General features: G+C 51.8%; 3 protein-coding genes across 4 annotated transcripts; 1 reads left to right on the top strand and 2 right to left on the bottom strand.

Moving 5' to 3' along the window:
• Positions 1–16261: 16261 nt before the first annotated feature.
• NPC2 (NPC intracellular cholesterol transporter 2) lies at positions 16262–24593 on the bottom strand. The gene is made up of 4 exons (XM_065872697.1): positions 24512–24593; positions 21184–21291; positions 19405–19577; positions 16262–16348 (listed from the first exon to the last, which is right to left on the bottom strand). Exons 1-4 carry the CDS (start codon positions 24591–24593, stop codon positions 16262–16264), a joined length of 450 nt encoding a protein of 149 aa, XP_065728769.1.
• A 467-nt stretch (positions 24594–25060) lies between these two features.
• ISCA2 (iron-sulfur cluster assembly 2) lies at positions 25061–26658 on the top strand. 2 transcript variants are annotated; one of them, XM_065872397.1, is made up of 4 exons: positions 25061–25135; positions 25340–25442; positions 25564–25679; positions 26123–26658. In XM_065872397.1, the coding sequence occupies exons 1-4, from the start codon at positions 25065–25067 to the stop codon at positions 26295–26297; spliced, it is 465 nt and encodes a 154-aa protein (XP_065728469.1). In that variant the 5' UTR covers positions 25061–25064; the 3' UTR covers positions 26298–26658. The 2 variants fall into 2 exon arrangements, with proteins under 2 accessions (XP_065728469.1, XP_065728467.1); XM_065872395.1 differs by having other exon boundaries at positions 25065–25135; positions 25337–25442.
• A 5579-nt stretch (positions 26659–32237) lies between these two features.
• Positions 32238–128243, bottom strand: LTBP2 (latent transforming growth factor beta binding protein 2). Its single transcript, XM_065871400.1, has 38 exons — positions 127765–128243; positions 121317–121387; positions 108460–108706; positions 99419–99436; positions 80842–81032; positions 78671–78841; positions 77940–78146; positions 76655–76941; positions 75511–75613; positions 65066–65140; positions 61999–62121; positions 60205–60369; positions 59733–59948; positions 58596–58615; positions 57356–57395; positions 56331–56432; positions 54078–54206; positions 53251–53379; positions 48459–48578; positions 43537–43656; positions 42327–42449; positions 41989–42114; positions 41444–41562; position 41136; positions 40303–40425; positions 40080–40205; positions 39569–39691; positions 38773–38904; positions 38373–38498; positions 37658–37801; positions 36600–36791; positions 36389–36472; positions 35560–35688; positions 35145–35282; positions 34888–35055; positions 34348–34629; positions 32833–32982; positions 32238–32383 (listed from the first exon to the last, which is right to left on the bottom strand). The coding sequence occupies exons 1-38, from the start codon at positions 128241–128243 to the stop codon at positions 32238–32240; spliced, it is 5445 nt and encodes a 1814-aa protein (XP_065727472.1).
• Between the last annotated feature and the right edge of the window lie 12875 nt (positions 128244–141118).

Raw genomic sequence — 141118 nt, 5'->3', positions numbered from 1 at the left:
CACTGTCATCAGTTCAGATCAGCACCTCGGGGCTACTCTTTGTCCACTCATGACTTCCTCAACTAGAGGAGGAGGGAAGAGGCCTGAAGGAAGTAAGGATAATGGCATAAATTAATGCAGGGAGTAACCGAAATTCATCAACCTCAGAAGGAGAAGCCTGCGGGGTGGTTTGATTATTGTTTTCAAGTCTACAGAGGCCCCTTGCTTTGAGAAATATGACCAATTGCCCTGTCTCTTCCAAAAACCAAATAGGGAAAGGTAAAGTTTTAGTAATGACAGATCCAGGTTAAAATAGAGAAGTGTTAAGTGCCAGGAATTAGCTAGAGCAATGTGGAGTCTGATCAGCAAATTGTTTAAAGTAGTTTAGGTTTTTGCACATTTGAGATGATTCCTGGGTAGACTGAGCTAAGGGTGGGCAGGTGGATTGGGTCACTCACCACATCTTCCATGGCCGCATGAGGGGAACTCCAGGGTGGCACTGAGCTCAGAACACAATCTCTTGTCCATTTCCAGCAGTGGAGTGTGAGAAAGCCCGTGCTCAACGAAGACCCAACGCAGCCAAAAATAAATTAATTAAATAATTTAAAAAACCAAAAGGGACTTCCCTGGTGAAGCAGTGGTTGAGAATCTGCCTGCCAATGCGGGGCACACGAGTTCGAGCCCTGGTTGGGAGGATCCCACATGGCGTGGAGAAACTAGGCCCATGCGCCACAACTGCTGAGCCTGTGCTGTACAGCCCGCAAGTCACAACTATGGAGTCTGTGCACCTAGAGCCCATACTCCGCAACGGGAGAAGCCACTGGGCTGCAGAATGGGCTCATTGTGGTCTGCAGGGTCAGGGCAGTCTAGCCACTGCTGCTTGGCTGCATCAGTCCTGAAACTGGCCAGAGCCTGGGGTTATAGGTAGGGAGGAGTGGTGTGAAGACAAGCATGAATTGGTATTGAGACGAGGAGCACAACCAGAGAGAATAACCTTGGCTAAGGAGCTGGTTGGTGTATCACCTCCTCCAGGAAGCCCCCTCTGATACCACCAGACTGGCTTCACTTCTGTGCTCTCACAATGCCCTGTGCTCCCTTGGTCCTCAAATGGACACTGTGGCACTGAGATGGTCTAAGGGGTTGTCTTTGTACTCATCAAGCCATGAGCTCCTTGATGGCAAGAACCATGTGCTGTTGACGGCTGTCTCTGGGATCTGGCACAGCATGTGGACCATGCAAAGTGCTGGGTAAATCAGTCTTAACTAATTAACCTAGGGAACAAAGGCATTGGAGGACTTTGTATCACATCATCCCCAGAGGTAACATCAGTATAGCCCAGCAGAAAGCCCTGGTTTCTCAGAACCCCATTCCAATGGGACAACTGAAGAGATGACCCAAGGAAATCTGGGTTCTGGTACCTGCTCAGCCACTTATTAGCAGAATGACCTGGTTAGCACATGACAATCCCTTCTCCATGACTCAGTTTCCTCATCTATAAAATGGGGGTGATGACCCCAAAGATTCACAGAGTTGCCTTGCAAATCAAATGAGATAATGGGTGTGGAGGTGGTGAAAGCATCTAGAGAAAAGTCTTTAAGACTTATACAGAGGTAAGAAGTTATTAATAGTCTCATTAATATTCTTACCCAGAATGCCCATGGAGAAGCAGTCTGTGGCAGCTCCAGCCCCCGCACCCCACCCTTCCATACTATTTCTGTCCCTGGAAAGCAGGTTCTTGGAATGGGAGTCCCCATTCTGCCACTGTGCGGGAAGGGGGTGAATGTCAGGCAGAGACGCCTGCCCCCCCAGCTCTCCAGCCTGCCCCTCCTTGGGGGTTCTCACCAAACCCTTTGATTTAGAAAGAATGGCCGACACCAGCACACCAGCCGTCTGGAGGATGGCAGGCGGCATCTTGTCTCTGTCACTTGGTTTGATGCTGAGGTGCTGAGGTCTGGCCCAGTCAGGCCCAGGTACAAGGGGAAGCAGCTTCCACTCGTCTCCTGCGTTTTGGGGGAGGCGTGAGCTGCTCCAGGTGGCTGGTCCTTTCTCTCTTCCTGCTCTTCTTCCCAGGACTGTTCAGCTGCCTGCGGCCCACCTTGCCTGCAGAGTGGAGTGGCTGGGAGTGGGAACAAACCCAGGGTTTTCTCCTCCCCCACATTATTCACTTTCCTGCTGAGCAAGTGTGATGCTTGCCAGCATCAGCTGGCCCATTACTAGGGAGCAGCAAAGAGAAGTAGGTGGCCTCAAGATGGGGAGAGGAAATCCAGATGGGTGGGGTCTGATGGTGACCTCATCCTCCAGAAAGTTGTCCTGCCAGCCAGCAGAATCCCCCAGGAGGTAAGCCCTGAGGGCTCCAGGCAGAACACCTGACCTCCCCTGGGCCTCCCCTCCCAGTTTCCCCTGGCCATACTATAACCTGTGAACATCAGCACGAGGGCAGAGCAGATCTGTAGAAGTGGGGTCTTCACTGGCTTTGCGAATAATCAAAGCCCAGGGTCAGCAAAACAGTGGATACGAAAGAAGAAAAGCCAGGAGAATACATCTGAGGTCCAGGGAAGGCTGGCATCTGGAGTGAGGTGTCAGACGGGGGCTCTGCCAGCCCCGCCCAGGGCTGTGTCCACAGGGGGAGGAAGACCAGCAGTGGCTGTTACCAGTCTTGCGGGAATGGGCCGCTACCAGAAATGCAGCCGCCTGCTTGGAGGAGGTCTCCTAGCTCAGCCTAGCTCCCCTTCCACACTGCGCCAGCCAGGTCTGCCGCTGCTGACTTAAAATGCTGCCCTCAATTTTATCTTTAGCTCTGGCTGCTGGGAGCCTGAGTGACAGGCAGGCTGGGGGCTTGTGCCGGGGTGGGAAAAATTTGCAGCTACCTGGTTTGCTGAGGTGGCACGATTGCAAGGAGCAGGGCCTGCGTGGTGTTCGTTGCTGGATCTGTGGCTGGCGCAGTGGTAGGCACGGAGCTCCCCCAATACTGGTTGAATGGATGGGTGGATGCAGCCAAGCATGGATGGAGCAGAGGACCCCAGAGGAGAGGATGAGAGCAGGGCCAACTGGTCCACAGACCAAGTCACGGACCCGGAAGGAACTCCGTGTGGTCTTAGGCGAGTGACTTCCCCTCCTGGCCTCAGTTTCTTCATTTGTAAAAGGGGACTAGATAAGCAGTTTTCAGACCACCTCTGTGGACCACTGACACTACATCCACCTCCGCCTCTAATCCCCCACCCCACCTCCATAAACAAGGTGCTGCTGCTGGGTGCTTGAGTTGGAAGGAAGGGAAATGACGGACTACAACGCTCTCCTACCTCTTCCGTTGGGATTGAGTCACTTTTATCAATTCTGAATATTGAGCTTCCTGGAAAGAATTCTTTTATTTTTATTTATTTATTTTTTTAATAATTACGTACACTATCCAGAGTAGTGGATGTTTTGGTTTGGGAAGCAGAGACTGGTATTTTTTTTTTTAACATAAATTTATTTATTTATCTATTTTTGGCTGCGTTGGGTCTTCGTTGCTGTGCGTGGGCTTTCTCTAGTTGCAGCGAGTGGGGGCTCTCTTGGTTGTGGTGCGCAGGCTTCTCATTGCAGTGGCTTCTCTTATTGCGGAGCATGGGCTCTAGGCACACGGGCTTCAGCAGTTGTGGCTCGCGGGCTCTAGAGCGCAGGCTCAGTAGTTGTGGCGCACAGGCTTAGTTGCTCCTCAGCATGTGGGATCTTCCCGAACCAGGGCTCGAACCCGTGTCCCCTGTGTTGGCAGGCGGATTCTTAACCACTGCACCACCAGGGAAGTCCAAGAATTCTCTTAGACAAAGAGCAGCTCTGTTCCCCAAACACATCCAGACTTGAGGAGCTGGAATGAAATTGCCTCTTGGAGCAGGTAGCAAGGATAGCCCCTCTACTGTCTCTCTTCAGGACTGATATGAAAACCCCTTATCTGAGCAACAAAAAATGTGAAGTGCCCAAGAAAGGATGAGGAGGGGCCAAGGAGAGACCCTTGCAGGGCAGTAGGAGGGTGTATTGGAAGGGGCAGACCAGGGGTTGATCCAAACCCACAGCTAGACCTCGAGAAGAAGCAAGCCTCCGTGGAGATGGCAAGGAGACTTGAGGCAGCAAGAGTTCCGAGGAGAGAGCCAGAAGAGGGACTTGAAGACAGGATCCAGCCACCCCCGACTGTCCTGAGGTGGGAAGGCTCGGCAGACCCTTGAGATCCCAAGAGGGGGATCCAGCAGCCTGGTGTGCTGGGACCTGGATGCCAGCTTGGGTGCTGACCCCGTGGAGCCCAGGGAACATGGTTACCAGCAAGGCAGGAAGGCCTGCAGGGAAAGGGAAGCCTGGCCCAGGGAACTCCTCGCCTTTCCTCTTGGTCTGCCTTACGAAAGGAATGAGGTGTGACCGGGACCTCGGGCAAGTTATTTTAATCATATGTGCCTCCCTTTCCTCCCTTGTTATAGGGAGATGACCTCTGACCCTGCCTATATCACAGAGGCATTCTGATCAAAACAGATTATAGATGTGAAAGTCTTTCTTACTACATACTGAAACTGCTTTGCAGGTATTACTCAATGGCCAGAGGGCTGGGGTCTAGCTGGCAGGACTCTGTTTCTTCCAGGCTCTTCTTCCTCCTGTTCTTATAAACTTGCTCCAGTGAGAGAGCAAGTAGGCCCAGGGCCTACTTCTCTTTCTCCTTTGAACTTCCTTCCGCCTTCCTCCTCAAAGACATTCTCCTGCCTTCCCCTTTCTTTCCCCAGCCCTTACCCTGGTCCAGCCTCTGATGCTGAGCTCCCAATAAGGCAAAGTTCCTGTTTGGACCCCTTGCTCCAGCCTCCCAATTCCAGCTCATCCCACACACTCGGCTGGCCTCATTATCCCCTCCCCCTGCTTGGAAACCTGCTGCGTGTTCAGTGTGCAACCCACACTGAGCCCCAGTTACTCATCAAGTGAGTCGCCTGGGCCACTCACTTCTTACTGACCCGACCCCACCCCCGCCAAACACCACCTGACATGGCCCCCTGCAGACACTCAGCTTCCTACTTCCTCCTGCTCCAAACCATATCCTCAACCACCATCTGGAAGGCCCTCCCCTTTCTTTCTGCTAAACCAAGAAAATACCCCTTGAATAAGTGGTCAAACATCTCCTCCCCTCCAGGAAACCTTTCCCGAATAACCTCACTGAAACCTTGCCTTTCCGTCATTTGAATACTTTCTAGAATAGAACAGGATTGGCATCTCTGTAGTGTGTGTACCTGTGCGGTATGTGTCTGTGGGCTCTGCTAAGTCCTGTGACAGTCATCTTTCCCAAGTCACCACACCCACTTGTTCCCCATGGTGGGATTGGTACAGACGGCCGACCAACTGGTAAGACTCATTATGTAGGAAGATGACCAGGCCAGGTCTGATGTTGGGGAAGATGGCAGGACAGCATCACGTGCAGAGGCCACAGTGACCTTTATGACAATGAGACTTCCCAGAGCCTTTTCCTTTTTTCTTTAAGATTTTTTTTTTTTTTTTTGATGTGGACCATTTTTAAAGTCTTTATTGAGACTTCCCTGATGGCTCAGTGGTTAAGAATCTGTCTGGCAATGCAGGGGACATGGGTTTGATCCCTGGTCTGGGAAGATCCCATATGTTGCGGAGCAACCAAGCCCATGTACCACAGCTACTGAGCCTGTGCTCTAGAGCCCGTGAGCCACAACTACTGAGCCTGTGTGCCACAACTACTGAAGCCTGCGCACCTAGAGCCCGTGCTCCACAACAAGAGAAGCCACCGCAATGAGAAGCCCTCGTACCACATCGAAGAGTAGCCCCAACTCGCCGCAACTAGAGAAAGCCCACGCACAGCAACGAAGACCCAACGCAGCCAAAAATAAATAAAATAAAATAAATAAAATTTAATAAATAAATAAATAAAGTTTTTATTGAATTTGTTACAATATTACTTCTGTTTTATGTTTTGGTTTTCTGGCCCTGAGGCATGTGGGATCTTAGCTCCCTGACCAGGGATCGAATCTGCACTCCCTTAGTTGGAAGGTGAAGTCTTAACCACTGGACCACCAGGGAAGTCCCAGCCTTTTCCCTAAGATATGGCCACAGGCTGTCCTCCTCTAATGCCACCTGAAGCACTCGTCGCCTGTGGCAGGAATTGTAGATGAGGCACAGACATTGTCACCCATCCCCAGGATGGCAGGCTGGTTTGTTTTGGTTGCCTGCACGTTGCTAAAGGGTAAAGGCTCAGGGGTTGCTATGTGCACACGTTGGGCTCAGCACACAGTCCTGGCCTATTTTGTGGTTTTATATCCAGAGATGCCAAGGACAGTCCGTGGTTGCTGCTCAGCTGGTGATTTAACCCAGAATACCCTTTAGGTGCTTTCCAACCCTGCAGTGTTCTTTTGTATCGTTTGGGTTGGAAAATGAAAAGCTCTCTCTGCCAGCAATTAATTTACCAAAATAAACAAAAATTCTGCTTTTCGTGACAAAGACAGTCCCTGAATGCCAATCTTAGGGCTGCCAGATTGCAATTTCAAGTGGGTGCGGCTTGCGCAGTTACAATTTACAGGTGATTTATCGGGGAGGTTATGAGAAAAGGAGAAAATGCAGTCAGGAAGGAGAGGAGAAAAGTGTCACGCATCTCTTGCCCTCATCCCCAACTTCTCTGGCAACAAGTCTCGTGTCCTTGACTCTACCTTCCCGTTTTTATTTTTATTTTTTTTAAGAACTGCAGATGATTTTTCTTTTTCCATTCTGCTCTATTTGGCTTATTTCCAACCCTCTCCTGACAAGGGTGCAGCCTGGCGCCCTGCTTTCAAACCCCATCACTGGCTGCAGGCACCTCCCGCGCATTCACCATCCAAGACCTTCAGCCTGCTACATTTTACAGGAGGGTCTGGTCCCTTCATCAGAGAGCTGCTTCTGGGGGTAGTTGATTTGATACACGCTGGAAACAGTATCCAGACTGCGGAGTTGCAAACTCCCTCGCCTTCCCTAAATGCTGAATGACTAGGGACAGGGATGCGTTGCATTGGAAAGGGAGGTGGCAGCCATGGATTTGAGATACAGAGTTGCTGAGAAGCTGGGAAGAATTTGCTCAGGTAGGCAGAGTGGGGTGTCTGGGGGTGGATGCTCTGAGTGGCACCAGCCAGGGACCATTAGAGATTACGCTGGGGGAGTTAAAAGCAATGATTTAAGTCTGAGAACATTGTCTCCTTCATCTCAGAGCCTGCTGAGAATCAATCCCAGTAATCACTACCCGCATCCCCACTGCTGCTCGCCAAGGCTCAGCTCACTCGTAAGGACCCACCAGCCTTGCTCACACACCTACTCTATCAACTTCCTGCTTCCTACCACCTACCTCTGAGAACTCTGCTCTTCGTGGCTTTGCAATCTGGATGGTTATCTTTGCCAAGATTCTATCGACTCTGGTCCTGGGGATTCCCTGGGCCAGATTGTGGACAAGTATTTATTGTGCATGGTTTTCAGGTGCTTTGTGTGAAAAACAGACACAGCCCTGACTTCTAAAAGCTCACAGTTCCTCCTGGAGTCAAGGTAAACACAGAAAACCAAGGAAACATGCAGAGAAACTAGAGAATAATTTCCTTACGGGCAATGGCAGGAAGTTGAATCCTCTTCAAACTTTTCTGCTTTGCATCTCACTCTTGCTTCCTCTCCATTGTCTCCCACACAATTCCGTCCTGGAATAGTTTGGACACAACACCCCACAGAGCCTCTTTATTTAGCTCCTCTCCAGAGAGACACAGAAGTGACCCCAACTCTCTCTGGAGGAGTGGGTAGGCAGAGCAACCTTGATAATAAAATCCAGTGAACAATTTACTGACCAGACTAACAGTGAGTGGTTTGCTGTGGATTCCGTTCAACACTTCATGCACAACTACTGTTGTGTTAGGTCTTCGAGGGAGGGGTGAGCGGTACAAAAATGAACAAGAAAAATCTTGCCTCAAAAGAGCGTATTCTTGGGCTTCCTGGTGGCACAGTGGTTGACAGTCCGCCTGCCGTTGCATGGGACACGGGTTCGTGCCCCGGTCCGGGAAGATCCCACATGCTGAGGAGCAGCTGGGCCCATGAGCCATGGCCGCTGAGCCTGCACGTCTGGAGCCTGTGCTCCGCAACGGGAGAGGCCACAGCAGTGAGAGGCCCACGTACAGCAAAAAAAAAAAAAAAAAAAAAAAAGAGTGTATTCTTCATGTATATCTAATATTTGCTTTATAAAACTTCAATCATATGGAATCCTTTGGAATATAGTACTTTGAGGTATTAATGCTTTTCAGACTCCTTCACTGATCTACCACTGAAGTCATAGCATCAATGTCTTTGAAATCTTGTGTTTTTATCATCATATGAAATTTATACTCCACTTTATATCAGTACTGGTTTTAATATAAAATGATCTTCCTCCCCCTCAAACCCACACTCCTCAAAGTCTAGTTATAACCGAAGCAGTAGGAGAATGGGACACTTATCCTGTCTTTTGGACCACCGTACATTATCTTACACCCAAGGAACACAAGTACCCTGTGAGAAAATCAGGGTAATAGCTCAACACCTACCTATTGGTTCTCCCTCCTTCCCAACCCACCTCCTAGGTCTGACCTTGCCAGGGGGCTCCAGACTTTCTATTTTTCCTACCTTGGCCCTCCACTCCTACAAGGCAGGAGCCCCCTAGTTCTGGGACATCTTGCCCCTGGTTTACCTTCTTTTTGTGCCTCTCTTAGAGGAGGTTCCCTGTTCAGTTCTGGTCCTTGATTTTATGTTTGGGATTGTTTTTGGTTTTGGACACACAGCCATTTAGGCCCAAGGCAAATAGTGGCCAAAAAGTCATTAATCACTCCATTAATTAATTCTTTCAAAAAATATTTACTGGCCACCTGCTCCTCAGACTGAGCTGTGCTAGACACTGTGCATATAGTGATGAGCAAAATAGAAATGTTTTCTCTCCTGATGATGGTTACAAGTTATTGAGAGAAATGACATTAATCAAATAATCCTACCAGCATGTAACTTTGAACCGTGCCTGGAAGGGAGGAACTAGGGTGCCATGAGAACGTAGAGCAAAGTACGGACTTGCTCTGATCTGGGGGAGGTGGTCAGGGAAGGCTTCCGGGAGGAAGAGGTATTTCAGCAGAAATGTGGAGGATGACTAAGAGTTAACGAAATGAATGTTAACTAAGTGAGGGGGAGCATTCCAGGCAGAGGGAACAGCATGTGTAAGTGTCCCGTGCCTGGGGGAGGGGAGCACAGCCAATTTGAGGAACTGAAAGACCAGTGTGGCTGGAGCATAGACAGAGAAAGGAGAAGTGGGTCAGATGGGGGCCAGAAGTCTAAAATCCAAATTGATAACTTTAGCTGGAGATACACATATGTGTATTAGGTACATAGGACATAACCAAGTATGTTTACTTAGTTCCAGAGTAAACGGAGGAGGAAGAACTTTAAGTGAAAACAAATTAACCAAGACAAGAAGTTCAGGAGAAGGTAAATTCACTACAATAAATGTTCCAAAAAGCCTCAGAAGACAAAGAGCAGGGACATGTTTGTTGAATGACGGAAGGAAGGATAAAGGATGGATGAATAAAGATCTAGTACCATATTAGACATCTCCGTTTGCAGCCATGCTCCCAGCAGAAGACTGACCTGGCTCTGCCTCTTCCAGGCCAAATCGCCCTCAGTGCTCTGCCCTCTGGATGCCATGGCCTCCTGTACGTGTGACTGTCACAGCATTGTCCCATTGTATCGCCGTGATGGGTTGCCACTTGCCTCTACCACTAGACTCTGAGCTCCTTGAAGGCAGGGACCTTGCCCTACTCATTTTTTTCATCCCTCGGGCCGAGCAGAGTGCCTGGCACACAACAGGTGCTCAGTAAGCGTTGGTTGAAGTAATGCACAGTGTCCTGCCCACATAAATTCTGCAAGGGAATGAGGATGACGGAAATGAGCAGTTGCCTTAGCTGCATATGCCCTCAGGACTAACAGCAAACATTTCAGAAGAGTCAGCTGCCTTAGACTTCCGTTTTGTGGTGAAATCTTAAACTTGCTCTCAGAGTGATCAAATCCAGGACGTTGTTTTTCTTGTGGGTTTTTCTGTGGGTATGTCCAGCTCATCAAGTCATCAGTAACTAAGCAGGAAAATCTACAGGGTGACTTGCCCGTCCTCTCCACTAGCCTATGATATCAATATTCTGAGTATGAGTAGCCTTTGTATTTCCAAGCTATATGTGCACATCCGTCGTTTCCTTTTGTCCATACAACAACTCTGTGATGTATTTAACTAAAAGAGGTTAAATGATTCGTCCAAAGATCCTACGGCAAATCGGTCCAGCCTAGAGTCTTTTCTCTTACATCCATTCTGCTGCCTTACTCCCTACCCCAGCGCTTTCCTTTACCCACCTTGAAAGGAGATGTTTCTCAGCAGCCACACTCTTGGAGATGCTCTGGATAGCTCTATGGGCCTTGTTCCTGCTGAGCTAAGCACTGGCAAGCTCTGGAGGGAAGCCGAAAGGCTGCAGAGATTCAGCGTACCGGAGAGGGGATAGAGTTGGATAAGCCAGATCCACTTTCTCTCGAACTCTCAGAGGCAACCTGATACAACATGCAGCTACAGAACTGGCATCGTGACCCAGACAGCCAAGAGCAGCCAGGAGGCTGGGAGAACAGAACTGAAGACAGACAGCTGCCAGGAAGGGAGGGGGAGACATTTCTTCCTGAGCCCAAGGCCAGGGAGCCTGCAGGCTGGAGACAAGCAAGTGTTGTCAATGAGCCCCGGACACAGATGACAACTGACTTCTACAGGATGGGAGCCCGAGTCCTGCTCTAGAGCTACCCACCCAGGATAGGGTACTACCATGCCCTTCTTTCTGTGGATGAAACCAAATCAACTGTTACTCTTCCCAGCCCTTTGGAGACCAAGGCTACTGTAGGGTTAAATGGTTGGATTCAAAACTTAAAGAATCATGACATTTTTTCCACATTAAAAAAATTTGCTAAATGGGAATTCCTTGGGGGTCCGTGGTTAGGACTTGGCGCTTTCACGGCGCTGATCCGGGTTCAACCCCAGATCGGGGAACTAAGATCCCACAAGACCTGTGGAGCGGCCAAAAAATAAAAAAGAGAAAACAAAAGAAAAAAAAATTGCTAAATAATTGCTGAGTGCTGAGTTTTAGGCATTTACTTAGAGAGGAAAGGGCAGTCTCTATTCTCAAGATGTTTACAGTCTAATAGGAAGGTAAGCTGACACAATAATTACAAATTACACATGAAAAAGAATGTGGTTAAGTGTCATAAAGAGAGGGTTAGAATCGGCCTTAATGAAGGCAAACCACAGGGAGGCAGGCTATCAGGAGGCCACTGGTCTTGAATGGCACCTGAAATGAAGCCTAGAAGACAAATTCATGGCAAATGCCTGTGATTCTAGGCCACTGAGCAGTTTCCATGGACGCAACCTTCTTTTCTTATCTAGAAGGATAATAATAATCAGGTACTTGTTAGAGTCAGGCATTGAGCTGAATGCTTTGCACACACCACCTCGGGTCATCATTAGAACCACCCCCGGGTGGACACGCTTATCCTCCTGTTTTACAGCTGAGGAAATTGAAGCCTTAAACGTAAGTTGAATAACTCATCCAATGTCAATCAGCTGGGGAAAGAGTTGGAGCTGGGATAGAAACCCAGTATGTATTTAAAAATTTAAACAGTATAGAAATCTAAACAACTGCTGTGTTCCAAAAGTGAAAACCTCCCTACGAGCCTGGGGAAATGCTCAATGGTCCTGTGGAGTGGTTCAGATTGCAGATGGCATCTGTCTCTGGTGCCAGGCTCCTAGACTCTAAAGCTCCCCAGGAGGGGCCAAGACCAGTGCCTGCAGGCAGGAGAAGGCGAGATGAGGAGAGAAGATCAAGACCACCCATCTCAGAATTCTGGAGAATCGGGTGAAAGTCCCCAGGGACAAACCTGTCTGAGATGGTCTCTGAATCAAATATCTTGGCCTTAGTCTCTGTCCTAAGCCCCTCTGGACACGGGGAAGTGTCCTTGCTCTCACAGGTGTGACTAGTCTGCATCTGCTGGCCCGTGGTGCTTGAGCTTCCCTTCAGTGTCTTGACGAATCATAAGCTGTTAGTTCTGACAGAGACATTAGAGATTATCTAGCCCAATCCCTTCCATTTCTATATTACACATTGACAGTAATTCATGGCAGAGCCACTAGGATGTTTCGTCTTTGTTTCAGTAAAAGGTCAGCTTACCACTAAACACTGATGTAAGCTATTTCCCTTGATTGCAAAACCCAGAAAAGAATCTTATAACTGTTGTGCGCATCCATTGAGAACCTCTGCAAAACCCCATCTTTAATATTTTGCTCCACCTGCAGTACCCCTTTTTTTGTGGTAGAGGCCTGTGAGTGGGTAGGGGAGAGCAGAGTAATGCATTTCTCTAACGCTAAGAACAGAAGCCCTACTGCTTCCTCACCTGGCATCTTCCAACTCCCAGCATCTCTGCCGTATTCAAGGCCAGCAGTCATTCATTTTGTCTGCCAGGCTCCTTATCAGCTTAACCCACCGGCAGGCAGAGCTAAGCTCATCCTTTCACTGCTGGCTGCTTATCTGGGACACACGACGTGTGGAGAACAGCCTGCCAGGCAGATAGGAGCCACGACTTTTCCTCTCAGAGCCCCAGCAGATGAGGGGAGCAGCGCTGATGGGCTAGGTCTGCCCCAGGGTCTCATGCCTTTCCTCTATTTGGGACAGCAAACATCTGCACTCTGGAGTCATGGGGCAAGGAGCCGAGAACAGGCAGGGAATGCCTGCAGCATGTGGGAGACACCACTGCCCCTCTTCCACCCCAGTCACTAAGGAGCTAGCCATGTGTGCTCACCACTTTGCCACCTTCTCCAAGGACCCTCAAGCCACCTCTGCAGCCCATCTCCTGGGCCCCATCCACCACCCTCCCCTCCACTTCTTTTTAGAAACCAAATCCCTGGTTTGGAGAGCATGGTAGGTTCCCATAGCGATGGGCCTTTTAGCTGTTTCCATGGCAACCAACACCCAGACCATTTAGTTGCTAGTCAACTGACAGCTGTAAGTGAATAGGATTCAGCTTAGAATCTGAGGGATAGGCCAGGGGATTCTCTTCATAGAAGGAAACACAACAACCCAAAATGACTCAACTCTTCGAAAGACTTTTTTAGGCAACATCTGTGGAGATCCTGTGCCACTTTCTACCGCAGGGCACACAAGACTGCAGCTCCCATTCCCAACACACACACACACACACACACACCCTCACCCTCCTCAGCTGAGTATCTCAGGCCTTTAAATCCCCCAGCTTCTATTTCCTGATCTCTTTCCCAAGGGCCCCTGGGAAAAGACTTGTTCAAGGTAACTATCACCTTGGCGACATTTTTCACACATAACCCTTTCCTCTGTGTCAGTGCTCTCCCTATGTACCATGACCCTGTCCTCACAACAACCCAGTCATTTAAGCAATATTTGCTTTTTGGATTGTCTGATGTAAATGGCTAATCCCAGATCACCTTCCCTTAGCCTGGACCCCACCTATGTCAAGCCACTTTCCTATGTCCGTGGGTGTTCTCAGAGAACAGACTGTTTTATCAACCTTCGCAAAGCATAATTAAGATCAATCTGTTGCTTTTAAAAAGTCAACTAAAATTTCAAACCAAACAGGGGATTAGAAATTACTCCATGCTCATTGCTTTTCATTAGCCTGAAGATTTGACTAAATGCTAGCCCTCCCATCTAACGCTCTCCCAAACTGGGGATACTGGGTATTGGATTCCCTTTATTCTGTAAACAGGGGCCTGCATCATGTTTTTTTTAACCACTGGAGTCTGGGGTTTCTCTACTCTGGAACTCACGCAAGAGAGGAGCTGTCTAAGCCTCCATGGCTTGCTCAGTGGACTAGAAAAGCGTGAGAGCATCACAGGAAAGAGCATGACCTTTTTGAGGGGGCTGCCCGCAAACCCTCTGTACAGAAGACGACCTTTCAAACTAATCCCTCCGTGGGAGCCCTACCCAGCTCACTGCTGCAGGCTCCATGTAGCCTCACAATGGCTGGTAAACAGTTCTAAGCTGTTGCATGACCCTTCTGCTCTAACAGAAGGGTATACACTAGTGGAACTGCTTTTTTTCTGTCTTCCTTCAACATATGAGGGCAGAAGTACAAAATGCAGGGCAGGCAGCTGTTAGCCTCAAAGGAGCTCAATGACATGAGAGTCTCCTGGGATTAGGGCGAGAGCAGACGCATATGAGAACTGAGGTTTTCCAGGCACATGAGAAAGTTCCTGTGCATAGAGGATTGCCTCACTTTTGAGGTGACGTATCATCACACATCAGATTGAACCTTCTGATTTTCCTGCTATACCTAGATGAGGGACAATGTCTGTCTCTTGGAATGCAGCTAACATTTACTGATTATGTACAATGTGCCAGGGGTCATTCTAAATGCTTTACATGCATCGCTTCATTTAATCCTCACAGCTCTACTGTTGTTAACTCTAGTTAACAGATGAGGAAACTGACACACAGAAAAGTTAAGGGATTTAAAGATCATACTGGTTATCCTACTGATTGGTGAAGCCAGGATCCAACTACCGGCAGTCTGAAGCCAGAAACTACAGCAGTTAACCACCTTTGGAATCCATTTAAGTTTGATATACCCAGGGTTCAGCATGCGGAGACAGAGTGGGCTGTCCCTCTAGACACAATGTGATAGGATACACAAAACATCTTAGCTAGAGTACAGTGGTTGAATGGCTCCAGGAATTAACTAGGAAATCTTGGCGGTTGATAACATTCTTCCCAATCTATTGCTGTCCCCTGGTGGTTTTCCTGGGAAACTCACAAGCCAAAGAAATCCAAGAAATCTAGTGAAATCAGTAGGATGAAAAGAACTGGACCAAATGACTTATTTGCTGCATTAGCCCCCCAGACTGAAAGAGATGACCTTCCACATTACCCAACTCCTTTGTGAATAGGGCTGTAATCTCTGTGACAGCTAAAACCTGATGGATAGTACACTGATTCAAAACAGCAAAATATATGCCCCATGATTATACTTGTACTTCAAGAGCAGGACACTCCAAGATTTAAATCATCTAGCCATTACTTCCTGCAACTTCACATTTCATCTTTAAGCTTCTAGGTTTTCTTCAAGGCAGGAGGTTCCCAAAGATTGCTGTGCTTATGCCAACTTGTAACTTCCTACTCCCCGCCTCAACCCCAAATTCAGCTCCCCTGACACTGCAGATGTTGTTATTCAACTAGGTGATGTTTGCTTTCACTGTTTCTTTCAAGCACACTTGGTGGCATAAGACTGTGCAAAGTGTAGCAAACAAGGTCGTTTTGTGTAAGATAGAGAGGTGAGGCCTAACTGTGTGAAAGGGAGAAGTGGGAGTTTCTGAAAGTCATGTCTTTACAGTACTGCACTCTGGGACCACGGGACCAGGTGTCCACCTACCATGGATCTGGGGGAACATACTCTGTGAAAGAAGCAGGTGTCCACAGCCCAAATGCAGAAGAAAAGATCGACGAGTTTTTATTTATTCAAAGGGACATTTCCAGGTGCATAAAGAAGCCACAAGTTAGTGTTGTTAAAAAAAAAAAAAATCAAACATCTGCTAATCAAGTGATGCATTTAATGAAAACCACCTAAGATAGTAAAGGAGACATGAGCTAACTGCAGAGAATTTCTGTTGTAGAATACCTCCCCTCCACTACCACGCTGCACACCACTGCAGAGCAAGTCATGGCCGGTGAAGCAGCGGAGCTGGAGGTGAGGAAGCTCCTTGGCCAGATGCACTGAACTCAACGAGGCACGTGGAGATGAGGAACTTGCAGATGTAATATCCCACCTAGATGGATGTGGTTTGGAACCCGTGCTTTGCTGCAAGGGCTAGTAACCCTAGGGCAAGTTATCCAATATCCCCCAAGCAGCCTCATTTGGATCATGTCTGGTTAGACCCTCCTTATTCCAAAAGCAAAAACCAAACCAAAACAAACAAAAAACTCTCCCTGAAGCCAATTAAATCAATCCCTACAGTCTCACTTTCTCTTCCTTCCTTCAACCCTTTTACAAAGGATAATGCAGGGGTGACAGTTCTGAGCTCTCAGGAAATAGGGTCTTAGATGCTTTTGGAGGTTGAGAGGCTAGAATGGCAGTCTAGAAATTCCTTTCATCTTATGGCACTGATTTAGTTTAGACTTGATCTCTCCTCCTCTCCCTCCACCCGTGCTCTCTCACCCCCAGACGGACATATTGGCATCAAATAGCTCTAGCTTTCAATCTGTACTGGGATTTGCCAGCAGAAGAGACGTTGGTCGTTGTCATCCTTAAGTTCCCACTCCACCACCAGTTTTATCTGGAGAAAGAGAAAAAGAATTGGGAAAAATGAAACTAGAACCTCACCTCAATCCAGAATGGGTTTAACTATGAATCCTAAATGTAAATTGTAACAAACTGCCTAATTCCTCATCCTTTTCTTCTTAAGTCACGCCACCATGAAGGCTGCTTGGGATGTGGGCACAGCCCGTGTCCTTTAGCTTAGAAAGGCAAACCAAGTTACACCTAGGATTTGGTGTTAGCAGTTAGCTTCTCAAATACAATTTCTAAAGCATTTTTTCCCTCTGAGATCAATGGTACATAAATGAAGCCAGGACTTCCCTGGTGGCGCAGTGGTTAAGAATCTGCCTGCCAATGCAGGGGACACAGGTTTGAGCCCTGGATGGGGAAGATCCCACGTGCCGCGGAGCAACTAAGCCCGTGTGTCACAACTACTGAGCCTGTGCTCTAGAGCCTGTGAGCCACAACTACTGAACCCCGTGTGCCTAGAGCCCATGATTCACAAGAGAAGCTACCGCAATGAGAAGCCCGCACACCACAATGAAGAGTAGCCCCTGCTCGCTGCAACTAGAGAAAGCCCACGCACAGCAACGAAGACCCAACGCAGCCAAAATAAATAAATGAATTAATTAATTAATTAAAAAAATAACAAAGCCATCCATGAAAAATAATTTTACATTTAAACAATTTCACATGCATTTTGACAACCTGATCCAGCTTTTTCCAACTTTAACTATGAAGTATGAAGAGTAAAAAGTTAGATTCCTAGGTCTCAGGAAACTTACTTGTTAGTTGGAAAATGAAATGTCAAAGCACAAAGGATGTTCAAAGAAGTTTAGGGTTGTATGAATACTTTCAGGGACAATGACCTTTGTGGCAATACAGTTTTGATTAATGCCCTTAAACTGTTTTTGTTTTGTTTTGTTTTGTTTTTTTGCGGTATGCAGGCCTCTCACTGTTGTGGCCTCTCCCGTTGCGGAGCACAGGCTCCGGATGTGCAGGCCCAGCCGCTCTGCGGCATGTGGGATCTTCCCAGACCGGGGCACGAACCCGTGACCCCTGCATCAGCAGGCGGACTCTCAACCACTGCGCCACCAGGGAAGCCCAAACTGTTTTTTCTTTCTTCAATAATATACCCCCTTAGAGATCTCTGCCTTGACTTGTTACACTCATGCTATGAGCTCTCTCTTCTAATTCTTAATAAGGCTCTGGCACTCTGCCAGTCCTTCCTTAAGCTTACTTGCTTTTAGTTACAACCTCTCTTTTGTACTCAAAATGTTTCTTCAGAATGCAATATTTGAGTGACAGTGATACCCAGCTTCTTGAAACTGGTTTGATAAATTTTTCAAGACTAGAACACATCAGCTACTGTTTCACTTAGTGCACACATTAACATAGTTTAAGCTGGTTTTCAAATGAAATGTCACTTAAGCTGCGTGGCATGGCAAAACCAACAAAAACAACAACCAACAAACAAAAAACAAATGAAATGTCACTTAACAATAGCTACCATATATTAAGTGCCTACTCGGTATCAGGGCCTAACTAGACACTCTAAGTTATTGAGGCTTAGATATGCCCATGATTACATGGCTGCTCTGCAAATTAATCTACAAATCTCTTCCTGACCTTTAGGGTCTCTGATACCACTTAAGCACAGACTCCCTATATTTGAGTCTTTTTAGAATGTCCTTTAATTACTTGCTGTTTCTAGGAAATAAATGGCCAGATTGCTCCTGGTTCTACTTGATCACCTTTTAAGAAATACAGCTCTAGGGACTTCCCTGGTGGCGAGTGGTTGAGTGTCCGCCTGCCGATGCAGGGGACACGGGTTCGTGCCCTGGTCCAGGAGGATCCCACATGCCGCGGAGCGGCTGGGCCCGTGAGCCATGGCCACTGAGCCTGCGCGTCCGGAGCCTGGGCTCCACAACGGGAAAGGCCACAACAGTGAGAGGCCCGCATACTGCAAAAAACAAAAAGAAAAAATGAAATACAGCTCTAGGGACTTCCCTGATGGCGAGGTGGTTGAGAGTCCGCCTGCCAATGCAGGGGACGCGGGTTCAAGCCCTGGTCCGGGAAGATCCCACATGCCACGGAGCGGCTGGGCCCGGGAGCCACAACTACTGAGTCCACATGCCACAGCTGCTGAGGCCTGCGCGCCTAGAGCCCGTGCTCCGCAACGGGAGAGGCCACTGCAGTGAGAAGCTGCGCACCTTAGCGAAGAGCAGCCCCCGCTCGCCACAACTGGAGAGGGCCCGTGCATAGCAACAAAAAAAATCCAACGCAGCCAAAAATTAAATAAATTAAAAAAAACAACAACAAAGAAATACAGCTCTTTTTCTTCACGGAAAAAAAGTAATTCCTTTACTTCCTCCATTCTTATCAAGATTCATATTGTTAACACAGTCTCATTCCAGCAGGCTCTATCTCACAAGTGTTTGGTAGAAAAAGAAGTAGGTATAGCAGGGCAAGTCAGAGGTGAAGGTTGGGGGTGGTGGTGGTGGCGGAGGAGAGAAAGCAGAGGAAAAAGCCACCGCTCTGCTATGGACCTAATAAATTACTGCTTTCTTGTTAAGAGATTAATGGAGAAACCAAGTTTTTCTGATAACAGTGCTCTGACTACTTGAAATCTTGAACTATTTGGTACCTAGCTAAAATCCTGTAACATGGCACAGGTTTTGGAATCACAAGACCTGGGTCTCAATCTAGGCTGTAATTCTTGGCAGAATGGACCCTGTTCATATTGCATAGCATTGGAGGCTAACATCTCTTCATCTGTAAAATGGGGATAGTATCACCTCTACACAGGTGGTCACAAGAATCCAGTGAAATACGGTATATAAAAAAGGCATCGTTAGGCCCAGGCTGACCATTAAGCAAGAGACAAAGAACAAAGGGACACAGTGAAAACTCTCCACCCCAGCTCAAGATTCCTACACTCCTTTCTCCCAGGTGTCCAACTCTTCCTCATAGAGATGAAGGATTCCTATTCTAATCTTTTCTTCCTGCCCCCTCTCCTCAGATTTCCAATCTAGTCACAGGACCTTTGGTGTCCTCAACTACTATGTCACTTACAGAGGGGTATTCACTCTTCACGGGTAGTTTATTCAAGTAGCTATAGGTCTTGTCTTTTTCAATGGGGCAGCTGATTCCACTCTTACAACCATCAGGCTCAGGAATAGGAAAGGGAATTGCGACGCCCATCACAATGCCATGCACCACGGCTTTGCTACGTTGAGACTGAGTGCCTAAGAGAAAAAAAAAGAGAATAAGATGGTGATGGAAACTGCCTATTTCCAAACTGTAAATAAAAAAATTCAGACATATTCTCAAGCAACGGCATTGCTGGGATAGCAAACCAAATTCCGTACCTCTTAATTCCTAGGGTCTATTTCTCTTTGGAGTTATACTTAGTACCTCCATGAATGCTATACAGTAAGCATTCACTCTGAAACTTGAAAAATTACTGAATTATAAAAAAAAAAAAAAAAAAAAAGCAGTCAGTGGGGGCTGTTTTTTTTTGCTGTTGACCCCACCTTGCTCTTCACTGCCTTCATAGTTTCTCAGGAGAATCAGAGCCACCTGGATGGATAAATAACTTTATCGAACAAGCTAACTGATTTTTGGTGGTAAACTTTCTGTTTACTATTTACATCAGATTCTGTCAAAGTGTATTGCGTATCTTAAAGGGTTTGGGGAGACTGGTCTCTGAATTCTCAAATACCCTGTCCAAAGGATTCCGATAGAAATTAAGAATAAAATGGAAGACAATATGGAAAGAGTGAACAGGAGTCTCCATAGAAATGCCACGGGCTGTAACAGCAGTGAAAGCAGTAACCCTTCAGAAACTGGGTAAAAGAAAGAGGAACATTTCTTGCTAACCTCTACCCTCCATATTGCAAGTTGGGCAGAGGAATAAATATACTAAAATTAGGGCAACTGGAGTTATGCACTGTTAGGTTCTTCTGGAGATCCAAAGCATTGGCTCTGCCTCTTTCTTTCTGTCTGGGTTGGGAATTACTTTTGTTTAGAAGGTACTTTTTTGGTTTGGAACAATAGAGGGGACAGGGTACTGTCCAGGAGAGAGAACAACTCTAGGACTTAAGAGCTGTCTTTAGGCTTACAAACAAGAGATGACAGAAATCTCAAAGTTCCTAATTAGTCTGTCTAGTCTAGTTCCATAGGATAGAAAATGAGGGAAAGATTCAAGGTAGATGCTCTTTCTAGAAACAGAGATTTTCACATTGTCTAGATTCCTGGGAATCTGAAGGAAATGAATGTGGTACCAGAAAGAAACAAGTTCCAATAACATGTCTTCAAGTTGAAGAAGAAAGCTTCTTGATTGTTTCTTGGGTCACCAGTGAGTTCCCCAAACCTTACAGAGGCTAAATATTAATTGTTCCTATATTTTCAGGCAGAATATAGACTTAACAGCCAGAAGATATATTGCTTGAAATAACACTTTGGAGATGTTCCAGAGTCTACAGGGTTGGGGTCTGTACTAACACCCTGCAGTCAGTAGCTAAACAGAGTTGACACTCCATGAAATCCACTGTACAATGTGAACCAAAAACAGGGCACGGAGAAGCCAAGCTGTCTTCTTTGACCTGTGAAAACATGGAAATCCCCCTGTTTGCTCAAAGGGAGTCTGGCAACTATGGATTCTGAGAAACAGGCATATGGGAACCCAGTATGAGAAGGGAGCATAGTGAATCCCAGCTTTGCCCATTGAGAGGGAGGTCACAGAATTCCTGACTGCAATTCCCCTCCCTCATATTCCCACACTTATTCCAATACTTGAGATTGATGTTACGCTTTAAGATGAATTTGAAGGTAAGAGCCACTTTTACTCACTACTGGTGAATGTGACATTGACACTGTAAGACTGTCCTTTGTGCAGTTGGCAGGGTTCGGTGGAGCACGGGTTCACATTCACTTCCTTTATAACTCCGACCCCAGAACCTGCAAAAGAAGAAAAATTTATTGAAATGGGTGGGAAAACAAACCTCCTAGGCTGTCTCTTACCTAACGGGAAGGTGCTCTGCCTTCCCAATGGGGGCGAGTTCTTTCTCCGACCATCCGTGGTCCCCGGGAAACTGTTCACATTTGACAGGTGAAAGGGAATTAAAGAAATTATTGAGTATACCTAGTCAGCTCCCCTGCTCTATATCCTGGGAGGGCTATTCCAGGGGAAATCATCCCCACCCTTCCTTCCATCCTGACACAGGATTTTAAAGCAGCACACTCGGCATAAGCGATGGCCCAGGTTGCACCGCTACTGTTTCCGTTTGGAATCTTGAGACTGGCTGCTCCCTAACTGCCTTTCCCTACCATCTTTCAATCCTGTCCTGGTAGCTCTCCAAATCAGTGGTCTCTGAGCTTTGTATACTCCTCCCGATGAGAACAATCTCAAGCATGCATCTGTAGGACACTCTACTCTGGAACCTGTGTTCTTCAAAATAAGTGTCTTTGAGGCAGGGTGTGTGTCCTTTTTTTTCAGTCTAAACAAGGACAAAAATACCTTGACCAAAAAAGGTTAAGTACAAATCTTTAAGAATCTCCTTACTTCATCCAGGCCCCTGAAACCAGACAGCTGAATGGGAGAGAATGCAAGTAAACAACAGGGTAAGCCTAAGCTCCGCCACTCATATACCACTGCTGACAGCTAGACTCTGGGATCCGACACCTGGCTTTGAAATCTCACTGGCTCCATTACTTACTATGGAACCTTAAGGCAAGATACTTAGCCTCTCTGGGGGCTAATAATGGTACCTACCTCATAGGGTAGGTGAGCTAATACACATATAGCTCTGAAATAAGTGCTTGGAACATAGTAATGCTATATAGGTATTCACTATTACTATCACATTGGGATTTAGTCCATGAATTCAATCTAGAGTAGCTGCTCCTGGGTGTAAGGTAAGCAAGTTTCCCTTTCATACAAAGGGTGAGCCTCTCACCTCAAATTTACTTTGTGGGCAGAAATTATGGATCTAGACAACAGAATGGACTCTGTCTCAAAAGTAGAATGCATGAAGACAGAAAGGAAAAGGCAGGTTGAGAGCACATTATCTGCCTGCTCTTGGGTGGAAGAGTTGCATCGTGTTGACTAACACTGCTTCAGCTAGGTCTGTAAATCATACTTAGCAGTTCCCTATCACCAACTTGCTTCTCCATCATGGCAAAGTTCTCAAACAATAAATACAAGATTCTCTTCTTTAAGCACTCTCTTCCACTCTATCCTATCGTCTATGGCCAGGAAAGAAAATATCTGGAATTTTAGTCAACAACTTATTGAAAATCAGTGCTTATGCTGAACTTCTAGTTTCAACTTTCAACTTCTAGTTTCTTTCAAGGCTGGGTCACGTGATCTAGTAGAAACAGAGTAGAGGGCAGTACTTGTAGCTCCTTCATCCAGTTTTATTTTTGCTGACAAGATGCTCCTGGACTTCCAGTGTCAATAGAGCAAACTTCTCAGTCCTAACCTGCAAAAATTGCAAAACTAGTTCGCTTGGCCCCATTTCTCACTTGAGGAAATACCACTTCAGGGAAAGGGGGCATAGAGTGGGACTCAAAAAACCTTTTGATGTGGGCACTGAAGTTTTTACACTGTATTTCCCAATTCAAAAGTAAATTGAAAGTCTGTAACTGAAACTCTCCTTCCCTTAAGAGGTTTTTGCCATAGGTCTAACACCTGCTTTATTCACATGAGCAGAACAATGTCAGGATTTAGTTTCCTTAGTTGTTTTCCTTTTTTTAATTTTTTTTGGCCGCGCCGCGGCTTGCAGGATCTTAGTTTCCTGACCAGGGCTGAAACCCCTGCCCCCTGCAGTATAAGCATGAAGCCCTAACCACTGGACCGACAGGCAAGTCCCCCCCACCTTTTTTTTAATGTTAATGTTACTGTTGAAACCCAAAGTGACTCACAAACACCCACTAGTTTCCTACTGCTTACTAGGAACCTGGTTCCTTACTGCTGTAAGAACTTGGGCAAGTACCTTAATGTGCCTGTTTCCTCATCTGTAAAATAGATTGTGAGAGCTGAGTGACAATAAAGTTAACAGTGTCTTCATCCAAATGTTGGCCACTAAGTTTAGTGGAGAGAAAGGCAGTAATTTGAGGTGATAATAGGATCTTTCAAATGCCAGTCTCCTAGTTCAGTGGAACAGCATTTGTTAAGTATAAATAGGCCAGCAATTTTTATTCCTTAATCACTCCTGTCTCCTAGCCCCCAACTTTGCTTTTGCCTCAACATGAATTTTGGAGATATGGTGGAAAGAGTATTTCTTCCCTCATTTACTTTTCCAACAAATATTTATTAAGCAGTTACTATTACCTGGGCACTGGATATGAAGGAGCAAATTTATTCTGGTTGCCATTCTGCTGTGTGACTGGGTAAGTAACCTAACATCTCTGGAATTCAATGATTGACTATAGGATCTCCAAGTTTCCTTCCAGCTCATAAATTTTATAAAATCAGTTTCATGCCTCTTTCATTTATTATTACACCTCTCCACTTCAGAAAAGTTCTGCTCAAACAATTTGATAGACTTGACTGAAGGAGCTCACAGTTTCTACCCCCTGTTGTTTCTCAACAAAGATTCCAACCATAGCTGCATGAGAGAGTTATGCATCACAAGTTGTGACCAGCAACATGAGTTTTATAAATAGGAGAGGAAAACTGATAAGAATCTCAAAATTCCATAGCCCCAAGGACGCCCTAACGGAATAACTCATGAAAAGGAGAACCGACTTTCGACTTATCAGCAAGACGGAAGTTTAAAAAAGCAAAAGGAGTGGAGAGGCAGAGGACATCCAAGGCACAAGGCATAAATAAAAAGCAGTTTTGCGCCGCACCCCTTACGCCCAACGCTGCACATGGACCTTCGGTTGTTTGCCCTACAATCTTTAGGAAACTTCAGCAAGAGGCCCATCTCCAGGAATGTGCTGGGATCCCAAACACGCGTTCCAAGGAAGGAGAAAAGTTGTGAGTGGTCGGGTTTCATCCAGGCCAGCACCCTGTCCCCTACCCCAACCCACTCCAGCCCACTCCACAAGGGGTCCGAGGCTGAGCCTGGCGGCCCGGGGGACCCACCCAACCTAGCTCGGAGATCTTAGCACCGGGTTCTGTCGGGGTCTCCCGCAGAGGGTGCGGGAACCTCAGGCTGGCCCCGGGGCTCACCGCAGTCCTTGAAATGCACCGGCTTGGCCAGGGCGGAGGCGCTGAGTGCCAGGAACAGGAACGCGGCTCCCAAGAAACGCATCGCAGCTAAGACTGCAAGCTCAAGGAACGAAGAACCAGATTCCGCGGTCACAAGATAAACCTTCAGGGGCGGGCCGGGGGAGGAGCCCAGTCAGGCGACCGGTCACCAGCAACCGGGTCCGAGGCCTGCCCCGCCCCGCCCCCGGCTCCAGGGAGCCAGACACAGGGTTCCAGACATTCGCAAACCCCGCCCATCCGGTCCGCTTTGCTGCCGGGCCAGCTGGCTTCCACCTCTCTCCGGCCCAGCTCCTCCCTCCGGCCCAGCTCCTCTCTCCAATGCTCCGTCCGGGCTTTGTGGGTGAGTCCCACAAATGCTTCCGCAACGGGAGCATTTCTAGCCAATCAAATGCCCCCTCCTCCTGCACCACCCAATAGGTGTGCTCAGAGGCGGGGTCTCTGTGGATCCCGCTTCCCGAGGCCCAGACGCAGAAGGGGATTGGGACAATGCGAGGGGCGGTGCTTGTGAAGGAAAATGGCGGCCGTCAGAGGGTTGAGTCTAACCGCTGTGGCCCTGAGAGCAGTCACTCTCTGGCCAGGGGGCAGGTACCAAGCCCAGAAAAACACCTGGGAAGGGTGTTTGGTTCTGCGCCTCCAGGACTAAAGGGAAACTGAGGCTCGCGGGGGAGGTGAAGGTTTGGCGTGAGGCTGTCCAGGTGGAGGGACTTCAGCTTTGGCTTGAGGCTGTCCAGGTGGAGGGCGCCAGGTGCCTCTCTGCTCCCAGGCTCACCCTCCCCCCTTGCACAGCAGGCTCCTCGCGGCCTCTCGCGGACCTCGGGCGCTTCGGGAACTGTCGTCCTCCAGCCCCGAAGCTGGCGAAGGGCAGATCCACCTCACCGACAGTTGCGTCCAGGTAAGAGGCCGGACGCGGGGCAGCGGTGGCGGGCGAGGGCCGGGAGTGGGGGGATCTCCCCTTGGCCCACTTTTCTCTCTCCCCTTGCCTGGCATTCTTGACCCCCCTTCCTGCATTTCAGAGGCTTCTGGAAATCACCGAAGGGTCAGAATTCCTCAGGCTGGAGGTGGAGGGAGGTGGATGCTCCGGATTCCAGTACAAGTTTTCACTGGATACAGTTATCAACCCCGACGACAGGCAAGGAGAAAGGGGTGGGTTCCCAGAGAATGTGCAGGAGAGATAAAAAGGTCTCCAGTTTAAGGTGCACTTTTATTCCACATTTAAAACGTTTGTTAAGGATAATTTAACATCACCCTTCTCACACAGTGGGAATACAGTGAAGACTTGTCTTGATTCAAAATAACTAAGTCATAGGAGGAAAACTGGCCCGTCTAGGTGCATAGGGTAGTTGGTAGAGGGTCAGGCTGGACTAGAAAGATTCCAGGCTTAAACCTCTAAACATTTCCTAGTATTCATTGCGTTGAATCTTTTTGCCTCAGAGAAGATCAGCACCTGTTAGAGGTAATAAGGGAAGCTTCCTCTGTATTTCAGAAAACAGAGGACGTGTATCTCTGGGCTCAGAGGGTGTTATGTTTTTGGTGTGTATGATATACATTAATGCCTTCCTCCCATCTTTTCAGGGTATTTGAACAGGGTGGGGCAAGAGTGGTGGTTGACTCTGATAGCTTGGCCTTCGTGAAAGGGGCCCATGTGGACTTCAGCCAAGAACTGATCCGAAGCTCATTTCAAGTGTTGAACAATCCTCAAGCACAGCAAGGCTGCTCCTGTGGGTCATCCTTCTCTGTCAAACTTTGATGTGATGACAGGTGACCCAGAGATTACCATCATCTGTACGGATTTGAGGAACCTGGGATTAGAAGAATTCTAGAGGTTTTCTTCCAATCATGTCCCTCTCACAGTTTCATTTCCCTCAATCCAGGAATGCTGTGTTTCACCACTATTTATTTTCAGAATGTGAAGCTTTTACTCTTGAGTTAATTTCTCCCACACAGTTGTAAGGCCAAGCCTGTAGATGCTATTACGTAAGATTTAGTAACTTGTTGAAACCAGTATCATCTGTAGAGCCTCCAGGGTTCCAGAATTTGGAATTCTCTGGCCTTCGGAGCTACTTGTACATATGTGTATAGCTGTGTGTAAAAGCTTCATTTTAAAGAAAGTCCTTAATTACTTGTGTTGTGGATCAGGGTCATAGATTGGGTAGGTTGAACACTGGTTACTAGGCCAGAGAGGATGAAAAAGGCAAATGAAATGTTATCTTTTTCATCTCATCCTTCCTGAATGTGCTAGTTGACTTACCCTTATTTTCTATGCAGCCCATTCTCTGCTTCCCGTTTGTTACAGCAGATACATTTTCCTCTCATACTCATGAATCTGCTAGATTCACAAAACCATTTGCCCATCACCCAGAAAACTTGGACCTAAACCTCACTGATACTTGAATTGTTTGAAAAATAGCCTCATACTCCATATTCACACAGACATTTTAAGCTTCTTTGATCCTTTAGTGACTGAATCTTTTTAGAATATGTTGCTTCACTTACCTTATGGTGTAAAATGTTTCTGGTCTCATTGCATAGCAGGAAGTGGTCCCTTTGTTGGCATAGATAATAGATACTTGGGGATTTTTTTTCTTTTTTTTTTAGTTTGGACTACCAGATAAAATGCAGGATGCCCATTTAAATATGAATTTCAGATAAATAGCAAATAATTTTTAGTATAAGTGTGTCTCAGTGAATACTAGAAATTATTTGTTGTTTATCTGAGATTCAGATTTCACCGGGTATCCTGTATATTTACTTGTTAAACTTGGTAACCTTACTTTAGAGTCACTGAAAGAAGAGCTTTTTAGCCACAAATTCCAATGAATTTTAAAGTACTTGTTTGATAAAGCACTTAAATAAGCTAAAGAGCTAGAAATAATCGTGGTATGTGTGTGACGGAGCTGGGGCAGCCAGAACTGCATGGACAGACAACTAAAAAAAGATAAAAACACCACCACCATGACAAATGATTAATGAATGCTAATGCTGGGGAAACCACAACCAAGTTGATTCTGTAAGGATTATTGGTTAAACCCATCTTTTCCTCGAGAGCCTAAAAGTTCATGTTGGCAAATCTTGCATTTCTGGACTGGATTGAAATTTTTCTAGACTGGATTGGAATTAAGGTCATTCAATAAAGAATTTACCATTAGAAAAATAGAAATACAGAATTTAGAGACAAAATAGCTGAGACAGAAACTTCATACTTAATTTTCAATATGGGCAAACCTAGGACTTAGAGAAAACAAACCTATCGTGTGTGCAGTCTGTACAAAGATGAAAGAAAGGGACACTCAGAAACCTGAGCAGTTTTTTTTTTAGCAGATATCCATGGAAGGGGGCAGAAAGCAGTGACTGTGGAAGTGTCCCTGTGTAACTTTACTAAGCCATTGAAAGTTGCTGCCAATACCTGGGCCTAATAAGATTTTCAGCTCAGACTAAGGCCTCTCATCCTCGTTAGAAAGAGATTTTGTTACATTTTAGGTGTTAAACCTCTTCTTCCATGATATTTTTGTGGGTTATTTATTTATATGGTGATCTTAGCACCGGCATAATAGCTGTAGTTCAAAAAACAATTAAATTCCAGCGGTCAGTTAGGCAGGAACAGTGTCTCTTTGATTGACCATGTGTAAATACCTCATATTAATGGAAGAATTGGAATTTTGTGTTTACAAAGGGTGGGTTAGGGAGGAATCACCTTATCGCACTGGAAAAGCTTCACAGGGAAACCTGAGGTGGTGACAAGAGGTCCCCATTGGAGGAGGGCAATGTAGAAATTTTAAGAACACAGGGCAGGGGGAGCTGATAGCATCAAGGGGACAGGGCAGTTGGCTTGGAATAATAGTAAGTGGTGGTAAAATAGGTTTAGGGTCTTCTGTAGGCTCTTCTGACCAGATGCCCTCTTCCTGGCAGGCCATAAAAGCCAGCACACGTTTTCACAAATTTTGATCACTGTGCGGTTCATTTAGGAAAATGTTATACTCTTCCAGTATCAGCTGGAAGATTTTTTTTGCCTCCCTGTTACTTTGAGGGGAGGTTATCAAGACGCTATTTATTGCAGAATTGGTTTTGTTTGACTTCATAAGCTAGTGACTGCCTGGGGCCACATGCCCCACCCTTGCCGTAGCCAAACATAATTGTGTAAGAACTGAAGGCACAGGAGCCCTCCCTCTGCTTTATGTGTGAATCTTTATGTTGTTGGCTCAAAAGGGGGGGCTTCTTGGTCAACATCCAGATCTTTCCTTGTTGCGGAGTCATACTCTTCAGTTGCATGATGGTTAGTGACCCGTGGTATATAAGCTATAGGTGTCCCACCCACCCTTAGTTTCTTTGGGAATGTTGACCAGTTACAAGGGATTCAGAAGTAAGAGATTAGGAAGGACTACTAAGGTAGGTGTCCAAGAAGATACTCTTCTTTCTCTAACTTTTCTTCTGAGCAGCGCGCCCCATTCTTTTGGTCTTTTGTCATAAAGCGTGAGCGGAGGGTCGATATTTGGCAGGAGCATCCTATACAGAGAAGTGGGCAGCACTGACTGTCATGGGGTAGCCCTCCCGTGAACTCTGGCCCTGAACTGACACCCTGCAGTGGGCAGAGCCTAACACTGTCCCTTGCAACATTATCATGGCCTTGCGTGTTTGTCTCAAAAGCAGGAAACTCCTCTACTTTTCTAGATATCTTGCATTGATGTTTATGGTTGCTCTTTTAAAATCCTTGTTTGCCATTTCTCCACAGAAATGCCGCAGGGCTGTTTAAAGGATGTTTGCTTTAAGAAGTTTTGAAATAATTATCATCTGGCTTTAATTGTAAAATATAGTCAGATAAGTATATAAAGAGAGGGAGCATTTAAGCAGTCTATGTCCAGCAGCTGTATTTAAAAATATTTTATTTTTGAATAGGTAAGACATATGGTACAAAATTCAAAAAGACACAAAAGGGAATACAGTGAAAAGTCTCCCAGTCCTGTGCCCATCCACTCTGTTGCCCTCCCCATCAACGACCCTTGTTTCTAAGAATTTAGCCCACAGGTACAATTCCGTAGATATAATGTGAAATAACATATGCACAAGAATGTTCATTACAGCATTATTTTGAATAGCAAAAGATAGGAAACAATGGAAATATCCATTAATAGGGGACTGATTAAATAAATTATGATTTATCCGTTCAGTGGAGACGTATGCAGTTATCAAATAGAATGAGACAGCCCTTTATGTGCAAGTATGTATTAAGTAAAAAAAGTGCAGAACAGCATGCACGGTATGCCATTTGTGTTTCTAATACAAGGAAGTACGTGTATATGCATGAACTATTGCGGGAAGGGCGAGCAGGAAGGTGATGGCTGGGAGGAGGAACAGTGGGAACGGCATTTAAGGAAGTGCACTTCCCGAAGGGTATATTGAGGAACGGTGAGTTCTCTGAAATACAGCGTCTGAGGTGGAGCGGCAAGGATGAGGTTAGCAGATATCCGATCCTTTTCCCCCTCTGTTTTAGAGAAGTAGCAATAGCAGCGTAGGCTTCACTTTGTTGGATAACCTTCCTTTTTCCCTTAACCTATTTTGGAAATCTTACCCAGGCATTTAGAGCCACTTTTTTTTTTCTTATTAGGGCTCCATAGCAATTAATTGCTTCTAACCTTTTGCTATTACAAATAATGCTATAGTAAATAACCTCTTACATACGTCATTTTTCATTTGGTAAGAATATATCTGAAGGTTAAATTCCGAGAAGTGGAATTACTGATTTAAAGAGTAAGTGCTTTTATAATTTTGAAAGACACTGCCATATTATCCTCTTCAGAAGTTGTGTCAATATATACTCCTTTCAGCTATGTACGTGAGTACCTCTTTCCCCAGGTGCTTGCCAACTAGGAGTTTTAACAAACTTAAATCTTTGCCAATCTGACAGTTTAAAAAAGTGTCTCAGTGTAGTTTTAACTTGTATTTCTTTTTATTATGAATGAAGGTCAGAATATTTTCATATGTTTAAGAACTATATATTTTTGTCTGCTGAGAACATCTCAACTAGTATAGTGACCTAGATAGAACAAATTATTTAAGCTTTGTAAGTCCAAGTTCCTCATCTGTAAATTGGGAATAAAAGTAGTAAGTAGGATTGTTGGATGATTAAATGAAATTTGTGTACAGCATTCAACACAGGCCTGGCACATAGCAAGCATTCAATAAGTTATTTTGTGATGGCTGACAGAGCAGCAGGCAGGACAGGACAGATTAAATTAAGAAAAGAGCATTCATCTCCATGTCTTCAGGCACACAGAGCCTTGTTCATTTACATTGCCATTCATCAGAGAAATGCAAAGTCAGAGCTTTCTTTGTCTTAGAAGAGGAAAGAACCTTTTCCTATTGGATATTGGAACCCAATCATAGGCTATCGGCAGAGCTGGCGAGGGGGTAGTACAGCCTCATCTCTAACATTTAGACTCAGCCAAGAAATTTGGTTTATAAATTTGGTTTAATATGAAATAAAAACAAAAACAGAAGAGCCCAGATGTACATTTCTTTATTCCACCGTGGTTTTAAACTCCCAGCTAGCCAAGGTTGGAGTGAGTCTCTACTTGTAAACTCAGTGGGATGCCAGCCAGCCGTTTTATGAAGGGGAAGAGGACAGAGGCCTCTGAGTAGAGAGAAGAAACAACGTAGGAAATCTCGCTTCCCCTAAACAAGATTACACTGTATTTCATAAGCTAGAAAATAGACCTCTTTATTTTTAGCACATCAAACTGGTGTCCACAAAAGGAGAGCCCAGGAGAGATTTGTTTCCTGTAAGAAGCAGTATGTATTTAACAGAGGTCTTCTGAGGTGGGCACCCTGCTTTGTGGCAGCCCTTGCTGTGGTGTACAGGAGCTGTTGCTGGGTAGATTCTGAATGTTTATTTACCTGAAGCTACTGAATATTTTCTTTAGACTTGTATAAAGCCCTGGCTCCCCCTTTTTTTTATCAACTCCCCATATTTCTTTACATTGCCTTTTTGCTGCTTTCTCAGGCTCCTTGCTCCCCTTCATCTGTGTCTCTTACTAGCAATATAGTATCAGTCTTGCTTCTCTGAGATGAGGGGATCTTCTGCCCCTCCCCGGGGCCACAGAACTGGCAACAAGGTGGAGATGTGGCACAACTGGCCCAGACCAGATTTGCCGAGTGGTGGTGATGGTTCTTGGGAGGAGGCATTGGAGTTGCTCCCCAAACTCCCCCCAATCCTTTTTTGCTTGATAGATTCTGAAGGACCATCCCAGGGCAGATATAGCCTCTGATCCAGGTGTGGAATCATCAGGATGATACGTGGATCATGGCTGGAAAAGGGTGTGTGCAGTGTGAGGCCGAAGGACCTTGCATGTTTGCACAGCTTGAGGGGCTGGTTCAGGGCCATCCTTTGGTAAGCATCTCATAGCAAGGCCAGGACAGATGGTAGACTGGGCCTCACGGCCAGTGGTTGAAGCATTAAAGCATTTGGTGGTGGTTGAGCCAAGCAAGGGCATGGCGGTGTGGAGGTGGTGACAGAAGCTCACAGGCAGAGCCGAAGCTGGGGGAGATGAAAAGCAGGTGAGGCTGGCTGGGAGCTGGCTGCAGGGCCTCCTGCCCGGTGTCTTTGTGTCGTCTCCCCAACTAGGAGAGCTTCCTCAAGGCCCCGCCTGTGGCCAGGGCCCACTTCCAGGTAACCGCCTGCACTGACCCCTCGCCGCTACTCCTTGGCGGTGCAGCGTGGGGGGCCTGCCTCGGCAACATAACCTGGGGGGCAGTGGCAGCGGTAGGAGCCCTCCGTGTTCTCACAGTGACCTTGGACACAGAGTGCTGCAGGTCCGTTCAAGTCCTCACATTCATTCACATCTAAGAGGAGGAGAGGGAAGAGAGAGCTGTAGGGAGCCCACGTGCCTCCGGCCTGCTGCCTCTGCCCCTCTGGCCACTAAGCCCTGACCCCTGCCCTGCAGTGGAATCCTAGATGTGGCGGCCGGAGGATAAAGCCACTGCCCAAAAGGAAGCAACTCACGGATACAAAGCCGGTGATAGTGAGCCCATACTGTGAACATGCTGTCTTGTCCCTGCCTTTCTTCTATCTGGGAACCTCCATGGAAAGGGCTTTCTAAACACAGCGTAGACCTTTGGAGCTCTCACCCCTCGGCCTGGAGCCCGGCAGGCCTGCTAGGGGGCAGCAGTGGATCTCCCAGCTAGGCTCAGTCCTGTACCCTCAGTGAGCAGTGGGCCAGTCTGACTTTTCCACATGGAGCCAGCAGGGCCGTCCTGCTCCCTGGGCATTGCCACTCTGATTCCAAACCTACCCACACAGGCCATGTTGGCCGTGTCCAGCTGGAAGCCCTCGAAGCAGTCACAGGTGTAGCCCTCCTGCACGCGCACGCAGCGGCCATTCTCACAGCCGTTCAGGATGCCGCACTCCTCGGCCTGAAGCCCTTCAAAGCCGGCCTGGTGCTCTGGTAGGAGGGAGTCAGAGAGAGAAGGGGTCTAAGGCCTTGTACTCCACCCTGGGGCCCTCGCCCTCCGCTCAGAGGGTTTCCCCTAATGAACTCCTGGGGTCGGGGTGGGAAGGATCATAACACTCTCACAGAAAGATGCTGAAACAAAAAGCAATACTCTTAAAAATAAGTACGCGTCATTTTAGATGGAGAGGCACGCTTTATTTTGTTTATTTTTTTTGCGGTACGCGGGCCTCTCACTATTGTGGCCTCTCCCATTGCGGAGCACAGGCTCCGGACGCGCAGGCTCAGCGGCCATGGTTCACGGGCCCAGCCGCTTGGCGGCATGTGGGATCTTCGCGGACCGGGGCACGAACCCGTGTCCTCTGCATCGGCAGGCAGACTCTCAACCACTGCACCACCAGGGAAGCCCACGCTTACTTTAAATGAGGGCTCTGGGGAGGTTGGGACTCACTGCTTTCACAACGTCAGGGCTCCTGAGCGCTTGGGTGTCCCTGTACAGTTTTGATTTTGTTGTGGTTGGTGGCAGCGTATTTTGTTAAAATCTTTACATAGTTTTTTTGGGGCGGACATGATTGGTAGCAAAAGGGAATTACCCTCACTCACCACAAAGCAAAACTCCTCCAAGATCTGCCTAACCCTCTTCTTTCTCTAAGCACCCCCCCTCCCCTGGAAAAGACCCTGTCCCTAATCTCAGTGCAGTTTTGATCAGTCTGATGCAGTGGCTGTCCCCGTGGCAGGTACCGCGTCCACTGCACAGATGCCACGCCTGACTTCCTCATTAGAATCCAAGTCCCGAGTGCTGGGGTCATTGCCACTTACAAACTGGGTCACTACAGTGGACCTTTAAAGTGATTAGAAATCCTTGATTCCCATTTCAGGTCACAAGCGTGAACCCGTAGAGCAGGGTATCCTGCATACTGTAAGTGGCGTGGTGGCCTGAACCTGTAGAGCAGGGCGTCCTGCATACTGTAAGTGGCGTGGTGGTGTGAACCTGTAGAGCAGGGTGTCCTGCATACTGTAAGTGGCGTGGTGGTGTGAACCTGTAGAGCAGGGTGTCCTGCATACTGTAAGTGGCGTGGTGGGAGTGTGCTGCTGTACCCCTCTCCAACTCCCACAGGCAGCTTTTGGGGTTGGGGTGATGCCCTGTACCTCTCTGTGTCCCCTGTGCTAGTCCATCAGAGGGAGGTGTTAATGTGTGACCCGGGCGTTTGGAGTTCTCCCTTGAGTGACCCGTGAGGGGGCTTGGGGGTCTTTTCCCTTTCCTGTCCTCACCCTGCTGACAGTGATGAGCAGATGGAGGAGATGGAAGTGAAACAGCTTCAGAGCCCACCTCTTCCCCATTTTTGCAGCAACACAGACCTGGATGGCTGGCCACGTAGTGGGGCTGGAGTTCTGAGGGCTGCAAGGGAGGCTCAAGGACCGGTGTGCGGTCCCCTGGGTGGCTGGCCGTGTTGGGGAAGAGCGGCTCAGGGATGGTGTCCTCGGGGCCCAGGTAGTTGTAGAAGGGGACCCCGTCCGGGCCATAGACGCTGTAGTGCAGGTCCTCGGGCCCAGGGCCATACTCATAGCCGGGCCGGAAGTGGACCCCGGCCTCCCGCTCCGCTTCAATGCGGGCCACGTTGCACAGCTGAGCGTAGACCTCTGTCAGGGAGGAGGGAGAGAGGAAGCTGGGCCTGGCTCCTGGTAGCTGAAGCCTGGAGTGCTGTTTCCCCAGCTCATGCTCACCGCCCCGTGGAGAGAGGGACGGAAGACAGGGCCTTGACTTGCGTTACTCCATTTTAAATCCACAGACCTGGATGGCTGTGGATTCCAAGGTGAGGACATCCCCTACCCTGGGGCCCAGCTCAGCTCCGCAGGTGTCCCCCCTTCCCTCCTTCAGGCACAGGCCGCCCTTCTCACCAGAGCTCCTGGGGGGGCACAGAGCACACTGCTGGCTCCAGGCCTCGCCGTCCTGGCAGCAGCACTCAGTGTAGGTGGTGTGGCGCCCGTGCAGGGGATGGCTGCACACGTAATTGGTGACTTTTTTCCAGCAGATGTCCGTGTGGATGTCATGGTCAGGCAGGTCCTCTGGCGGCACAGGGCGTGGAGGCATGTGAGCCCCCCAGCCCAGGTCCGCTCCCCCAGCTGCCCCACCGCCCCACGGCCCCCCCACTGACCCGCACCGCTGGTGCTGTTCACGCAGCGCTGCTGGCTGAGGTCCAGGGTGAGGGGCGGGCTGCAGAAGCAGTGGAAAGAGCCTTCCGTGTTCATACACCCGCCATTCTCACAGGCCATGTCCTGGCACTCATCGTGATCTGGGAGGCAGGGAGATGGGAGGAAGGTTGGGGGCAGTGCCAACGCGGCCTGCCCACAGGCCACCTTCAGGGAAAGGGGTTTTCTTGTAACTGTGTCTCCTCCTCACCCCCTTCCCAGGGATGCCTTTCTGGTAGGTTCCCTCACCTCAGACCTGCCCGCTGTAGTGGGTGTCTTCCCCGGGAAGGGGAACTCCCAGCAAGAATTGGGCTGGCTGGCAGGGGTGGGTGAGCACTCAGCTCTGGGCTGCAGGGTGGGGAGGGGTGCCAGGTGTCTCACCCTCACACTTCCTGCGGGCAGCGTCGTAGTGGTAGCCAGGATCGCACAGGCAGATGTAGCCAGGCACCGTGTTGAGGCACCGGCCGTTCTGGCAGAGACCGGGCCCAAACATCACACACTCGTCGGCATCTGTGGGAGGGCAGAGCTGAGGCGAGGGGAAGGCGAGAAGCAGGATGGGGCAGTTCTTAGGACTAGGGGTTCCAAAGCCAGACTGGCTGGGGTCGAATCCCGGCCTTGCCACTTGCTAGGTGGGTGACTTCGGGCAAATTGCTTAAGTTCTCCTTGCCTCAGTTTCCTACCTAGAAAATATGGATACCACTACTTAACCTCTTAGAGTTAATGAGGATTAAAAGGTTAATACGCGTAAGGTGCTTAAAACGGTGCTTGGCACATAGCAAGCATTCAAGGGGAACTACTTCCATTTCTGTTATTTCCTTTTCCAGTTTCAGGTGTGAGCCCATTCCTGAACCACCCTTTCTGAGTGTGAGTTCCCCAAAGTTTCGGGCTTCGTAAGTGGGGCCAGGGAGACCAGCAGCTGCCTCTGGCCTATGTCCCTGTGACTGGGTTAGTCAAGGCATCATAGTTTGTTCCATGGAGGGTTCAGCCTCGAGTGAGCAGAGAAACCAAAGTGGGGTTGTATAGACACTCCAGGAGGAGCTCAGGTCAGAACTTCCAGCTAAAAATCTGCAGCCCTGGGACAGGAAGTTGGTTGGAAGCACCCTGAGAGGCAGGGACTGCATGCAGAGCTTCCCTGGGGGCCTCCTGGAGGACCAGGCCGGGCCTAGTCAGGTGAGTGGCGTTTGGGAAGGAGGGTCTGTAGGGAGGTTACCTGTGTATGTGGTCTGTCCAAACATCCAGGCTCCTTCCACAGGGATGTAGCCTTTCCCGCTAGGGCAGATCTCGCTGAATTCGACTGTTCAGGGAGGCATCCAAGCTCAGAGGGAGAAGGGTTCTGCCACCCCCCCTTCCTCTCCCCCCTTCTTTCAGTGTCACCCTGCAGAGCTGACCCTGAGAGGATTTGGGACCCTTGGGGGCCTTACCTGAGTCCTCGGCTGGGCACAGCTCACAGGCATCTCCCCAGCCGGTGCCCTGGGTGCAGCAGCACTCGGCCTGCGTGGTGTTCCGGCCCAGAAGACTGGAACAGGGCGGCTGGCCCTTTTGCCCAGAGTAGCATCCCATGCGGATGGGGCCTGGGGGGTGTTCCCCTGGCCGGGCCTCAGGGATCCTGTGACCTATTTGCGATAGAAGCCCCTTATTATTGTCCGTTCATGGCCCCCTGGGGCACCCTAGCCCTTGAATTTATTTTAAAATTTAACCATTTATATAGCGCTTTACAGTGTGCGAAATGCTTCCATTGTCTCGCCTGATGCTCTCCACACCCGTACGGAGAGCTCACCCTAGGCCATCTGTCATAGAAGAGGCAGCTGAGGCTTCGAGAAGCTAGGTGACTTGCCAAAGCCACCTAGTGGCTTAGCAGAGAGTTGACCCCCGTTCCTCTGGTGCCAAACCCCCGCTCCTTCCAGCGTACCATCCTGCCTCCCTCCACTGCAGTGGGGCGCCCCCAGTCCCTGGCATACCGTATGGGCAGCCCTCTCTGCCCATTCCTCTGCTTCACACTGTACCCCTGCCCCTCCCACCCTTCCTTGTTCTAAGTCCTGCTTGCTTTTCCCCAAGTCAGAGAAGTCCAGCCGAGTCCCAGTCCCGCCAGGGCTGAGAGGCTGAGCCCTGCAGCATCCCTCGGTGGAGTGGGACGGGGAGAGTCGAACTTAGCTCAGCTTCAGAGTCTCCCTCAGCCAAGAGCTCCCCGGGGTTGGATTGAGGCTCCCTCCAAGGCTCAATCTGAGATCCCTGAGGCCCCCCTAAATTGGCATTATAGCTTCTTGAGCCTCCTGTAGTGTCGTCACAACCCTGCAGCCTCCTGGAAGTTCCCTGGCCTGGAGCAGACTCGGCACCGCACTCTCAGACTCCTCACCGCTCGGCGCTCCATCCCTGAGCTGCAGCCCGGCCCGGCCCACATCCCTAAGAGCTGGAGCAGTGGAAGTGCTTTGTAAGCCATGGAGTGGTGGTGCACAACGATGGGGTGGGGTCCGGGGCTCACCTCCAGCCACCCGCGGTCGGCAGCGCCCCTCCTGAGCGTCATACTCCTCCAGGTCGCTGGCACAGAGGCACAGGAAGGAGCCCTCCACGTTCTCGCAGAGTGCCGCCCCGCATACCGCCAGCATGAGCTCGCACTCATTCACGTCTGCCAGGCAGGAGGACAGACTCGTGGGCAGAGGAGAGGCAGCCCAGGCACCCCTGCCCCTGCCTCAAGCCCAGCAGGCAGATCCTTGTCTCATCCCCCCCCAAAGAAACAGGCTAGGCCTTGGGGCAAGAGTGGAAGTGGGTATGAGTTAGCAGGAAGGAGGAACAGATGAGCAGAGGGCATGGGAAGGCAGAGGAAGAAGGAGAAGGGTGGCAGAAAAGAGTCCGTAAGTGGACAAAGAGGAAGGGTTCCTCCCGCCGCATGGTCCCCACATGTGCCCCTTGAGATCTTAGGGTCTCTGGGGAAGGGTGGTGACTTCACTGGCGTGCTTGCTTCCCCTGCTGGTTGAAGGTGGCCTCACTTCCTTGACCAACCTGGCCAAGGTGCCCCTGTAGGGTGGGGCTGAAATCTCCCTCCCTTGCCACTCTATGAGGACCCCTTACGGAGCCTTGTTAGACCCTGAACATTTCAGGAGGAGGGCCCTAGGGCCCCTCTATGCAGGGCAGCCAAGGTCTGCGGAGATGGGATCAAGGGCCCAAGGGCCTTCCCTTCCCTGGCTCAGGCTTCTCACCAATGCAGTCCCAGCCGGAGGGCGAGGTCTCGAAGCCCTGGTCACAGAGGCAGCGGAAGGAGCCGTCGGTGTTGTCGCAGAAACCGTGGCTCCCACACATGGTGTCGTTGGCACACTCGTCTATGTCTGTGGGACAGGGGAGGCTACAGTGTAGGGTGTGCTCTCTATTTGCTGGGAATTCTTATTTATTTTGTCTACTAACACCAAGATTTCTGAAAGCTAACTTCTGAATACAGGAAAGGAAAACTCTAACACTGGCATTCCTCTTCAATTTTTGTGTAAGCACTGCTGTATGGAAAATACACAAACTTCAGACAGCAGCAAAAAATAGTTTCTAGCTGGATACATGAAAAATAGGTGTCCTCAGGCTTCTCACCCTGGACACCCGCTCCCGACTCACCAGCACAGTCTCCAGTCGGGGCCACATGGAAGCCGGGCTGGCAGCCCGGGACACAGCGGTAGGAGCCGGGGCTGTTCTCACACCTCCAGGCCCCACACACCGAGTCTCCGAAGTCCTCACACTCATCAGTGTCTGTCCCCAGAGTCATGAGAGGGGACAGAAGTGGCTGGGTCACTACTCTGGCCCCACCTCTCTGGCATTAAAAGGTCATGCCCCACAACCTCTGGGGTCTTTGATCTGTTCCAAACTACTGTGCTCGTGTCAACCCCCGAGCATCAAGTTCAGGATCATCTCCCCTGACCCGCAGGGCTGAGCGTCTGGGAGGTGAGCGCTCTGCTATTTAGGAGAGCACCGAGCTCTCAGCCTCTGTGACACTCCTGTCCCCCACACCCTGCTCTCTACAGCAGAGCACTTTCTACTTCTCTTTATAGAAAACCTTCCCCAAAGTGTATTATGGAGAGTCGTCTTCATATCTGTCTCCCTTGGTCAATTTCAAGATTGTCCATAACTGTCTATTTGTTCCAGCAAAAGACATTAAAACCTAGGTGGTGTTTAATAAACATCTATTGCATCAGTTTGGCTTTAAAAACTAGATTATGTGCTCTGCTAGCACAAGGACACCCTGAGACAGCCCCTGAGTCAGCAGAGGCTCAATAAATGCATTGGATGATTAATCTGTGGAAAGTTCTCTGCTTCCTGGAAGCTGGGGGTCCGGGTCCCAGGGAGCTGAGGAGGAGGCAGAGTGGAGGAGACAGACGTGGGGAGGGGCCCCATTCGCTCCCCCCAGAGCCCTTACCCACACACTCCCCACTCTCTGCGGAGGTCTGGAAGCCAGTCTTGCACAGACAGTTGAAGGAGCCCTCAGTGTTGACACATTGCCCCCCGAGACACCGGTCAGTGACTGCACACTCGTCCACATCTAGAATAGAGACATCTGTCAGCAGGACCAGCCATGGGTCCCCAGGGCCCTGTGCAGCTTCCTCTGGGCCCTGAGGAGCCCATAGGAGGGCCAGGGAGTGGCTCGAAGTAGGAAAGTGCTGGAAGGTCCCAGGGAGAGTCCAGAGCTGGAAGCCAGAGGCCCGACTGGGGGGCGGAGCCCTGGAACTGGGGCTGTGTCAAGGGGAGAGAGGGTGAGGGCATCTGCCATAGACACCATGGAGATGCCCTGGAGGAAGACTGAGACCCTCCTGACACCTGCCTCCCACCTCATCACTCAGCCTCCTATCTTCCCATCCTGGGTGGGACCGTGAGCATTTTATTTCAGTACTCTAGATAGCCTCTAGCGCCCCCTGCTGCTGGCTACTCACCCTGGCAGCTGGCACCCCCCTCTGCGCTGGCAAAGCCGGGGGCGCAGAGACAGAAAAAGGACCCGTGGCTGTTGAGGCACTCGCCGCGCGGTGCGCAGTACTCCTCTCCCACGCACTCGTCCACGTCTGTAGGGAGAAGATGGGCTGTGCTGTCTCCCGGGGACGCTCCCGCCTCCCCACGCACTCTGCCCCCGTCCCCGGTGGGGAGACCTGAGCCACTCACCCTCACACACGGTGCCATTGGCCAGCTGGAAGCCCGGGGGGCAGAGGCACTGGTAGGAGCCAGCCGTGTTCTTGCACTCGCCTCCCAGGCAGCTGCTCTGGGGGTCTTCACACTCATCCACATCTGCAGGGTCACACAGGGAGGAGGGCAGCCGATGGCAGCACCTCCCAAGGGCAGGAGCCAACGGGGAGGTCTCCAGAGGACCTGGCACCTGCCTGAGGAGACTGGACCCATAGGGGCATCGTTCCCTTGTAAAGCAGTACAGCTGGGAGAAGCTGGCGAGGGAGCCTTTGGGGAGCGGGATAACTGCAGCTCCCTCCTTCTGTCCCAGCTCCCCCGCCTCTGGCAGCTCACACAGTGCCCACCTTGGGGACAGTTGGCCTATCCCAGCAACCCTGGCCTAGGGTGGCCGAACCCCACTGCCCTCATCATGGCTGAGATGGCTGAGATTTCACTGAGAAACAATTGGGAAGGCAAATGAGAAATAAGCCGAGGAAGCAGATACAGAGAACCTGAGAAGGTAACAGAAACTAGATTATTATTACTATTTTTTTGGGGGGGGCGGGAAACGCGGGCTTCTCACTGCCGTGGCCTCTCCCGTTGTGGAGCATAGGCTCCGGACGCACAGGCTCAGCGGCCATGGCTCACGGGCCCAGCCGCTCCGCGGCATGTGGGATCTTACCGGACTGGGGCACGAACCCGTGTCCCCTGCATCGGCAGGCAGACTCTCAACCACTGCGCCACCAGGGAAGCCCAAAACTAGATTATTTAAATTGGCCTACAGATTGCCTGGTACAGGCCAAGGTTTTTCAGAATATGGTCCCAGCACCCACCCTTACAAGGAAACCTTGAGGACCTTCTTAGATGACAGATCCCAAGGGCCCCCGACAGAGGTGGATTTAGTAGGCCTGGGACAAGGCCCCGGGAAGCTCCCAGCGACTCTGACACGCGCTGAAGCTTGTGATCCAGTGGCTCAGTGGTCCCCTAGACCCAGTTCTGCAGTCGCCTTTCCAACTACTGTTGGGGGAGGGGCAAGAATAGGTGTCCCCAGCTGGCCCACCATCTGAGGTGAGCGCCCTTCTCTAAGGGTGATGGGTTAGTCTGCGCTCTTCTCCCCCACGGCGGGGGGGGGGCCTCTCACGTCACAGGTGTGGCCCAGGGCGCTGGGCCGGTAGCCCCGCTCGCAGTCGCTGCAGGAGCCGGCAGTGTTGGTGCAGACTCCCGAGGGGCAGACTCCCAGAAGGGCACACTCGTCTAGTTCTGGGGCAGACAGCCAGCCAGTCCCTGGGGGCCTAGGAGGCCTCCCTCCACCTGGTGAGGCAGGAAGCACCCCACGCCTCTGGCTCCCTCTCTGAGCTCATAGGACTTTCTGGGGGTCCCTGGGGAAGGGGAGGCCCTGGCTGTGAGCCTTCTGTAGGGCAACCCCAGTACCCTCTCCCCAGGATGCTCCTGGGGCAGCTCTACCGTCAGCTTCCCTCTTGCCTCCGTGACTCCCTTTTCCTCCTGTCCTCATGGAGGAGGAAATAGAAGCTGTCCCTGGGGCCAAGTCCATTCACAGGGTCCTCTAGCCTAGCCTGGAGACCCTCAGCATCAGCCCCAAGCTGGGGGACAAATGGAGTGTTCTTTGAGAGGTAAGAGGGCCTGTGTTCTCAGTCCCTCTCGGCCATCCCCCCTCTCCCGGGTTACCTTCGCAGGCGGTGCCGTCCTTGTTCACCCAGTACCCACTCTCGCAGGCCGAGCAGGTGAAGGAGCCCTCCGTGTTGAGGCAGAGGCCCGCGGGGCACGAGGTCCGGCTGGCACACTCGTCAACATCTGAAACAGGCCATTGAGCTCTGTGTGGGGCTCTGCAGGACAGACACGCCAGGCTAGGCAGAGACCGGTGGGGCGGGAGTGGGGCAGGGTGGGGGAGAGGACGGGTCTTGCAGCCACACGTTGGGTCAGCGTGCTCAGGGTTGCGGGGCCAGAAGGAGGGAGCTGCAGGCTGGCTCGCTGCGGACAAAGCGTGCTTCAGATCTTCTTTGTACCTTGGCAGCCCTTCTCGTCTGAGGTGACCTCGTAGCCCGGCTCACAAGAGCATCTAAAGGAACCCTCCAGGTTGATGCACGTTCCATGGGTGCAGACCCCAGGGGTCAGACACTCATTCACATCTGCGGGAGAGAAGTCCAGGATGGCGGGCTGGCCTCATCTTCCTCACGCAGCCTCCATCATCAGGCTGAGAGCATCTCAATTACGAGGCCAGGGAATCAGCATTCAGAGGGGGCCATAGGCACCCTGGGAAGGGCATGAAGTCCTTCCTGTTCCTGGGCCTACCTACTTAGACAGGGTACCCTTCTCCCCTGAGCTCACTTCCCCCCACCGAGCTCACTTCAGCTCTATCTAGTGACACAGAGCATCCTGCAAATTCCTAGAAAACGGGGCCAGGTCCCCCAGCCCTGGGACTGGTTTGGCCCATCTGTGGACACCTGCAGTCAAGTGTCTAAGACCCTTGACTCACCTTATAGTGAGTCTGAACCTCTCTGGTCTCCTACCCGCCAACCAGACTGGCATTATCTCATGTTCCCAGCCCACCCACCAGGTTCAATAGGTGAGTGGGCAACGCAGAGAGAGGGCAAGTTATGCCTGGGTGGCTGAGTGGCAGTCTCAAGGGCCTGGGAAACGTCTGCCCTCTCCAGAGCCTCAAAGCGTCTATTCACAACTCAGTCCCTCGTGGCATTCTGAACCCTGGGTCCTTCTTCCTGTAGGGGCTGAGGGAAAGAGCATTCCTCCTACAGATGACATGCAGCACCCCTCCCCCCGGAGGGCGAAGAGCACCCGCTGTTCAGTTAGGCGTTGCTGTTAGACACTGAGACATTGAGATGCAGAAGAGCAGAAGACCACTCCTCCCTGGGAAACACACCACTGGTGTCAGCCTCTTCCAAAGACGCTTGGTACCTCACCCTACCTAGCAGGATCCAGCCACAGAAGCCACTGGGACCTTGGGCTGTAGCCCAAGGATGGATATGGCCAAGGAGCTGACAGGCACCCCCCACCCCCGGCTGATTCAGAGGGCAGAGCACCAGTAACTGAAGCACACCCATCTCAGCCCCAGCATCATCTGGGAACCCAGCCAGGTCATGGAGGACAATAGCCTCCAAGCCACTTCCCTCTGCCCACCCCTTCCCCTTCCTGTTGTGGGCTCATCCAGGGGTCCCAAGGCCAAACAGCCCCCTCAGTGCCTTGGCAAGCAGCCCTCACCTACACAGCTCCCATTCTGGCCCCTGTAGCCCTCCTCGCAGGGCAGGCAAGTGTAGGAGCCAGGGGAGTTGACGCATCTCCCATCAGGGCAGGTGCCGGGGTGATGGCATTCGTCGATATCTGCAAAATAACAACCCCGCCCGCCTTGGTCATCTCTGCGAACCATGGCACATGGGTGGGCTGTGAAGAAGCAAATCCTTGACCCTGCCCTTGGCTGGGGAGAAGGAGGGATGTCAGTTTCTGTACTGATGGAAACTAGGAAAAAGTGAGTGCTGTCCTGTGTTCCCAACCCCACCTCCCATCCACTGTCCTGGACAAAAGAGAGATGGAAGACCTTTAGGAAGGGAGACGCCCTGGTGAAGGAGGCTGCCCTTCCACTAGCTAGGGGAGGGTGAGAGAGCTTGAATTCATGAGCTGGACTCTTGGGAAGGGCCTTCGTATCTCCCTTGTTCCTTTACAAGGGGTGACAATGACGTGTTTGGACGTGCTTGGCAGATCCCAGAGGCCCCAGAATAGATCCCAGCTGGGCAATGAGGGCCAAGTGGGCTTCCCTGCACCAGGAAATGAGGACTGAGGATGATCCCCCAATCTTAGATGTGGCCAAGACCAGCCCTGAGGCTGATGCAGAGTGAAGGGTGGAGGCTGGCAAGGCTTCTCAGCTGGAGAGGAGACTTTTCTTCTAGCTGAGAACCACATAGAGCTCCAGCACCCACTCTGGTGAGATCCAGGAAAGTCAGCCAGAAAGGATGAGTCTGAGCACCAACCGGACAAGTAGGGGAAGGGGTGATCCATGGAGAGAGAGAGCAGCCAGTCCTGGGAGAGTGACAGGGAGCGGGAGGGTGAGCTTGCTCCCAGGAACTGCATGCAGGGCTCTTCCCAGCGTGAAGCTTGCATACTGGGGAGTCCACCATCCAAGGCCCCCAGGTGACCTGGGCTGAGTTAGGGAGGTTGTGACACAGGGATTGAACTCTGGGTCAAGACTGCAGGAGGACGTTCTGCTCCTCTGGCCCAGTGTCGAGGCTCCCAGTCACTTTTCATGACAGACAGAAGTATTCATGACAGACAGATTGACCGAGCGCCAGATTTACCCTCCCTATGTGGATAACTGTCATTCTCCTGCAGGGAGGCCACCAGTTCATGTAGATTCAGAGACCCTACTGCCCAGGAGGAAGACCTACTCAGCACCCATGGAGGAAAGAAAGGCAGGAGGCAGGGCCAAGGGTCAGAACACAGGCTTTCTGCAAAGGGACTCAAGCCAGCAGCTGTCATAATAGAACAGGACATGGGCCCGGAAGTGGAGGGTGAATATGAATCTCCTCTGAGGTTGTCTGGTCTACAGAAGACCGGGTACATCAAAGCCCTCTGTCCCAGGGAACCAGGTACCTCTCAAGGTCAAAACTTCACCCTGAGGGTCCACATGAGGAAGACATACACAGGGTGGGTGGTTTTTCAGGTGGTGTGTGTAAGGAGATACCCGGAACTCCCGGGCAATCCTGGGGACACTGAGATAAGGCTCACCTCTGGAAAGAGGGCAGCCAAGAGCCCCTAGCTGGGCTGTGGTGACACCAGGCTAAACTATTCTAAGGGCTTCTGTAAAGACAGAGATGGAGAGAATGAGACAGAGGTGGAGGAAATGAAGGTCTTAGGGCCACCAACTTTGGCCAGCACCATGGCCCGCTGGCCTTGGCTGAGGTACCGAAGGAAAATGGGCAAAGCCATTGGGAATTATCCACAATTCCTGCTTCAGGGATGCGAGACTCCGGGATGAAGAGAAAGAACGAGGCAAGGATCCTCCTCTAAGACCACAATGAGGAAAAATGGAGTCTTTGGACCTCTCCTGCGGGGATCAGGCAGGACAGGAAGGAGATTAGATTTACCAGGAGCAAAGGGCCCTGAGGTTTGCCCTGCCCCAAATGTTCTGGGCACATCTGTGGAGGTGGTGCCCGAACTGTTTCACACTGGGCATTAGGAGACTTGCAGGACGAATGCTGTTCACTGAGAATTCCAGCTCTCCACTTCTGGGCCACGGTGGGCTTGTGCCTCCTGGTCCCTTGTGGTTGGATGGGGCCAGGGGACTAGTGCTGGCCAGTAGCTAGGACGTGTATAATTCATGGGCCCAAACATTTATTTGTGTGCAACCCTGCAGGGTGCTCTTTCTTTCTTCCATGAACACTGGCCACATTCAAGATGCCGGCCATTCCTTTAGCCAGGCTCTAGGGTGAGGAAACGTGGGGCGGGATGTTTCCTCATGATGGACATGTGGCCTTGGTCAGATATCAAGTTTGCGGTGTCCTAAATCACTAAGGTTGAGGTTGGTTGTTAATGTAGTATAACCTGGCCTGTCCTGGCACACCCACCACTGGCACACCTGGCACACCTTCCTCAGACCAGAGCCCCAGCCAGCGATGATCATGTGTGAGAAGTCTGCCAGCAGGTGAGAGAGGGAGGGCAGAGGGTCAAAGCAGCCCACAGTCTCCACCTGAGGCAGGGCAGGCCTCTTCTAAGTGGGGGTGGATATAACAGAGCCACTAGCCTAGCCGATTAAAGGAACCAGATAAAGATTCTGGATGAAGTGGGTTCCATGTTAAAGGCACAAGCTCTGATGTCACCAGATATCTTGAGGCTGTTCCACCAACCTCTTGGTGCCTGGAGCCAGATTTTTCTGCCTAGTCTAGGGTTTGAATTTTAACCTAAGCTTATAGTATGCTTTGGTAGCTTTTACCCTGGTCCTTGGGGGGCAGGAGCTGTCTGTCTTTTTATTGCTATATTCCTAGCCCATGGCTGGGACCCAGCTGGCGCTCAACAAGTGTTTGCTGACCAAAGAATGAGACCATGTGACTAACTAAACCTTCACATCCTCTTGGTATGAGGCTGCTGAAGAGATCCCAGAAGACCCAAGGAAACAGTCACCCCAGGGACCAGCTTGCGAACCCGCTGTCTGTACACTGGGAGGATCCTGGAGCTTCTCTAACCAGCACTGCAGCCTCTGCGTGAGGAAATGTGAGGGTGCTGCCTCTGTTCCTTGTGAGGGCACAGGGTGGGGAGCGTGCTCACTCAGGCGCCAGACGCTCAGGTGACCTTGGACGTGGGTGGGGACAGCAGAGCCCTGGCAGTCTGCAGGGGAATCTAACCCCTTTCCATGGGAACCCAGAGTCCTGGTACGATGGAAATGCCGTCGAGACTTTGGATGGGCTGCTGTCCAGACCACTCGGGCCTTTCAGCAGATACTTGAAGTTTAAGTGGAGAGAGTGGTTTCTTAGTTGGAAGAAGAAGAAAGAAGGAGAGGAAATTCACTGGGCTCTCGGGGTGATGGGCCGGGTCTGTGGTTATGGATGGAAACCTGGGGAAGTGTGCAGGCTACATCCGTTTTTCTCTCAGCAGACTCAGAGTGTCTGCCCTGGGTCGGGAACTCAGCCTGACCTCCCAGCCGAGGTGTGTGTCTGGAACCTGGCGTTGAGGGGAGATCAGACGTGCGAGAGAACGGGTCCTCAGACAGCAGTGCCGCCCCCTACTCGCTGAGGGGCTGCACGTGCACTTTGTATGTGGCAGGTTATTCAGTCCTCACAGGAGCCCCTAAGATGGGCATTATGGTTTCCATTTTCAGACATTGAGACAAGAGCCAAACCCAGGCCTGTCTCCGCCAGAGCCTGTGCTCTTGCACGGACTGGTTAGTATAAATTTGATATTTTTAATGTCCTGGTATTTTTCTTAGTTCATTTCCTTTAGTTTTGCTTTACTTTTTACAAAGTCTAATGCCAAATTAATAATGTTCGATGCTTAAATGAGGCAGTCTATCAATCCCTAACACAGCACCTGGCACATAGCAGGCACACATCAAACGCTAACTCCCTTCCCTCTCCCTTCTCCCGGAACATGCCAGGATGTCTGTCCCCAGTAAGTTAGTGAGGATAAGGGAAGTGGGTTCAGGTTTTGATCATAAGTGGGCCTGAGTTTAAACGGGGAGGCATTGAGAGGGGAAAGTAACGCGCCAGGGATGCAGACAGAGCATTGTCTGTCCTACACCCCTAGTGACCTCTCCCCTTTGCCAAGACCTGCCAGGGCTCTGGACTCTGCTTCTGTGGTAGTGGCATTGGGAAGGGGGTGGGCTCCCTTCACCAGACACAGAAGCTCATCTCTCACCTCTAGGACCCTCTGAATCTTGGCCCGGGGAAACCTGGAGGCAGGGAGGCGTCTGGGCCTAACCTTGGATCCAGGGCAGGACTTCCTTCCAGAGAGAGCCTGGATTCCCCCTCACCCCTTCCTGTCTCAGCCAGTCTTGGGAGCACATGACCCAGGCCTCTTGCAAGCATCTGAGACCCACAGCCTGGCAGGGGGTGGAAGTGGCAGGGCTACCAGGAGCTGACATGATGGTGGCAGGTTCAAGCCAGTCTGTGAGGACATCAGTTGGCAATGACACAGCCAACTTATGGCAGGGCCTGGGAAAGAGGGCCAGGATGAGGGCTCATTTGTTCATTTATTCCACTAGCATTTGTTGGGGTGTCCAACACATGGACATTTGTCAGGTGTCCATGCATGGTCATCTAAGGATATGGTCCAGCTCTGAGGAGCTCACAGCCTTAAAGCTTTAGCAAGTAGGCCGAGCCCAAGGCCCCAGGCACCTCCCAGATAGATCAACCTTCCCTCTGCCGCATGAGTCAAGGTGAGGGGCAGAGGTGCATGGAGGGGCGCTCCCGGGATCTCATGTACATAAAGTTACTGTGCTCTGTGCTGCCAGGACAGACAGGATGTCAAAATCCCACTGAGGGGACAGAAGGGCTCCAGAATCCACGGATAGGTCTCTCTGTGTGCAGGAGGGGCTCGGCATCAAGGGGCCCAGTCGGGGATAAGCTGGAAGGGGAGCTGGTGGTGGGCAGTGCCCGGGGAGGGGCCAGGAGAGGGTGGAGCGGCACCCCATTCCTTACCTTGGCAATGGCCCTTCCTGACCATCATGTAGCCCTGGTCACACTCGCAGTGGTAGGAACCCTCCGTGTTGGTGCACCGCCCCCCGCTGCACACCTCGGGCTGCCCACACTCGTCTATGTCTGTGAACACACAGAAAAGTCCTGAGTTGGGGCCAGCCCTGCAGGGGGTCCTGGGACACCTGTTCAGAGGCCAAGGCCAAGGACACCCATGCTGAGGCCCAGGCAAGGAAGGCATCCTTGCTGCAGCCATGAATGGCAGGGTCTGAGACTGACCAACTCAGGCCCCTGCAAACTCCTGAGTTCCTTGCTCCTGGAGGGGATGGCTACTTTGGGGGCCCATGGGGACTCTCACAGCTGTCTCCTTACTCCCGTGCAAGGGCTGGTCTTGAGGTCAGGTGGCTGTGCCTATGGCACTATCTGAGGAAGCCAACGAAGTCCCCCTCTTGACCCCAGTAAATCCCCCAGAAGTCTGCTCCTAGAGTTCCTAGGGGCCTTCCTAAAGGTTAGGGATTGGAATTCCGTGGTGGCCCAGTGGTTAGGACCAGGATGGTGCTTTCACTGCCAGGGGCCCTGGTTCAATCCCTGGTCAGGGGAACTAAGATCCCACAAGCCACGTGGCATGCCCCCCCACCCCCCAAAAACATAAGTTTAGGGATTAAGCAGCCAGTGAGAGACAGCATCTTAGGCAGCTGTGGATCTGTCCATTTGGTTTCTGCCATTGTCTCAAAGCATAATGGTGCCCTGTGATGGCTTGAAAGCCCAAGCCTGGTCATGCCCCTCCCCTGCTGGGTTCCCTGCTGCTCAGCCTGCCTCACAAGGTCTCACCCCAGCCTTGCTGTGTGTGCTGATCCCCACTGGTCCAGCCTCCAAGCCTTTGTTCACACAAATGCCTCTGCTTGGTTTGATGGCCAGCAGAGCCCTACTCCCATTCCAAGGATGGGTTCAGGGCTTCCCTGGTGGTGCAGTGGTTAAGAATCCGTCTGCCAATGCGGTGGACACGTGTTCAATCCCTGTTCCGGGAAGATCCCACATGCCGTGGAGCAACTAAGCCCGTGTGCCACAACTACTGAGCCGGCATGCCACAACTACTGAAGCCCGCGTGCCTAGAGCCCGTGCTCAGCAACAAGAAAAGCCACTGCAATGAGAAGCCCGTGCACTGCAACGAAGACCCAACGCAGCCAAAAATAAATAGAATAAAGATAAATTTTTTTAAAAAAAGGGTGGGTTCAATTTGTCAACTCTAGGTCACTCTGGCCACTCCCCATTCCCTGCCCCCCACAGTCAAATTAATGGAGGACTCACCCTTGCCCCAACCCGTAGCAATGGTTCAAACACTTCACAGAGGCTTTGTGCAGATGAAATGAGATAATCCAGGTAAAGGGCTTAGCACAGTGCCTGCCTGACACAAGGTGAGCACTGAAGAAATGTTAGCTATTATTATTTTTATTCTAGCATTAAACCTACTCTATAAAATCCAAGCTCCTCAGCCTGGCATGTGAGACCTTTTGTGACCTAGCCCCGCCTGGTTCTCTCACCTGGGTTGCTGCTTCCCACGTGCCTCCTTCTTTTTCTTTTATGGTCAAAATTTTAATGTCAAAAACTTATAAATGTTTGGTATTAGTCCACATACAATTCAGTTTTTGGTGTAGAGTTCTTTGGCCTCACGAAAAAACACTCGGTTTACTTCGCTAATAGGAATATCTCTTAATGCTGAGATGGCCTCTTCTTGGTATTTCTTCTGCTGTTGATTTCTGGCATAGTTATCTGTGATTGCGTGAATGGAGTTGAGTGGAGAGGTACTCAGCATGTTTATCCCAAATAAGAGCACATATAGTAATCACATGATTGCTCTAGTAATGAGGAGGTACACAGGCAATACAACTGCTCGGTATTTTTGAGGCCAACAGGATAAGCCTAAGGAGCTTCTGCACGTGCTGTTCCCGCGCCTGGAGTGGCCTCCCACCCACCAGCTTGGCTGTTTCCTTCTCATCTCTCAGTGAGGCTGCCCTCGCCCCTCCAACCCATAGGGCCCTTCCCAGGGTTCCCTTAGGAATCAACCCTTATATTGAATAGTAACTGCTTTTGTTTCTCCCTGACTGCCGAGAATGTGCCTTATTATCCTAGTGTCCTTAGTACCTAGCCCAGACCCCTCCAAAGTACTTATTGCATGAATGGAATAGCAAGCATTTGTTTACCGACATGAGCAAAACTTCATGACACTTTAGTGCACAGCGGAGTCACCGGCAGATGGTATAAAATGTACACTCCCAGGCCCACGTGCAGAGATTCTGATGCAGCAGTACTGGGCGGGCCCGGGAACCTGCATTTTAATAACTCCTGGCAATTCTGAAATAACTGGTCCTCCCTTTGGGAAGCTAAAGAGAACCTGATTAAAGGACCCACAAACTGGTAGGGCCAGGATGACTGCCTGATAGATAAGCCTGGGAAAACTGGAGAAAAATGGAAATGGAAAAGACCCGATCTTAACACCCATGCAAGGATGGACTCCAGATGGATTAAAACATGTCGTGAAAGGCAAAACTGTAACTTTAATGAAAGAAGGTGTAGGAGAATATCTTTGTGAATTAACAGTGGGGAAGAACTTGTTAACTAAAGCTCCCAAAGCATAAAAAATAAGGCAAAAAGGTGAATTTCAATACATCAGAATTAATGATTTCTGTTAAAGAAAGGACATGTGGATAAGGTCAATGGACAGAGGACAAGGTGGAAGAGTTGTCATATCTAAACCCAGGCAAGTATCTGGAATCGATAAGGAACTCCTAAAGAGCCACAGGGAAAAGCAGCAAAGACCACTGGAAAAGAGAGCAAAAGATAAGAACAAGCAGTTTCTAGATAAGGAAACCCAAAGGCTCATACACGAAAAGATGCTCATAGATACTAGTAAAGTAAACGTTATTTTAAATATTTAATAATCAAATAATTTATCTTAATCAATTATTTATATTTATTTCAATTCTAGAAATTGTAATGCCTTCTATTAATTATATAAATTAATGAAATAATTTATAAATAAGAATAAAGTAAATATTTAAAATAAGGAGATATTGGTTTACCAGAGCAGCAAAATTTAGAAAGTGGATGTTATCCTGGATGAGGCCTCATCACACCGCAGCCAGACCCCACTGGGAGAAGCCTGACCTTGACCTTCCTGCCTCCTCCCCCCGCTGTCGGGTTGGCAGAGACATCCGGACACCCAGGCTGGCACGAGGCAGGACTCTTTGTCTGGGCCAGTCCTGGCGACACCCTTCCCTGAGCAGCCACTGCTTGTCCCAGGCCAGCATCTCGGGCTGGGCCTGCAGGGAGCAGTGCCTCTGGCCCACAATGCTTGCCAAGGCCGCGAAGCCCAGAGAAGCCCCTTGCTCCCGGCCTCTGCCGTTGATAACTCGACTGTTCTGAGCATTGCTGCCTGAGTCATCTCCCTGAAAGCTGGCTGACCGCATCGCCGCCCTCTGCTTACAAACCTCTATTGGCTGCCACTGTCTGCGGGACAGCGACCAAGCACTTCAGCCTGGCACTCAAGACACTTCGCAAACTGGCGTCGGCTCCTGACACTTCCTCTGCATACCCCGCGCTCCCATCACACTGGATTTATCATTATTCCCAGAGCACGCCAGGCTTGTTCATTGCTCTGCCCTCTGCAGAAATGGTTCCCTTTCCCCGAAAGAGCCTCTGCTCCCTCCTTTCCTTCACCGTGTGTGTAAGGGAAGATGTTGGAAGCAAACCATGTTTGGGGGCCAGGGTGACTTTGATTCTGTTTCCAGCTCTGCCGCGGCTCTAGGTGTGAGGTCTCTGGGTGGTTCAATTCACCTCTCTGAGCCTCAGTTTGCTAAACTGTAAAATGGGGATAAGGATTTGTGCAGCACGGGGTTGGGCTGATGAGCTTCATAAAAAAAGGGCTTAGGACGGTGCTGCCATATGAGAAGTGCTCACTGAATGGTAGTTGTAATTATTCTGTCCCCGCTCAAACAGCCCTTTGGGAAACCTTCCCACATTCCTCCATACAGAACCAGTGCTTCCTCATCCCACAGTGCCAACACTCACACCTCACTCACTGCAGTAACCCTAGAGCTCACACAGCGCCCAGGCCAGAACCAGCAATGTGAGCCCCAAGAACAGCAGTGTCATTCTCTAGGTGAAGGATTCCCACTCGGTTATGGATCTTACGGCACTGCTTGGAAACTGCTGCACCCTACTCTCTGTAGTTCATAAAAAAGTATGTGGAGTGTTTCGTATGTGGTATAAATGCCGCATATTAAAGGGCCTTTCTTGGAAGCATCTTTGTCCAGCGGCCCCATGCAGAGCTTCCCAGGGAAGCTTAAAGCCTTGCAGGCATTTCCCAGCAAAGGCAAGCCTGCTCCCAAGGCTGCCTGGAGTCCCAGTTGGTGTCCTCACGGGTCACCCTCTTTATCCAATAGGAAAGAAGCTCCTTGTCACTCAGGATCTGGGGACCTGGTTTTTCGGCTTCATCTCCAGCCATGTCCCCAGACCCCTCACACTCTTGGCTCCAGTCACAGTTCCTTGGAATGTTGGTGAATGTTGCTGCCTTTCAGATTCCTATTCCTCCATCTGTCTCAGCGACCTCAACCTCAGCGCAGGGTCTGCTTCCTCCCAGGTCCAGGTTAGAGCCCTGATCTTGGTTCCTGCGACCCCCCGTACTCCCCACAGTCTGCAGCTCTGTCACTGGGTGCTGTGAATGCCTGGATCCTCTTCCACCCCAACACTACCTGTGTGGTCCTGTGCCCCTCCCAGGGGCAAAGGTGGCTCACCTTACCTTGGCATTCCTGTGTGGCCCCCGAGGTGGCCAACGTGTAGCCAGGGTAGCAGAAGCAGGAGTAGGAGCCCACGTGGTTGACACAGCGCCCCCTTCCCTTGCAGGGGTCCCTCAGACACTCATCGTCATCTGAGCGGAGGGAGGTGAGAAGGACAGTCAGGGAGGCCTTCCTTTGGGCACCTGCCAGCCACCTGCCATGCTAAGGACTGGACAGGGAATGGTGCTGTGGGGCAAGGAGGGGATAAGGGAGCAGAGGAGGCTGGGAGTTGAAAAATCTCTAAGGCTGAGGGCCATGAAGTTGGTTCATTGGGCCCTTCCAAGAACCAAGGGCCTGGGGCAGTGGCCCCGCACCTCCCCCCTGCCCCGTGTCCCCCCTCACCCAGTGGCCCGGTGATAACTTCCTTTCTCCTTCACGGTACAGTGGATGTGTCTCCCTTGTATAAAAATATTGGGAGTGTGGATGAGGCCCACACTGGATGATTTATGTGTTATGCCTCCGAACCTCACCCCCAGGGATGGCCGTGGCATCAGTCTGCTATGCAGACTGAGGGGCGGGCTGATCTCAGAGCTGAAGGTTCCAAGTACCAGTCAGGGGACCCTGGGGTGGCTTCCCATCCTCCTGAAGTCCTGGGGACTCATCAGATGGTGCTCCCAGAGACCGCTCTCCCCGAGGTTAAGGTTAACTTTGTCCATAGGGATTGCTCTCCTCAGTCCATCCACCACACAGCACTGCTCGGACTTTCGGCTGCCTGGACTCTGGACTGTCCTCCAGCCCTGCCTCCACCCGCCCCAGCCACTGAGTGAGCCCAGGCTGCCCCCGTGGATACCTGTGCAGTAGGCCTGGCTGGGGTGCAGCCGGTAGCCGGGGCTGCAGGTGCATCTGTATCCATCAGGGAGCTTCACACAGGTTCCCGGGCCACAGATGTTGGTGGCTCCAGCAGCACATCTGTCAATGCCTGTGGGTGATGGAGCAAAGCAGAGGTTATGGTGGGGTGCGGATGGGTGAAGGCAGTGGAGTGGGGTGGGGGCAGGGCACACGGGCCTCAGAGGACCACAGAAGCCTCACCCCAGCCTTAGCTGGGCCCTCCCACATCCACGTATAGCATGGCCTGTGTAAGAACCCACAGCACCTCCTCTCAGGGCCCCGAGCCCTACAAGGATGGAGCTTGCAGCACTGCATCCCTCTGACTGAGACCCAGGGGGTTCCAGTAACCTGTGTCCCGCGTCCCAGCAAAGGGGCTCCCCTGCTGAGGCCTCCAGCCTGACATCACCCTGAATACGGGGACAGCTCTCATCCACAGCGAGCGCTTCCCTTCCCTGGCAACTCCTGACCAGTTTTTCTTAGGCAGACAGACACATCTGGTGAGGGGGGGTCTTGGGACAACTGCCAGGGGAAGAGGGGAGAGGTGGGCGTGGGCTAACTGAGCAGGGCCTTGAGCGCCATGTTGAGACAGGCCTGTAAGCAAGGGGGTCATGGGAGGTGGGGTGTGATCAGAACTGTCTCAGAAAGACCACGCATCTTGCATGTCATCTTGTTCAGAGAGGCAGCAAGATGGCAGATGGACTGGGGTGGGAGGGGAGGCACAGAGGGCCCCTAGAAACCTGTTGAAATGAATTAAACAAGGACTGCCTTGGGTGGTGGTAATGGGTAAAAATGGGAGATGGAAACTGAATTCAGAAACAGTTTGGAGACTCGCCAGGACTCAGGGCTGAGGCTGCACAGAGAGCAAGAGATTATAAGTCTTTTGAACTGTGTCCATAATACCAGAAAAGTACCTGGCACTTAAAACATGCCGAATGAACAAATGACTGAATGAGTGAGTGATGCTCTCACTCCAGGTCTCAGCCGGAAGCCCACACACCCACACTCCCAGCCCTGCCCCACAGCACTGAGGGAGCCCCAGAGACACAAGGAAATGGGTGAGGATGTGGCCTGTGGTGGCGCACAGCGGGGCTTCACAGCGTTTGCTGAATTGGACTGAACTGAACGTGCACGCCGGCCTGTTTGTCGGGCTACCCTGCCCCTGGCCTGGCTCCAAGTTTGTGTCAGCCTGGGGGCTCAGGAGGACCTCCAGCCAGGTTCTAAATGTCCTCCCAGAGGGGTGGGGTTGGGGGATGGCAAGGGGGAAGGGGGATCAGGCGAAAGTCTATAGATCGTGGGAGGGATTCTGTCCCCACATAGCTGAATCCCCAGCTGAGCCCCTTAACCCAGCTCATCTTGCCTGCCGAGTGGAGGGGGGCCGAGGACACTCCTTGGAGCAGTGCACTGAGCCCAGAGAAGAGGGGTCCTGGGAGAGGGCAGCAGGGACGCCCTGGTTCAGGCCTAGGAAGGCCAAGCTCCCAGCCCCACCCACACTCTCTGGACTGTTCCACCAACCTGCAGGGTCTCTCCCTCTGCTGGAGGAGATCTGGAAATACCCCTCACCCCAAGGTGACCTCAGTCTATGAGGTTACAAGCAGCAAGGCCCTGATGAGGACGCTCGTGGGAACACACACACGAGCACACACACGTGAGCACACACGTGTGCAGGGAACAGCTGCAGCAACACCGGCCCTGCTTCTCTTGAACCAAGTCCCCAGACAACGAGCCTTTGAGGAGGGTGCATTCCAGAGCAATGTGGATGTGCCAGGGATCTCCCCCATATCACCCCGCAACCACTGCAGCGGCCAGAGCCTGGGGAACACAGGCTCCAGGGCAGCTAAACAACTTTGAGAAATAGAATCATTTTCCTTCCCTAAAGTCGGGCCTCCCTGTGGGCAGGAGGCTGCCCACCGCCAGGGTACTCAGCTGACCCAGGGTCAACAGCCTGGAAGAGCCAGGCTCCCGGAGGCCCCATGTGCTCGCCTTCCTTGAGAAGGCCCCGTGGATTCTCCTGGAAGGCACCCCTTCTCTTTCTCCTGCCTGGCTTGACCGGTGCTCCAGACGGGACTCCCCCAGTCACTAGGGGCACCCTGTGCTCTCTGCGGAATGCGGCCGGGGCCGCTGACCCCGGCGGGAGTTCACTGGACACTGTGCATCCGGTGGGAGAGCCCTGGAGTTGGCTCTGGCTGCCCACACCTCATGGGGCTGCTGCAGGTACCTGACGGGGCCGGGGTCACCAGCACATCAGTGGGGGCGGTCACTTGCTCTTCTGTCTGGGCCTCCGGGATTCCCTGTCCAGGCAGTGGCAGCGTTGGTCTTCCTATGGTGTCTCCTGCGGAGGGGAGAGGGGCGGGGGGAGCGAGTGGGCCTCAGCCCCTTGAGTGCCCGCTTTCCCACCCCCTGGATAACATCCCCTGCAGAGGTGCAGTGCCCTGTCCTCCTCCCTGCCCTCCAGTCCATCGGGCTCTGAGAACCAGGGGTGGAGCCTAGGGCGGGTCATCCCCCCTGCCTCTTAGTCTCCTGAAACTTAACCTGGCCCCAAACAGAGTCAGAGTATCTGAGAGCCCTGATGGGGCTCAGAGCACATCTGGTCTCCCCACTCCGCTCCGCAGGGAAGGAGGTGGAAGCTCGTGGGAATGGCCACTTGTCCAAGGCCGCTACCTTGTTGGGGATGGAGCCGAAGCCCGGGTCTCCTGACTCCTACTTCAGCACTCTCCTTCTGTCTGCAGAGTTCTTTACAGTTTACAGGCTCTGCCTCAACCACCAATGTCTCATCTGCCTTAAGAGGCAGGCATTAGTGTCCACATCATAGTAGAGGAAGCTGAAGCCGACTTCTGAACAGTGCCCTGTCCCCAGCCCCAGGGACCGGCAAGCTGGGCTCTGTGGAGCTCTAACCATTTCTTGAGGGAAGACAGGCTGGGGGCAGGGCTCTGGGAACCTGACCCGCCCCTGCTTCAGCCAGCCCTTCCTCTTTGGTCTTGTTTATTTGCTGAACAGCACCATGAAGGGCAGAAAGAGTGCTGTGGCTGCGGAGGTATCTGTAAGGCATCGCGGTGCCTTTCACGGACCTATAACACCTTCGGCATACAGAGCTCCCAGGGGAACTGATCACACATCTCATCACCCACAACCTCAGCTGACTTGAGCCTGTGCACCAGCTCCCGGGTACTATCTCCACTCCTAGATTAAGGTCTCTCCTTCCCTCCCTTTGTTTGCTGGGCGCCACTAGGAGGAGGCACTCACCTGGGACCCAGGCAGATAGCTGGGTAACATTGGTTGTGACCTGCACAGAAACGGGAGGAGGTCACTGTTGGCTTCCCTGTCACCCCCATGATGTGCTTCCTTCCTCCACACTCACCCCTGCCTCCAGGCTCCCCGTCCAACTAACTCCCTCGTTCAGTCTTTCATTCATTCCAGGTGTTGATGAGTTCTTGCTACACCCTGGCATTCTGCCAGGCACTTTATGTCTACTGTCTTAATGAATCTTCTCAACTATCCCCTGGTAGAAGGCTGTGATGATCAAATGAGCCGATGTATGTAATGGGCCAGCTCAGTGTTATAGCAGCAAGTATTCCATCAGTGCTATGATCTCCACATCTCAGACAGCAACAGAAGCTTTAGAGGTTAACCAGTCTACCGAGGGTCACAGGGCCAGTGTGGTGAAGCTGGGACCCCAGGCCACACCTGGTGTCCCTCACCATAGCCCATGGACAGAGGTAGATGAGCTGTGGGGAGCAGGGGAAAGAAAAATGGGCAGGGGATGGCAGAGGGCCAGGAGCATGGCTGGGGCTGGGAGGACACGGAAGAACTTTGGTCTGGGAGAGAAGAAGCTCCCTGGGGAAACAATATTTGCAGAGAGTCAGGGATGCAGCTTGGAGGGGCCAAGGGATAGGGTAGGGATTGGCAGACTGATGAGGGAAGAAGCAGCTTCACTCTTCTGGAATGTTTTTCTAGGAGGATACTCAGTTCTTTACAGGGAAATCCTGGGCTCAGGAGAGGGGGTGGGCTCCCCCTTTCTCAATGAAGTGGTTTGAGGCTATTCACAGCTCTGCTTCTACTTCCCCACGAGCCACTCACAGAGGAGACCTGAGACCTTAAGCAAGTCAGGCTCAGAAAGTGCTGAATCCGGAATTAATCTGGAACCAGTTCTAGACCTCACTGCTGTGATGAAAGCCTGAGTGACAGCCAGGACTAACAGGACACGTTCCTGCTTCCTTTCTGAACGGGGCCCCAGAGCTTCCCGAATGAGAGTACTTGCACAGCAGCTGCTGGAAAAACAGGAGCTGTTGTTATTACTTCCTTTAGGGTAAAACTGGGTCTTTGGATCAACTCTCCCACCACGGCTTCTCTGCAAGTAAAGTCCTACATACACTCCATCTTTCTCCCCTCCCTCCCTCACGGGACGCTGCCCTGCGGCCTCAGTGCTACCAGGTCCTGCTCTCTGCCACCCTTGCGTGACTTGCTGGTGGGAGGACTCACTTACCTGGCCAGCCTGAGAGTCACCTGGGAAGGAAAGGTGAGAGCGTGAGCTCAGGGAGGAGAGTCTGGCTGCCTTCTCCCTCCCACCCATGGCCAGGGTTGGTTCAGTCCGTGACCTCCTGACCTCGTCCCCCGCAGGCTCAGTGGTAGAGAGAGCCCAGACTCTTCTTACCTGCCTCTGCCCCTGCCACCCTTCTGGCACTGGCCAGCCCAGATCCCAGAATCCCAGGTCTGGAAGGCCTACAAAGTGGTCAGTTGGTGAGAGGAAACCTCCGGGGCTCCTTTGATGCCCCCGGTGACAGGAGTCCCACCCGCTCCGGGCCAGTCCACCCCATGGGTGGACTGCCACCCCATCCTCGCTGTAACCCTCCTTGCACTGCCACCTCCTTCCTCCTGACCACATCGGGTCACTCCGCCCCTGCCCCAGGCTACAGGCCAGGGCAACAGTTCTAGGAAGGGGAGGAGTTGCTCCTGGCCTGGCCAGTGTCTGGTTACCATGATGACTGGGGCTCTGCCTGACTTCCGTGTCTGTCTGTTCCCAATTCCTGGAGCACTTTGGCCATCACTTAGTTCCCCTGGTCCTCATATGTCCTTGGCCCCCTGCCCCCTGTGCTACCAGTAACCTGGGCTTGCCTTCTGCGTGGTTGCCCAGGGCACCTGCCAGGGGTGCCTCGAGCCCAGTCTCTTTCCAGCCCCACGCCTCCTGGGCCCAAGGCGATTGAGCTGGAGCCAGTGCTCTGACTCTAAGGCCATGGGAGGGGATCTAAAGCCCCCAGATTCCCCAGGATCCACCTGCCAACTCTTCAGGCTTGGCAGCAAGCACCAGCCCCAGAAGCTGCATGGCCGGGGGCAAGGGATGGAAAGGCCTGGTCAGCTGGAGTGGAGGATGCGGCGGACCTCTCCCACCCCCACCAGCAGCTCCCTGGAACATGGGTACCTCTTGACCCTATATAGGAGAAAGAGGAGGTGAGGCCATGTCATCAGGCCAGGCCATGAGAGCACGTTCCCAGGGCTGTGCTGCTGCTCTGAACTCCTTTTTCTAATGCCCCAGAGATGGACTGCCATGGGTCCAGTGGCTCTTTGAGGTGCTGTAACCCGAGGGGAGGGGGAATCTCTCAGGCATCTTCCCCAACCCAGATACCTTTGTCAGGGATGGTCCCGGCCTCCAGCCAGGTGCCGGTGGCCTCCCGGAGTGGCTGCCTCTCTGCTGGTCTGGGCAGGGTCCCATTGCTCTTCTGCCCCTGTTGCCTCGAGGGCCTGGTCAGTTCCTCCTCCTCGGCTTTCCTCATGGACAGACGGATGTCTGAGCTTGAGTAGGTGTAGCCGTGGCCGGCAGGGCAGATCTCCTTGAAGGCCTCTGCAAGTTCAACAGTCAGAGGACAAGCTGAGGGATGCTGCTCCCGCAGGAACCCAGCGCCCTCCTTTTCCTGCCTTTTGAGGGACAGGGCAATTGTAGCGGCAAGGAGGGAGGGGCCCCAGGTTGGGTTAAGGAGTTGAACAGGAAGGAAAATTAAGAGTCTTCTGGCCTGACGTTAGGTCAGGTAGGGGAAACTGGCCAATGGCTTGGAGGAAGCCCTTCGGTGGCTGGGGCTGAGATGGGGACAGAGGGTTACCTGTGCCAGGCAGGGGGCACTTCTCACACTTGCCGCCCCAGGCTTTGCCCACTCGGCTGCAGCAGCATATCTGCTTGGTGATCTGCTGGGCCAAAGGCAGGGTGCAGGTGCCGGGCCCCAGCAACCGGTAGCACAGCCCCTGCTGCATGGAGATGGCCTTGTCCGCTGCAATAGACACGGCAGGTGGGGATGGGCAGGTGGCCAGCGGGAGGGGAAAGGCAGTGGGTGGAGGAGTGACTGGCCACATGTGTTCAGATTGGCTTGGCCTGCATCTCAATGTAGAATTTGGGGCCCTGAAAATGCTCACAAAACATTTGGAAGAGTAGCTGCAGGAATGCTTTTAGCACCTCCTCATGTTATCTGTTTGAGGCGACCCTTGACTCTCACCCTCATGCGGAGAAGCTAAGAGCAGGAAATGTGGATGTCTCTGCTTGTCTCCAGATTCTGAGTCTATACGTGTTTACAAAAGCCCATCCTGGGGAGCACGAGGGAGGAGCAGTGTGCTCTGAGGGCCACAGTCTCCCTGGGGAGATGAGACGAGGTGAGAACCACAGGCCTGATGGGGAGCTTTGGGGACCAGGCCCTGTCTTGGTCGTCTTTGCAGCCCAGACACTCTGGACAATGTCTGGTGCATGTAGATACTCAGTAAATGCTCGCTAGATTGATGGCTGGCTGGCTGGATCCATGAATCAAAATCCCATGGACTGCAGTGAATGTGAGCCACGCTGGGTTTAGAAAATAACACCACCAAGGGCCATCTCTGCCTCCCTGCATGAAGGGTCTCTTTCCAGAACTAATAAATAAGTCATCATGAACTCTTCCTGAGAGTGGCCAGCTGGGTTCTCCCCATTCTGGGTTCCCTCGTTCTCTGCTGTCCCTTTAAGGCTCTTTCTTACTACCTCCTTGCCCTGGCGATGCTGGGTCCAGTCTTTCCCTCACATGGGTGCTCCCTCTGGGTGGTGCTGGAGTCTGTTCATCTTGTGGCCTCCCCAGACCCAGTACCTGGCGGTTCACAAACAGAGGGCTTGGCCGGCCACAGGGAACTCTGCTGCGCCTTGGGTGGCCCACCTGACCTGGGTCGCTACTTTGCAGAGGCCAGTCGGGACTGGTTTTATTCAGTACTGGTCAGGCCTCCCTGGTCTGGCTGTGCCGTCAGCTCTGCCATGGGGAGTGGCGGGTGGAGGGAGGCACTGCCAGCCTGGGCCTCTCCCAGCTGGAAACCACAGAGGTCACTGGAAACAGCGGCCTGGGTGTTCACACATGCACACACATGGACACGATGCTGATACGACTAGTGACACGTACGCGCTCACGGACACACGGGGACCGCAGGATTACGGAAAGGCCCCGGGGCCGGCAGCAGTGCTGCTCCTGCTATGGGCAGGCTCCTTAAGAAAGGTCTGCAGTGAAAGGACCAGGCTTCTAAGCTCAGGCACTGGAAGAGGCAGCCACAGCTCAGCCAGACATCACAGCAGGGGCGACACACATCCTCCCCAAGCAGATGAGGCAACAGATGGGACAGTAATGATGAGAGAAAAAACAGAGGAGGTAGAAAATCCCAAACTGCAAAGCCCTCAAAGAAATACATAAAGAAAACAGAGAAGCAGTGACTGTCTCCGTCCCAGCAGGATGAGGGATCAGGTTTGGTGCTTGGGGCCCAGTTCCAGGTGGAGGAGCAGCCCCTGGACTCTGCGATAGGGTCTAGGGGCACTTCTGCTCTCAGTCTGGCCCGTGGACCTTGAGAGTCCCATCTGGCCTCTCAGCGTCCCCACCCTGGGTCCCGCCTGCACTCACACACACAACGACTCCTGGATGGATCCAGCAGGAGGCCGGGTCTGCAGGTGCACAGGTAGCTGCCCCTGGTGTTCACGCAATCCGAGTCCTCGCACAGGCCCAAGGTCAGGCACTCGTTGATATCTGCAGGGTTGGCGGAGATGACCAAGTGACCCCCGACCCAGGCCTGATGGAGGGGAGGGGTCGGGGCAGAGTTCTCCTATGATTCTCCAAATAGAAGGACAGCAATAAGAGAGCTGCCGTTTACTAAGTGTGATCCCTCTCTCTGGGCCTCAGTTTCTCATTTGTAAAGTGGGGATAATAATAGTAACGATGATGTAGTCCTGTTAGGGGGATAAAATGAGATAAAAATTGTGAATCGCTGGGTCTAGGAAATGGTAATAATGGTCATAATATTAAGAGCTAATGTTTATTGAGTGCCTCGTGCCAGGTAGTATGCCAGGTGGATTGCATAAGATACCTTATTTAATTCTCACAGTTTTATCAAGTAGGTCCACACGGCCTCATTTTATAAGTGAGGAAACTGAGGCTCCAGGAGTAACTTGCCCAAAGTCACTCAACTAGTAAGCGGCATCCTGGGACGTAACAGGGGGAGTAGATGAGGGCAAAGTTTGAGTTGGAGGGTGGAGAACAGGCTGCCCAGTCCCTCCTATTCAGTCTTCCTTGAGAGACCCTGAAGCATCTCTGCGGGACCCAAGATCCAGGGACCATGTCCACAGTGAGAAGCTGCAGGATGGAGGGGCCCCGGCAAGGACGAGGAGGCGGGAGGAGGGAGGCGGGTGCTGGGAGGTGGAGCAGAGGTTTAGGAGGACAGGGGAAATCACAGTGCTCACACTCTGAGCTCCAAGAAGTCAGGGGCCCTCTTAGCAATGGCACCTTTGCTGATGATGGTGAGCATGGAAGATCTGTGATGGCCGCCCACCTCCAGTGCCAGGAGATGACACATGGCAGCCCAGTGTCATCAGGGCTGCCTGCTCATTCACAGGCTTTGGGGAAATTGGCACTGGGTACAGGAATAAAGGGGCTGAGGGATGACTCAGCTTGGGCACCAAGGGGACCTACTGCTTAGCAGGACGTTCTATTGGGAGGGAGAGCTGGGAAGGGGAACTGATCCGTTTGCCTCCAGTCTATGGCCAGAGTGATGTCTAAACACAAATCTGACTTGCCTCATGTCTGCTTGAGAAGCTTCTGGGCTCCCCCTCACCTCCTACAGGGAGCTTCTAAACCCTCACCTGGTATCCAATGCCCTCCACCATTTTCCAAAAGCCTGTGGGTGGGCCGGTGGCTCTGATGAGACCCTGGGATGCGCTTCTTATCTCCTGTGGGTGCACTGGCTGTACTCCAGCCAGCCCAAACTGCTCCTTTGCTCATACTCATACCTCGGCCTGGAATGCCCGCATCCCCTTCTAGCTGGCCAACTCCATTCATTTTTTAAGTCTAGGTCAGGTATCACCTGAAACCTTCCCTGATCCTCCAGTCTGGGAAGGGGCCCCACCATAGGATCCCATAGCACCCAGTGCCTCTTTCTCTCGAGAGCACTTCTCTCACAGTGTGTAATTGTTAAGGCATCTGTCTTCACCTGGGGCAGCGGCTGTGTCTCATCCATCACTGTGAACTAACACCTAGCACAGTGTATGCAGATCATAGCAATACCCCAAAATTAGCCTGTGGAAGTAGGAGAGAAGGATGGAGAGAGGAGGGATGGTGCCTGCAGGTGCAGAGATGAGCGGGTCCCATCCCAGACAGGGAGACCACAGCCACAGACATGGGAAGGGGGAGGTTTCAGGGGCAGGGCCTCCTGGGGAGGGCACCTTGGCATCCTGAATCCTGTGGGCTTGGTGGAGGAAGGACAGAGAGCACATTCGAGATCCTGGGAATAACTTTAACACTGCAGACTAGGAAACCTGCCAGGCGGAGAGGACGCTGAGGACAGTTTAGATATGAGCAGCCCCATCGCACTCTCTAAGGGCAAAAATACCGACTTCTCCCCACACCCACTGTCCGTGAGGTCCTTGCCTCTTTGCCCTGGAGGGAGGCTAAGCCTGGGCTCGGCTGGGTCAGAGGTCTTCCCTTTTGCCGGGTCCAAGCACCTGTTCTTATCCATGGGCCAGAAATCCCCACAGGCAGATAGCTCAGCCGCCCCAGACTCCTCTTTCCTGAAGCCTCCACGGGGAGGGGACCTAGGAGACCATCTGGGTCAACCCCGTCTCTAACCTAGCTTCAAGCAAAGTGAACTGTACAGACAGTGATTTGTCCAGTTCCCAAAGCTCTCCAAAGGGGCAGCTGCCTCAACCCCAGGAGCCTCCCACTGGCCGGAAGGCCCAGCTCATATCTCACCTATTGCCAGGTCCACAGCCAACAAGGGCTCCCTGCTCAGAGCCATGGCTGAGCTCCCCCCTGCCCGCTCTTCTGTCCTGAGGTGTCCCTGGGCCTTGCCCCTCTGGGGGCCTCTAATGCAGAGCACCTGGGCCTCAGCTGGCCTTACAGAGCCTACCAGCCAGGCCAGCAAGGCCAAGGACTGTGCTTTATGGTCCCCCTCCCCCACTCCCCCTCCATCCCCTTCACCTGTGCCCTCCCCGCTCCCGGCTGCGAGAAGGAGGCCTGAGCAGCTGAGGTGCTTTGCTGGGAAGAGTCCATAGTGGTCCCCACCAACTCAGGCTGACTTGACCTCCCACCCTGGAGTTAAAAGTCTTCCCATTCCAGGGAGAGCAGCCCAGGAGGCGAGTGGATGTGCGGGGACCGTGGAGCACCTTGAGATACAGCACAACACAGCCCTACAGAGTCACACACCCAGATCTGGGTGGGGGTGGGTAGAGATGGGGAGGAGGGGAGGGCTTGGCTCCCAGGCACTTTCTCAGCTGCCCCATCGCTATCCTCTGACTTCCTTGGGCCCCTGGAAGCAGCAGCCCCCATAGCTCCCCCAAGCCGGGGCTTAGAGCTGCCCAGTGGGGACCACTCAGACAGTGGCGGCTGCTCCTTCTATCTGGGGATGTGGGTGTCTTCCCGCATCATCAAGCCTCTGTTATTTCTTTTCCCCAATCCCAGCCCTGTCCCTGGTTATTCTTACCTTGGCAGTGAGTGAGGTTCAGTCTCTTGTACCCCTGGGGACACTCCAACTGGCCATTTTCAATCACTGGGGAGGCTAAGGATTGAAGATACAGACAGGTTTCACTGGAGGGCCCTTGGGCTCCTCTGTCACCCATGCTGGGAAGTGGGGTGCAGTCTGGATGTCCAGCCCACTCTGCAGCTGTGAGGCCCCATCCCCCCAAGCCATTGCCCTGGGTAGCTGCACCTCCTTAGCTGAAATCCCTTCCCTGGCTCTCACCAGGCTACTCTCAGCCCACCTTGCTATTACTAAAAATGATACCTAGTGACTATATATCTTGTATATATAGTTATAATAATATAGTCATATAGTTATTAGATACAGTATATATTATATGATATCAATGTTATACAATATAACATGTGATTGAACAAACTTGTGTGTTTTTTTTTTTTTTACTTTTTGTTTTTGAAGTAATTATGGATTTGCAGGAAGTTGCAAAATATAGTACGGTGAGGTCCTGTGCATCCATCACCCACTTTCTCCCAATGGCTGCATCTTACACAACTCTAGTTGTTTTGTTAGCTTTTAAACATCTGAATATGACAATTCACAGTCTGGTTCTAAGTTCAGTTTATTCTGATACTTGGTTTGAATGCCACCCTAGCTGACAAAGCCCCCCGATCCTGGAAGAAGCTCGCCATCGATTGCACTTATAAATCCATGATATCCATTCACTCACATTCACCAACCACGGGATGTTGTTGTTGAAATTTGGTTAGTAATTTTCACGTTCCCTGAGGTCAGTTAGTTGTTTTTACAAAGTCAAAAAGAGTTAGAATATCCCAGTTCTTGAGTTTTTCAAGTATGCAAGTGGAGAGGATTTATAGCAGCAAATTACAGGATGATGGCATTTTTTCCAAACATTCATTTTCAAAAGGCTCTGTCCCACCACAACTTCCTTGAAAAGCAGCCCCGCTTAAAGTTTATAACAAAACTGGGCAGTGGTCTGAGTCCAGACGGGCCAATAAGGCAATAACTGTCAGTATTTTGGTGCTGATATATGTCCTATCTTGATTTCACACCATTCCTCTTACTTTAAAGAGAGAGAGAGAGAGAGAGAAAGTGTGCTTAAAAACAAAAACAAAGAAACAAAAACAACTGACATTCAGTAAAAACAGGGAAAACATCTCCACTACCTTGGAGGGTCAGACTCGTATGTCAACCTCCAAAGAAGTGCTTTGAAGGTGTTTTTTTTTTGAAGATGTTTTTTCTTGAAAAGGGCTAGCAGGTAGTATACTATTGACAGCTGCCTGTGATCACAGAAAAAGGCAGGAAATGTGGAACACCCATCTTTTTGTTTAAAAAAAATGAAGAAGGACTGCTTTTTCAGTTTGATGATTCCTTTGCCAAGACATAGCCAGTAATTCTCAAGGGGCACAGGCATTTCCACAGACACTATTCCAGGATGAAGCTCCGTAAAGATACCTTTAGACTTTAAAGATCTTGTTTTATGAAGTTAACCGCATGATGACTTCCTGTGACAGCTTGTCTTCTCCCAGCTTTGACTTCTTTGTGGCAATACCTTGCCTATGAAGGGTACGGGGAGGGGACTTTCCAGTTAGCATTCCCCAACTCCATTGCCTTGCTGGTCCTAACATCAGCCGCTGTACTTATAGAGTTATTGGGTAAACCTTATTTTTATTCAAGAAGTCATTTACTGTGGAGAATGTAGGTCTTCTATCTTCTAAACAGGTTCAACCTTTAGTGGCTTATGCAATAGACAGTTCTTCATATATTTTATTGCTGAAATAGATTCTTGCAAATACCAAGAGACATGTTAATAATACCTATACCTTCATCCAGTTATACAGCAAAATGTGAGTGTCTCAGTGTTTTAAAATGTTTTCTTTTTTTTTTGAACATTTATTTGTTTATTTATTTGGCTGCATCGGGTCTTAGTTGGGGCACATGGGATCTTTGTTGCCACGTGTGAGATATTCGTTGTGGCATGCAGGATCTTTAGTTGTGGCATTCATGCGGGATCCAGTTCCCTGACCAGGGATCGAACCTGGGCCCCTTGCATTGGAAGCGGAGTCTTAGCCACCGGACTGCCAGGGAAGTTTCTAAAATGTTTTTCTAATCAAGATAGCTTTTACTCTGTCATTAGCTGTTATCTCTGGGCACATTATACACTGAAGGCAAAGTCTGGTATTAACAATAGTAGATATAAGCTGTATTTTTTTTTTTAAGCTGTATTTTATATAGACTTCTTGATCATTTGGCTCCTGGGGTCCATTTTGGGTCCCATCTGAGAGGTCATCATTATTTTTACCTTGGAATATGGCCGATTACGTGTCAGAGGAGAAGTGTCAGCATTGCATTTTTAAAGGATCGCTTAGGATTATTCATATTATTTTATTTATTTATTTTTTAAAAGAGGATTTTAAAATAATTAATTAATTAATTTTTGGCTGCGTCGGGTCTTCGTTGCTGCGTGCGGACCTTCTTTAGTTGTGGCGAGCGGGGTGACTCTTTGTTGCGGTGTGCGGGCTTCTCACTGCGGCGGCTTCTCTTGTTGTGGAGCACAGGTTCCAGGCGCGCAGCCTCAGTAGTTGTGGCTTGCTGGCTCTAGAGCACAGGTTCCAGAGTTGTGGCGCACGGGCTTAGTTGCTCCGCGGCATGTGGGATCTTCCCGGACCAGGGCTCGAACTTATGTCCCCTGCATTGGCAGGCGGATTCTTAACAACTGAGCCACCAGGGAAGCCCCTCATTTTTTAAATCCTGTTTCTCTGCAAGAATTTTTTAGAGTCATTTCTCCACTTGGTGAGGGCTGCTTTATTTAAAACTAGACAACCTAACTGAAAAACCCCACAAACAGGGCATTGTCGTGCATTACATGTTGTGATACCAAAGACAGACATGAGGAGGTGCCGTGTTTCCCTGGAAGCCCCACACTTCCCTGAGGACACTTGCAACAGTCTGACATAGAGATCAAGTGAGGACGTAAATTAGTAAAGCTTCATTTTTTTTTTAAGATTAAAGAACTGTAAATTGAAGTTGTAATTTTTTCTTTTTTGCCACAGATGGTATTCCCCAGGGTTTGCATGTTCTTCCACATGGGAACTAGGCTTCAGCCTAAAAGGCCGCTGTGTGGCGATAAGTGAGTATTCTGAAAATGCTGACATTGAGAAAAAGGATGGGGTGAGGCCGGGAAATGTGAGCGCCTGGCCCGGGGCCTGGTGGCATGAACTGAAGATGGGGAGGAAGAAAGAAAGAGGGGAAGTTGTTTGGAGAAACTCAGAAAGCAAGCAGATTAGATGCAGGCGCAGAAGGTGGGAAGGAATATCTTGAGGCTGATGCCAGGGGCCTGGAGAACTGAGACAAGGGGACATCTGGACAGGGCTTTGGAGGCCTGAGGCCTTTGGTGCATATTGTCCTGTCTGTTTCTCCTGTCTGTTTCCTGTTTGTTTCACAGGTTAGGAAGGAAGGTGAAGCTCAGAGGGGGCCTAGTCGGGGTTGCAACCAAGCTTCTGGCTGCCAAGGGCACATCCCTCCTACAGCCAGAGAGGAAGGGAGGGGGGAGCCAGGAGGCCAGGGCAGCAAGGTGGTACCAGGAGGGAGGAGGTAGGCAGAAGGACCTTGCTTCTTTACAGAGCAGGAGAGGGGTGGCAGAGAGCTGGGATCACAGTAAGGCTGGGCACCAGCTGTGGCACCTGCAGGGTACCCCGAGAAGCTGAGCAATGCGTGAACTAAGAGGAGTGGGGCTCATCCGTTAGTCTGGAAACATGCGCTTTTTCTAGAAAGTGATTTCCTCCTGAGAGGACTCTGCCTTCTCACTGGCCTGAAGAGAAACTGTCGGCTGGACAGCCCTTGGTGAGGGCAGACTTCTAGAGAGAAAGAAGTGTCAAAACCAGCGTTCCTCGTGAGACACCCATTTTTGCCAGCACCCTGCACCCTACCCACCCCGAACCAGGGCCCTCAGCCCCCTTCCTCAAACCTCACAGAGGCCTCCTATAGGGCGCTGGATCCCAGCTTCTGTAAGACCAAGTGCAGCAGCCAATCCAGAAAAATCTGCTTATATATCTTTGGGGGAAAGAAAGTCGAAGTTGAGATGAGCACATGGAAGGGAGAAACCTTGGCTTGGGGTGAGAATTCAGCACTCACCCACGGCTCTGAGTGAGATTTCGGCAGTGATGGGAGAGGGCGGGTATCACCAGGCGCACCTCCCGAGTGCTCCCAGCACACGTAGGCCTTCCCTTGCTGTAATGCTTAATGGACTGTGCTGTGGCTGCCGGTTTGCTTGTCCATCTCCCCTGCTAGTACATAAGCTCTGTGAGGACAGGGACCTTGCCTTCTTTGTCATTGCTATGTCTCTGGAGTCAAGCACAGCACACGGAACAGTATAGGCAATCAAAATGGAATGAGTAATAATAGCAGACACTAAAATAGCTCATACTGTGGGCTAGGTCCTATTATAAAAGCTTTACAGGTAATAACTTATCTAATCCTCATAACAGGCCTTGGAGATACTAATATTATCCCCATTTTACAGATGAGCAAACTGAGGTACAGAGAGGTTAGGAAACATGCCCAAGGTCACCCAGCTGATGGATTGAGCTGGGATTATGCATCTGCTTCCAGAGCATAAATTCTGAACTATTCCCCTCTACTGCCTACAAATAAATACATGAATGAACGAATTCATGATGAGCCTTAGGAGTTGTCTAGGCCAAGAATCTTAGGGTCCAGAGGCCACAGGGAGATGCCTGCCCAGCAGGAAGCATATGACCCTTCCTGAGAAGTCCTCCTCTCCCTTTTTTAAAACAAGGGATCAGGAGAGTGAGTGGCGAAAAAAAGGCAGGGACACCCAGAAGGAGGTCAGAAGAAGTAATCAGATGCTGGGCAGATGCTCCGTAATGTGTACAACCAAAGCGTCATGTAGAATCGGTAAAGGAAATAGTGAAGAACATGGCCTCCCATGGCCCCTCAGCCAGATCAAGGATAAGTCAAGAGTAGAGAGCAGAGGACTTGTGGATCTGGAAAAAGAGAGTGGCTGATCTGGGATTCCTGTGGGTGCTTCAGAGAGGCTCTTTTGGGAAGTGGTCTTGCAGCTTTTGGACTTTGACCTGAGAAGCCAAAACAGCTGCTGAGGGGTCAGCTGGATTCAACCTCAACTCCAAGGAGTCTGAACATCACCAAGTGCCTGTGAAGCACATAGGGCAGACATGCATGACTTTCCTGGTCAGGAAACCTGGGCCGTGCGGGCCTGGAACTCAGGTCTTCTGGCCCCGGACCCCAGCCCTGTCCACTCACTGCTGCACCCTGGTTGTTCACAGATGGGGAAGGAAGCAGAGGGTCCCCTGGCTGCAGGCTGCCCCCACCCTGCGGATTCTCACCCTTGGCTGCTGGAATTCCCAAGGAGGCCTCAACGAGAGCAAACTGATTGCTGGAGACAGTTTTGGCCCTGACTCCGAGACAGAGCTCGGGGAGGAGACGGTGGAGCCATATGTCTGGCCACAGGGCTGTTTACAAGCCATGCTGATCTCAATCTGTGATGACAGATGGCTGCAGCAGGGAGATGTGGAGGGTCCCTTGCCACACACCCTTCTGCCCAGAGAACAGATACACACACAGACACACAGACACACACACACACACACTGGACAAGGCTAAGTTTGATGCACAGGGGCACGTGAGCAGGCTGGAGCTGAACCCTTGATCTGTAGACTTTAGGTGGGTAAGCTGGATAGAAACTTTGACTCCCCGGGAGCAGTGGAAAGAGTGTGGGTGCTGGGGCAGCGAGACTAGCGTCTAATTCCTGGCTCCACTCTGACTAGCCGTGTGACCTGGGCACATTTCTTATCCTCCTTCGGTCTTAGATCTTTCACCTGTAGAAGTGGGGACAGAAACTCAGTTCGTGGGTTGTTGTGAGGATTAACTGGTTGTTTACTGAAACAACCAATGTCAGACTGAAGCTAGCATAATGATAATGCCTGGCACAGTACCTGTAGGTATTCCTCAAGCCTCCCTCCCTCCCTTCCTTCCTTCCTATCTCCCTCCCTCCCTCCCTTCCTTCCTTTCTCCCTCCCTCCTTCTCTCCCTCCCTCCCTCTCTCCCTCCCTTCCTTCCTTCCTTTCTCCCTCCCTCCCTCCCTCCCTCCCCCCCTTCCTTCCTTCTTTCCTTCCCGAAACACAGTTTCGAGGAAAGCAAGGTGGCCTGCTGCCCCTCACTGGCTGGAGACACTTGGGCAAGTTACTCTCTGAGCCTTGGCTTTCTTATCAGCAAGATGGGGATGACTTTTCCTTTCTCAGAGGGTCATTGTGAACACTAAACAGGCGTGCAAAACCCGGAGCGTGATGCGTGTCACATATTGGTAATTATAATAATGTCCATTATTCCAGATTTTCCTCCTTGGTGGAGTCCTAATGGATCCTGCAATGATTGTGGAAATGCCACCCAAAGACAGGCTCTGACTGCTTCCTCGGGAGGCTCCGGAGCCAGAGTGGGTGTCTTGGTCACCATGACCAGCGAGGTGGAGAGGGGTCTGGTCAGAGCCCTGGCTCAGACAGGCGCCGCTTCCGCCACCCTAACCCTATCCCTCCCAGGGCTCTCCAGGCCAGAGATGCCACGTGTCAGTGACACCCCTGCTAGGGTAGGGAGGGTGCTAACTGGAGCTGAGTCACAATTCCCAGGAGGCTTCGAGCCAAAGAATCACGGCTTTTATCAGCCCGACAATGGGAATTCTGAAAATCTCATTTCTTTAGGGCAGGAGACTGGGTGTCTGACCCAGAGTTACAGAGAACAGGAGCCCCACCCCGGCACAGCTGTTCCCCCAGCCGGGGTCCTCTAGCTCATTGAATGCCTAAGCCAAGAAGCAGAGGAAGGGGATTACAGAGCGATTGGAAGCAGGGCTCTGGGGTCACATAGACCTGGAGTTTCAGGCCCAATTTCTTCATCTGTAAAATGAAGATAGTAACACCCACCTAGAGATGTTGTTAAGAGGCAAGGAAATGAGAACGAACTTCGCGTGGTGCTCGGCGCGAATTACATCCTCTGAGTAAAGGGCTGCTAATGAGGACGTGATGAGAGTGTTGCTGCCATGACTCGCCCTAGGGCTCTCTGCTCCAGCCTCCTCAGACATCACCTTCACATGCCCACTCTCCTCGGGGCCTGGCATCACAGACCTACACCTGGAACACTCCTTGTGGGCAAGGGCCATGGCAAAACCCAGCCAAACCAAGGCTTTCCTTCTATTGAGAGTTTCAAATAAATGTTCGGATGTATATATAAACCTATATTCCCTCAAAAATCAATTTCCTTTCCACACACCTGTTCTTGGTAGGCATACTCCTCGTGGCAGGGAGTTCAGGACTTCTGGAAACATCCCATTATATTGCTGGGCAACTGCAGTTTTTAATAAGTTGTCCCTACTGCTCAGTTTCCAGTTGAGTTCTGCCTACTAGAAACACCCACATGTTGGCTTTTGCCCACGCCCTGAAACCACACGGAACAAGCCTGCCCACTCCCCCGCAACCCCCGGATGTTTCTTTCAACGCATCTCTGTTAATTCAGGCCTGCACTGCAGGTTGCTGCCCTGCCTGTCTGTTCAGTCCAATCTTCTGGCAGGATGTTGTCCTTCATGTATACGTGGAATACAGTCCTGGGATGCACCCTATTGACTGTAGAATCCTGGTCTAGCATCCTGAGTTGTATCGTCTTCAGGTTGCCCCAACGGCCCCCTCCCCAGAATGATTAGGGAGATCCTGGTCTCCTAAGAATCAGACACACTGTGCTTTGAATCCTAGCTCCCCTGTCCTAGCTGTGTGACCTTCGACGAGTTCCTCAGCCCTCTCTGAGCTACATTTTTCTCCTCCGTCAAATGGGGATAAAGATTCTTAGCTTGCCGCTGGTTGTGACAATGAAATGAGATCACGTAGGTGCAAAGCACGGCACAGTGGAAAACTTCAGTACCTGGCGGCTCTTGTTGTTTTTAAGAGGGAAAGACGCAGAATTTCTTGAAGGGGACGAACAAGAGAATCAGCTCTCCCTGGAGACACAGGGAGGGGCCTGGATTCTGGGGTGAACTCATCCTACGCCAGGCAGACGGAGAGATGGTCTCGTGGCAAACAGCCGGGGCCCACCACTGCGGGCCGCGCGCCGTGTGCCAGCCCAGCCTGCCCCAGCAAAGGGGCCTTGGGGTTGACACAGCCGGTGCCAAGCCAGATGGGGCAGCTGCCAACTTTCCAGTCAACCCAGATGTCTGTCTTTCTCGGATGAGAACTCAAAAATGTGGTCTCAGTCAAAGTGGCTTTTGAGAGCTGTGTGCTCTCCAGACCCTGCAGAAGCTGTGAGCTGCGACTTTTGGTACCTCCCCAGGGGTCAGAAGGATGTGGCTCAGGCCAGGTTCTGGCAGATCAGCTGCATCTGTCACTCAGAGTGAAGGGAGAAAGGTGGGGGGACCAGAGGCTGACCTAGATTGACTCTCTGAGCCGTTTCCCTAAGAAGGCACTGAGGAATTTTCTGGAAGAAAAGGGATTTGTCTGTGCCATGTAACTGAGACTTCAAGGCAGTCCTTTCCCATGTCAGAAATAGCAGCACTGCAGGGACCTTCTTCAACCGTCCTGTACAGCCTCAGAAGCCAAAGCTGATTTAGCGGAAGCCATGAAGTCACGTAGTTCCCCCCCGCCGCTGGCTCCATCACTCCCCTCACCCCCTGATTCTACTAGACCACCTTGTTGGGGATGACAGAGCCCTTCCCTGAGGGGCACAGCCTTATTTTATCAGAAGAGAAATAGAGGTTCAGAGGGGCATAGCCACCAGGGCTGAGAGTGTTCCGCAACTCAGGAGTATGCCTGTCTTGCCGACCATTCCCAAACCTACCCCAGCAGCTCGCCTTTTTTTCTAGAGTCTTGCACAGCAGCTTGCCTGTCTTGCCTACTTAAAGAAACATTCCCCACCCCGGCCCCAGGCCTGGGACTGGAGCTAGGTGTCTGGCACCCTGTCAACACAAACAAGGCTCCCCAGCATCTTGCCCCTTCTCTCTACAATGCCCAGCTGCGCTTTAATGCATTTTAAATGTTTACATTGCCCTTTGCAATTTCTTGCTCAGTGTGGGGAATGCCTAACATTCCAGGGTCTGCACCCTTGTGCCCAGCTTGCTGAGGTGTGCCGAACACAGTGAGGGGTGGTGCGAGCAGGGGACGGGGGGGGTGGGGGGGGGGGTGGGTGCTCAGCCTTGGGTGTGCTATGCTCCAGGAAATGTTCTCACTCTCTCGATCTCACCTGCCTGTGCAATTTCCTTGGGTTGTTAAGCTCTTTCCCATCTCTTTGGCCCTCTCTAATAATTCTATTTTTCTAAAATAAATAATTTATTTATTTAACTTTTGGCTGCATTGGGTCTTTGTAGCCGCGCGGGCTTTCTTTAGTTGTAGTGAGCAGGGCCTTCTCATTGCAGTGGCTTCCGTTGTTGTGGAGCACGGGCTGTAGGCACGCAGGCTCAGTAGTTGTGCCTCGTGGGCTCTAGAGTGCGGGCTCAGTAGTTGTGGCGCACGGGCTTAGTTGCTCCGTGGCATGTGGGATCTTCCCGGACCAGGGCATGAACCCGTGTCCCCTGCATCGGCAGGCAGACTCTCAACCACTGCGCCACCAGGAAAGCCCCCGAGTTGACTTTTGACAGGCAAAAGAAATACATGCCAGGCCTGGACCCGAGCCCAGAAGCGAGGCCTGCAAGAGGAAGACAGGCTGATCGGGCAGGAGCCACACTCAGGCGTAAGTACCTCATCACCTGTCTCCCAACTTTAAGATCAATGCCTATGAGAGTGGCATTTTGCTCACTCCTGAATTCTCAGTGCTCAGTATAGGCAAGGCACCTGCGAGTATTTGCTGAAAGAATAAATGAATATGTTAGGTTTTCCCACCACAAAAAAGAGGGCTGGCCGCTGAGTTTCCCATACCCCAAGGCCGAGGACATTCGGGGACAGATGCCCAACACTGATTCAAAGGCTGAGAGGCAGGAAACAGGAGCTGAGGAGGAGGCCTAGGGGTCCCTCCAGGGAGAGAGTGAGAGAAACACTGAGTCACTAAATCAAGACCTCTGGGCCCCTGGTACCTGGGCAGGAGGTATGTGGAAGGGGGTTGAGGGGTAGAAGAGGGCCCAGCATGGGATGTAATTCCTAAAATCTGAGCAAGAACAACTGGCAAAAGAGAGTAACCCATTCCAGGCCATCAGACCGAGCAGGCAGGCCACGCTGCACCTGGCAATGGGTCTGTGCCGTCAGAAGCCTCCGCCACCAGCCAAAAGCACACTCAAGGTCGATTTGGAAAGCTTTCCTAGTTTACCAGCCTGTTCTACCTGCCTGGCCTCTGAGGTCCTGGTGGGAAATGCGCGGGGTGGTGCCTGCAGCAGAGGCCAGGCCCTGGGAGAGCTTTGCTGACAACCCTGGACCCCGGCACCCAGCACTCACCTGGTCTGGGTGGACACAGGGCACAGGAGGTCACTCCCCAGAAGGCTCCCACACTGCCACAGCAGTCCTCTTGGGCAGTCAGCTCCAGCAGGGGGTTGGCACACTGGAAAAAAGCCCATGGACACTCATCACCTGCTTCCCTCCCCTGCTGTGCACAGAGATGTCACAGGAAAGCCTGAGACATGAGCTCACCACTCACATCCTGCAGAGAATGCCCCCACACAAAGGGAGGGGAGGAGAGGGGAGGAGTTGTCCCGGAAGGAAGCAGTGAAACCCAAAGTCCACTCTGCCAGACCCTAAACTTGGGAGGGGAGTGGCAGGAACACATCCAGATAAGATCTTGTCTGTGAAGTCTGCAAACTGCCCCCATCCATGTTCCCAGCCCACAGAGGTTGGGCTTTCCTCCATCAAACTCCAGGGTATGCCAGGGCCACCTCCGTGAGCAGGGTCCATGCTCAGCGACACCACAGCTGAGAGGTGGGGAGGAGCTGGGGACTCAGAGGCCCTATCCCTTGGCTACTCACTACCTCCCCCAGTTCCGAGGAGGGGTTTCCGGGAACGCCAAACTGCAATCCTAGGGAAAACCATCCTGGGTCTGGCTTAGCCCCTATCCTTAGGTGCCTGGACTCAGAAAAGCTTACATGATTTCCCATCACCGACTGAGGCTGCCACCGGGGGTAGGGGGGATGGAGTGTCTTATCTTTGCACCGCCAAGGCTTTGGGGTTTAACCTGCATCTGCTAATTTCACATCTCTGTGACTCCACCCTTAACTGAAGACCAAACTCCTTCTCGCCAGATCTAATAGCCCCACGACCCACGCACCGGGAGTCCTACACTCAGCTCCAGGAGAGCCCAGGATTTGCTAGGACACAAGGACGCTTGTTCCCCTCCAGAGGGGGCCTCTCCTGGGTCCTCTTCTGTGTGCCCGGCACTGACAGGTACCCAGTGACGACCAAGTAGGAGGCTCAACCTCTCTACACTCAGGCGATTTTATGCCCTGAGTTTTCCCATGTGGGGAATGGGAGACCCTGTAGATTCACATTCCTTAAGAACACGGAGGAGAGAGAGAAGGAAGAGGGACACTGCAGGAAGCAGTTGTGGTCCCAGAAGACCCCGGAGCTGGGGCAGGAGCTGCCTTCTCACCTGTCCATTCACAGCGCTCAGGTAGCACCGGCCCAGCAGTGCCGGAGGCCTGGGCACCACAGGTGGTGGCGGCCGAGGAATCACTCCAGACCGAGCCGGGATGCTGTTGCTGTCCCAGTGACCATGGCTGGGGCCGGCGGGGAGCCAGGGCGAGGGTCTGGTCTCCACGCTGTTCTCCTCTGGGGCCTCCTCGACCTCGCCCCGTACCCGAGCCACCTGGTGGACCTGCACGGAGGCCTCAGGCGGGTGGTGGATGTGCACCTTCACCAAGGAGGGGTTCACAGAGGCTGGGCACAGAGGCTGGGGTCAGAGGTGGGGAAACAGGGCCCCACCCTCTGAGGAGTGCAGCAGCCCTGGGCCAGGCGAGCCAGTGGCTGTGTCTCCCCAAAACTCGCCTCCATTTCTTCACTCTCTACTCAAAACCCAGAACAATACCCCAGGGAGGACAGGACCAAGCACAGGCTCCTTCCCTCCACACCTTAGCACAGGCTCCGGACGCACAGGCTCAGCGGCCGTGGCTCACGGGCCCAGCCTCTCCGCAGCGTGTGGGATCTTCCTGGACCGGGGCACGAACCCGTGTCCCCTGCATTGGCAGGCAGACTCAACCACTGCGCCGCCAGGGAAGCCCCACACCTTTTCTTGAAAAACCTTCATTACCAACTTCCAAACTACCTTCCTGATTCCACCTCCCCCCATGATCCTGCACAACCTTCAAGCTCCAGCCCAACAGACCCTGCATGGTCCCCACTATATGCCTTTGTTCACACCAGTCCCCCTGCCCAGGAAGCCCTCCACTCCCCTCTGCTTAACCAAAGCCTATCCATTGTTTAAGGCCTAAGTGAAGTCCACCTCCCCCATGCAGCCTTCCCTGAACTCCCCAGGCTTGGGGCTCTCCATCCCCTGATCTCCTACAAAATTCTGTATTTTTTGTACCCTTTATCTGGCACCTAATAACAGAATGCAGAGGAAAGGAAATGCTTTATGATGCTATTCTTTCTCATGCAGAGAAAGAACCATGGGTTCAGAACCATGGGTTCCTTGAAATCAGGACCCTACCCTTATACTCTTTTGTTTCCCCCATCGCACCCAGTAGGGGATAAGAGCAAAAAAAAAAAAAAAAAATTGATGAACTCAGATGAAAGGGCAGAGAAAAACTTAGGGAATGAAACTGAGCGCTAAGGGTAGAGGAGAAGGAAGGGCTGGAGACAGCTTCCTGTCCCCTCCATGAAGATGCCAGCACCCACCCTATGCGGTTACCCAGGTCGCCTCCCAGCCCCACACTCACCCTGCTGGTTGGAGAGAGGCAGCGTGAAGGTGGACTGCTTCAAGGGGCCCTGTGGCGAGGCCCTGTGGTGGACCCCCCTCTCTGGAGGCTCCCTGTCCAGATTGGGAGCGGGCAGGTGGCAGAACTTCCCAGTGGAGTTGGTGGGGCACCAGCATTCGTCCCTACCAATGCAGCGGCCTCCATTCAGGCAGGGGATCTGGCAGAAATCTACAACATCGACCTCAAGGTGACGTGGTGGAAGAACACAGCAGCACCTACTATGTGGCCGCTGGGTGACAACAGGGAAGCAGGGGGAGCAAGACCCCCAAATCTGGATGGCTTTGGGAACCGGGCACCCCCTGAAATGCAGGGACTTTCCAGGAAGCCTGGGAGGATGAAGGAGGATGGATAATAACAGGCCTTGCCTTTCTTCCACCCTGCAGTAACCTGGGGGATGGGACGGGAGTGGGGGACTTGGGGAGAGTGGCACTGTTAACGCCTTCACTTTTCTGTGGAGGAAACTCGGATTCAGCGAGGTTGTGAGACTTGCTCAGAGTCACATGTGACAGAGCTGGGTGAGGACTCAGCACTGTCCGGTTGGAGACCATCCACAGGAGCCACGGTATGAGGGCACCCGGCCCCCTTCCTGCAGAAGAGCTGGGATCCAGCCCAAGGCAGGCCTGCCCTTCTGGCTACCCCTGCACCCAGCGCCAGGGCCAGCCAGGAGCCATGTGAGCGGGGAATGGACTCACAGATTCGGAAACCAGACTTGGGGTCATGCCCGTGGCCGCTCTGGCTGTACAGGGTGGTGGTGTCGCCACGCTCGCAGCTGCTGGCACAGCGCCCATGGGCACAGGTCTGCTTGCAGACGGTGGGAGTGAAGACGATCTTGATCTTCTTGATTTTCTCCGTGAGATTCAGCCCTGCAGAGAGAGGGCTTGGGTCCAGGGGGCAAGGCTGAGAGGCACAGCTGTGACCTCCAGAGGCTGGTTAGAAAGGCCCACGGGACTGGGTTGAATCCATCCCAAGGGCATTTGCTAAGTACCTCCTGGATGCGAGGTTCCATAGCGGGGGCCGAGTAACAGCTCACAGGCCAACATCTACTGAGGGATGCCAACAGGCCAGCACCTGAGTTCATGCCTTATACACAATACCCTGCTGAGTATTATTTTAGGTTGAACCACTAGAAATGGCCATTTTTGTAGGTTAAAATGGTTGAATATTGGCAATGCTCTTATATCTAACCTAATATTTCCATCTGACAGTTAAGGAAACCGAGGTTCAGAGAAGGGTGGGTTGCATCCCAAGTCACACAGCTAGCAAGGGCTGCAGCTGGGCTTTGCACCAAAGGGCAGAGAACAGAATGTAGCTCAGACTTGCCAGAGAAGAGAGTTTTCCAGGAGAACACCTGAAAGAATGATTTAGAGTCGGGTGTTGGAGGCCCTAATGGCCAGAACAAGGATAGGGAACTTTATTCAGTTGGTGGTGGGAAATCATTGAAAATTTTCAGTGAGAGATCAAAGACGAAGTGGGGGGAGGGTAATGCCATCTGAGCTGGGGTGTGCAGGTGGATGGAGAGACAGGGTGACTTGTTGGGAGGTCTTTGTAGCAGTGTGAGCTGAGGTCGCTCCATTTAACACAAGTGGAAATACAAAGGAGGGGTATTCATTCTGTATAGGGGGCCCAGCGGGGAAGCCAGGAGGCGGAGGGGTTGAGAAGGGAAGTATAAAAGGTCTATGGAGACTTGACTGTGAAGGGAGGAGAGATAGAAAGGAAGGCAGAGGGAAGTGGAGAAATAGCCATGCGTGTGTGTGTGTGTGTGTGTGTGTGTGTGTGTGTGTGTGTGAATGGGAGAGCTGTAAGTAACTGTATATGCTCTAGGGAAAGGGCCGAGTGGGGGACAGGTTGAAGGGGGAGGAGAACCGGGGTGGGGGGAGGGCAAGTGACAGCCTAGGGTTCCAGAAGAGTCAAGAAACAGTGGGATGTGCCTTAGACAAGAAGAGGGGGCACTTCCTTTTCAAGATGGCAAGAAAGGTCATCAGCTATAAAAAGGACACCGATGCATGCTGTCCACAACATGGATAAACCTCAAAAACATTACACTAAGTGAAAGAGCCGGACACAAAAGGCCACATGTTGCATGATTCCGTTTATATGAAATGTCCAGGATACGCAAATCTATAAGGACAGGGAGTAGCTTAGTGGGACCAGGGGCCGAGGTGAGGGTGGGAGCGGGGAAGGGAGTGACTGCTTAATGGGCACGGGGCTTCTTCTGGCAGTGATGGCAATGTTCTGTAATTAGATGGTGCTTGCACAAAATTGTGGATATGCTAAACATCACTGATGTGTACTTTAAAATGGGCAGGAAGGTGAGGACTCTGGGGAGTGGAAAGCATGGCCATGGGATGGGGCTGGGGAAGGTGGGGGCAGCTTGGAGTAGCTGCTCTGAGGAATGAGAGAAAGTGTCCAGGCACACCGGGAAGGATGGCTGGGCAATGAGCAAGAATGTGCGGAGGCTTGAATCCTCAGGGATGCTCAGCTCTCTCCTCTGGGAAGCAGAGGCCCCACTGTAGGTAACAAGGGGTTTATAGGAAGGATGAGGTGGAAGGACCGGTGCCAGGGAGGTGAGGTTCACAACTGGATATGAGGGAAGCAAAGGCAGGACAGGTGACAGATGGGGCAGAAATGGAGCAATCAAGGTCTAGGTGTCTCAAAGGGGCAAAGCCTCCAACAGCCGGTTTAGGACCCCTGGAGCCCGACACAAAGCAGATGCTTGACAACTGTTTTGTTCATTGGCTGAAAAGATAAGAGGGTGACAACTCAGCCCTTCTGAGAGGGTGAAGGGGGAAGCAGAGGTGGGGAGAAGGAGGTCCAAGATTTAGATGCCCTGCTCTTTGAGAACCTGGAGCCAGGGTGTCCTTACCCCAGGAGGATGACGGGTGGCCCAGATATGCTGCCTGCTGGGCACCATCCTTCCGTTCAGGGCCTGGCCCCACGGGCAGGGCATTGGAGGTCAGCGGGCCATTGGCCGCAGTGGCCAGATAAAGTCGGACAGTCTGGGACAGCCCCACGTGCTGCTGGGTGGCGTGTGTCTGGCTGAGCCCACTCAGGGTCCTGTGGAGACAACCGGGGCATGGGGTTTGCATCCCAGGAACAGTGTCTCTGTGCCCTTCCTGTTCAGGACGTCCACCCCCGCCTCTGCACTAGAAGAGTGTTCTCTGGCTGCCTTCTTGCCAACTCCAGGAAAACAGAGGTGCCCTGAGACAGGGGAACAGGGCTAAGGCCAGCTGGCTAGTTCGGTGGGAATGTCTACCCCTATGTAGAACTGCCAGGCTGTGGCTGGGTATTCTGGGCAAGTCACTGAGCCTCCCTGGGCCTCAGGGCCCTCGACTGCAAAATAAAGGTGTTAGATTGGTCCCATGTAGCTCTGACATTTGAAGAGTTTGAGACTCTGATGGACCAGCCCTTGCCCTAAAACTGAGTCCTGTGCCTGCTTCTTGCCACTTCTTTTTTATTTTTTATTTTTGCGGTACGCGGGCCTCTCACTGTTGTGGCCTCTCCCGTTGCGGAGCAACAGGCTCCGGACGCGCAGGCTCAGCGGCCATGGCTCACAGGCCCAGCCGCTCCGCGGCATGTGGGATCTTCCCGGACCAGGGCACGAACCCGCATCCCCTGCATCGGCAGGCGGACTCTCAACCACTGCGCCACCAGGGAAGCCCCTTGCCACTTCTTAACACAACCTTTCATACAAATTGCTTGTGGAACAGGTGTCCAGCAAATACACGTTAACAGATTGATGCGGGGGCAGGGTCCCTCTGATTAATGTTATTGTAAAAATAATATAACAACAATGTTCAAGGAGAAAAAAAATGAACTCATCGTCCTCCTACCCCAACACGGCAAATACTTTGGCATATTCCCTTTCAACCTTCGCACAAGTATATGTTCTTACACTGTTGTCATCACTTGCAGATACCATTTAAATTCTGATTTTTCACTTAACATTAGATCGTACTTTATACAATTCCACAATTTTCATATTGATCATCTTAATTGTTACAAGGTAGTCTATCTGAAGATGAATCACTATTTATTCAGACATTCTCCTGTTATATACTTAGATTTTTTTAAAATTTTTAACTGTGGACATCCTGACTCATAATGGGTTTTTTTTCTTCGGTTAAAATATTCCTTTAGTATAGGGGGATCCATTAAACTGTTTTTATTCTGTATATTTGAAAAATATTTATAGGAAACATTTTGAAAAGGCTTATCATTTTAGGATTAATTCTGTGGACTAGAATGACCATATCAGAGGTTACATTTACGGCTCTAGGTATACACTGGAGGACTGCTCTCCAAAAGGTTGTATAAATGTCCCATTCAGAGTGCAGCCTCGCCAGCATTATTATATTACACACAGCCTCGCCAGTGTATTATTAATTTTTCATCATCATCTTAAATGATACTTCAATGTCGCTTTAGCTACCTTTTTTAACATTTCTGAGGTTGAATTTTTTTCATACATCTCTTTACCACTTGTGAAAATTTTCTGCTCATGTCCTTTGATGTCTTAACTATTTGAGTTGTTTGCTCATAAACTTGAACGGTTCTTTATGTGTTTATTATAAGGCAGGTCATTCTACAAGGCAGCCTTGTGGTAAATACTCTGTCACTGTCAAAATGTATACGAACCACTGTATACGTGACAGTGTCTGGACTCTGGTGGGTGTGAGCACATTGTAGACATTGAAGCTGAGAGAGTATTTACTTGCCCAAGGTTATACAACAGGTAAATCAGGCCCCAGGACTCCAATCCAGCAGAGCTTGACTCCTGTGCCACCCACCAGAGCAGCCCAGACCATGACAGAAACTCAGCCTAGAAGCCTCTGCTCAGGCCTGGGGTGGGCTCTTTCCTCCCGTAGGTCCCACCCCTAGCCTCTCCACTGGATTCTTTGCCCAGGTGGGTCCTGGGACCCTCTCCCTCCATCATCCCTACTCCTGTTCTGTTGGCCCCAGGTGTCCAGGCCATGAGCAATCTCCTTCTCATCCCTTCCTGGCAGAAGCCAGAGCAGCACAGGTGTCAGAGTTGGGCACCTTCCAGCCCTTCCCCAGCCCTGTTGGCCTGGGACTTGGCTCCCGTGAGCTTCACCACTGCTCTTCTTCCAGTGCGACCAGCAGCAAATACTCACCCTGACAGCTCCAAACATGCCCCAGCCTGCTCCCCGAGTTTGAGGGCTGGAGTGAGAGAGAGGGCCCGTTAGCCACCCCAGAAGCTCTGGGAGCTGTAATGGACCAGATTTGGGGGCTCCACCCTCAGGCACCTGCTCCTAACTCCGAGGAGAAGGTCAGCACAGCCAGCTACAGCAGAAAACACAATCCTTCCAATGGCTTCCAAGAGTTCACCAAAGAGTGAGAGGTAAGCGAGCTGGTGGGTCGGTGGAAGTCTCCTCCTGGTGGCACCAAGCCGGTGCCGTGGTTCAGCTTAGTGTCAGCATCACAGAGCACCCAGGGAGCTAAAGGGAGTAGTTCAGGTTCTGCCCGGACCACCTGGGACATTTCTGAACTTGATGCTGACAAAGAGCTCTCCAGTCTGGTCAAGGTGGAAACTCAAAGGGTTCTTTCTTGGTCGTTTGCTGTCACTGTTGTTACTGTTGCCATCACTTGTTTCTCTAGTTGGAACTCAATGCTAATGGCCCCAAGATTCCTGAGTTCAAATCCCTTAAGGGCCAGAGGTTTAACTTTGCAGAGAAGAAAAAAAATGTCTTCCCTAGTTGTAGAAAGGACCTGTCTGTACAGAGAAGAGAGGACAGGAGTTGGGCCAGGCAGATGTCAGTTCTGCCTCCTACTTGACCAGTCACTGAGATCCCCTGAAGCTCAGATTCCTAATCAGTAAAACAGGAATAGTGACACCCACCTCACCGGGCTATGGTGAGGACCAAGGGGAACAGTGACACCGTGTGATTATTTTGAAAATATAAATAAGTTGTCACAAGTTGAAAACTATGCCAGAACTTTAAAATCACATGAACAAAGAAAAGAAAGTGCTAGCTATAGTTCAGACAAAATACCTCTCCCCAAGCCACTAAAAATTCTTCTTCATCTAAGAGGAATAAAAGACACCTCAAATATCTTGTTATACTGCCCAAGCATCCTTACATATAAAAGGCCAAGCGACTAATCTGGTGTCAATACATTTTTAACAACCACAGCCTTCTGCGCTCAATCCATTGTCATCTACTGCTGTGATGAGGATTTCGGATTAAACGATAGAAATCAAAAAGTCCTACCTTCTGAGAGGCTCACAGCCAAGTGAAGAAGGAAGCCTTGGTTCTTTGATAGGTCCTATGTCTTACACTGAAAACACCCCTCTAAAGAGTCAGCTATCTCCCTTCATAAACCCCAGACCAGTCCTTGGAGGTGGACGGGGAGGGAGGGCCCCCCACCCCATGTGTGAAGGGTTTCAGGTCCTCAGCTCAGCTCTGGCTCCTAGAGAGTGGTAGCAACAGAGGCAAGTGAGAGCTGCACTGGGAAGGTGACTTTCTTTGACTAAAGTCCCCGGAGCGGGGCTGTGTCCACTCTCAGCTTTGGAAGAACTGCTTCGATTTCGTTAAAGGATAGCATAAAGGTTCTCAGACTCGCCTGGCCCAAGATTATCTCTCTGGGATTGTTCCAAGGAGGTCCTGGCAGAGCTGCCGCAATTGATGGGAACATCCATCTCTCTAGACTTCAGGATTTCATGGATCAGTAAAATTTTGAAACAAATGTAGGGGACCAACATAAAGTTGCCAACTTTTTACTTAGGTAAGACATTAAAACACACACACACACGCACAACTCCCAATTATTACCACCATAATTTTATGAAAGAAAAGACATTTCAATGCCAATAAGAAATATTTGAATAAGCTTAACTTCGTGGATATCTCACCTCATTGACTTTATTTTTTTCATTTCTTCATGGACCAACGAAAACTCTCATCACAGACCATCATGGAGCCAAGGAGGAGCCACTGGGTATGATCCACCAAGATGTGCTCTGGCCTGAGGACTCTCCGGCTCTTTCAACTAACTTGGGAAAAAACCTTCCATCCCAGCTGGCTGGGATCTTCAGACCTGAGTGGAAACTCCCTGGACAGTGCATACCCATGATAATGCCACTCAGCTGAACATGGTGCCCCCATATTCTGCCCAACTCACTAAGGTTCTCAAACAGTGATGGGGAGATGAGTGGGTGAGGGGCTCCGTGCCCTCCTTCCCACCCACTTTCACCTTAGCCTGGTGGCTCCACTCTATCTAATTGATAACTGGGTTTCCACAAACTATTTTGTTTGCTAAGTGTTCTGCTGCCAAAAGAAAGTTTAAAAATATCACTGCAAAGTACATAGAATAATTACAGCTCCCATGGACAGAGCACTGAAGGATGTACTTTAAATACATCATCTTACTCATGTTATTTTATTGAATGAAAAAAGTAAGTTGCAGAATAATATGGACAGTAATACTTCCAGGTTTTTGTTTGAAGAAAAACCTCTCTCTCTTCCCTACAGATATTTATATAGGCATAGGAAAGGTCTGGAAGGATCTGTAAACAGTGGCTGCCCCTTGGGGATGAGAATGCCTAGGTTTGTGTAACTACTGTTTTAAACTTTATGTTTCCATATTTTTAGATTTTTTTCAGTAAAAAAAAATTTGTTTTTTACAGTTTTACAGTAAACATGCATTATGTTGTAATAAAAATAAATCTCTATTTTCCCCAGCAACTCCAATTTATAGGTAAGGAAATTGAGGCTCAGGAAAAGCATGATAAATGTGTGTATATTACTAGGATCCAAGGTGGACTCTGATGGCTAACAGAGGTACAGGAGTTCAGATGTAAGCAGGACCATGACATTTGAGCTGGGGCTTAAGAGAAGGGTAGGAATTTCACAGTCCAAAATGAGGGGGAAGACATTCCAGATAAGAAAAGTAACAAGAAAACGCGTGAAGGTGGGAAGCATGGGCCATATTTAAGGAAGGATAATGAGCACAGTTGGATAAAGCATAGAATGGAAGGGAAGGGAGGGAAGGAAAATAACATCCATTCAGTGCCTACCAAGTAGTGGACATCATTCTAGGTGTTTTACATAACATATCATTTACTTGTCCAAACAACCAACCCTATGATCAAAAACCTCTGCTTGGCCAAAATGACTTTAAACAAAGTAAAAAGACAAAAGACAAAATGGGAAAAATATGTGCAATTCATATCACGATAAAGAACCAATCGCCATAATATTTAAAGAGCTCCTAGAAACAGAAAAGACAGACCAAGCCAATAGGCCTAGAAGAAAAGTCAGCAAAGGAATATGAACTGTTCACAGAAAAAAAACCCCAAGCGTTTCTTTTTTTTTCAAGATCAAGATTTTTAAAAATTAATGTTTCATTGCTTCATCAAGTACATTCTCAAGTATAATTTTTTTTTTGTTTACTATAAATATATGGTGACAAAGAGCACAGTTTGAAGGAACTGCACTGACTTTTCCTAAGGCACCAGCAGTTTCCCCACCATGGCTTATGAACCATAGTGCAATTGTCAACACAATGAAAAAGGAACTTAGTATTATTATTAAAATAGTTTTAACCCTTAAAGGGTCTTGGGCTCAACAGATAGCACTTTGAGAACTACTGTTTTACTAGAACAAAAATATATTTCTCATTTTTATTATGTTGACTTTGGGTTAGGTACAGCTATCTTCATTCTGGAATCCTGGCAAAAGAAAAAGTCTTTATCTGGCACCTGTTTTTCCTGTGGCAGAGGAAAATGAGCAAAAAAAATTCATGCATTGGCTTCCAAAGCTTCTTCTTAGACATGACCTATATCACTTCTCATCTTCCATTGACTTTGGTCAAGTCCCATGGCCAAGCTTGATGTCAATGGAAAGAAGGAAGCACTCCTCCCATAGGTAGGGACCCTGGAAACCGTGGCCTCCGACGCCGCTCCCCCGTCCCGGGAAAGGAGACACAATTCCCCTCCTCGCCTCCGCCGCCACCTCCAACCACCCCCAAAATAACCCCTACGGGTGGTAAGAGGCAATTATAACCCGGGCGAGCGTCGGGCGGGGGGATGGGCGTCGGGCGGGCGGGGTCGGGGAGCGCGGCGCGGGTCCCCAGGTGGCGAGCGGAGATGCTCCCACCGCCCCAAATGTTTCTTAAACACATGAAAGTAGGCTCAACTTTTCTCATTCTAAGGGATGTGCAAATGAAAACTACTTTGAGATAGCATTTTTCAGTCCATCAGATTAGCAAAAAATCCAAAAGTTTAATAATAGACTAATTTGGTGAGATTGTGCAGAAACAGACACTCAGACGTTGCTGGTAGGAATGTAAGTCGACACAGCCCATTTGGAGAGCAATTTGGCAATGTCTATCCACACCGCAATGCATCAATGCTTTGCCCCTGCAGGTCCACCTCCGAGGCGGTGCTGCAGATACACCTGCTGTGGTAGGCACTGCTGCCGCCCTGCCCAGTCCCCTTTGCGGCCGGTGCACCCCACACTGGCTTCCCCTGAGCTGTGCTCCGGACGGAAGACAACCACCTGACAAGCTCCTCCCACCATCATGACCACGAAGCCAATGACTGACTGAACCGGAAGTTTAAAAGCCCCGCCTCCTTGCTTCAAGGTGGGACAGCTGTCCAAGCTCCGCCCTCTGTTAGGCTTTGGCTTGATTTTCCCGGGACCAATCCTTGCTTGGCTCTTTCTGCCTTTCCATTCTGCTTCCCTCCCGCCCTTAGCCCTCCCCGAGTAAATCACACACACCTGAATTCACGTCCCAGCTCCGCCTCAAGGGGGAACTGACCTAAGACACTTGTAAACGTCCACAATGATGGATGAACAAGATTATCCATAGTAGCACTGTTTTGTAATAGCAAAATATTTTGTAAAGAATAGAAACAATTTAGGTGTCCCTTAGTAGGGGATTGGTTAAACAAACTAAGAGACATCCACGGGATGGAGTCCTATGCCCTCAAAACAGAAAGATGCAGCCCTTTTACATCCACAGAAAAGCTCTCCAAGATATATAGAAAAGTGAAAAAACAGCCCAAATCTGGCCCACCGACTGTTTTTGTACAGACTGTGACCTAACAATGGTTTTTTATACTTTTTAATGGTTGGAAAAAATCAAACGAAGAATAATATTTCATGACATGAGAAAGCGATATGAAATTCAAATTTGTTTCCATAAATACAGTTTAACTGGAACACAGTCACACTCATTGTCTAAAACTGCTTTTGCTTTACAGTGGCAGAGCTGAGTAGTTGCAGACACCATATGTTGTACAAAGCCTAAAATATTTACTATCTGGCTTTTTGTGGAAGAAGTTTGCTGACTCCTGGTGTGGGGCATGTAAACTTTTGTGTGAAAATAGAGAAAATAAGCATGAATTTATTTGCATATTCATAAAGCAACCTTGGAAGGATACCCTGAGAATTAATAAGTGGTTTCCTCTGTGTGTGCGTGTGTGTGTGTGTGTGTGTGTGTGTGTGTGTGTGTGTGTGTTGGGGGGGGAGTGGGAAGTGGATGGATGGGGAAGAAACTGGTGCTACAATTTAATGAATGCTTGTACTGTGCCGGGCTGCATGCCAACAATGCATGTCACATGCATTATCTCATGGAATCCTCTCCATAACCCTAAGAGTTAGATACTCATTATCCCCCATTTTACAGTCAAGAAAATAGAGGGTAGGGAAGTTCTATACCTTGCTGAAGGTCGCAGAACTCCTAAGTGCAGAAGCCAGGTTACCAAACCAGGTAAGTTCATCCTCAAGCCACCCCACCATTTGTCATTTCTCTATCGCCATTTCACTGAGGCTGTGAGGGATTAAAGAAGAATAGGTTCGGGTCCATATCTTGGAGGGCTTGAAATATCAGGGAGGTGTCTGGGCTGTACTGAATGGGTAAGGGGGAGTCCCTAGAGATTTTGGAGAAGTCCACACTCTTTCACGCATTCAGGAAGCACTTACTGAATGCCTGCCACGTGCCAGGTATCCAGGTCCAAGGGTGGCAAAGACTCTCTTACCCTCTCTGCTCTAGTGGAGACTGAGCAAAGGAACCAGCATCCCAGCACATGTGTGGAGGTACAGCGGGAGCCACACATTAGCCTTGAGATGCAGGTGGTCTTCAAGCAGGTCTAGGACATGATGGGATGGGCCTTTTCAAATGTTTATTACTTTGATGAAAGATTACCTGGTGGTGGATAGACCAGAGAGGGGAGGGCTGGAGGCCAGCTGGAAGGCTTTGGCTGTGCTCTAAGGCTAGCAGGGACCAAGGATGGGACCAAGAAGAGGATAGGGATTCAGGGGATATTTAATACATAGAGAGTTCCCAGCTGTGGCTTAGACAAATGGGTGGAGGACATTCCAAGATCTCAAGGAGTGATCCAAGAAGTGACTCAGTTTGGGACATGGTGAGTGCTGGTGCCTCAGGACGGATCTCAGAAGCAGATGGAAATACCCAGGAGGCAGCACTCAGGAGAGAGGCTGCAGACACAGTCTGCAGACACAGTCAAGGGAGTCCTGGTGGAGAGGTGGGGCTGCAGGGACCATATTACTCGGGGAGAGTATTCATAACAAACCACGACTCAGAGTTCCACTGCTGGACTCTGCTCACACTTGCCTGTTTTAAAAAGGGAAATGTGTTAATGAACAGACTGGTCCCCGTGTTGGGCTTTGCTCCCATAAATTTGTCTCCAACCTTTGGTGCCTGCTACCGCTTGCCTGCTAGCATGCGATAAAGCAAACGACAAGCCAAAAAGGAATACTGACGGGAAAACGTGGCAACAGCCCATCACACTTCACTCGACAGCTTGCTGTCTACATGGCTACGTGCGTGTGCCTATAGCGGGTTTTTATTTTGCACACACAGACGATCATCATAGTTTCTGCTAGTAAAACTGTTCCCAGTTCTAATTATGGAATTAATTACATTGATAGCTCATGGTATCCCTTATGACTGCCAGATGCTCTGACACCAAAACACTTTGAGAAATACAGGAGCAAAGAGAGAATAAATAAGGGCAGAGGAGGGGGGCTGGGGAGCAGCAAGGCTTGAGAGGCAGACCAAGAAAGAGGCTGTGGAGATGTCAGAGAGGTAGGAGGGGACAGGGAGAGAGCACCAAGACAGGAGGCGCTCCTTGAACTCTATTCCTGCTCCCGGCCTTCCTGTAACTGCAGGCCCAGCTCGTTACAATTGAACACACCTTGGCGCCTCCCAAGTGGCTCAGTCTCCCCTGAGAATCTGGGTCCTGGAGAGGCGGGGGGAAGCCCTCGCAGAGCTCTGCTCCTTCTCTCCTCCTCGCTGTCCAGGCCTCAAGCCCAGGCCACAGTCAGGTGGCCCTTGTGCCTAATCCCCAGGGACCCAAGGTAGTGTTTCCAGACATCACGCTCCAGCCCCCGCTGCAAACCTGCCCTGCCCCGGCAGGGGACAAGGGGGCACCCAGCCTTGGTGGGCGAAGAGGAGGGGACACCATGGCCTTGGCACAAAGCGAGGAGCCTGCTGATTCTAGGTGATGCATAGTTTGGGGGCCTGAGCAGGTGTGGCCCAGGCTGGGCTAAGACAGCAGCCATCACTCCCCAGCCTCTGGGTATCAGAGGTGCCAGGTTGGTGGGTTCCCAGGTGTCACTGTAAGGAGGGGAAGACTTGAACTCTGCCCCTCTTGTCCTAGACAGTAATAGTGAACATTTATTGAGCACTATGTGCTGTGTATTCATTGTTCTGTTTGCATATATTATCTAATCTTCACAGCCACCTTAAGGGGCTAGGTACTGTTATTAACCCCAGTTTTTCAGAAAATGAAACTGAGGCACAGAGAGATTAAGGACTTGTCCAAGGTCATTCATCTAGAATTGCACTGTCCAGTAGAACTTCCTGTGGTGATGGAAATGCTCTATAGTCTGAGTCATCCAATATGCTAGCTATTAGCCATTGTGGCTTTGAAGCACTTGAAAATGCAGCTGGTGTGACTGAGTTTTACATTAAATTAAATTTAAATAGTCCCTTTGTGGCTGATGGCTACTGCATTGGACAGCACAGCATAGAAAATGGAGGAGTCTGGATTTGAACCCAGAAAGTCTATCTTGGCTATGTGGTTAAAAGTTTCCCTGGCTACCCTCACTGCATTCTTTGTCCCCAGGCACTTGGGTTCCCTGACTGTCCTGGCCTAGGGGAATCAGCACCCTTTTAAACCTTGCTGTCCTGAGGATGTGGCAGGAAAGAGACTGGATTTCCAGAAGACATGGACCCAGGACCAGGTCACAGGGGAGCAGGGTTCAGCATGGCCTGAGGAAGGATGTCTAAAAAGCCAGGGTTGCCTGGCGACATGGTGGCCCCTGGAGAGGCCTGAGCACCTTGTCCTTGGGATCGAGGACCTGGGTCCTCGTCTCTAACCCCCCACCCCCCCACCCCGTGCCAGAAAGGAAGCAGCAGCCATTCCTGCTCAGGGCGGGGCTCTGGGCCCGTGACATCTGAGAGACAAGTAGGGTGGCATGCTCAGTGGGGCAGTCCTGGGGGACCCAGCCCCTTCCCACTGCCTGGCACACAGTTGCGGCATCCCCAACACTGGGACCCTCATACCCTGCTGCCCTCCCGGAAGGGCTGAGAGCTGGCCTCCCCTACATGTCTCAAGACCTCTCCTGCTGCCGGTCCTGCTGTGCCCACTTGCCCGACCCCTTCGGCCTCACCGGTCTGCCTGAGGTCCCCCCACCCCCGGCCACCTGTGAGTCATATCCCCCTGCTCTGAGGTCTGCACCTTTAGCTTTTTTCCGTGGCCACAGCCAGGTCTGAGAGGTCCGGAGCTCAGGCTCACAGACCCCAGGGGATGCCCCTGCCAGGCTGAGGGTGGGGAGGGGGCAGAACCCAGGGAGCCTCGCCTGCTCAGAACTGCACCCTGCTCTGCCCAGTAGCTGGGGAGAGAACACAGCACCCTGCTTCCTTGCAGGCAGATAAGAGGCGGAGGCTGGTGGAGCTGTGCACGTCTGGGGCATTGTCTGTGGGACACCGAGTCCGGGCCTGAGGCCTGGCTCCCACTTCTAGAGCAGCATTACGTAGGTGCTGCCTCAGTGTCCCAGGTGTCCAGAGACCCCTCTGAGCCTCATCAAGCCCCTCCACCCTCCAGACCCCTCATGCCTTGGTCAGCTGCGAACGCTTTGCCACTGAGCGGCCTGCCTCACGGGCCGCACAGCCCTTGCTCCTTGAGATTCTGCATTGCCTTTTTTCTCTCCTGGATGGGCCAGGGTGCTGGGCAGGAAGCTGGAGTGGGCTGCCCAGGCCCTGGGATCACACCTAGGGCACCTCAGGGGGCAGAGAGGGGAGGAGGAGGTGCCCTGAAGGGCTGCCCAGGGCCCCAGGAAATGCCCCTCATTTTCTACGTAAGTTTCATTTTGTCCAAGTGTCAAACTGCCGAGCCATCACCCTCTCCCTCCAGCCAGGAAGGAGATAAAGGAAGGGTCCCTCCAGGAGCTCCTCTGCCTCCTTCTGGGCCCAGCAAGACTACCCAAAGGGCTGCAGCACCGCCAGGGATACAGACCCCGATAGGGGAAAGGAGGGGACTGGATCTTACCCTCTTTTTTTTTTTTTTTTTTTGCGGTACACGGGCCTCTCACTGCTGTGGCCTCTCGCGTTGCGGAGCACAGGCTCCGGACGCGCAGGCTCAGCGGCCATGGCTCACAGGCCCAGCCACTCCGCGGCATGTGGGATCTTCCCGGACCGGGGCACGAACCCGTGTCCTGTGCATCGGCAGGCGGACTCTCAACCACTGCGCCACTGGGGAAGCCCCTTACCTTCTTTATATCCTTCATGGAGTCATCACAGCGCTGGGCAGACAGCTGCCACCCCCCAGATAGTCATCACATTGAACATTGAACTCTGTGGCTCCCAGCACTCTGGCCTCACTGGAGCCATCTCCCCAGCCCAGGCCAGGTCCCACTCCACAGCCATCCAGGGCCAATGAGCAGTCTAAAGCCTTTGGCTCCAAGTTCCCCCAGGAAGACGTGTCAGCTTGTGGGGAACCTGGAGGTCATGAATTCATCATCTAACCACTGCCAAGGTCTACTTGTGAGCACCTCAGATGGTGCGTGGTCCCACATGGGCACTGAGGGAAAAGCATCTGGCCCCCCGAGGGCTTACAATCCAGGCAGGGAAGCAGGAGGCAGGGGAGGGCTGGCACACCTGGTTCCTTTGTGTGGATTAGAAAAGGGGCCCTGGGCAGCCAGTTTACAGAGGCTGCCCTGCTTCCTTCAGGCTGATGTAGCATGGTGCCAGGGCTGGGCAAGCGGAACGTAGGCTAGAGTGTAGCCCCATTCATCTCCTGACCTTTGTGTAGGGTGCAACCCGCCCCCCCCCACACCTCCCCCCCCCCAATGCACAGTGGTCCTGGGAGAAGACCCTGCACATGAGTGTTTCCTACAATCCAAGAGTGAAAAAGCAGCAGGTAGTCAGGTGAGCAGCCTGGCCAAGATGCTCCAGGCCTCCCTACGCAGGTGTAGCCCTGGGTCTGGATGCCTGGGGAAGACTTTCTAGAAGTTGTGTGATGTTAGCTGGAGGAAGGCATGGGGAGGACAGGGTCCACCCAAGGCCGAGAGAACCACGAGTGCAAAGGGACAAATCCAAGAATGTGCTGGTGATGGTGTTCAGGGGGTAAGCAGGTGTATCTGGTTAAAGGGAAAAAAGGAAGGGCCAAGGATGACAATAAATAACGGCAAATAGCTACATTTATTTGCCAGGTACTGCTCTAAGCACTTTATGTATATAAACTAATTCAGTCATCATTATATGAGGAAGTAGGTATTATGATTATCCCCATTTTACAGGTGACGCAGAGTTGCTAGGTAACTTGCCTAAGGTCACAGAGCCAACGACTAACAGAGCTGGGAATCCGACACAGGAGGCCTGCATCTGCACCTCGCTCCCGAGCCTGTGCTCTAAACCTCTACACTAGGTCGTGGCTTGAGAGCTATGCTTTGGGTCTGAGCTTTAGAGCCTTATCCTTTGGGTCTCACGTATAAAAGGGAAGCCTTGAAGGAAGGTGTTTTTACCAGGAAGGAAAACAAGGTTAAAAATGGTCTCTGAGGAAGGCGATCATGGACAACTCCTCCCTGGAGCTCCCACCCACGCTGACCGCCCAGCTGCCTGGCCAAGAGTGCTCTCCTCCCCCATCCCTGCCCCCCAGACGTTTTCTCAGGGCATCTGTGGTCCCCAGGGTGAGGCAGAGGTGAGGCAGTGAAGTCTGTGGAGCCACAGTACTCCACACACACCCACTGGTTCAAGTAACTGCTCTGTTTACGGAAACTCAGGCACAGAACAAACATCGCTTTAGAAAGGTCCCCAGTGCCCTGCAAGGCGGCTCTCACTATCCCCACAGCACCTGTGAAGCACTTGCGGTGAAGAGACAGTAAGTCTCTGGCCCTAGCTCACGTGTCCCATGAATGGCAAAACCCAGGATTCAAACCAGGTCTATCACACTCCTCCCAGCACTGCACCCTCCCTCTCACCGCAAGCTGCTGCTGCATGAGTTACAGAGAAGCAAGTGAAAAAGGGAAGTGGTTGGAGAGGTGAAGAGGTGAAGGGAAAGAAAACACGAGTCAGGGCGTATGGGCACCTGGAAAGTGCTACAGATCAGAGGAGAGAACTTTAGGCTGGGGGGATTGAGTTTGGACCACTTCCCAAAGCCATGAAGAACTTGGTACGTCTCACCACCACCAAATGGGCCATGAGACGCCCACTTCTTGAACCCCGAGTTCCCAGCCTGTGGTCTTTGGGACCCATCTTCCTTCCATGTATGTTCCCCCAACCCCTGGCGGGCACACACGTCCATGCACACACACACACACAGACACAGACACAGACACACACACACACACACACACACACACACACAGCTTAGCTGGCCTGCCTTATAGGACAGCAAACACAGGCCTGTGACTTCAGATGAATTTACCCCACCCGGACAGGCCCACTGTAGACAAAGGCAGCTGGAGCCTGGGTCAAGGATATACTTCTCAGGGGCTGGTCAAAGTCTTGGCAGCCTTCAGCCAGCCTGCTCTTCCAGGGCCTGGAACTCTTCCCCAGGACCATAAACAAAAGGAGATTTCTAAAAGACCTGGGGGCCCAATCTGAGAAGCCTTCGCTCATCCCAAACCTACCAACCAATTATGTGCCATATACCTGCTACACGCACTTCATTTTAAAATTTTTACTAGGCTCTTTACGCTTGAGAGTGTGATTTTTTTACGCTTTACTTGATTAGTGCAAACCTATGCTATAAAAACTATCATTCCCCATTTTACAGAAGAGAAAACTGGGGCACAGAGAAGCTGTTTACTTGCCCACTATCACCACCAGGCAGGGAGGTGCTGGGATGGGGTCTCAAGGTCTGAGCTCTGTACCTCTGGTGGATGACATTCCCCAACATGCTGCTCACCCTTGGCTAAGATAGGAAACCTCACCAGAGCCAGAAACACCTTCAAGTGGTCTAGGGAAACTCTCAGAGTTTCCAGTTACCGCTGTCGCTATAAACAAAGCGCTCAGGTAATCCCAGAGTCTAGGGACAAATAAGAGTTGGTGCCATTCATAGGACACCTAAAAGGTGTGTATATGCATTTACGTATGTTAGTAAATCCTCCCGACAATTCTATTAGTGGCAGGCATCCCCATCTTACAGATGAGAAAACTGAGGCTCGTGAGGTTAAATCACTTGCTCTGGGCAGCATAACTATTAAGTGGCAGAGCTGAGATTCAAACCCAGACGTATCTAACAATAAGACATCAATTATGCCACAGTTGCTCCCTCACACACTATTGCCTGCTGTAGGGGCTCTGACCTTGACCCAAGAACCTCCAAAAAAAAGAAAGAAATGTGGAATCAGTTTGTTCCTCAAGGGTGTGGCTTGGCTGGGGTCTCAAGAGGATATCCCCGCCCCTTGGAGTACCAGATTCCCTCCAGAGGCCTCTGATGCAACCCCTCCCCACCCTCCACCCCCGCTGGCTGGGTGCACCCTTGGGTGGACACGTTAGGTAGCAGTGAGGAGCCCAGGCTCCGGGAGGAAACCGAGCGTGGGCGACTGGCTGGAAGCAGAAATATGGTATCTCCAGAGGTTTTGATTTGCGATCTTCATTTTGCAAGGAATGGGGATTTTTTTTTCTTTTCAAAAAGCAGTGGATTTCCTTGAATTTTAGACCTTTCACAAATATTTTTTTAGGAGAAAAAAGAAGGAAAAAATCCCCCACAAAATGCCTGTCGCAGCTACTCACTTCCACATTGAATCACGGACACAAAACCACAGCTATGTGGCTAACAAAGGAACTATGTGTTTTCATATCTTGTTATTGGAAATCATTTAGCAATCTTCACTATGTCATCTGCAGACAGACAGACAAATAGACGCGCAGACACACCCCTCTGGGTCCTAAGCCGCCAATCTTACAACCTCGGTCATCAGATAACTTTGCATTTCACCCATTTTCCCTTTCTAATCCTTTTCTGGGAAATTACACAGCAAGGCTTAAATCTTCCTCCTTAGCCCCTCTCCAGAGGTGGGGTGTGTTTGTGCACATGTGTGCCTGCCAGTGATTGGAGGAGGAATGCTGAGACACTGATTCAGTTAATTCCACAAGTGGAAACAAGTATACATTTCACAGTCCCTTTTTTATTAATATTATCATAATAGCACTTTACTTTGGTAACGTGATTTTCACCTGGGAAGCTTACAGTGGCAAATTAATTAACTGAGGGCAGATTTACAGATTGCATAACTGGAAAAACTACTGGACCCATAAATCAGAAACATCCTCTGCATCCCAGACAAGGGGTGAAACCTGATATATATTTGAAAACCTTGAGCTCAAAAGGAGAATTCACAGGGCCTGAAAAATCTCCATTATGATTATGATTTTTGAGGCATGTTCTCTCTGCACAGCTTTCCACTCACTCTCTCTCTCTCTCTCTCTCTCTCTCTCTCTCTCTCTCTCCACACACACACAGCCCCCACCCCAGAGGGCTACATTCACTGAGCAGCCACAGTTCCGTACAAAGCAACCAGATGGGATGGGCATCCCCCTGGGGCATCTGAAAAAGAGCATTGACTGTCTTTCTGTTACCTTGTGGCTTCATCTCTCCCTAACCTTTCCTTTCAAACAAAAATCCTAGAGGACTTAGGTCAGTACAGCCACAAGCTCAAAATGTTCATCGTTACTACTTTTTTTTGTCGGATGCTGGAAACTGTATACATTAACGTTTTAATGCCCCAACAACTCCTCCAGGCTCTCGCCAGCTTTCTGGAGTTTCCTGAAAAGACACAAGATGCGTTGCCTGACCCAGTCCTCGGCAGCTCCCACGCCAAGCTTGCTGCTCTGCACTGGCCTGAGCTCACCTGCTCTCGGGGCCACTTAGCCAAATGGCTACAAGCACGGGTTCCAGAGTCCTGAGTGGAGCTGGGCTAGAATGGCCCTTCCTGTCAGTTTCCTCCTGGTGGAGAATCGTCCTCATAGGATCCTTGTGAGGAACGGTTAAGGTGCTAGAGATCTTCCACTTGTCTCTGTGGACCTTTCTCTGTCCCATTCTGGGACCTAGGAGGCTCCTTCACCCTCTGTCTTCCAGTCCTGTTCAGCCCACATGGGACCCCAGCAAGAGGGCAGAGGGCAGCAGACGGAGTGGAGGTATTGATCCTCCAGTTCCCTCCTGACGGGCCACTGTGGGTAGTGGTGGCTCTATTCCTCTGCCGGAGGTCACAGCCCTGTTGTGGTCCTCTCCTGTGGCTGGAGCTACTCTGGGTTCCAGTAACCGCTGACCCCTTGTCTCTTAGACCTGCAGGGCTAAGGGCTTCCCTATACTCTGCTTCCCTTGTTATTTCCTTTGACCCTGTCCACACCTTTGCAAATAGACCCTTTATCAAATTGTCCTCACTGAGTGTGCCGTCTGTTTCCTGCTGGAACCCTGACTGATACAGAAAAGAAAGAGTCTCAGCTATCAAGTATTGAGCCCTTAGCTACGTGACTCAGCACTTCATCCACTTTGACTCATGGAAGTGAAGAGATTCACACAACATCAAGCGGCTGGGGAGCAACAGAATCAGATGAAGCCGAGGTCTGACTCATGACCACTATGCCGTATGGTCCCCAGTATCAAGTGAGGTGGTGCCTGTAAGGTGCTTTGCACAGTAGGGCCGGCTGACTCAATAAAGCTTCGTCAATGGTAGGTTAAAATAACAACTATACCACACTCAGAAAACCCACAGTCCTAAATTCTACTCCAGCGTAATGCGAGCCCCGCCCTAACCACAGTCCTAAGGTTGAACCTTCGTTCTAGTACCACACTAAAGTTACGCTCCAGTCTAACCGCACCACCACCCTATTGTGAACTAGAAAGTCACCTCGACCACAACCTTCATCCCACCCTTCGTAACCCAAACATTCCTCACCATAACCACCGGGGGAGGCTAAGATCAGGGCTGTGGGGAGAATGGGGAGTCTCTCTGCCCTCCGCACCTGGGAGCTTGCCCCCTCCCAGCGGCAGGAACGTCCCACATCCCACTCCATCTGTCCTCCCCTCGTTGGACTCAACGCAACTGGCCAGAGGCATTTGTGCAACATCCACTTGCCTCATGTAACTGACTGGTGACTTTGGTGTGGGGAGAACCAGGAGGGCAGAGCACCTACACGAGGTCTGGGACAGAGCAGAGGCGCCAATAAATCCTGTTGGTGGTGATGATGAGAAAGGAGAATTAGAAGACAAAGCTGCTCCTGGCTTCTGCATCACTTGGCTGCCGGCTCTGGGCAAACAGGAGGTGAACAGCTCTCATCTCAGAGATCTGTAGAGGGCTGGGGCCAGGCCTGGGCTGGGAGGAAGGCCCTCTCTGGAAGCCAACCTAGGGAGGGTCCTGATAACCCTCAGCTCTGGGATTGTCCTAGAAAAGGGAGTCAGGCAGTCTCCATCAGAGATTTCGGGGCCACCTCAGGCCAGATGTCCACTTTCAAGCTTCAATACGAGAGGCAGGAAGAGAAGAGAAGTATGCAGGAAGCAGACACCATTTCCCTGGAATCTGCCCACTTCACTGCATGGGGAGCGGAGAGGTGTTAGAAGGCCATGGGCCCCTTTCTCCCTTGAGCATAAAGAGGCCTGAGCTTGGCCTCTTCATCGACCCAGAAGTGTCTGCCCTGGGCCAAGCATGGCGGAAGGAAGAGGATTTGCAGGCTCCGCTGCTTGGAGACGAGGCACACCGACCCCTCCCTCCTCACGGCCTCTGTCGGGCTGGGCTCTCTCGGCCTAGAGCGAAAGCGAAAGCATTGCAAGACCGCGTCCGTCCAGAGCCTGTGTCCTTTTGTTTTTACACTCAAGTACCCTAAGGCCAGCTGTGGCCCTGAGCTCCGTGGGCCTCGGGTATTCAGAGGTGCATGTTAATACTCTACAAAGTCCAGAGGTCCACCTCCCTTTCGGAGAAACCTAGGAGGGGCCTCAGCAGCCAAACCCAGCTGGAGAGGACTGCCTTGAAGCAACATGCTTTGTGGGGGAGATGGGAGACATTTCCCTCTTGGGAAGAAGCCAGGTCCAGGGTCACCACATACAGCTGCACAGGCTGTGCACTGCACAAATCTTGGAGTACCTGTCATAGAGACTATGAATGGGACAGACATCTCCTGGTGTGTGTCCAGGGACTGAAAGGTCCAGCACACACAGCCTGCCTCCCTCTCCTCCTCGGTGGAAATGGAATGCTTCAGACCCACCCCGCTACTCCAAGCAGTCTCTGCTGGGCAGGGATGGGTGGGGCTGGCAGGGGGTAAGTGCCAAGGAACATTACACAAACCTTAAAGTGGCAGTGTTTCCAGAACCCTCTGCAAACAGCAGGGAGGGGGACAGGGTGGTGAAGGAAGCTCTCAGCTGAGACACCGTTCTCTTCTACTGTCTTCAGAAAGCAGCAGCAGGGCGTCCGTGATTTCAGATTTGGGAAGACAAAAGCCTTTCCATTTGTTCTGGCTGGAGGCCCATGAGTGAGCATCTCCCTCTGACTACTCCCCTTTGAGCCCTCCCTCTTCCAAACCCGCAGCCCCAGGGAAGAGCAGGCATGGGACTCTTCTAAGGCCCAAGAGATAGAAGAAACTGGGAGGAGACCCCTTTACAGCTGTTGCAGCCCCTGACAGACTCCTGGAACTCCTAAGGGTTTGCTAAGCCCTGCTCTGGCTGTGCTCCAGTCACCCTTAGGAGAGAAGCATTGCTCTCTGCCTGCCTGGCTCCAGACCCCTGAGACCAAGGGGCACAGGGCAAGCAGGTACCCACCTGTTGGGAGGATTGGGAGAGCCCCCTTCCTGATCAACAACATGCCAGGGGATGGGCTGAATGTCAGCTCAGAAGGGAAGGGACCTGAGACCAACTTTCTTTGCTCCAGGCAGCAACAGAGGATACATGGTGACAGGGATGCTCAATCAGTAGATAGTTGTTTATTTATTTATTGAGTGCTTACCATTATTTATTGAGTACTATTCTAGGAGCTGGGGATATGTCAGTGAACAAAACAGCTCACACTGTACTTGGGGAAAAACAGACGGTACATAATAAACATAATAATTAAATTATATGTTATGTTTGTGGAAATTAAAAGGTGAACCAGATGGGGGCATCCTCAGGTTAGGGGTTTATAATATTAAACGATAGGAAAATAGGAGACATCTCCCTCCTGGGAAAGAGCCAGTTTCAGGGTCACCACATACAGTGGCACGGGTTGTGCACTGCACAACTGCGCTGTACCGGTCCCAGAGACTATGACGTGAAGCACATCCCCTAGTGTTGTGTCCAGTGGCTTAGGCTAATTCTAAGGTTAAAACCTTACAAAGGTGGTCAGGGAGGGCCTCAGTGAGGAGCTGCTCCTGAAACTGAGCCAGGCATGTACAGAAGGCATAAGTAAGTATCCCAGCCCACTGTCAGGACTGCAAAATAACAGGAGTAACCAGCATTTGCGAGGCCCATTACAGTTCACAAAGCAGTCTTTCACCCACATTGTTTTAGTGGGTGAAACCTCCCAGAGAGGAAAGAATGATCCTTCCCTTTCTACAAATAGAGACATTAAGGCTTAGTGAAGTTAGGTGGCTTGCTCAAGGTCATGAGGTTAGTTAGTGGCCTAGCTTGGAAACCAAATTGGATATTCTGATTCTAAATCTTTTCAAAATAGTATAGTGAAAATCCTGAGGGTTGGGGAATTCCAGAAAAACCCCAGGGGGCAAGCTTGGGGCTCAGAGTTATAAAAACAAATCAGAAAAATAGAAGATTAAAAAAAGAAAGAAAAGAAAATGAAGGAAGGCGTTCAACCCCCGGAGGTCCTGAAAGCTTGACTCAGTCAGGATTGTAGGGTTGAGTCAACCCAGCACAGAGGCACCACTTGGTGGCCCTGAGGAAGCGGGTGATGCAGGATGAAAGATGTAGGCTGATTAACCCCACTGCAGCCTTGCCGAGGAGGACTTGAGGCTTACCGTCAGGGAGAGCTAAGGTCTGCCCTGGTGAAAGGCATCACGTGTCCTTGTAACGACCTTGGAAGCGGGTAAAGGGGGAGTAAGCACATTTCACCATCGGGGATGGAAAATGGCCAGGCTGGAGGCCAGAGACTGAGACCATTAACTCTCGACCTCAGAGAAGATCCACTTGTTGCTTCTGATTTACAAATATAGAAACTGAGGCCCAGGGAGGACAAGGGACTTTTCCAAGATTTCCTAGCATGAGTTGGTCTCTCATCAGGTCCCAGGTGTATCAGAGAATAGCCTTGGGTCCGAGGGAGTGGAATAAGGAGGAGGGAGGACCTACAGGGGATTATGTGGCCCAGAGGCGTGAGCAAAGTCGTGTGGCAGCATGCTGGAGCCCAGAGCAGAGGAAGGGAGTGGGAGGGAGGCGGCCGCAGCTGGAGCAAGGCTCAGAGGACCCCGGCAAGCCTTCAGACTGTCCCAGAGTCAGGATCTCCTGGGTTCCCAGGGCAGGCCCACCATCTAGCTGCCAACCTCCGTCCTGCCTCAGTTTCCCCATCTATAAGCCCAGGTTGTGGGTTGGAGAAGAAAACTCCTTCTGGCAAGCGGGGCATCTCACTGATTTGCCATGGGCATGGGGGAGTACGCAGGCATGGTAAGACGTTTCACGTTTTCCGGACACCCTACTGACCTCTCTATGTGCGTTATTTCAGCGAATCCTCGAAAACACCCTCTGAGATGAGCATCCGTTTTCCCACTTCAGAGAACCTGAGTTTCAGTGAGACGAAGCGACTTGCACGACTAGTTTGTGAGGACACTAGGGTTTAAATACTACCTGACTCCAAAGCCCAGCGCTTCCCCGGCACACACGCCGGGGTCGCCTCCTTGCACCTGCTGCCCTCTCCCCAGGTACCTCATTTGATTCTAGGTCATCAATCTCCTGGGCAAATGCCTTGCCCTTCTGTCAGGAAGGATGCCTGGGTCCCCCCTGCGGCGGGTCCCAGTGCAGACTGGCAGAGACCACCCCTTGGGGCAGAGTCCCCGCACCCCCTGCAGGAGGCCTGGAAAGGCCTGGGGGTGAGGGGAGGCCGCGCTCCCGCAGGAAACCTGCGGGCTTACCCTCCGCCACAGCAGGTTAAAGGTCACACACTGGGAAGCCCACGAGGGCCCGAGTGGCGACGACGTGGGACTGAACAATGCCGGGTCCTGCTGGGGAGGCGAGTCCTATGCCACCCACCCGTACCCAGTGGCCCGGTGCCCACCCCCGAGGCCAGGCCTGCGGCAGGAGCTGCACTAGTGCCCCTGCCCTTCTTCCCTCTCCCCACTGACAAAGGCCCCCCCGAGAGGCCGGCCACCCCCACCTCGGAGCCTTGTCAGCAGAATGGGGACATTGGGAACCCACTGCAGGGCTTATGAGAGTAAAGGAGAGGCCGTGGGGAGACAGCCAAGCTGCCCTCAGCAGAGTTGACTCCACTCTACTCTGGGCCCGTCGTGTTCGAGGTGCTGGAGATACACTGGCAAAGAAAACAGATAACAGCCCTGTCCTCCTGGGCCTGACGTTTTACTGAGGTAAGAAATAAATCCATAAGTAAAATACACAAGACGTTAGCGCTGTGGAGCAAAATAGCTGGATAGGAGTAGGGAGTGTTTGCGGGTGTGCGGTGTAAAATCAGGTGAACGTAGGTGGGGTTCCCACTGAGGAGAGAAGACCTGGAAGGGGGAAGGAACCAAGCCATGTGTGTATCTGGGAAGAGGGTTTAATGTCGGTTGAATTGGGTCCCCGACCCCCCAAAAGATTTCTTGAAGTCCTAACTGCCAACCTATGAATATGAACTTATTTGGACATAGGGTCTTTGCAGATGTAACTAGTTAGGGTTAGAGGAGATTATACTGGATTACGGTGGACCCTAAATCCAATGACTGGTGTCCTTATAAAAAGAATACCCCCCGACACACACATACACACACACACACACACACACATACACACAAACACATACATACACACAAACACATACACACACACACACACACACACACACAATATGTGACGACAGAGGCAGAGATTACGGTGATGCAGCTACAAGCCAAGGGACACCAAGGATTGCAGGGAGCCATCAAATGCTAGGGCAGAGGCATAGGACAGATTCTCCCTCGGAGTTTCCCAAAGGAGCAATCCTACCAACACTTTAATTTTGGGCTCTGCCCTCCTGAACTGTGAGAGAATACATTTCTGTTGTTTTAAGCCGTCCTGTTTGTGGTCATTCACTATGGCAGCCCTAGGAAAGGAACACAGGACTCCAGGGAGGGGGGACAGCAAGTACAAAGGCCCTGAGGCGGGAGCATCTCTAGCATATCTGAGGAAAAACCAGTTGGCCAGTGTGGCAGAAGCAGAGCGAATGAGGGGAGCGAGTGGTGAGAGCTGATGCTGGAGATGTCAGAAAGGTTTGGGGGGCCAGATCATTCATGTAGGGCCGTCCTTGTGGCGAGCCCTTGATAAGAGGAGCTATTACACTGCAGATGGAGGGTCCCAAATGGCGTGGGCTGCAGTGTGTGGGTGACCCCCGTGATCTTTGTTCCCTGGTATTATGCCTTTGAATATGTATATAAATGGCAAAAGGAAATCAAGGCTGCAGGTGGAATTACAGTTGCTAATTAGCTTAACTTAAAATAGGGGAGAGTGTCCTGGGTTATCAGGGGGCCCTTAAAAGTGGAAGGAGGCAGAAGAGTCAGTGAGAGATTCCGCTGAAGAGGGAGACAGAGGGCAGAGTTAAAACATGAAGAGATCACCCTCTGTTGCTGGCTTTGAACAGAGGAAGGTGGCCACAAGCCAAGGAATGTGGGTGGCTTCTAGATGTGATGGCCCTCAAGTGACAGCCAGCAAGGAAGTGAGGCCCTCAGTCCTACAACTGCAAGGAAGTGAATTCTGCCAACAAACAACCTGAATGATCAAGAAAACAGATTCTCCCTAGAGCCTCCGGGAACTCAGCCCTGCTGATATCTTGACTTTAGCCTGGTGAGCCCCGTGTCAGATGTTTGACCTACAGAACTGTGGGATAATACATGTGCATTGTTTTAAGCAGCTAAATTTGTGGGGTGTGCAGGGAGGAGGAGATCGAGAAGAAGAGGGAGAGACCGACGGGGACAGTAAAAGGAAGGCTGACCCCAGCTGCCTTCTCAGGGAACAGCCCGCTAAGAGCCACGATCACGGGGCCCACAGCTTCCCAGCATCTCCCTGCCAGCCCCGCTTGTCCACCTCAACACTGTCCTCCAGGTCCCTTGCTGTCCAAGCGCCGATCAAGCCTGCCGAGGATGTCCCCAGGGCTCCACCTCTAGGTCCTCCGGTCAGACTAAGGAGTAAACTCAGTGGAGGTCCCTCCCATTCGGCGAATTGTTGTGACACCTCCCTCCCCCCCTCCCCCATAGGGCTGGTGAGACGGCCTTGGTGGAATACCCAAGCCAGCCAAAAGCCACTATTGGTGCTACTGCTGGATCACACCATCCCTGAGACTGGGCCTGGGCTCTAACTTCTCCCCAGAGCAGGTCTGCACGCACACACACACACACACACACACACACACACACGCACCCCAGTTTTCTGTCTGCTTTTTGCCACACAAGTCCTCATGGCAAAGAGAACCAGCCTGCTGATGGCTAGCATGTACTGAGCACTAACCCATATCAGGCACCCTACTAGGTGTTCTACTCAAATGGTCTCATTTCACCCTCTCTGCAATCCTACCAGGTGGAGACTATCGACTCAGAGCTGTTAGGCTATTTTGCCTGATGTCACACAGCTGGTAAGTCCAGAATTGGACTCCAGGATTCCCTGAATCCAAAGCCCAGGCTCAGAACCTCACTCCTCCAGGGGTGGTCCGTGGGCCAGTAGCATCAGCGTAACCGGAGACCACGTTAGAGATGCTCAGCCCAGACCTGCGCATCAGAAGCTGCATGTCAACCTGTTCCCAGGTGATTCACATGTGCCTGTTTCAGTCTGAGAAGCACGGTGTGAAGCGCTGTTTTCCAAGGCCTGCTGGTCCTCGACTGTTGTAACCACCTCCTCCCCCAATCTCTCAAGGCCCTTCCCAGCTGCCTAGGTCTTGCTCCACAGGTGGGGTAGGCTCTCTGCCCAGCCTGGGGAAGAAGCCTGAGCCCCGGGCTCGGAGGGAGTCTGCAGGCCCCCCGCGGCCAGTCCAGGCTGCAGCTGGACAACATCAATCCATGTCTGGCTCTCTGCAGGGCGTGCTGCCTGCTGCCCGAGACTCGCCTGACCCCTCCCTCTCGTCTTCCTTCTGAGACACAAGTCTCTTGGCCTCTGTCTAGTGCTCTCCTGAAGGTGGCCTCTGGCCATCACCAGTCCCGGCAGTGTCTCTCCTCCCTGGATGTTTTGCAGCGTCCCCCACCCCCCACCAAGAATGCCCCCTGCATTTATGTCACTCCCTTATCTGGACACCAAGGGCTTGTCCAAGTTGCCATCAGGAGAGAGTCCAGCGGCTGCTTGGGAAAGCTGGCCAAGTTCACAGGAAATGTCTGACACCACCAGGCAAGTGGGATTTGGCCTCCCAAAGCAAAACACAGCTGGGCCAACAGTGGGCCGCTCGGACTTTCCCAGATTTCATGGCATTGACACGCCAAGGCAGAGAGAGAGAGAGAGAGAGACATGGAGAGAGAGAGAGAGAGAGACTGGGCTGGCCTGGAGGCTGCAGCTCATTAAAAACATTACAGTAGCCCCTGGCCAGGGAGCCTGTGAAACTCAAAAAGGACAGCCCTGCTGTGGGCCGGAGACCTCAGCCCAGGTCTTCACCCTCCCCTGCCTCTCGCACACCTTCGTGGGGGGACCGAAGCCTCACAGAGCTGGTCCTCCTTCCCTCCCAGCCTCCTCCCCGCCCAGCATCGAGCCTCGTCCATTTCTTCATTCAGCTTGTGTTGACTGAGCACCTACAGGGTACCAGGTGTGGTATTAGGTGCCAGGGATGTGTTCATGAAAGAGGAGGGCACAGTAGTCCCTGCTCTCACGGAGCTCCTGGTCCAGTGAGCAAATGCACAGACTGTCCCGAGGCAGAGTGAAAAGCGTGACACTGGGGAAGCATGGAGCCTCCCATCCTCCCACACTCTGAACACCACTGCGGGTGGTGCCCTTGGTTCCAGGGCAGGGTGAGGGTTCGGGGCCAAATGGGCCCTTGGTTAGGTAAGTCTTGGGTTGGGAGCGAGCAACAGAAAGCAATGCAGATTGAGCACTTCCTGCAAGCTGGGACTGCAGGAGGCACTGTGGGGAAATCCAGTGTGAGACGCAGGCGCTGCCTTCCAGGGCGCAGGCCACACCGTCTGATTGCAGACTCAGGGTGCAGACTCACAGCGATGTGTGTGCCACGTGTGCGCTGCAGGGGGTCAGAGCCTGGTGGATATGAGGGAGTAGGTGCTTTTTGGAGGAAGTGGGACTGGGCCTTGAAAAATAGAAGCGGGATAGGCTGGGAAGATGGGGCAGGGGATGTCAAAAGCCTTCTGACTCAAGGGTACAAGGAACAGAATGACCTGCCAAGCAACCACCCCCAACACTCACTTGTGCACGCACACAGGGGATAAATGTATTATAAAATGAATGAATCCCACAAGCCAAAAAAGAGCTTGCAGGGGGAAAGCCAGGCTGGAAGGACTCTGCTCCCATCCTGCCCCGGGGCTGGCCCTGGAGCTGCCACCTCTGGGGCTCCTCCAAGTGCCTTCACACCAGGCCCACCCACCTTGGACCCAGAGCCGGGACCAATGGGAACAAGGCTCAGGCCCTGCCCAACTGGTCACAGCCAATCCCAGGCAGTTCACCCTGCCCCCTGCATTGTCCATCTGGCCCTTAGCTCTGCCCCCCATCTCTGCCCCAGCATACTAAGGCCTTGGTGAAAGAGTTTGGCTCTTCTGGTTTTAACTTTGGGGCTCCCTAGGCCTTGACCCAAGTTCATCCTTCTGTTGTTTCTTCTCCTGGCTGCTCTCGGAAACCACCTGCTTGTTTGGGTGGCCAGGGCCCCGGAAACGCCCTTACTGAGACCCTGGTCTGGCCCAGCCCCCATTGCCCCTCCCCCTTCAGAGTTGCTGGACAACCTTGAGCTCCTTTCCTTTCTCTCCCGAGCTTTCCCCGCTGGGGACCTGGCCTCGAGGTCAGCCTCTTCTCCCTGATTCTCCCTGATTCTCCCAGCTTCCTCTGGGAGGGCAAATCCTTTTTTCGCTGAGTTCAGCAAGACAAACTTTTTTTGACAAAAAGTTCAAACATTTCAGAAAGAAGTTCCTAAGTAGGAAGCGAATGGAAAAAGTAACCTGAAAAACCACAAGGAAAACACAGCCCCCAGAAATGGACCAGTTTACAAAGTTCAGATTTCCTGAGCTGAGCTAGGAAATGTCTAGCCAGGTCGGCTGGCAAGCAGCCCAGGGAATCCTGCCCATGAACACACCCCTTCCCACTTTTTAATCTTCTCGCTTCCCCTACGTGCTCCAGCTGCCCCTCCGAGGAGACAGGTTAGCACTGGTGGTGACTGAACTGAAGGGGCTTCTTCTGGTAGAGGAGCCCTTCCTGCATCACAGGGACCACAGGCAGAGAAGTGGGAGGCGGAGACAAACATTTATAGAGTTTACTGTGTGCCAGGCACTGTTCTAAGCCTTTTCCTCATAGTCACTAACTTAACCCTTACAATACCATGACTAGGATTGTCATCATTTTCCCCAACTTACTGATGAAGAATCAGAGAGATAAGTAACTTGCCCAAGGTCGCCCACCTAGGAAGTGGCAACACCAGGATTCGAAACAAGAGAGCCTGGTCCCAGGGATGTGCCCTCTTCAGCTCTCTCCCTGGGGCCTGGAGAGTAAAGATTTCCCCTCCCACCTCCCCTGGGCACCCTGCCAGAGCCTGTGCCACCCCCGTACCTGCTGCCCTGCTCGCCGACCCTCTGGTGGAGCAGAAGGGAAAGGAGGACTCTCCGGCCTTCTCCACCAGGGTCTTCACCAAACGGGCCGAAGGAAGAAGCCCCTCCAGAGAGGCTGCGCCCCCAGACCGGAGGCCCCGCTGAGGAGGGGACTCACCTGGCCAGCGGCGGCTGTGGTGCTGGCGGCCGCGCTCTGGCCGTGGTGCTTTCTCTGGCCGCACTGCTCCTGCGATGGTTGGGAGACCCCTGGGCTGAGCGTCGGGGTGCCAGCCTGGAGTTCTGGGGGTCGAATTCCTCCTCAGGAATGACCTCTTCACAGCGGGCTCCGCGGAAGCCGGAGCGGCACACGCAGAGCTGGGGCCGGCTGCAGGAGCCCCTGTTCTGGCAGGGCGGCTGGCACACGGCTGGAGAGATAGGGAGAGGGTGAGGGTCGCCTGTCAGCGTCGGACAACCCATCAAAGACTGGGTGACCCGTCACACCAGCACCCCCGGCAGAGCACCCAACATTGGGTTGTACATATACTGAAGTGCTCCCTTTTTGTTGTCTGTCCATCTGGGGACCTGGCCTGCTGGCGTGGCTTCCTCTTCTCTCTGCCTTTGTGTGTGCTGCTTCCCCTCCCCAGAGCTGTTTCCCTTTCCTCTCCACTTACCTAAGTGCTACTGTTCCCTCCAGGCCCCCTCCCCATCGCTGATGACCTGCCTCCAGCAACTGCTCCCTCCTCCGAACAGCTAGGACGAGTGTTCACCTTGCACAGCACTCAGGCCCTATAGGCCACCATCAGCGTGATGGGTTTGCTATGTATGTGTCTCAACTCCCTAAATAATATGGTCAGCGCCCTCAAGCGCAGCGGCTGCTCCTCACACCTCTTTGCCTCCTTAACTCCTAGCCTATGCCGAACAATGACACAATCAATATTATTTTTATTACGGCAGCTACTATCTGTTCAGCGCTACAACATGCGAGGAACTGGGCTCTGCACACACTGTCTCATTTAAGCTTAAAACAACCCTATACAGCAAGTGTGATTATGATCCTCATTTTACAAATGAGAATCTCTGAAGCTCGGAGAGGTTAAAAGATGTGCCTGAGGTCACCCAGCTAGGCAATGGTGGATCGAGGATCCAGTCCAGGTCTGTTTGATGGAAAAGCCCAAGCTCTTTCCACCCCACCGCCTCCCAGCAGGGCTGAACCATCTCTAAACCTTGGCCTGGAGGTGATGATGAAACAAAAGGGATCTGTTGGCTTCAAGTCAGCCACCGAATGCACCCTTGGCCTGGGAAGCTGCACGTCCCAGGTTGGCTCTGGTGGTGGAGACCACAGACCCTCAAACCCATCTCTCTCCAAAGCCCATACAGTCAATCTTAGATTGAGGGAGGATGTTTACCAGCTCCTGCATTCATTCAGTGAACATTAACCGAGCACTCACTAGGTGTTAGACTTGTGGTAAAGAGGATCCCTCTCTCAAAGAGTGTCCTGTTTCACATGGAAGCCAGGACATAGGTCATGTGATAAGTGTCGGTCAGAGCCTCTAACCCAGGCTGAGGCAAGAAAGGGAAAATCAGGAAAGGCTTCCTGGAGGTGGTGATGTTGACCAGAGACAGCAAGGATGAGTAGATTGGGCATCGTGTCAAACAAGGGCAGCCTGTCTACTCAGGGGAGGGTGGGGAAATCATAGGTCTCGCTGCAGGATTCCAACCATGAGCTAGATCCTGAGGCTAGAGCATTTTCCTCAGTGCTTGGGCATCCCTTCCTGGCAGCCCCAGGCCTCCAGGTAAGCAGACTGTGTAAGAGAATTGTAAACCTGAGCACTTCCCCAAACACAAACTGCCACCTTGGCAGGATTTTGGCCTATCACCTGGCTGCCACTCCACCTGCCCAAGCAGAGTCAGCCCCCACCTGACCACACGCCAGGCCACTGTCACCACCACCACCAGAGACACGGTCTGCTGGGGCCAGCCCTGTAGCCAAACCAGGGCCAGCGAACACTGGGGAAGCAGGTTTGCCCAGGACAGGTGTCAGCCCTGGTTTATTTTAGGGAGGGAGTAGAAAGGGAGGGCCTGAGTGGTTTCCCGTGTGGACCACAGATGCTACATCACTCCTAGCCCCTCAGATCCACATGCCTCTGCCAGCAAAGCCTGGCGTGGGTGAAGGGAAGGTCACACAGCCCCTCCCAGTCTCCGTGTCTCTTCTACCTCTGCGTGGGTGGTCCCTGCCCTTAAGACAGCCTTCAAAACTAATTTAGCTTCTGTCCTTCCCCTCCTGGGCCCCAAGGATGGCCCATCCTTGACTTCAACAGTAAGATCTTTCTCTGTCTAGAAACCCAAGGCCCCAAATCTTGCAAGCCGAGCCCATGTCTTCCTGAGACTCGCTTACTTCTGGTTCTGCCCTTATTCGCCAATACATCCGCAAACATTTAGTGAGCATCCTCTCTCGGTCAGACTGGGTGTCGGGGGGTACAAAGACAACAAGGCTGGTCCCTGGGTGGAGGAAGCTCTGCCAGGCGGGAGGGTTCTCAGAATCATGGAAGCCCCTTGCCCCCAGGCACTTAGGTCCTCAATGAGGACAAGGGTTGGCAGACTTTGGTTGGTATGATGAACAGCTCACAGAAAGTGGGTGTTTGGGGGGAAACTATAAAATTGGCATGTAAAATATGCATGTAATATTGCATGCAAAATATGCATCTAAAAATATGCATGTAATATTGTGGTTGATAAAAGTTCTAAAAGGCTTTCAAACCAGCCAGACTTGTTGGCAGAAATAAACCCGTTTGGGAAGATAACCTTTCTGGACCAATCGTTTATGATACTGCACAGAGGCCAGATCTGCTAAGAAAGGTCCTCCAAGTGCTGGGTTTTCAGAGCCAGCTCTCACCAACTTCATTTGTATCTTCCTCTGAGTTGTCTCCATAAGTCTCAGCAGGAAGTGATTTCCTTACTACAGTGTTCAAGCGTTTTGTTCTGAGCCAAGCATCTGCATTATGGGATTGGAGCATAAACTCCTCTCCTCTCTCTCCACTCCCCCGAAAGCCACCCCGCAAATGGCCCCAAATGGTGGCTCCAAGTGCCTATCTATGAAAGGCGCCATTCTTAGGACAGTGTTTACTGGTCTGCCGTGAAACAAGAAAAATAAAAACAGTTTTCTGTGTTTTTGTGATGCTATTTTTTCCCACTTAAAAAGTGTCTTTTATTTTGAGAGTATTATTGTATTACTTTTTTGGTGTTCAAATGTTCTTTTAAAATTAAAGGTGATGGCAAATGGTAGTTTGTTTTTCTAATATCCTCACTTAGCAAAAGGAAAACCTGGCTATTGTACTCTGGTACCTAAGATGTTTGGGGATATTTACTGGTGCGTGAAATCCAAAAGTTTGGAACCCTTTGGGAAGGAGGGGGGCGATAGCGGTCATGTGCCTTTCATTTAAAGGAAACTGAAGCAAAATATTCCTGAGTCAAATGAGCACAGATTTCAAAACTGAAGTATCAGAAAGGGGATCAGCCATCACAGAATCGCCCCATGGCAGGGGCTATTGCATAAAGCAAGGACGGAAATGCCGAGGCACCCCGGAGACGCAATTTCATGCAGTGCTGTGGGAATTTTAAGAGAGAAAATTCCCAACCATGACGGGCTGGGCAGTCTTCGTGCTTTGCTCTAGGAGTCTCATTCCTCCCATTTTCCCACAAGGGCAGAGGTCATGCCTTATACTTGAGAAATCAACACAGGATGGGGTAGATGGCTTTAATGAGTCTTCGGTGATTGATGATTGGTGAGAGGTTATCAAGCATGATACCATGAGGTCAGTGTTTAGCCATCGAGGACACACCCAGCCCCTCCCCGTGAGGGGCTGGCATCCTCAGAGCCCGAAGGTGATGCTGCTTCCAACCTCCCTGTGCCCGCTCGCCAATGCCAGCCTTTAGCCATTCAAAATTTGGGCTCCACCTGAACTCTGGCTTCTCCACACTCCCCTGGCACTCTCTCTCTCACTGAGGATTGGACATGTGGAAAGTTTCAGCTTTGGGAGTTCAGCTCTGTGGAGGTAGCCGTATGCCAAAAGACAGGGGAATAAAAAGAAAACTCCCGAAATTACTTTGAAACAGGAAATAGAAGGCATCGTTCTCCCGGGCCCCCCACTCCTGGCTGTGCCCCTTCTACCTTCACTCTGCTCCAAAACAGTCAAGTAGAGGTTTGCTCAGATTTTCCAAACAAAACCCCTGCCTTTGGGAGGAGACCAAATGCGGAATGGGCATGCCTGGGGGAGAGTCTGGAAACAGCTCCCACCGTGTAGGCTGCTCCTACCATCCACTCAGAGCCCTTGCGACCAGAGACTTGGTAGCAAAAAGAACATGGGGTCGGGAGTCAGAAAGATTTGGTTTGACCCCCGCCCCGCTCAGCCACATCCCAGCTGCGTGACCTTGGGCGCGTCTCATCTCACTGAGACGCCTCAACCAGTGCCTCAGCTGTCTCATCCATAAAATGGGTCTGACAATTCCTGCCTCAAAGAGTTGTGTGAGTCTCAACAGAGATCATGGAAGTACTTTGTACTCTCTAAAGCTGTGCTGTCCAATGCTGTAGCCATGAGCTATATATGGCTGTTGAAATGGAAATTGATTAAATAAAATTTAAAATTCAGTTCCTCAGTTGCACTAGACACATTTCAGGGGCTCACTAGCCACATGTGGCTCACAGCTACCACGGTGGATGGCAAGATATAGAACATTTCCACAGAAAAAGTTGTATTGGACATCAATGCTAAGTTAAAAAACAAAAAAACCACACACCTAGTGGCAGAAGCAAGAGGGCTTCTGAACTTCTCTGCCATGACCTTTTTCCCAGGAAAAGACAATGACAAGGCAGGCCCTGGTTAGAGAGATGCCCCAAGCACTGTGGTGCAGAGGCAGGGCTGCTCTTCAGGTGTTAAATACAGCCCGTCCCCTCTCTACCTCCTTCCACACCAGCCAGGTAGGGCTTTTGTTATCAGCTCTCTCTCCTGGGATCTAGAGATGCCTTCTCCCTCCGTCAATTCCATTAGGTGAGGCACCGACTTTAGGGTGGGCCCCTTAAGCCTGTGCCCTCCTCCGAGGCCTCCAGTACCAGGCCCTCCTGTCTGGGAGATGAACCTACCTTCCAGATTAGACTCTGGGCCCAGCACCCCCATACCTGAGGCTCAGCTGCTCCTCAGATTAAAGCTCCATCTTTCCTAAACTCTGTGTCAGTGGGACACTAAGGACCTCCCCACTGAGTACCTGTTCCCTCCCTCAGGATGGGGCTCTGTCCCTTCCACACCCAGAGGCGTTTCTAGGCAGGACGGTCACCCACCACCCTCAGTGCTGCCCTTCCCTGGGCCCGCCCCTCACCTTAGACCCCTACCTGGAGGCCTCAGTTTGCCCTTGGAATTCACGTAACTGGGGGTCTACCTGTGACCCTGAGCTGTTTCTCCACAGCCTTGACCTTTGGTTTCCACAGAAAGGGGATCCTGATGTCAGAGCTCCCCGAGGCCAGGAAATCCCTCACTGGCCTTCACACACCCTCAGAATCCACCGAGGACTCATCCTCTCCACACCCAAGCTCTGCCCAGGGGCTGTGTCCCCCAAGCCCCGACCTCAGCCCCGAGCCCCCAGGCTGTGGGAGAAGTCAGGTCCTCAAGGATTCGGCCCAGTCCCACCACAGCTGTGCTGGGGTCGCAGCTCAGGATGGCTGGAAACAGCACTGGGGCTCAGGGGCCAGCCAAGCGCCCTGCTCCAAAATTGCAGTTGTGTTCACATAAAAGCCTTTAATGAGAGAAAGATGCCGTTCTTGGCCTCTTGTGCACGCTCTGCAGACGCTGTCTGGCAGGCCGAGAGGGCCTCTACCGTTTGGCGGCCGGAGGGGAGGAAGGAGGGTTGTGAGTCAGACCTTGGCCCCAGCCCATCAGCATGGACCGCCCTGCTAATTGCATTAACAAACACCGAGATACTGGGCCAGTTGGGGGCCAGGGGCTGGGGCAGAGAGCAGCCCCAATTCCCACTGGCTCCAGCAGGCATGAGGAAGGGACCACTGGACAGGGCTCGTGGCCCGGGGCAGAGGCCTGGGTTTGCCTCTAGCTCCTGCTCTAGAGCAGATGAGTCACCTGTCCATCCCCATCACAGCCCTGAGGGCTTTGTCTGGGAGGAGGCAGGGATTTAAAGGCCTCAGTGCCAGAGAGGCCGGGGAGATGAGAGAAGATGGGGTCCTGGAGCAGCCCCCATCAGGGACAAGCCCGGGGACCCAGCCTTTTCCAGGGGAGCAGCTCCAGGGCATGGAAAACAGTTCTGTGGCTGACATGGAGCCATCCAAGCCCTTCTGCAGTCACACCGGCTCCGTGCCCAGGACCCATGTAGGTTGAGAGGGAAGCAATACACCATTGCCATTTACAACTCAATGAAGGCAGGGGCAGAAGTGTGGAGGAGAGAGCAGCCTTATAGTCAAAGACACCTGCATTTGAATTCCAACCCCACGACCTCAGGCAAGTTCCTTCACCTCTGCGAGTCTCAGCGTCTAGAAAGTGGTCGTGTGTCCAACATTTACTGTTTGCTTAGGATGGTAAGCAAGACAGACAGTGTCTTTTTCTTCATGGAGACTCCAACTTAGAGAAATTCATAAAACAAGCGAAAAAACAAGCAGAGGAAGAGAAATAGGGATATGAATGGTGGAAGAAACAATACAGGGGCTGGGATCCAGAGTAACAAGGCTGCTGGAGGCAGCTCTAGACAGAGCGGTTATGGGGAGCTGGAAACGAAGACAGGGAGCAGCTACATAAAGAGACAGGAAAAGCAGACAGAGAGAGCAGCATGTGCAACAGCCCGGGGGCAGCACATTCCAGGAACCCAGGCTGGATCTGGTGAGTGAGGGGCTGACAGACGAGGCTGGACACACTGCCACAGGAAGGTTTCAATAGGGATGTGTTGTGATCTAACTTACAGAGAAAGAACTGGAGAGAAAAGGAGACAGTGGGAGCAGTCAGCCAGCTGCAGCAGTCACCCAGGAGAGCGTGCTGGTGCCTGGGACTAGAGAAGCAGCCTGCGGGGGTTGGGGGGGCGGGGGCGGGAAGCAAACAGACTCTCAAGAGATTTAGGAAGTAAAGCAAACAGGGCTCAGGGATGAACTGGATAGAAGCCTGAGCAAGAGGAGGTGTCCTGAATGGTCTGGCTTAAGCATTCACATAGATGGAGATGCCTCTGACAGGATGGGTAAGACCTGGGCAGGGATATTGGCTCAGAGGGAGGGAAACGATGCGCTCACTTGGGGTGGGGGTGGCTGGGAGGCATCAAGAGCAGATGTTGAGGAGGCGGCGGGACAAAAGGAGCCTGGAGGTTGGAGCAGAGGACTGGCTGAAGATGTATATAAATCTGAGTGTCATCAGCCCAGAGACGATGTTTACATCCATGGGAATGCATTAGATCATTCCAGGAGCAGTGCAGTGAGAAAGAAAAGAAGGGGACCCAGAACTCGGTCCTGGGAAACCCAGTGTTCAGTAGCGGGCAGAGGAGAAGCAGTAGCCAGGGACACAGGAGGGGCCAGGACAGAGCGTGATGTGACGGCCACTCACAGGGTGAAGGGAGTTGAAGGGTTTAGCGTGGTCCCTGGTACAGAGTGAGCAGGGCCACTCTTACTGTTGCGTGTGAATTGCCTGGCACAGTGTCTACTGGTACTCAGTAATGCTCTGCTTGCTTCATATGGCCCCCTCTTTGTGTGGGGGATTTAGAAGATCTGGGGAAAGTCCTGAGGCAGCCCAACATCAAGATGTTAGGTAGAGGGCTTCCCTGGTGGTGCAGTGGTTGAGAATCTGCCTGCCAATGCAGGGGACACGGGTTTGAGCCCTGGTCTGGGAAGATCCCACATGCCGCAGAGCAACTAGGCCCGTGAGCCACAACTACTGAGCCTGAGCGTCTGGAGCTTGTGCTCCACAGCAAGAGAGGCCACGACAGTGAGAGGCCCGCGTGCCACGATGAAGAGTGGCCCCCACTCGCCGCAACTAGAGAAAGCCCACACACAGAAACAAAGACCCAACACAGCCAAAAATAAATAAATAAATAAAATTTAAAAAAAGAACTTGGCTTTAAAAAAAAAAAGATGTTAGGTAGAAAAGGAGAAGCCAACCAAGGAGGTGAGAAGAGGCAGCTGAGAATGGCAGAAGAAAACCTCCAGGTCACCTGTGGAATCATTCACCCACTCAGTCCTTTAACAAACATGTATTAAATAGGCACTCTGCTGGTATCAACAGGATACAGTCCCTGGCTTCAGGATCCCCTGGATAAAAGCATCTCCTAAATACTCCTTTAAGCAAAAAGCCTTGGGGCATACACCTGCTTACCAAAAAGATCTAAGGTACCTCTACATGGTCAGGGGAGAGATGGGCAGTGTCTCTTGCTAGGTCTGTACCCTTCATGTTAGTTGGGTCTCCACTGAAGTCATGTGATTATTCCCCTTAACACCTTCCACTTTCCTCTCCACCACTCCCACCGACTACTGAGTTTCATCGGATGGTTCATCCAGAGATGAGCCATATGTAGACTCAAGTCTCTGGCTCCTGGCAGTTCCTAACCAGTCAGTAAAGAACCTGCAAATCCCACCCCTGCCCTGACCCTTTTCCCCAACATTTGTTCAGCACTTACCATTATGAGGTCGATTTCTTTGCATACATCTCCTCTGTAGATTCTTAGAACTACTACAGGTGCTATTCTGATCCTCATTTGACATACGGAGAAACTGAGGCTTAGAGCAGTCCAGCAATGTGCCTGAGATCACCATGCTAGTAAATGATGGAGCAAGGGTTTGAACTCGGGGATTCTGGCTCCAAAGTTGGGTGGCTATAGTCTTGCCCCTTGGGATGGGGTCATTTACAGGGCTGGGATGGGTGGGCCAGGGGAACTCCCTCAGGGGAGCCCAGGAGAAGCCCAGCTCAGGAGGGATGAGGGTCTTCACAGCACTGAGATGTGGCCCAGAGGCATGTGGTTCTAATGGCCCCATGCGCACACAGGCTTGGGACTAAAAGGCAAGCACAAATGTCTAGGCCATTCCAGGGTCTCCCGGCACCGTGGGGAGTTTTCCAAAAGGGCTGATGAATCCGGGGCAGCAGAAGGGGACTTCTCTGCACGGACCTGGGAAAGGCCCTGTGTCATTCAGTACATTCTTGTTGAGCCTTTACCTTGTATCCGGTGAACACTTGCCACTGTGCTGTACGGTGTGGGCTGTTAGACACAGTCCCTGCTCGCAACATCAAGGCCAGACACGTACAGAACACACAGAACGTGCCAGGCCTTGAACTAAACACTTGCCCTAAGTTATCTCATTTGTTCCTCAGAATTCTCTGAGGCAGGGACTAATATTAGTCATATTTCACAGGAAAAGAAACTGAGGCACAGAGAGCTTGAGCATCTTGCCCAGGGTCCTGTAGCTAAGTGATGGAGTCGGCACTGAAACCCAGGCAGGCAGCACCTGGATCTAGGTTAAAATAACAACTAAACTTACCATGTTCCGGGCTCTCTACACACACGTGCTCATTTCCCAGGAGCACGGTGTTAAGCCCTATCCTCTGGAGCAGGCTACCTGGATTCACACCCAGGCTCTACTGATTGCCAGCTGCGTGACTTGGACAAATAGTTAACCTCATCTGTAAATGGGGATAAAGATCAAATCTAGCTTACAGGGTTGTTGTGAGGATGCAAAATTAATAATAAAGTTCTGACGCACAGAACACACTGTAAGAGCTACGGTGTGTTATTATTAAATTCTCAAAAACAGCTCTATAAAGATTGTTATACCCACTTAACAGGTGAGGCACTGTGGCTGGAAGAGGGCCAGGCACTTGCCTGAGGACGCAGAGCTGGGATTCAAACCCATGACTCCTTGAATCTGGCACCAGAATCTAAAGCACATGCTCTTAACTTGGAGCCTGACTGCTGTGGGGGAGGGGAAGATGGTAATCCACCTAGCCCCCTCCTCAATAGCCTTCTCCCCAGAACAGCCCCAGCCCCCGTGCATCTAGGCTGAGATAAAACAAGAAGCCAAAGAATTCTTCAAATCCTCTTTCCCAGTGTGAGCCTTCAGAAGCCTCCCAAAGGCTGTGTGTGCATTGGGGCGAGCCAGTCTGGGAAGACTGGACAGTCTTCCAAAGGCCCTAACTGTAAACAGGACCCTGGCACCCCACGCCCTACATTGCTTCCCCTCAGCTGAGCGGGCTGGCAGGCCCCAGTCAGCTGCCTCCACAAATACGTAAACACACAAATTGTGTGGCAGAGCTGGCAAAGCCACAGAAGGAAAGGCAGATACCAAGACCAGAGGAGGAGATGGGGGCACAGCTCCAGAGCCCTCCAGGGTGTAGAGAGCAGCTGGGCTTCTAGCAGTGGACACCTGCAGACACAGTGGGTCCCCAAGGTCCAGTGACGGCACAGGGATGAAGAAAGGGGCCTGCCAAGGAGATGGCTGGTATGTTACGGCAACCTAGGAGTCTGTGAGAGGGGGCAAGTGGGGGTCGGGGGTGGTCCAGGGGACAAAGGCCATCACTCGCTATGCAGGGGCAGTGGGCTGGACCTACAGATATCTGGGAGAGACCAGGGGATGGATTGTGTCCCCACACTGTTCTGGGACTAGACTTTATTCTTGGCAGTTGGGGGGATGTCACACACCCCTCCCTGTCACCATCCCCACCGCGGCCAGGTCAGGAGAGGCACCCCACACGTGGGAAACCACTAGGCCAGAGTCATGAGCATTCCCCAGCGTTGGCAGCCTCTGCTCCAGCCAGAAGGGCAGCTGTGGGGAGGGGATAGGGAGACGCAAACCACGGAGGAAGCAGGAGAGCCAGCTGACAGGGCGTGGAACCAAGAGCCCCATATTTGACAGAGCTCCGGACCTAGCCATCCAGGGCCAACACCCCACTGCCCACGTGGTTCTCATCAAGCTCATTAGCAGCAAAACAGCAACAAGCAAACAGCGCTGGGCCCAGCTAATTAGCACACAGGCCTTCAGTGCGCAAGCCAGCTTCGTGTGGGAAAGGCTAACGCCCAGTGGCAATTCCTCCAGGAGCGATGCCAGCCTGTGTGCCAGGGCCACAGGTATGACCAGGGGAGCAGCGGAGGGCCGGGGAGAGAAACAGTGGGGCTGAGGCCCCCCGGGGTGGAGTGGATACTGACAGCAGGCTGGAGCAGCACCCCCGGATCAGGGCACGAGGGTGCACACGCACGTCAATTCTGACAATCTACAGACTCACCCAACCTCGAGTTTCCAGTGTTGAAACTGCAGATTGGCAGAGACTGATGCTGGAAAGTCATGAGAAAGTTAGGAAACTGAGAACCTTCAGGGCTGAAGGGCCAGAGCGAGGCCCATGCCCAGACCCCTCGGGCAGCTGTGGAGAAGCCCACCCGCCCTGAAGCCACCCTCTCCAACTTCAACTCAAACCTCAGCAACACTCTCTGCTAAGCTCAATAGAACTTACGGGCTCTCCTCTTCATCTCCAGCCCCTGATCCCACCCCAGGCCTCAGCTCCAGGACTCGGAGTACTACTGTCTCCTCGGGCACATTCCCTAACCAAACTGAGCCTCGGTTTCCTCGACTATAAGTAGGATAGATGATCAGTCAATACTCATGTTATAGGATTGGGAGACAGCTAAGATGATGTATGTGAAGAGCTTAGTGCAGTGTGGGGTGTATAGTAAATCCTCGGCTGTTAGCTAGTAGTAGTAGTCGTCATTGTTATAGGAGTAATGGTGGTAGTAGTGGTAGCAGCAGCAGCTGTAGTAGTAGTGATGGAAGAGGTGATGGTGGCAGTAGTAATAGGAGGTAGAGGAGGAGTAAAAAAGGAAACAGTGGTACACGGCCATCCCCGGTTCACAGACGCAGGAAGTGACGTGAGATACCCGGCAGCAGAGTGTGGGGATTAAGAAGAGGGACCCTTGGGCTTCCCCGGTGGCGCAGTGGTTGGGAGTCCGCCTGCCGATGCAGGGGACGCGGCTTCGCGCCCCGGTCCGGGAGGATCCCACATGCCGCGGAGCGGCTGGGCCCGTGAGCCATGGCCGCTGAGCCTGCGCGTCCGGAGCCTGTTGCTCCGCAACGGGAGAGGCCACGACAGTGAGGGACCCTAGAGTCAGGTTACCTGAGTCCATATCCTGCCATTTCTAGGCCATGTGACCTTGAGCACGTGACTTGTCTGTGCCCCAGTTTCCTCACCTGCCAAAAGGTGAGTGGCTCTCCCCGCCCCACAGGACGTGTGCAGTGAGTCTTGCACAGAGCGAGTGCTGCATAGCTACTGGCTCTCGTGTTGCTGTCACCTCTTCCGAGGGTGCCATCAGTGGAGGCTAGGGCACAGAGCCCGGCTCTTCCTACCTCACTCCTTGGTCTCCACATAACTAAGATGACTACCCTCTTTTTTCTCATCTGGGCCAGCCTGCCAGGCTTTGGAGTGGTTGAAAGGAAGACTGCTCCAGACACAGGATCAAAGCCTCATCTGACCGTCCTGGTAGGATGCCCACCAGGGGCCAGGGGCCAGAGCAGAGGTGGACTCCCCTAGCACGGCGCTGGGAGTGGTCCCCCCAGGAATGTGCGATGCAGAGACTCTGGGGCCAGGTGTGTTCCGCAGACCACAGGGGTTTGTGAGCACCACAGGGCAAGTTGGGGAGGAGCCCCAACACAGTGGAGCAGCAGGTGGGGAATACAGGAAACTTTACAAACAAGAGAGGGGATTTTATTTGAAAAGTCATCTTCAGTTGGAGCCTTTTTTTTTTTTCGCCATGCCATGCAGCTTGTGGGATCTTAGTTCCCCAACCAGGGATTGAACCCAGGCCCTTGGCAATGAAAGCGCCAGTCCTAACCACCAGACCACCAGGGAATGCCCTGGAGGCATTTTTCAATCTCCTCTCTTCCACTGCCTCCCCCCTGGAAAGGGGCTACCTGCTCAGCAGGCAGATCGGGGAAGACACTTGTGCTCCCCGCACAGATTCTGGAGTCCCCATGCCCCGCCCAGCTCGAGGAAGAGAGAGGGAGAGGATGGATGCAGTGGAGGCACTCACGTTTGATACAGTGGTTGGTACTGTTTGCTGTTGTCCATCCTGGGCAGCAGTGTCCCCCGCAGACATTCCTCCTGCGGGGTCACCAAAGCAGGGTCAGCGTAGGTGCTCAGAGCGGGACTATTCACAGAGCCCTACTGATGGTCCCACCCTCTACAGGCAGGGCCTGGGGGAACTCTGCCAGGCCGGGCACTGTCCCCCTTCTCTAGGGAGGCCGCGTGGCCCATGGGCGGGCGCTTTGGGATCCTTCACATCTAAGATTGAATCCTGACTCTGCCATTCTCTGCACAAGCTCGGGAAGCCTCATTCTTTTCATCTGTACAATGGCGATAATAATACCTGTTTAATGTTGTTGTGAGGATTAAATGAGATAGGACAATAGCCCCCGACACACTGGCACAGGGATCACGAAGATGATCGAAAAGCCAGTTCAGAGTGGCTCAGTCACTTTCCAAGACTAAACAATAAATAAACGTCAGAGCCAGATTCAAACCTCAGTTGACCCAACTCTAAGTCACGCTCCAGCTCTGCATGGCCTCTCACCAAAAAATTATCACCATGGCCCTTGCCAACAAATGCTGATAATCCAAGGGAAGCTGGAAAACATACCCAAAACAGTCTTAAGGACATACATGTGCCTCACCTGCCAACACACGCACACTGGGAGGAGGCTTAGCCCTCTGGCAGGCTGGTGCACGGTCAGACGGAGCACTGGCTGGGACAGAAGGAGCCGGAGCTCCAGAATTTCTCTTTAAGAGGAGCTGAGGAAGTGGCAAGCTGGTAGGAAGATGGGGCTGGGGACTCGGGATAAGCTGCACTGCATGCTGAGCACACTTTTTACTCGGGCAGGCTGATGGAACGTACTCGGTGGGAGATTGCCCTTCCCCCAGCTACTCCTTGGGGCTGGCACCGACACACCTGCAGGAGACGCTGACCAGCAGTTGCCACCAGGGCCATTCACCTAACTCACCCAAACTCTGCCCTCAGGTGTGGAGTGAGGCCCCTGCAGCACCACTATCCTTCACCCACCCTGACCATCAATCTAAAGCCCAAATGCCCGGACAGAGGTGACTTCCCGAGAAGGGCTCTATCTGGAGAAGACCTCTGGGGCCCTGACTTCTCAGCTCAGGCTGGGCCTGGCTCTGCTTCACAGACCCCATCATTACCCTCAGAAATTCTCTACTGAGCACTTGCTGAAGCTCAGGGTGAGCGGGGCAGCAGAAGTACGGAGCCCAAGAGTGGGCTGAAGGACAGACCAGGGGGCCCTTCCTGTGACCTTCGTGGCCGGCGTGGTGAGCATCTGGTCCCACTTAGGAGTTTGTTTGACATTTGTGTGGCCCCCAAAGCTCGTGTGGTTTTTGAAACCTTATGAAACATTCAAAATAAATTCCTTCAGCTTGAAAAAGCTGAGGCCCATTCCTGGCCCTTTGGCCCAAAGCTGTGGGGAGCTGCCTCCCAGGGAGGCCCCAGAATGCCCTCCCACCCAAGGGCTGTGCCATTTCAGCCACCTCGAAGCCCCTCTGCACCGCTGCCTTCATCGGCTTCCTGGCTCCCGAAGGCCTATTCCCCATCAGGGCCCAAGTCACTGGGTTCTGGGGAAGGGGCTGGTCCTCACAGCCAGGGCTTCTGAGTGTGTGCCCTGGTGGGAGGGGGGACTACCCACCCATTGGTGAGTCATTACCCCCTCTGGTGGTGGCAAGGCCTCTTAGAGGCCTGAGAGGTCTTTGAGAAGGAAGCAGACAGCATGCCCTGGGAGTTTTCTAAAAACTAGGGTCTGTGGGAGTCCAGAGAGCACGGACTGTGGGGCCCACCTGGCTGAGAGGTCATGGCGTGGAGCCCAGCTCAAGGAGGCCCCCCTGAGCCTGCTGGTACCCTAGATGCCTTCAGAATGGCTACGGAGCTGACTGTAGGAAGGCAGCAGCTCGGCATGCCCTGCCTGACCACGGTAGAGCCCTCAAGGCCGTCAGGGCCACAGTGAGAACTGGTCAGAATCAAAGCTGCCAAGCAGGGGGGCAGGGCTTGGCAAAGCGGGCACTCAAGAGGGGTACAGGAGCCCAGCCAGAGTCTTGGGTACAGGCTCAGGGAGGTGCCCGATGGGAGATGACCATTCCGTGAGCTCTGGCTATCTGGAGAGAGCAAATGAGCCTGACTAGCTGGGGCCAATGACTCAGTGGCTCTGAGTCTCTGGAAGATACGACTCAGAGATTATGTAAGCCCAGCCTTCCAGGCCACACCACTCAGCAAACATTAGCCCAGTATCCAACATCATTGCCCAACCCATCTGGCTAAGAGCCTAGGACAGCTGCTGTTCCACCTGGAACAAATCTGGTCATACTGGTCCTTTGTTATAGACGCCTCAAGGCTCTCCACTGGCTTCTACAAAGCCAACCGGACCCCTCCTGCCTGTGGAGTCTAATTGCCCCCCTTGCCCCCTTATCTCCATGGCCACCTACAACCAGAACTATGATCCTCCAGATATACGAAGTTTGTTGTCCCCCAGCTGCACTGTATGTGGGCACATTTTGATGCCTTTGCTTGAGCTGCTCTCTCTGCCTAGACTGCCTTCCCTCTCTCCTTTGCCGACCGAGATCCGTGGCACGCTCCAAGACTTCCAGATCAAACGTCACCTCCTTTGTGTAAAACCTCCCCTGCCATCTACCCAGCCTTCCCCATTCTCCAGCCGCCACACCATTTAGCACTGATTACCTCAGGCTGTTGGTGTATGTCTCTGTCTCGAGTACCTTGAGGGCTCTTTCTTATTCCTCTTGGTGCCCCTAGAGTCTAACATAGTGGCTGACATGTGGTGTACTTTTAATACCTCTTTGTTTCGCTTAATCCAATGTTCCCCAACACACTTCTGGTAGGAAAGGAAGTGTGACGTTTCCATAACCACAACATGCGGCAATGCTGAATCACACAGCGAGAAAGTGATTCCCTTTTCAGTGATCGTTCTAGTGTGATTAGACCAGTGGGAAAAAATCTCTGTCGGAGGTTGGGTCTTCACGCCAGGTTCTCTCTCCAGCCCTTGCCAATTGCCATTTCCAGTAGGGAGAACTACAGGGCTGAACTTCCTATGATAATGGTATTTGACTAGACTTTGAGAACATTTTGTTTTCATTTCAGTTTTCCTACAGTTTTCTCCTTATGACAAGCGGTGCTATTTTCAGCTTATGATAGTGATACAAAGTGTCCTTGAAAATGGATTTATTTATGTAGAAAAATGCCAAGCACTGTTTGTAATACCAAAATATGTAACTCATCTAAGTGTCCAAAAACAGAAGGATGAATAAATAAACTGTGGTATATTCAGACAACGACATAATGACCAACAAGTAAAATGAATAAACTTGGGCTGATTATATTAATGTAGTTAAATTTCAAACATCTAATGAGGATTGGAAAAGCAAATTTTAGAGGGATAATGCAGCATAGCACCACTTATCTAAGTTTAAAATATGCAAAACAATATTGTGTATGTTATGGATGCATGCATCTATAAAAACCTAGATTGGAATCACGGGTAAATTCAAGGTGGTGGTTAACTCTGGGGAGAGAGGGAGACAAATTTATAGACGATATTTCGACTAAAAAAATCAGAAGCAAAATAGGCCCACATATTAAGGTTTGAAAAAGCTGGATTGTTAGTTGTATTATTTCCAATACTTTTTGTAGGTTTGTATAAAACTTCATAATATAAAATACTTAAAAATAAATAAAACACAAAATCCTGTTATTTTAACAGTTTATAAATTTAAGAAAATAATAGAACAAGGAGGAAAAGATAGAGGAAAATATTATTAAGGTGGTATGCTGTGAGGCTAAGCTTAAGAAACACTGAATGCTGGGGAACAGTGGCTTAAAAAGTCCCCTGTGGACTGTGAATTTCAATAGGCAAGAATTTTCTGCTCTGGTTACACTGGGTCCCAGACACCTAGCACTGTGCCCGGCGCACACTTAAAATCTTCCTTATGTGCAATAAAACCCCACTACATTGCAAGTTCCACGGAGACAGAGGCTGTCTTGGCCACTGCTGTATCCCCATGGTCCAGCAAAGTGCCGGGCATAGAGGAGACCTTCCAAACGTTTGTTGAATGAAGAATCACCAGTAGTGGTGATGCAATTCCAAGCTTTACCAGCAGGTGGCACTTAGTCCTTGGCCCTGAGCAATTCACAAGGCAACTGCCAGAGAGGCCAGCCTGGCCAGAAGCCAGGAGCGAGAATGGACTTGGGGAGAGGAAGCCGATGGACAAGATTGCCGCTCAGCCCCTCCCCAGATGACTTGGAGTGGCTATAGCCGCAGTGCCAGAGGAACCCACCCTTTATCAAAGCTGCAGAAAATAATCTGGGGGAGGAGCCACCCCAGCGTGCGATGTGACGTGTGCACCTGTATATGGCAAGTGATTGTGGGTGGCACCCAGCCCAGGTCCTTACACACCTGTGTACATCTACCAGCCTTATCACGGTGACAATCTGCTTTGCTCATCACCGCCTCATTTCACAGCTGTGAAGAGTGCACCCTCCCACCCCCACTCCACTATCCCATCTCCCCCCAACTCCCACCCGAATGCTGACAGTATAAGCTCCTCCATGATCTGGCTCAGCCTATGCCTCCAGCCTCAGCCCTGTGGCTCCCCTACACCAGGGTGCAGTCCTGCCCCTAGGCCAGTGCCAACAGTGAAAAGCCCTTGTCTTTGGGCAGTGCTACAACTCGGGACCCCACTCCTGCCACTTCCCCTCTGCTTCCCCGCATGCTGCCCATCGAACCCCAGGGCCTCCTTCTCCTCCAGGCTCGTCAGCCACAACCGTCCATTCCTTTATGCTTAACATGAAGCTTCTGGAACTAGAAAGCGTGTTCACCAGTGCCTATCTGTCCATTTCTCCAATTCGATTTGAAGTAATTGAGTTGCCCTCCTGGCAGGAACAATGTCTTTGTCTCGGGGCCCCATCCCCTATCCCAGGCCCAGCACACTTGCTCTTAAGAAGTATGTATTCACTTGCACAGGCCATTACCACCCACTGACTGATCCTCTGTGTAAGCGACTTGGCAGTGCTCGGGTCTACTCTGTCTGCCTGAAGCTGGGCCTTCCAAGGGCAGCGGGGAATTCATTCAATCACTCAACAGATACTTAACAAGCAGCAACTATATACGAGCACTGTTCTAGGCACCGGTGACACAGCAATGCACAAAACAAAGCCTCTCTTTTCATAGAGCTTACATTAGCGTGGGCTGGGAGACCAGACCATACACGCAGAAACAGAAACATAATATGTCCAATGGGAATAAGTGCTACGAAGAAACGTAGAGCAGGGTGAAGGAAGAGAGAGGGCGGGGCAGGAGTAGTCAGGAAGGTCTCTCTAAGCAGAGAAATACAGGAGAAGAGTGCTGCAGCCTCGGAAAACAGTGAGTGGAGAGGCAGTAAGAACATCCTCGGGAGTAGAACAGGGGTTGCAGTGTCCTTCAGGCTATGAGCCAGGGGACTGAACCCAACTGGCAAATAGGGCCCAAGCCGAGAAGGGCTGCCAGCTTCCTTCCCAGCCTCCCCGATGGTGTCCCCACGCATCCCCACACTGCCCGGGCCTCCAGTGCCCTCCATTCTGGAGACACCTGTCATACTCAGGCAAGACTGAGCCTCCAGCAGCCATGAGGATCTTCAGCGGGGCCGGGGGTTACTGGGGAACCTCTCCCACGCTGCGAGGGAGCCCCCGGCAAGCAGCTGGTAGTCTCAGGGTAGGGGGGAGACTTAGCCCTGCAAAGTGCACGAGTCGCGCTGACACCTAGCTGCATAGGGGCACACACAGACCCACTCCCCCACGGACCCACAGTGCCACAGCCACATCGCGAGCAGGCTTCCTGCCCAAAGTGCCCCCGATCCCATGCCCACTTCCACGTCCAGTCGTCCGCGGGCCCAGGCCGACCTCTGCCGCAACCCACAGACTCGTTCCCCCGCGCAGGCTTTGCTGCCAGCCTCCTTCCTGGAGATGCATCTGCCCTCGCGCTCTGGAGCCCCCGACGTCCTCCACCCACCCGCGCTCTAAGCCCGCTCAGCTTCCCCTGGGCCTCAAGCGCGTGGAACGCCCACCCCGCTGCCCTCTCCCCGATCCCTTTCAGATCCCCGCACCGCTACGGGCGTCAGCAGGCACCGGTTGGAGGCGGGAGGGAGGAGAGCGGGCGAATGCCCTGGCGCCTTGGGAAAGGATTAACGTCGGGTCTGGGCGAGCTGGTACGAAAGGGTGTGGATGATGTTTCTCTTTCCTCTCAACTCTTTGAGAGTGGGTCAGATGGAGCCCCAGCTCCGGGACCTCGGTCTGTTCCTCCGCAGTACTGAGGACAGAGGGACGAAAGGCAGAGCCCGGCGCCCTGTCCTCTAGCCAGCACATCCCTCCACGAACGAGCGTACGGGAGACCGGCCCTCGCTCCCCCAGCCCCCATGCTTCCCTCTCCAGTGCTCACCCCGTTAGCCGCCCTCGCGCAGCCCGCGGCCGCTGCGCGGTCCCGAGGCGCGGGAGAGCCGGGGGGGCCTGGGCCCGGGGTGCGGACTGCTGCTGGTTCAGGGGCCGGCTTCTCCAGGTCTGCGCAGGTGGCTGGACTCGCCGCGGCTGCTGCGCGCGGGGCGGCCTCCTGGCCTCCGCCTCGGCGGGCCTGCTGGGGCTCCCCCAGCCAGGTTGGGTCCGCTCCGCGGGCGGCAAACCCGGAACGGGCACGTTCTGCTCCCGGAACAGACTGTACACCTTGGCTGTAGCCGCTGCGGGGTGGCTGCCCCCGGGGCGCCGCAGCCGACTCGCGTCCCTTCCAGCCGGCTCGTATCTGCCCAACGAGTCCCTCTGAGCATGACCCATGCCCACGAAGAGAGCCAGGGTGAGAGGCAAGAAGCTCCTCCAGGGGTTCCGAAGGACGCGCCCGGGGCAGCGGGTGGTGGTTGGGGGCCTCATGGCGCCGGGGCGCCCGGAAAGCGGCGCGCGCGGGTAACTGTCCCGGGGCTCGCAGTCTGTGCGCCCGGCCGCCCTCTGGCTGCGCTCCGGTCCCCTCTCGGTGGCCCGCCTCTCCCCGTCTAGGGGGCCCCGAATCAGACTGCGGGCCAGGCTCTCCGTGGAGCGAGGGCCAGGCTGCGGGAGCGGCCCGGGGCTGCGTGCAATGAGCCCGGCGGCCGCGCTCCGTCTCTAGCTGGGTGGGCACCGCTGTCGCACCGCCGCGCCTTCTCCCCGTCACTGTAGCCTTCTGAATGGGAACCGGAGGGTTTTATTTTTGGAAACCTCCCCCGATTTTTCGTCTCTTTTATCCACACCGTGCCCCCTCCTCGGAGGGACAGCTCAGCCCCCTCATTACGGGAGAGGGAGAGAGGAATTCCAGCAACACCCACTTTGGCACTGGGAAGCGAGCGGGCGGCGAGGGGTGTTAACCCGTGAGGAGCTGGGGGCGACGCAGGGCCGGCCTGAGGGCTAGTAGGCGAGATGACGCCTGCCGGGACAGGGGCACCCAAGCCACCTTTCTCTTGTCCTGGGCAAACTGAACTGCTGACCTGTCCAGAGTTTATCTCCCGCCCCTAACCTCAGGGACAAACTCCCTGTTCGATGACCAAGGCTGCAGCCTCGAAGGTCTGAAGGAGTTCAGGAGAGGTACGAAGAACGGCATGACAGAGACAGGACCCAAAGGCCGGGCCCCGGACCCTTCGCTTCCCGCCCGAGCCATTGGGGGCGTCGGCCGGGGCTGCGGCTGGAGCTGGGACAGCACGGGGCAGCTCGCCTGCCTCCGCCGCCGTGGGACGCGGGAGCGCTGGAAGGTCCCCTGGGGGCGCGCGCCCTCTAGTGGACTAGGCCGCGTCCTTGGCTATCCTGCGGCCGGCAGAGACCTGTCGCTGCCAGCCGCCTTAGCTCCTTGATCTTCATCCCCTTCCTGCTGCGTCAGGATCGAGCCTAGGCCTGAGGCGTTGATGGCGGCGGATCCTACAAGAGGTGTCTTCTCTTCCACAGAGGAATAAACATGGAGGATCTGGAATAAGGTCACTCAAGGAGACAGCGTGTGTCCAAGAAGTGAATGAAATCCAGTCCTCCAGCCTGCGGCTCAGATCCATTTCCTTGATTCCATCCAGCCCCTCACTCCCTCGGGATTCGATGAGCTTCTGATTGATGCAGTGAGTGTGCTCACATCTTCTTGTGTTGGCAGGGAGAGGGCAGGGGTGCTAGAATGCCAACGGCCACCCATCTCAGTACCCCCAACAGTCAGCTCATCACTCACACCGTGGTCCCCTGCCCTAAAGTCTAAAGGCCTGGCAACCATGGCTGCCTCCCCCAAGCACCCCACCCCACCCCTGCATTTCTGCAGCCTACTGCTTCCTGGAGAGGCAGAGGGACCGAGCAGGCAGGAAGACACCAGTTTATAGGGACCCACACCACACAAAGGACAGACCCAGTCTAATGTTGAAAACAGCCTCAACTCCTGACCTTGGCCTCCAAAGCCCTGCAGGACTGGCCCCCTCTCTGATCTATCCCACCTCTTGCTGGGGCACTCACCACACCACAGCTGTACTGACCTCCTCTCTACTCCTTGAACAGGCTAAGTTCATGCCCACTTCCCTCTCCCCGAAACACTCATCTCCGGGATGTTTTACAGGACACGCTCATCACTTCACCCCTCAGCTCAAACATCACCCCCTGGAGAGGCCATCCCTGACCCCCCAACCTAGAGCAGTCTTCCCACTCCCAAGTCATCACCTTCTAATACATCACCCTGTTTCACCTTCATTGCTCTAGAGTAGTTGAAATTGTTTGTTTACCTGTATAACTGATGTATTGAATGGGCTGAACCTGAAGAGGAACAATCAGGAAACAGCTCTATGTTTCTCCTCTCCCTGCCTTCAACCATGTTATGGTGAATTTCTCTTCTCCACCCTTAATGGCATCTCAAGCAGAGTCCTTGGCTTGCCCATCGCCGTTAGTCACAAGAACAGTTTCGTTTCTATAATTAAGACCAATTTCCAGGCACTAAAAAGTCTGGTTCTGTCCAAATCAAAACCTCATCCAATTTAATCAATCTCGTATCCAATTTAACACCCCTCCTCTCCCTCCACAGGCCTGTCCCCTGGCTCAAGATCATGTACTAGGGAGAGTGGGGTGTGGTCTGATTTTCTGACCTTCCTTTTCTGCTGTGGCTCCTCCACATCAGGGTTGGGGGAGAGGTGTTAGGGGGAAAATGGTAAAGTCCTGTGTGACAGGTGCCCTTGGCTGACAGGTGCCAAGCTCTGGCTCTCTCATGGGCACATTTGTGGGTTCTTGGGAAGCTCTCTGCATGATCTCCACCCTGCACTACCATGGCAAGGCACTCTCTGGACAATTTCCCTGTGTCCCCTACCCCCCATGGGACTTTCCTGTCCATGCCAGCAAACCAGTGGTGAGCTGGCTGCATCTCTTCCTGCTATAAGGGCCACTCCAGCCGGTCTCCATGGTCAGATTTCTCCAGACAGAAAATGCACACAAGCCTCTTCATTTATGTACATCCCCAATTCCTAAAGTCATAGGTTGGGTTCTCCCAGGAACTTTCTTGCTGTGCTTTGGTGCATTGGGGTGCTTGCAGCTTCTAGCACCTCAGCTAGCATCAGTGGAGACAGAGTTATGGGGAGTCATGCTAGTTTCCTCTTCTTTGGAGGCCCCCAGTCTCTATGACTGGTTTTCTTAGGGCCCTGTTCACTTGGTTTGCTTGGGGAGTACCCTCAGGGGAAATCTCAGCCCTGCTTACTAATGCAACTGTTCTCTGACTCAATGACTTTCTTCAATCCCTTTTTATTCGTAGGCTGGAATCCAGGGATGTATCTTGACAGTTGTTGAACTGGTTCTGCCTTTAGTAAGATGCCTAGTACTTCTCTTTGGCATGTGAGAATATATAGTCCTTATTGTTCTAGCCTTTGCATCTTCAGCAGAAATTCAAAGCCCACAGGAAAAATCCTGTTCAACAACCTGTAAAATTATTGTCTGACTTCCCAAGCCACAATGATAGCTCTAAATGAGCAGGTATCTTGCCTGCCTGGATAACCCCTGTTTCCCCAAAACCTAGAACAGTGCTTGCCTCTAATAGACAGCCAAGAAATATGTGTTCAGGGGCTTCCCTGGTGGTCCGGTGGCTAAGACTCCACGCTCCACATGCAGGGGGCCCGGGTTCCATTCCTGGTCAGGAAACTAGATCCCACATGCCGCAACTAAGAGTTTGCATGCTGCAACTAAGAGTTCTCATGCCACAACTAAAGATTCCACATGCTGCAACTAAAAAAAAAAAGATCCCGCATGCTGCAACGAAGATCCCTCACGCAGCAAAAAAGATCCCGAGTGCCACAACTAAGACCTGGCACAGCCAATAAATAAATAAATATTTAAAAAAAGAAAGAAAGAAAGAAAAGAAATACGTGTTCAATGGATGGCTAACTGAATGAAAGACAGGGCAATCCCAACAAGTAGGGAGGGCTGGTATCATTAGACCCATTTTCAAAGAGAAAAACTGAGTTCCTGGTGGGAGTTACTGGTCCAAGTTCATGTGCTTGCTGCCTTTAAGGCTGGTCCTAAGGGTCTCCTTGAATTCTGCACCTTGCATTTTGGGATGAATGCCATCTCAATTCCCAGGATGCTCAGCTCTCTCCCTGAGACACTGCTCCTTCACAGCTATGGGAAAGCCTCAGCTCCACACTTCCCTCCCCTTGCCTCATTATCTACCCAGTTCTGTAGTTCCAGGCTCCCTTCCTCACCCCACTACCTCCCCAGTTCCTTTAGGATCTCTCCTCGTCATCCCTCAACGCTCACCTCAGATCCCCATGAGGCTCCCAAGGCCAGAAACCTTGGCATCATCTTCGTCCCTGACCTATTTTTTCCTCCCACTTGTCCAAGTCATTATTACTGCTCTGTCTCCTCCGTCTGCACTTCTGGAAGTCTGCTGCCCATTCAGCCTCTCACTGCTCCAGCTCAGCCAAAACCCTCATGCAGACACACTTCCCTCACCTCTAGGCACCCCTCCCACTCTCTGGTGAGTACAAGCGGTCCTTGGAAATTCCCACCTTGTTCTCCTGGGGGCCCACAGCCAGGCTAATCTACTTTGAAGACTGGCATCTCCTACTCCCCCATCCCAGCACCAACCTCCTGTCCTGCCTCCCACTTACTGCCCATCACTCCCTTTCCCTGTAATCACTGGGATCTGCTGACACAGCTCTTCAGAATCTCCAGTCCCATAAACAGTGGCGTTTTTCGTTTGTTTTCCCTTTTTGAAGCTGCGAACATTTATGGAGTCTACTATGATCCAAGCACTGTGCTACGCGTGCTGCGTGAATTGGCTCCTTTAACCAAAGAAAGGAGGTGTTGTGATTTCCACGTACACAAAGGAGGAAACTGAGGCTGGGAATAGCTACTGGCTTGCCCACAATCACACAGCTGAGGAAGTGTTCCAACCTTGGTCGTCTGCCACCTGAGCCCAAGCTTCTAAGACTGCACCACGTTGCCTTCACTCTGGGCTTGAGCCTCGGCAGCCCTCCTGACAATTGAGTGGTACCTTTTCCAGCCATCTCTGCAGCTGTCCCCACCTAAGACTCTCCACCGCACATTCCCCAGCCTCTTCCCTGACGGCTAGCCCACCACTCAATTCCCAGGGAATGGGTATCAGAACTTTCTGTTCCCCTCTCCCTTCCCTGCTCAGGAAAAGAAGGGGAGCTAACCGTTTCCAGCAAGGCCCCTGACTCACCACGTGTCACTTCCCTACCCCTGATTCCCGCTTCCCCCCTAAAGAGGCACAAAATGTTGCTAAGCCAACTAACCCACCCCTTGGGTCTGGGGAGGGAAATCGTCTCTGGAAACCCTGCAGAGAGAGTCCCAAGGGGCTGCTAAAAAGATTCCAGTGGGGAAAGGTTTGCCGGGACACGTGCACCATGAGAGGGGATGGCAGTCTGCTAGACACTCGAGGCGACCTCATTGCTTTCCCATGTCTTGGAATAACGCCGGCAGCCAGAGAGCTACCAGAACCTGAACTAACTTGGTAAATAAGGACCAAAAACAAGGACCGCATTTCTGCTCCTTTTGCTGAGACCCAGACTCTGGACAGAATTCCAGGGATTTTTCTTCCTTGGAAGTGACTGGACCTCCAGTCCTGAATTCCTCTCCCCAGGAGAGCTTGTTACCCTGCTTAGAACAAATAACACATTTCCTGGTTAATCAGTGGGCGGAACAGCTGAAGGAAGGTTGATTGGGCCCCCAGCCTTCCAGATGGGAGCAGCTCACGGGCTCAGACGTCCTTGTCCAGAGACTGGGCAGCTGGGACCCTGCACCGTGCAGCCTCAGCCTCCAGTCTGGAAGGTAGAGGCTGTATGAAAAGGCGCCAGTTCCCTCCTGCTCAAGGCCTCCAAGGCCCACAGGGGCTGCCAAGACCACGCCACCTCAGACGCCGTGGCCTGGCAACCCCCCAGTACTCACAGCCACCCTGCTCTGGTCTGCCAGTACTGTCCCCTCCGGGTGCAGTGAATGTTTCTGTCTTTGGTGAGCTCAGCTCTCAGCTATGCTTAGCTTCTATTTTCCCATCTGAAAATAGAGATAATGATGCTTTTCTTGCCACCCCACCTTCAGGGCAAATAGATAACCAGCCCTATCTACCCTGTGATGGGAGGGGTTCAATGACTGCTACTTTCATTTGCCAGCTGATATTTCTGGAGCTTTTAAAAGGTACCAGGCACTGTGCTAAGTGTTTTACAGTCATTCTCCTTTAATCCTCATAATAACCTTCTGAAGAAAGTACTGTTATTTCATCATGTAGCAGAAGAGGGAGTGAAAGCTCAGAGAGGTAAAATGACTTACCCACAATCACAAAGCCAGTACTTGGTTACACTAGGATTCACTCCTGGTTTCTCTGGTTCCAGACACTATACACAGGCCAGCTTCCAGAGGAGCATTTCTCAGGAATCGCACCTCTGGCTGCTGATGTCTGGGAACCAGAAGCTTTCACAGCCTTTTGTGGTGTGGGGTGGGGTGTTTGGTGCTGATGGACACATGAAATGGCTGTCACGAGCTGGCCCCCATCAAGCACACCCCACTCTTCTCAGGCCTATTTACAGCTAGGGGTCTATTTTAGGTCAAGGGCAGGCAAAAGTCATCACGGGGAGTTTCACTGAATCTGATTCCCTCTCACCAAGGGGAAGGAAGGAAATAAGCTTACCCTACATCAAGTCGTCGTTCTCCATTTCTGAGTAAGCCTCATCTCAACCCTCAGCTTTTCTCTTTAGAGCACAGATAGAGCATCTACGTGGCCCTGTGAGGTAGGCATCGTAATTTCCACTTCACAGACTCAGAGGGGTGAAGTCTCTTGCTCAAGGTCATACAGCCAGGAGTCGAGCCAGGATTCAACTAAAAGGTCTGACTGGCTCCAAAGTCCGTGCTGTTTCCACTACAGCACACTGCACTCACTCCAGGATGTCCTGCAATGATGTGGAATGGCAGCTCTTCAAAATCACTGATTTCACTCCGTTTCCCTTCATTTTCAATCCCTGATACAAGGGTGGGCCGACCTGAAAGCTCTGTGCATTTAGCTAAAGTTCAGACCACATTTCCTATTTACCTACATAAATCTCTTCAGCCTCTGGCTGGAGTGGAATCCTCTAGAACTCCTGGGGGCTGAAGCATAACTTCTCCCCGAGCTGAGTCTCTGAAGACCTGAGCAGGAAAACGATGTGAGCAGCCCGGAAGGTCTCCTTCTTTTAATTCCCCCCGTAAGACCACAGGGGTTTCAGGTGCTCTCCCTGCGATGAGGGAGTTATTCAGATAGGGACAGATTACACACTGTATTATCCTTTCCAAATGCCCAGGGAGAAAGCCCTGTGGGCTGAAGGGCGATGCAGCCCTATCCTGGATTCTGGAACGGCTGGGCAGGGATTTGAGGACAAGTTGAGCAGGAAACAATTTTCCTCGGCTGTTGCTGAGGTCTCCCAGCCTGTCCCCATCTGGCTTCCCGCTGGGACACGGCAGCATCCCTCACAGCCCAAGGGATAGGGGTTTGGGGGGAGAGAGCACAGGGGCTGCCGTAGGGTCTTTCCCAGAATAAGCCCATAAGCAGCTCACTCTTGATCAAGACAAAGAAAGAGGGATGACACCTTCTGCCTCCACCTTCTGATGTCCATTTTCCCCTAATTATACGCTGAGAATCGGGATACTCAGTGAGGTTTTCCCTGGTGCCCTGCATCCCCTCTCTCTAGGACCCCGAGCCCTTAGGGACAGGCCCAAACCCCCAGACTCCCCAGGACAGGGTACAGACACCAGGCTTCGGTGGGGTGGGGGGCGGGTAGGAGGAGGTGCAGATCCCAGTGGGCCCCTGCCAGTCTACATGACTCATTCCTTGTTTCCGTCCACTCTGGTCTGAGTGCCTTGGCCCAGGGGCCTCGGGGAGGTTGTAACACAGGCTGGCCCCTCGCCCATCGGGACTCAGCAGACAAAAATTAAAGATCTCACTCCTCAGGAACTCACACAGACAGCAGAGGCATGCTCCGTGCTCTGCCTCACCAGACCAGACCTCAGGCCGGAGGGGGCTGATGGCCAAGGGAGGGAGGAAAGGCATCTCTGGCCCCTCCCCTCCTCCTCACCCTCCACCTCCAGTCCTGAAGCCCTGGCCACCACGCACTTTCTTCTCACTCCCGCTCAGGCCCTGGTGAAGATGCTGGTGCCACCAGCACCTCCTCGGCAGCACTCCACCCCTCCCCACCTCTGCCCGAAGACAGCAGTGAGGGAGAAACAGACTTGTAAACAACGAATCATACATTTTTCTGGTCGCACAGGTTTGATGAGGCCAAAACCTGCTCAACAGTCTTCAGTGGCTCCCCACTACCTCACAAATCAAGCCCAGACTTCTTACTGGCCCCACACCCAAGCGGGTCTCATACCCTTCCCCTCCTGTTTGCAGATACTCAACACAGTCCCACTCACCCAGAATTCCCCCCAGTTTCCCCACCCACGTCCCCTTACCCAAATTCTTCGGCTCACACCATTTTCATCACCTGGGATGTTCTTCCCACCCCTGCCTGCCTGTCCTTTAATTCCCATCTGAAAACTCCCACTTCTTCCAAGAAGACTTCCTAGAACCCCACTGCCAAATCCAGAAAGCTCGCTCCTTCCAATGAACTCCTGTACCGCCCTCTGCCCCGCATGACTAGTCCACCACTGAAGGTCCCGGAGAAGTGGGAAATACACGGGGCTTTGGAGTGCCACTCGGCTCGATCATTCACCAGCTGTGTATTTTGGCTAAAGTGACTTAACTGCTTTGAGCCAGTTTCCTCACCAGCAAGAGACTGTCATAGTAGTCCTTTAAAGCACAGCGCCTAGATACAACTGTACCAACACAACACTCCGGACCACAGCCGGCTGGACCAGGGATGAACACATGACCCAAGGCAGCCTTTACATTGGCTGGTCAGTGACCTAAGACTTCTGTACCTAAGACTTCTGTGGTCTGATTTGAATGCATACGTCATTGGTTACTGGCCAAATAAGATCCTCTCTTGAAAATTTGAACTAAGCCACTTGATTTTGAAAGCCAAGCCCTGGGATTAAAACAACAGGTAAGTCCTCATTCCTGAGAGCTCACAGTCGAAGGGGGTCCATATAACCAGAGAACAATAAAGCCGAAGAGGTATAATGACTTGCCTGGGGTCACGCAGCTGGACAGTAACACAGAGAGAGCTGAAGCTCAGGTCTCTGGACCTGAGTTTGGTCCAGGGTAGTGGGCTTCTTTGACGGGCTCAAAAGGCAGTGGCCCTGAGCTGATTGCCTGAAGAAGACCAAGGCTCCACCATGCCCTGCATCAACCTGTTCTGGGCAGCTTGGGAACAAGGCAGTCCTTCAAGGACAAGCTCAGATCACAGCAGGGGGCACAGACCCTGGTTCTGGTCCTGCATATGCCCCCAGTGTCTCCCTGTCGTGCCCCTGGCCCTTCCCGGACTTCAGTTTCCTCATGTATAAAAGAGAGGGTTTTACTGGATGAACTCAAATTCCCTGTCAACACTGATTTTGATCTGAGGAGCAGGCAGACAAGGGATGGGTGTGGATCCAAGAACTGCAGGATCCACAGAATGTGAACCCTGGAGAGGACCCCCCTGAGAGAGCAGCCAGCCCATTCCTTCAATTCACAGTTGAGGAAACTGAGGCCCGAAGCTGGAGAGATGCTTGTCCAAGGTCACATGACTGGCTACTGGCAGCCCCAGCACTTGAACCAGGGTCTCCTGACTCCCAGGCCTCTCAACTCTTTCTCTTTCAACTCCCTCAAGAAGCTGGGAGCTATTTGGCTGTCTGGGCCCGGGGAGCCAAGAGTGGCTGTGCATGTCAGCAGTGGGGCCTCAGAGCCTGAGAACATCTCTGACAGCGTAGGTGCAAGTGGCAAAGCCGCTGGTGGGGAGGGAGCGGGCTGGGAGCCAGGGAGGGTGTACTGGAGATAAGCTGTCAGCATCTCCCTTCTTCCAGATGGCAAGAAGAAACACAGAAGGGTCCATGATGATTGAGGGGAAACAGTCCCCTTTTCTGATCGAGCCATTGCTCCACAGAGGACTGGCCTCCCTCTCTGCCCCCTCTCCTCTTTCTCTCTCTCTTTCTCTCTTTCACACACACACACACACACACACACACACACACACACCCCACAGACAGACACACACACTCTATTTAGCTGCTGTGTTCTGCCACCTGCAGTTTCAGTCTCAAGATGTGTACTGACATTCTCAGGTGTACTATTTGGTGGGGCTTGGAGTTCCTTTCGCTGCCTGAGCTGCCTCTGAGCTCCTGCCTACCTTCTAATGCTTAGCCTGCTTGGCTGGCATCAGGAGGCCTTCCCATTCCACAAATATTTTCTGAGTACCTGGTTTGTGCCAAACACTGTGTTAGGCACTGGAGGTGGGTAGGACATCCTCAGTGCTTGTGGGATGGGAATTAACCATCTGGCAGGCTCACTGAAGAAAAACCACTAACCATGCGAGTGGGGTTGGCTAGGGAGCATTTCTCAGAGAGCCCTGACTTTGACTTGAATCTTGAAGGCTAAGGGAGAGTTCACTATGTAGGAGGGGGGACATGTCAAGGAGAAGCAGTGCATAGGGAAAGGCAGGGATGCAAGATGAAGCCTGGGCTGTTAGGAGGAATGACAAGTAACTTATGTGGTTGGAGTTTGGATAGGAATGGGGTTATGGAAGGAGATGAGGCTGGAGGGGTAGGCTGGGGTCAATTAATGGCATGCTTAGCTCTAGTCAGCTCCTTTTCTCAGAAAGAAGGACCCATTCCCCACATCTAAGCCACCAGCTGGCCCTGGAGGGGACAGACTATTTATCTGGAATTCTGAGACTGATGTCCTCTGGTCAACTGCAAGGAGTCATCTGTGTGAGGAGGACGTGGCATGCTCTTAATCTCCGTCAACCCACCCAAAGTCATCCCAAATGAACACCAATCGACACGAAGCCAGTGAATTCGCCATGTTTAAAAACAATCCCCTCCAACCAGTCTGTCCCCCAACATGGTTCCTCTATTATAGAAATTGTGGAACTGCCAATAGAGCAAGTCTTGCCCGGCCCCTGTCCTCCTGATGCCATGACCCACCAACCCAACTATGTCCCTTCTTTGCCAACCCTTTCCCCAGGTACCTCTATTGTCTGAATTCCCCCCTCTCTCTGAACCCCTGGAGACTCAGCCCCCCAGTCAGGCTCCTGTCCCCCAGTCTCACTCGTCCTGGGCCTCAGGTCCCTCTGTAATCCCACAAGCTCATGTTGCTGAAGTTACATCATGCCTGAGTGTCATAATATACATATCCAAGCCCACGCACTCTGCAGCCTCCCTCATAGCTCTGCCCCATAGAGAGGTAAGCCATATGGGCTTGATGTCAAACAGATATTCTGGGGAGTGCCCTGTGCATTTCAGCCATCACTTATTGAACATCTTTTTGTCAGGCATCAGCATTGCCAAGAAGAATAAGGTTTAGTCCCTGTCCTCAAGGAGTGTCCAGTGTAGTAGGAAAGGCAGCAACACCTATCATGGTAAGTGCTGTGACTGAAATAATCTCAGGGAGCAATGTGAGTACAAGGGCAGAGCACCCCAGGCTGGGAATACGGGACAACTGGTCAGGGAAGATCCTAGAGAGGATTCTATCTGAGTGGGGTCTGGAAGGCAGGGCAAGTCTCAGCTCAGAGAAGGTGGAAGAGATGGTGAGGAAGAGGCACAGTGATGACTACTAGAGCCAAGTTTGCAAAAATTAAATCACACCAGGGTCTACCCCATTTCCTTTTTGGGATGGGGTCCCTGATCAGAGAAATTTTGTCAGGTTTTTGAATGATAGTAGAATGAAATTCAAGTGATATTTAATGTGGATAGGCTGGGAAAAATACAGAGCCTACAGTAAGGCAATTATGTGGGGAAACAATTACTCCCCACATTGAAGGATGGATGGAGGTCACTGAGATCTATAGTAGCACATAAGACAGGGCTGGGGCCTGTGCAAGACTTCTCACAATTTGGATGAAGTCAGAAAAAGCATTTTTATCAAATTATCACATGACATAGAACTGGAGGGATAAATGAGAAACTGGAGGATAGAAGCAAGATTTATACTGATACAGATAAATTGAGATTTAATAGAGGTAAGTGAAAAAGGCTTGCATCTTAGTCCAAAAAAGGCAATAATTAAAGAATGAGAGACACTTGCTTCGATAGCAGTTTCAGTGAAATGACTGTATTTTGGGGGTTGGGGTGGGGGTGGGCAGAGACTGTTGACAAGGAAGATCCTAGTTAACCATTGGTTTGAAATAAACCAACAATGTAAACTTCTAAAAGGTCTAGTGCCATCTAGGGTAGAATCCAGGGCTCAGTACAGGCAGGGTAACAGTGTACTCCAAGCTGTTATAGCACAATAACAGTTTTGTGCTTAATTCTGCTGCCATGTCTTAAACGGCTTATCACAACCCTGAAGTATGTCTAGGAGAAGGTGACCTGAATGAAGATAAAAAATAACCCAGGAGGAATAGTTGAGATACTGGAGGAGAGAAATCCTGTTAGAGGAGAGTCTGGCAATCTTCAACCATTGCAGGATTATCAGGTAAGAGAGGGATTGAGTTGTTCTATGTTTGCATTAGTCATAACAGGTTAACTGCAGTAACAAATAATCCCAAAAAAGTAAGTTTATTTTTGTTCACGTCAAGTGGAGCTCTGATCCACACGGTCATGCTGGGCCCTAGGATCCTTCCATCTGGAGTGCCAATATAGAGATTCTTCCTCCTTGTCATTCAGCCAATAAATGAAGGGAGAGAAAAAAATGTGGAGAATAGCACAGGTTTTCTAAGAGCAATGTCTGGAAGAGACAAACATCACTCTGTCAACATTTCATTGACTAGAACTCAGTCACAGGGCCATACCTTACAACAAGGAAGGCTGGAAAATGTATTCTAACTGTGGGCCCAGGAGGAAAAAGGCTGTGGGTGTGGGCTTTAGAATTGTGGATTTGGAAGAGACTGCCTTAGGAGTAAGAAGAGTTAAGGGTTAGAGTATATCTATGTAAAGACTTACACATGAATAATACAGACTTAACATCATTATTCATAAAAATCAAAGGTTAGCTATTGTCTAAACGCCCATAGACTGGTAAATGGACAGACGAAACCTGGTATATCCATACAGAGAAATACTATTCAGCAATAAAAAGGAGTAAATTACCAGTATATGGATGAACTTCAACTACCACTTTGATGAACTTCGACCATATTATGCTCAGTGAAAGAAGCCAGTCATAACACCGTATATTGTATGATGGCGTTTATATGAAATATCCAAAAAGGGCA

This window comes from Phocoena phocoena, chromosome 2 (genome assembly GCF_963924675.1).
Source record: "Phocoena phocoena chromosome 2, mPhoPho1.1, whole genome shotgun sequence".
Classification (NCBI taxonomy): domain Eukaryota; kingdom Metazoa; phylum Chordata; class Mammalia; order Artiodactyla; family Phocoenidae; genus Phocoena; species Phocoena phocoena.
Note: the sequence above shows the minus strand (reverse complement) of the source record. Positions and strands in the feature narration are given on the sequence as shown.

Excerpts from the sequence above, each read along its gene's own strand:
- NPC2 (XM_065872697.1), bottom strand. The coding sequence starts at position 24,593 with ATGCGTTTCTTGGGAGCCGCGTTCCTGTTCCTGGCACTCAGCGCCTCC. Across the intron at positions 19,578-21,183 it reads CAATGTCACATTCACCAGTA|GCACTCAGTCTCAACGTAGC; the intron begins GTGAGTAAAAGT and ends TTTTTCTCTTAG. Across the intron at positions 16,349-19,404 it reads TGAAGAGTGAATACCCCTCT|ATAAAACTGGTGGTGGAGTG; the intron begins GTAAGTGACATA and ends CTCTTTCTCCAG.
- ISCA2 (XM_065872395.1), top strand. The coding sequence starts at position 25,065 with ATGGCGGCCGTCAGAGGGTTGAGTCTAACCGCTGTGGCCCTGAGAGCA. Across the intron at positions 25,443-25,563 it reads TCACCGACAGTTGCGTCCAG|AGGCTTCTGGAAATCACCGA; the intron begins GTAAGAGGCCGG and ends CCTGCATTTCAG. Across the intron at positions 25,680-26,122 it reads GTTATCAACCCCGACGACAG|GGTATTTGAACAGGGTGGGG; the intron begins GCAAGGAGAAAG and ends CCATCTTTTCAG.
- LTBP2 (XM_065871400.1), bottom strand. The coding sequence starts at position 128,243 with ATGAGGCCCCCAACCACCACCCGCTGCCCCGGGCGCGTCCTTCGGAAC. Across the intron at positions 78,147-78,670 it reads CAAGTCTGGTTTCCGAATCT|ATTTCTGCCAGATCCCCTGC; the intron begins GTGAGTCCATTC and ends TCGATGTTGTAG. Across the intron at positions 58,616-59,732 it reads CGGGACCATCCCTGACAAAG|GTGACTCTCAGGCTGGCCAG; the intron begins GTATCTGGGTTG and ends TTTCCTTCCCAG.